The sequence below is a fragment of the Marmota flaviventris genome, chromosome 18 (genome assembly GCF_047511675.1).
Source record: "Marmota flaviventris isolate mMarFla1 chromosome 18, mMarFla1.hap1, whole genome shotgun sequence".
Taxonomy (NCBI): Eukaryota; Metazoa; Chordata; class Mammalia; order Rodentia; family Sciuridae; genus Marmota; species Marmota flaviventris.
The window spans coordinates 31059515-31160994 of record NC_092515.1 but is presented as its reverse complement, the minus strand read 5'-3'; the positions used below and the strand labels follow the sequence as shown (position 1 = coordinate 31160994).

Here is a 101480-nt window from a genome sequence, read left to right as displayed (position 1 = left end):
GGAGGGTTGGAAAGTTGAACAGAAAGTCAGAGGTGAAAAATAGGGAAGATAAGAAAACTAGAGATTCTGTCCAAGAGACCCAATGTCTGAATAACTGTGGAGTTCCTTAGAAAACAGAAGGGAGGGAAGTAAATAGGAGTTCAAGATGTCTCAGTTACTGAAGAATGTGTCACAGGATCAAATGCACCCTTATCATCAAGTACCCAGTATAATAAATGAAAACCTGATTTCCACAACATTTCAACTGGGAACAAAGAGAAGATCATAAAAGTTTTAAGAGAGGGAAGAAAGGTCACAGACAGCTTTAGACTTCTGCCAACAGCCCTGGGAGGGATGAAGCCATACTTTCAAATTCTGAAGGAAAAATGTTTTCCAGCCCAGAATTCTACATCCAGCTAAACTATCCTTGAGCCTAAATGAAGAACACATTTTCAGATGTTTAGAGCCTGGGCTTCTCCAAGAAGCTACTAGGGGACATGCACCAGTGAAAGGAGAGAGTTTATCAAGAAAGAGGGAAACACAGGGCACAGAGAAGAAGAGCCACAACATGGATGGATGAAGGAGCCCCCCTGGCAAAGGTGGAGAGGGGTCAGGATGATGCTGGCACACCAAGCACAGCTGGTCAGGAGCTATAGGACAGACACCTCTGGCAAGATGAATGTGCTCAAATACCTGATGCAGATGAGAACTTGCAGGGCTTAAAACACTGGCAGAGTTTGGGATGAATTAGTAAACTGCATGAAAAACAAAAACAAACACAAACTCCAAGAAAAACAAAAAAACCTGTTCAGAAAAAAAAAAAAAATCAGGCTGGGGGTGTGGCACAGTGGTAAATCATGTGCTTTGTAAGCATCAAGCCTCAGGTTCACTCACCACTGCCAAAAATAAAGAAGATAATTTTATCATACAGTTTGACAAAAATGATATTCACACAGCATGACAATGTCAACACTGGATTTTGTACTAAACAAAATTCAGAATAACTGGTGGGAGGCTGGGATAAGGAGGAGTTCAGAGGTGGTGGGAAGTCAACATGTAATTTCCAGAACTAAAAATCAAAAGGTGCAATAAAGTTATGTTATCTAGAAACCTGGAGGTAAACACTCCCCCCTACACACACACACACACACACACACACACACACACACACCATCCAAACAAAAATCCCACCAAAAGATGAAAGTGGCTGTCTCAAGAGGAGAGTGTGCGGAAAGGGCCTGGGGGTTGGGGGGAAGCTTTTAGAACCATTTGGCTTTAAATTAGGACAAAACTGAAAACTCACCCTGCTTGGGCCCAGCCCAACTCCAGGCGCACCTCTACCTGCTTGTGTCTCCAACACACCGGCTCTGGCAGGCTTGGTCCAGTGTCTCCTTTCATCTCTGCCCACCTCCGGGGGAGATAGCTTGAGTATGTAAACTTGGTCTGTGACAGCACATTTTTCTTGGGAAAAAAAATTTTTTTTTCTTCTTTTTGTAGTACTGAGGATTGAACCCAAGGGCACTCTAAACCACATTTCTAGACCTTTCTGAGATGGGGTATTGCTAAATTGTTGAGCCTCAGTGTCCCAAGTAGCTGGGATTACAGGTGTTTGCCACCATTCTGGTGGTATTGGGCATTGAACCCGAGGGGGGATTTACCACTGAATTGTATTCCCATCCCTTTTTTTTTTATCTTTGGAGACAGGGTCTTGCTAAGTTACTAAGGCTGTCTTCAAACTTGTGATTCTCCTGCCTCTGCCTTCTGAATCTTTGGGATTACAGGTGTGAGCCACCCTGACAGGCTTGAATTAAGTTTTGAAAAATAAAGACTCATGGTATTATGCACCTTGAAACTGCTTTGAGCATGCTCATGCAAAGCCATATGCATGAAGCTACCCACCGAGTGATATAAATGCAAAATGGTTTGCAACCTAAATTGAGCAATAACTCTTTAAAAAACCTGACATGTAAACAGTCCAATTTATACTTTCAATAAGCCTCTCCCTTCGTTTCAATGTTGACTTTAAACATGAATAGCTTTCTCTCTATTCATGTATGTATGCTTTGGATGGATCCTATTGAGCAAAATTTTAATTCCACATTTTCAAAACAGGAGTTGGTTACTTGCCTTAAACACACACACACACACACACACACACACAAGCAAGATGCAGTGGCATATGCTGGTAATCCCAGGGACCCAGCACAGGGGGATTGCAAGTTAGAGGTCAGCCTCAGCAATTTGACAGGGCCCTGCTTCAAAAATTCAAAGATGAATGAAAGGCAGCAGTGGCCTGGGGAGGCAGCTCAGTAGCAGAGCACTCGAGTGCAAGCCCTGGGTTCAGTCCCCACTATAATAAATAATACATAAAATGAAAACTAAAAGGAGCTGAGGATGTAGCTCAGGGGTAGAATGCTTGCCTCACATGTGCAGGCCCCAGACTTCAATCCCCAGTACCACAAAACAAACAAACAAAAAGCCACACACATACAATTAGTCAACTTACAATAAAAATATTTTGAATCAAATTTCCAACCCCCCCTGCCCACTTTTGCTTCATCCCAAATGGATTATTTCAGATTGCTAGTTTATTTAGACTTTTAAATGGTTTTCCTAGACAAGAAAGAAATATTAAGTGTTTTATGTAAAAAGGTGAAATGTTCCCAACTTACAAGTCAAAGAAGCCTGGCACAGTGGCCGTGCCTGTCATCCCTGTTACTTGGGAGACTGAGGCAGGAGGATCACAAGTGCAAGGTCAGCCCCAGCAATGTAGCAAGACCCTGTCTCAAAATAAAAAATAAAAAGGGCTGGGGATGTAGCTCAGTGATACGGAACCCCTGAGTTCCATTCCTAGTATTGCAAAAAAGAAAAAAAAAAAAGTCAAAGAAGTTGCATTCCTAAGCTAAAGTGGTAACTCTAGAACATTTCATAATAGACTTCTAAATGCCAATTACAGCAGAAATTCTATAATCACACGAGAACCTAACAAAGTTATTCCAAGGAAAACATCTTTAAAAAATACTGCTGTGCTAAGGCTTGGAGAGATGGCTGTCTGGATTCCCCACAGCTAGCTTTCATCCTCTTAACAACTTTTTCCATCAGATTTCCCCAACAAAACCGGAGGCCCTTTTCTGCCTTCTCTACCCTAAGCAACTGACCCTCCCCCATAGCCCCAGCTCTCTCTACTCACCATGTGGTCCCTTCCACTTAAAGACAGAGAACTTAAGTTTTAGGAGTTTTAAAGGTTGCTGCTGCAATTACCGGAGGGTTTTAAAATAAAAAAAGATTGAGTTTTTAATGGGTGGGTGATGGAAAACGGTCAAAGTAATGGATATTTTTTCATCAGTTTTGCCAAGGGCAAAGTTTTCCAAAAAGTGGAAATATAGAAAAACAGGGCACTGTCTCAGATGAGCACATTGCAACACTGAACTTCTAGCAAATAAAATTAAAAGAGGAAACACTTCTCAAAGCAACTCATGATATTCACCTAAAAGAATGTAAAACTAGGGGGAATTTTTTTCTTAGTAAACTTGATTCAGAAGGAAATTCCATCATATGGCAATGTTTTATAAAATCCCAATCTAAGGTATACCGACAACTACTGGCCATTAGTTTATTCATCTTGGGGATCTGACATGTAAATTTCCCAAAGCAACCTGCAAACAAAAGTCATCGTAACAGAAAGGAAACAGATGGGTGGTGTACTAACATCCAAAGACTCTTTTCTATGGCCTGGGATTTTCAAATTACTACTTCATGACAGAGGAGAAAATGCACCCCACCCCCAAAACTTATATATGCACACAAAAAAATTAGGATACATCGCAAAATATAAAAATGCCTGACTCTGGGGCCTTAAGTAGAATTGGGAAGTTTAAGGCAACTGAATTCTTTTTAGACATTTATCTATTATTTACATTTCTTCTCAGTGGAACATACATTCACTAGATCTAACCAGATGGACAAAACTGTCCCTGTCACCTACTATGCAAGGAACTTCTGGGATGCTACTGAAAAGGAGGGAGCGCATGATTTCAGGGATTCTGGGAGCACTTCCAGTTTGATGTTCGAGAGAGAGGAAAACAGGACCTGGAGTGGACAGTTCTCTGTGTGCTACTGAGCTACTTCCTCCTAAATGGACAACCTGGAGGCTAACCATTCAGTATTCCACCACTCTGAGGGGTCCCAGCAGGGCACCACCAACCAGTCCCAGGCAGAGGACTACTGATTCTTCTCCCTTTGGTATTCTGAAAACATGCGTTCAGTGGCCCACTCTCGTTCTTAATCCCGCTTCTCTGGTTGCAAAGAACCGTCTTTATTATGCTATGCAATCTGTGCAGCTTGTTGCTCCAACAACCCAAGGTTAAAGTGATCAGTTTCCTGGTGCAGCAGGCAAGGATAAAGTGGGCTGCTGGGCTGGGTCGTGGCTCAGTGGCTGAGCGCTTGCTAGCGTGTGTGAGGCACTGGGTTCGATCCTCAGCATCGCATATAAATAAATAAAGGTCCATCGACAACTGAACATATATATATGGGTTGGCATTTGCAAATAACCAAATTCTGTGGGGTCAGCATCTATGGCTGTGAGGAGACCAAAGTGGTTTCAGTCTAGGACAAGGCAGCAGGAGAACAGCATTCTGAAGTAGCTCTTCACTTCATGAGGATGAAAACCAGGCTTGAAATCATTAGGGGACCCACAGAAATACTATATACACTAGAAAACCTCTACTTCTGAAAGGGCTGAATTACAAAAAAAAAAAAAAAAAAGAAAGAAAGAAAGAAAAAAGCCATTTGGGTTTTATATAAAGGCTCATACGAGAGGTTCTGAAGATAAATGAAAGCATAAAGCCTTTATTAAATTGCAGATTATGAATAATAAACCCAATGGTAAGCATGGGGGTGGGGGTCAGATGTGCATAGAAATGCAATTTATAAAAATTTCAAGGCAAACAATTGACATCTTTGAAGACACTGTAGTTAGCTTATACAAAAAAGCTTCCAAGTGTGCAATTCATTCATAGTTTTCAGAACTGGTGCCCAGTGATATGACCTCAGGAAATGTCGAGATTTCATAAATCATTTGTATCAAATCTCTCTCTCTCTCTCTGGTAAACTCCTTAGTGCCTCTGCAGCGGTAACTGGACAAGACTGGTAAGGTTTCGAGATGATTCAAACCTCCAGCACCTCACAGGAATCCGAATTTCTTAACACAGAAGGCAATGCTAATCAAGGAAGGAAATAAATAAAAGGTTATTAAAAACACTGACTTCACCAAACTTTCTATATACACTTATCTATTGTATGTACCACTAAAAAAAAAATGTTTATGCCAATAGCCCTTCTCACTTTATGTCCAGAAACTACAGCAGCTACCTCACTTTTCACCTTAATGCCTAGGTTTAAGACAGTGCTGTTTGCTAGTCCGTAAGATATGAACATCTGTATAACAGCAGGGCTTTAAAAGAAAAATTAGCTTCTGCAAATTTTAATATATAAAAATCAGGATCTCAAAATTAAGTTTAGGGATAAACAATATTATGATAAACTATAATTACACATAAAAGGTACCAATGAAATGACCTATGGAACAACTATGAATAGGACGGATCCCAAATTGAAAGGTGAAGATGAACTGAAACTCAAAGAATGTGGCTGACAAGCCGTCATCCTGCTCTCCTTCAAAGAGATGGGTGACTAAACCCTGGGAGGCAAGTACCCTTCACCAGTACTGGCTTTAGAGACTGCTTCCTCAAGTCCTCCTGGACCTCACCCGCCGGTCCCAACGCTCAGGTCAAGACCAGCTTGGTTTACTCCATCACCTCTCAGTGGTACTATTTGTGTTTTGTTTCCATACCATCTTTAAGATAAAACAAAGTCGCTAAGGAAAAAAAAAAAAAATCCTCCAGACTGTGTCCTTAGCAGAGCCCGTCCCATTATCAAACTTCACAGAAGTCTAGGCAGGGAAAGGCAGTTAAGGTCCCCAAACTCCAAAGGTTCAAGTTAAAATGTAAAAATAAACATGATGTGCAGATACCAATACAAACTTCCAACAAGACACCCAGCTGAGTGAATATCTGATGTCCACGTTATCGTCTGTTCTTACTGATATGGTCAACATGTCTGCTCAGGAAACCCAGGAGACGCCTCCAACTTAAAATAACTAAAGCGGATGCACTATCTCCATCTGTCTGCTTCCACCTCTTTCTAAGTGTATCTCTCAGGCTAGCAGACCATGGGTTAGGTTAAACACTAAATAGAAAATGTCAAGACCAAGCACAATAGCAATCCCCTCAGCCCCAAGATACAGTAAAACAGTGTTAACTACTATTTGTTAACAAGACTGTCCTTAAATATTTAATCCTGAATACTATAGCTCGGCAGGCTTCTAAAGCAATTTTTTCTGGCTAATAATTTTGTCAACAATTTGTACATATATTTAGCTCAATTATTTTTGATCCACACTAAACAAAAAACCAAGTTGCTTAATGTGAGGGGTCAAGACAGTCCATGAGAAGAGAGGGTCAAGAAAAAAAGCGTTGGAGTATGTCAAGTTCTCAAGCCAGGCGAAAAAATTCCACAGTGAAATCTGGCTTTTTTCTGAACTATGCGAAGGATCAAGGAGCATATTAAATGTGCTCTTTACCATTTAATCCACCCGTAAATGTTTTGACAAAATAGCAGGCAGCTAGTCTCATGGTTTAGAAGAGGCAAGATGAAAACTTCCAAGGAACTGCATACACAAATCTTTGATCCCAATTTAATAGTACATTAAACAATTCACTAGATGAACTATACCACTGATGAAAATTACTATAAAGAGTAACTATTAAACATAACTTTCCTACTCTATTAAGTTTAACAGAGCCTTTTATAGAATACTCACAAAATACTGTCTGTAGATGTTGCTCTCTACCTATTGAAACAGTTTCATTAGCCAGGAGACTAAGAATAGATGGATAAGAATAAATCCATCTGATCATTAACATTTCAATATCCATCACAGCAGAACTGAGACTTTCTTCTTTAACAGTTTACCATTTAATCTTTGAAAAATTCATTGTGAAGCAGCAATTCCCTTGCAACAGTCTTAAAGTGACTAAAACATGAAATCAACAACATGCTAGAATTAAAGGAATCCATCAGTTTTGACCTGGAGATCAATATTAAATACCAGCAAAACTTACCATAAGACCTTATAACGGGCATTTCTAGCAGTTGCTACAGAACAAACTGGTGACTACATCTCCTGTCCTTGGGGAAGTCCATTCAATGAAAACAAGCCACAGCCACAGGTCCTGTGCTTGACGGACTCATGCTGTCCTCTGACCTGCCTATCATTTTTGAAAACCCCAAACACCAGTCCACAGGTTTAGGCAAACACAATTCGCACTTACCCCTACACGGGGGAGGAAATGCCAAGAAAACACATGGTGCTACAAGACTCCAGAGCCCATGTTCTGCCCTGTGGAGACGTTCCCCAGGAATGAGAGGAGCCAAATCAAATACCCTCAGATGTTAACAAGAGGCTCAAAAAACAAGTAAACATACTTGAAATAGGACAAAAACGGAGCACGATCAACTGAAGACCGGAGGCCCCACGTGTAAAGACCGCAGATTCTACAGGTGGAGGCCAGCCTCGGCACAAGGGCAACACTGCCAACCAGAGCAGAGACCAGGCACCACCACAGACACCGAGAGCCGGAGAGGAAGTGCATTACCTTTAGCGTCAGAAACTCAGGTTTTGAACTGACACCCCTCAGACCCATCAGCGCCTCTACAAACCAGTCTTTACATGTCTCTTAGGACTGGGTACACATTCGTGACCTCCAGAGAAATGTCACCACCTTGAGGCAGAATTTGTGAAGTCCGCTTCTACAACTACTAGGCAAAGGAGGGTTATGATGCATGGATATGGATGGACTGTAATAGTTACATGACACATTTCTGATAATATCACAAGATCTTTGTCGAAAAGCGTTAAAACTCAAAAGAAATAGGACAGGAGTCAAATACAGAGATGAAATGTACAAAACAAATGAGCAGGCAAACTAAAAGTTCTTGAAAGTATTTTACTTCAGATTGAAAAATGAACAGTTTCCACACTGCTCATTCAAGATACACAGTATTCACGAATACAATGCTGGTCATTTGAGGAAATGTATACACACCTCAATTTCTCCTTCATGCTTTTTTCTTTTAGAAAGATACTGTTTACCAAAAAGAAACTTCAGCAGTACAGGAAAAACTATTTTCCCAATAAATTTACGAAAACCTAAGATTCCCAATGGAATCAAGATTATCTTCCCGCTACCACCACCTTAATATAATCACATGCTTATTGGAACACTAATAGTCGCACCCTACAAGTACATTTACTTTCAACAATGAGGGTGATTCTTTAAAAAAAAAAAAAAAAAAGACTTCAGTGTGGTAAATGTAACAAGGATCTCTGCAAGTATTAAGTGTCTGAAATAGGCAGCTAATACTGGATTTAATATTATTTTATAAATAATTGTTCCCTTAGCGGTAAACATAAGTCTACACATTCACAATAGTCCTACAAAATAAATACTGTGATTATGCACAATATGTTATGACAAACTAGTTTCAAAAAACAAAAGCTCGACATCTTGATAAAAATTCAGATCAGAATAAAATGTGACTCTAAAATTTAAAACATTGTCAAAATAACATCACATTTAAAATCTTCCACAGTTTACACAAGTACTATGAGTTTCCAGTTTTGGAACATATTTTTCCTTTGTGAATTAAAATACGAACATATTGAAAATTGTTAATTTCAGTGATGACATCAGTTTTGGTCTTACTTTAGCATTATTTTCTTTATAAAAAGTTGCACTAAGTGTCCATTAATGGTCTGATTGGTCTTCAATATTTCATAAATGTATATAAAAGAAATTCCTAAAAGCCAATAGTACTTTATATGTATATATATATATATAAAAGAATCTCTTCTCTGAAATGGCCGTATTTAACAGAGCCACGCACACTGATGCTAACAGAAGAGCTTTCGCCTTGGAAGAAAACATTTTCAGAAATGTCACTTACATTCTATTATATTAAATATCCCCAACTGAGTTTCAAACCCAACAGGTGATGAATAACAGAATTATACATCTCATTTGCACTCAAAAGCTGACCACAACCAAAATTTACAGTATGATTTAAAACAAGCCAATGTTTAAAAAAGTTTTAATTAAAGATAACAATTCCATGAAAGGAGAGGATAAAGAATGGGATGACAAGAAGTATTTGGTCTTAATAAGGCAATACAAAATAGATCCATTATCAAAGACCATTTAATTTTTAAAGATCGACAATACCAAAAGCATAAAGTGGAGTATAAGAAAATAGTTTTTTATAAGTATGATTTAATTAAAGCTGTTTACAGTTATTCTCTCCCACAGTAGTTAAGCATGAGTTTAAAAGAATAAGAGATGAGGAACGCAAGCACACGGAGCACACAGGGTCAGAGGGCCAGCATGCAAAGTCTGTGGAGCTCGAGGTTCGCTGCGACAGGAGCGAGGCAGACGGGCGGCCCAGTTTCCTACTAGGAAGAAGTGGGGAGGGCAGGGGAGGAAAGAGAGAGAGATAGAAAGACTGCAAAGGAAACAAACACAAAGTCATGTAATTGCCAATTGCCCAAAATGACAGCACTATAGAAAACAGTTGCAATTCTCAGAGATGACTAGAGATTTTTCAGTGTTTACACAAAAGTACATAGTACATTTTTTTTTTCTTTTCTTTTCTTTTTTTTTTTTTTTTTACAAAATAAAATAAACATCATTTGCCACCATAAACCTTTTCTTTAGAGAGGAAAAAATTTCGCAGCAGGGCACAAGGGTTCTATTAAGTCATTTTCAATGCTGAGGAAAACAAACTGAGTAATAGAACTAATCACTTCCCTATATATGGATGTCAAGATGACAATTCAGATTATTCTTCAAACTAATCCTGAGAAGAAATCTGTTTACAATTCAAACAGTAATGTTATGTAAAAAGTATTAACAAATCCACTATTACAAATATCAATTTCCTATATGGTCTTCTATATATACACACACAATAAAATGGTAAATATATGCAAAAATATTAAAAAAAAAAAAAAACATGCACAGTTCACTTTCCCCTTTGGAATCTGGACTTCCTATAAGATACTTTGTTTGCCTTCCCACCCATCCTCTGACATTGTTTTCTGTTTCTATCACCCTACCCACACTGAATACTATTCCCTATAACTCTGCATAAAGCCAATGAGAAATATATTTATTTTACATTCAAGCTTTAAATCTTAAAATGACCCTGTTGTAGCATATGACTTATCAAATAAGCAGCCTTTTTTTTTTTTTTTTTCCCCTTTTTTGCTTGCTTTTGTTTTTGCAGTTGTCAGTCTTCATGATCCATTCCGTGGCGAGCTGGGAAAAAACGCAGTTGCTAAATCAATGTCTGAACAGTGTGAGGCTCCTGCGTCTCCCAGGAGTCCCTATGCAACTGTCCTGAGCATGAGATCATTGCACACAGAAGACAGTCCATCGCACAGCGCCGACTATCTACAAAGGTCTGAGAGGGGCGCGTCCCTCTTGTGTTTCCTCTTTTTGCCATGGTAATACTGATTATTGGATTTGCCTTGATGCTGTTTGTTTGTCATCAAGGAACCATGGCTTGTTTGAGTTGTACCTTGGAAGCCTTTGCTGGAAGAACGGAAGAGCCTTGCTGATCCATGCTGCAGAAAAAGAAAGTGGTCAAAGAGACATCAGTGTTGTGGGTCAGCAAACCTGCATCCTGAGGGTGCCCTCTGCACTAGAAACTGGTTGGCTAGAGTGACCATGCTGACCACTGACTTAGCTAGCAGGCAGAAAAAGAGGGCTGACCACAGGGGCTAACTCCTTTGAGCTCTAAAACTCTTACATTATTTTTAAAATGGAAATATTGAAATGCTAGGCCACTATCTCGTCTTCCCGACAGTGTTTTCTCAAGGAACCTGCCAGGTCACATGCCACACTCTAGGCGGTAGTACTGGAAGGTGGCCCTGGACAGGCACAACTGCACAGGCCGACTGAGGACATCAGCATGGCAGCCGCTCCCTTCCTGCTCTCCTTACCTGTGACTTTCTCTATCAGCCCTGTCACCTTATCGCTGTGACTCAACGAGCTTGGGTTTGGTGCGTGTGGTTCAGGCTGTGGCGTTAAGTGGATTTAGCAGGTCTAATCAGACAGGAGGTGACTGACAAGCCAGTGATCTCTGCTACCAAGAGGCCTATCCCCAGGGTTCCAGCTGCACTGAGAGAGGGTAAGAAGGCCTTGGACCAGAGCCCAATACCAATGGCTTGCATTCTCCCTCACTCAGACTCATTACTCATGGTTAATGATAATGTAGGCAACCAAAAACTCACAGCATCTCGGTGGCCTACTTCAGTCAACTGACCCTCATGCCTCACAGCTGCTTGATGTGGGTCAATGTAGGCAGCAAGGTGCCGAACATTATCAAAGGCTACGTCACCTCCAGGTATGCACACCACTGCCATGGAGCCACACCAAAACTGTTCGGGTGAGTTTAATTTCAAGTACAACTAAAACCTTTCTGTAACTTGATCCTGTGTGTGTGTGTGTGTGTGTGTGTGTATGTGTGTTTTGGGGGGGTTGGGGGTGGAGTAGGGAGTGGAACCCAGGGCTTCAAGAATGCTTAAGCACATACTTTACCACTGAGCTACCTCCCCCAGCCCTGATGCAATTTTTTATGCTGAAACTGTCATAAGGTGGGTTGGCTAGAAATGTCTTAGGGACCAGTTACTAGGTTCCCACCAAGATGGATGCTACAATGTCTCATAAATGGCCTCAGAATGTCCCATTACTAGAAATATCACCATGCTTTGGAATCTCTCGGAACAAAACAGGTTTTCTCTTTAACCCAGAGTTTCAAACCCAGGATAACCATTATTCACACAAAAGAAATTCTAACTACTCTGTATTGGACACAAACAATTGAAAACACAAATTCCACACACCTGGGATTTGTTGGTACTGTTGGATGTGTTAGTGGTTTGGGTGCTCTGCATTTTCCCAACTGCCTGAGAGGACTCCAAGGACACATCTTGTGACCCTACTCGGTTCCCAGTAGACGGCCGGCAAAGCAGCTGTTTCGGGGTTTTGCATGGTGTCGCATCAGAATCCTAACACAAGCCACACAGGTTATAATGTGATGAAATAGTAATGTACGTACTCAATATTCAGAAATGAGAACAATTTCAGCCACGTACTCATCAGAATAAACTGAAACATTCGGGAGTTAAGGAGGTACAATGAGGAACTTACAAAATGAAGTGATTAAGTTTTCCTCCCAATATTTTAGAGTGACTCAGTTTGCCACAGGACTTCCTATATCGTCAAGTTCACTGCCCACATCAGATTTGTTAACAGTCTGTGAAGGAGCTCACAGAGGTTGCAGTGGATCTGAGTGAGTTTTTACCTACAGGAAATGTGTCATGGTACCCTGGGGAAAGAGCATGGTAAGGAGCAAGGGACCTAGGTCCCAGTTCTGGCTCAATATCTTCAATTAAATACAAGATGGTGAATTAAGAGTCCATGATGACAGATTCCTCCAACCCAGTGTGCTGGGGGTGCAGCCCTACCACAGGAGCAGGCTCAGCCCCGTCTGATCCTGGACTGACTGGGTCATGACTGTCTTGCCCTTCACCCTGGAGCACTGCCCAGCATTTCAGTCACGGTGTCTCAGTCCCTAACGCTCCATCTCAAGGTTGTCTCTGCTCCTGTCCTCAATCCCCTCATGCCCGTGTCTGAGGTGTCTAGCTCAGCATTCTGCCCTCCAGAGCACTGCTCCGGGATCCAGCAAGGCACAGAGAATCTGCACACAAACAGGTAGGTCTCCATGAAGACATGTGGTCATCGGTCACAACATAAAATTAACGTCCCCTACGTTTTTACATTTCTTTTTTTCACACTCCTAATAATATCAAAATTCAAATAATAGGTAAATCCATTTTAAATGTGAAGTAAATTTAAATTCACCTTGTTAAAGAAAATTAACTTTGATGTAATTGACACTTAAAAGTCAAACAGGACAGAGATAAAATATTAGAGGCTGGGAAAGAGGAATTAGGAGGAACTACCAACAGTACAGAGGTTCTTTCTGGGGTGAAGAAAATATTCTTCAACTAGAGACTGGTGATGGCTGTATAACATTGTGAATATATTTAAAAACGCTGAATTTATACATTTAATTTTAAGTGGTAAAATTTATGAAGTGTAAATCATATCTCCTTCTTTAAAAATCCAATCAGGAAGCTCAAAAACATTATTCTACATGAAAGAAGCCTTACAAAAAAGAGTGTATGTTGCATGATTTCATTTATATGAAATTATGGAACAAGCAAAACTAATCTATGGTATTAGAAAAACCATAGTAGTGGTTCCCTCTGAGGGTAGGATTGCGGGCTGATTAGCAAGTGTCTCCCTGGGGTGGTGGCAACGTTTTATACCTTGTTAGTATTTAGGGTTACAAATGTGAATGCATTTGATAAAAATTCAGTGCAATTATGGATTCCCTTTATGTCAATTTTATAGCAAAGAAAAAACTACAACTTAAATGTCTACTTAATAAATATACATTACATAAGTTTGAAAGAAGCATACAGAGGCCTGTAATCTGCTTTCAGATAGATCAAAGAATAAGACCAATTAGTGGATAGCAGGATGGATGGATGTAGGTCTATGATAGCAAGTCAGATGTTAATGGTGGAATCTGCCGGGTGTGGTGGCGCACACCTGTAATTCCAGTGGCTTGGGAGGCTGAGGCAGGAGGATTGCGAGTTCAAAGCCAGCCTCAGCAAAAGTGAGGTGCTAATAAACTCAATGAGATCCCGTCTCTAAATAATATAAAAAATAAGGCTGGGGATGTGGCTCAGTGGTCTAGTGCCCCTGAGTTCAATAATCCACAATGCCTGCCCCCCAAATGTTAATGGTAGAATCTAATGGTGGATACAGAGACTTCACTAAAATTCTCTTTTGTTCTACGTATAAAAAAGGTTGAGAAAAAGGTTGAGTGTGAAAGTTGCTAAAATTTCCCAGTAACAGAAAAGGAAGCAGCCTTAGCCCTCTGGTCAGAGTGAACCCGATGTCAGAGAACACGTAAGCACTGAAGTTTCCAAGGGCCAAATCTTTTATACTTACAACGTCACTAGAGCTGGACTGCGTGGCAGAAGAGGAGGACACTGGACCTGATGAAGAGTTTGAAGAGTGTTTACTAAGAGATTCCGAAGTTTTACTTCTACATTTTCCAAGGGCTTCATTTTCTTCAGACAGATTATTATTACATTTATCTAACTGCTGAGTATCTACTATCAAGGTAACACCATTTCCTGAAAGAGTGGCAAAAGATTGGAAAACGTTTCTACCCATTAAAAACACACAACACAGAAAAACCTCTAAGACTCAGTCAATCAATCAATGAAAACATTCTTACCATTACACGAAGGCTCAGGCCTGTTCTGCAAGCCCCACTGTTTTGATATCCAATCTCTGTATGTGGCGACTTCATCCGTTACTCTAATTATTCTACCTAATATACTGCATGTGTTTGAAAAAAAAAAGGGGGGGTACATTAATTTGAAAATAAGAAGTCACAACCAATTTTGACACAATGGGCTGATCTGAGTTAAACTTTTACCTCTCTGTTTCGTTGTTAGGATAGTACTTTGCTATTGGCGATACAGCATGACTCAAAACAACGTAGGCATAATCAAAGGCCTGTTTCACTTGCATGGCCCCATACGAACTCCTTCCAACATCATTACCTTTAAAAGAAATGAATATGAAAAGTAGTAAGCTTGACTACTGCTTCATGTGAATCAAACGTTGGCCAGCCTACTTTGGGGAGGGCAAGGGCAACAGTTATCCAGCTACACAACTCCACCCAGAAACTGAGTTGTCAGTTGCTCCCATAGTTCCCAAATCTCTGAACATGGAGTCTGTCCTTTATCATGATGAATAAAGTGTCCAAGAAGGACTCTCCTCTCATACCTGCAAAGAGTAATGCAAGCAAAAGAAAGAGCTGCCTATTCTCCCCTAGGAGTGAAACCAAGCTAAAACAGAAATACTTGTGGGTTTGGGGGTTTTACTAGCTATGTACATATTTCTCATGCTAAATTGTGAGGTCCTAAAAAGGAAGCTCTGTCTTACTGGGGGGGAAAAAAATTTTTTTTGGGGGGGGGGTACAAGGGAAGGAAACTAGGGGTGTTTAACCACTGAGCCACATCTCCAGCCCTTTTTACTTTTCATTTTGAAACAGGGTCTCACTAAGGTCCTAGGGCCTCAATAAATTGCTGAGGCTGGCTTTGAATTTGCTATCCTCCTGCCTCAGCCTCCAGAGTCGCTGGGATTATAGGCATGCACCACCATGCCCAGCTTACTTTGTGCGGAGAAGGCTTCCATTCTGTATTTCCTCAATAAACAAACACATAGAACTATTAATGTTTATAGAACACCTCAATAAACCATAAAAGGGCTCTTAGGCAATTATAGTAGCTCTTCATTCCTTTTCCTGACTCATATATTCAAAGTTGCAAATTCAAGCAAATGACTAAAACACTTCCACTAAAACCCAATAATGCAGAATCTAAATATTCTACAATTGCATCAGGAAAAGATATTGCCTAGAAAAAGTAAGATAAAAGCAAACAAATATAACCAATTATTTTTTGTTCACTTTTAAGCCAACGCAAAACTGGAAAAAGCATAGGGGATTACGCAAAACTGAAGAGAAAAAGCAGTAGTCCAAAAGACAGTCTCCCTGAACCATGAGCCTGGAGGTGTACTACCACCAAGCTCGTGCCTCTGAGGACATCACAATCGTCCTTACTGTCCTGGCCGAGAGCTGCTGCAGTCACCAGCAGGAAGAACCAAGAAAAGGAAACATGGCTGCCAAACTGGAGCTGCACACCCCTACCCAACAGGGAACCCCTACAGGTCCTGGGTTTCAAGGGTCAAAAGGATTCCATCCCCAGTCATCTGAAGTCTGCAAGGTGTTTCACTAGGGGGGTGTTCTGTTTATTTCAGTATGTTTGCTGATAAAATATTTTGGGGAAAAAAATGACAACAGACGTCATCCTGCATTTGGCATCCACAGAAAGGCTAAGAGCACACAATGCCTGACAATGCCCTCTCTCTGAACACCCACAAATTTACCTAATTTTAATACCTGGTTGTAAAGGGTCTTCAATATAAAGCATTGATGGCCGGTAGCCATCCAGCATATTTTTCTGTACTTCATCTTTGGCCACATATGAACCACCATCCTTTATCCGGATGCCAGTCTTTAAATAATTGAAGTGTCGTCCATATAATTCAAAAAATTCTATTAAGAGAACACCATAGTTTGTATTGGGGATGCAAGCATCTTCCCTGGGATGTAACTAAAAAGAGAAAAGAAAAAAAAAAAAAAAGGAAGAAATTATTTTGAATTTTCTCTCAATTATCAGGGAGGGGTCGACATCCTAATTTTTGTAAGCAGTATTATTATAATTTGGGTTTAACATAAAAGTCAACAAATACAGTAATAAATGGCTGAACTGCTGTCACAGACAACACTATAAAACAATCCCATGGGCGCAAAACTGGTGGGGTACAATTTGCCAGGCTGAATTCTGCCCCAGGAGGCTGACAAGGCTGCGTGCCCCTCCCCACACTGGGGAGGTCACTGTGACTCACAGCAGAGCCTGCGGCTGGTAGCAGCACCACACAGACGCACCCGACTCAACTCTAACTCATCCACCCACAGAGCAGGTCTCCACCCCAGCTAAACTAGATCAGGTGCGTGGAAGGCATCCTTATTTTTGGCATGTGTCCTATCGTTTGCAGTTATGGAAACCAGACTACACCTCTGCATGGCAAACACCGCAGCGAAAAGTCTCAGAGCTATTACAACATATGGGATTGAAAACAACAAATACTCTCCCCGGGAATTTTTAAATACTTATCTGCTAAATTATAAAAGGTCCAGTTTAAGGGAAAAGTCATAAGTAATCAAGAAAAGCATTCAAATAAAGCTTGATTTAAATTTTTTCCTGAAATGTCTTCTCAGCTGACTTATTTTTTATTTGTACACTCGCACAGCACACCCATGTGACTTACCTGAAGGAAACTGACTGCCATTAAAAAGAGACTATAAGAACCAATTCCACCTGTAAATACTTCATTAAGGTCCCTCTGTAATAAGAATTGTTTCAATACTAAAACCAAGTATGGCAATACAGGATATTTCTGAAAAATAAATAAAATAATATTTTCAATGAATTCTGTATCAGTAATAGCTCTTGGCAACTAGCAGGGGCATAAACAACTGGTCCTTACATTATAAAATTTGGTAGAGATATACAATATACTTAAGTTTCTGTTTTAAAGTTAAGCAATTTTTTAAAAAAGTAAGCCATTAAAAACTAAAACACAGTAACATAAATAATGGCACCCATGTACCCACTAAAGATGGAAACACTAACAGTATACATTTGATGATGCTCACTATGACCATGAACATAATATTCATTTCTGAACACATAACAGAAATAGTACAAGAACAAAGTCTCTCGACATCTTAAAGCACCAAATCAGTGGAATTTGAAAGGACTACTTTTCTAAGAACTACTGTGAAACCATCTATGGCGGTTTAAAGGTCCTTAAAATCATTCTGTTACAACCCTAGAGCAGGAACAGCCTTGCTGCTGTTTCCCTGTGGCCAGTGAGCTCTCCTGTCCACTCCACAGGGAACGGCACGTGAGAGCTGGTGAAGATGCAGAGCAGCGAGGCCGTCTCCGGCTCACGCACTATACAGTGCTCTCTACAAGCCAGGCCCTCGCCTAGGACACGGAGGGCAATAAAGCAGGCCAAACATATGGAAAGATGCCATTCCTATTAGAGAAATTTCTATCCCCTTCTTTATTCTTTGTTTTTTGCTTTGGGTTCTTGTTTTTGGTACTGGGAAATAAACTCAGGGTGCTAAATTACAGAGCTACATCCCCAGTCCTTTTTGTTTTATTTTTGCCTTTTTTGGGGGGGTCCTTTTTATTTTGAGACAAGGTCTCACTAAGTTGTGGAGGCTGGTCTTGAACTTATCAAATCTCCTGTCTTAGCCTCCCAAATTGCTGGGATTATAGGTGAGATGTCTCGCCCAGCTTTACTTTTATCTTTGTTATGGACTTTCTACAGTGAACACAACAGGTTCCTTAAGAAAGTTAAAAGTTTATACTTTTCCAAATCATCAAAATAGCAAGTATGAAAAAGAACAACAAAAACATGGAGAAATAAACCAAAATCCCAATGACTTGGGAGGCTACGGCACGAAAATCACAAGTTCGGAGCCAGACTTGGCAATTTAGTTAAAGTCTCAGTACCACAAAATAAGAAGGAAAAAAGGAGAGACAGAGAGAGAGAAATAAGCATTTGTAAACATTATGGTTGACATCAGGGTAGATCCAGGTTTATAAAGTTTCCAGCTGATGGCTAAGTATATAAAATGTTCTGAGGACAATGTTGCAAATTCTTCCCTATTTTGAAAGAAAATAACAAAACACGAACAAGTTATAATTACTTCAAGATAAAGTAAGGAAAACTGTAGGCACCACCTTAGAGGTGACTTGGAAATTAAAACAGAGAAAAGACTCCCTAGGGAGGTTCTTAATCTAAAATCTGAGATTAAAAACTGACAGCCGTCAATCATGCAGCATGATCTCAGCCCTCACGTCCCTATGCGTAAGGATCCAGAGCACAGTATTTCTTCAAAAGCATTCTAAACCCTTAATTCTTACTTGAGGTCACATTATAATTACAGATCATTACAAGCAGATTCAAGGAAAGCAAAACAGGCACACAGAAAAGGGAAAAACATTTGTCAGCAACACACATATAAAAACAGCTTGGGCTGGGCTAAGAGTAGCACTCACCTAGCACGCTTGGGCCGGTGGCCACTCCCAGCAATGGCGGGGCGGGGGCTGGGGGTTTGGCAAAGAACAGCAGAATACAACACCACAACCACAACAGAAAAAATTACATTTACATTTCCTGACAGTTTCATCATACAGACACGACAGAGCCTCTGACCTTGGTAAAATCTTTGATGAGGTCTGCTGCTCTCACGCCATTCTGGACATTAAAGCTGATATCAACTTTCACTTCAGTAAAAGAATCTGTTAATTTAATAATAGGTACCTGGAAAGAGAACAAGCAAAGGTTGAAATTCTAGACCCAAATTAAAAGACAAAACCAGGGAATGGTTGGTGTCTACCCTTCTCAAGAAGACACAAAACACTGAGTGTTCTGAACACTATGCACCACAATTAACTTCTACAGATACTTTACAGTATATATTCAGCAATTAACTTATACAATATATATATTAAGAATGTGTTTTGGTATCCAACTTTAGTTATTAATTTATTATTTACTGCATATATTTAAGGTGTGTAATAGTGACTGTTTTTGAGATACACCTATTTTGTGTGTGTGGTACTGGGGGGGGTGAGTTAAAGCCAGGGTCACTCTACTACTGAGCCCAACCCCTCTTTCTAAATTGTATCTTGAGACGGGATAAGATAGGCTTGCCTTGAACTTACAACCCTCTTGCCTCAGCTACTGGCAATTGAACCCAGAGCTTTGCACGGGCTAGGCACGTGTTCTACCGCAGAGCTACATCCCTAGCCTTTTTTTTACATTTTATTATGAGACAGGGTCTTACTAAGCTACCCAGCCTGGCCTCAAACTTTTGATGTTCCTGCCTCAGTCTCCTGAGCAGCTGGAATTACAGGTATGTGCCATTATGCGTAATACCACATCAATTCATATAGTTATATTAACTGGCATATAGTTGCACTGAGAATTTTGAAATCATATAAAATCTCAATATTATATATACTTTGGAGAACAATTTCCAACTAACTATAAGATTAAAAATTATCCAAACATTTCATATCACCAAACTATTTCTCATCAGAAAACCACTAGGTTCTTCAGTCATACACAAATAGCCCATAAAGCCACCTAACAGGAAAAGAATATAAAATGTAAGGGTTATTCTCAAATAAAAACTGATCAGATGACTTATGTGAGGTATTATGAGCTCTCAAAATAATACCATTTTCCCCATGCGTTAGAAAACTTGGGCCAGGCCCGGCAAACTCAGAGGCTGAGGCAGGAGGACTACAAATTCAAGTCAGTCTGGGGGTGTAGCTCAGAGATAGAGCATCCTTGGATTTACTCCCCAGTACTGCAAAAGAGAAAACTTGGGCCAGCAAACTTGTATACAGAATTGGGTCTCCAAATTAACTTTTTCGATGAAAACTATGATCAAAGAAAACCTAGTAGGCAAAAACCAAAAAAAAAAAAAAAAAAATTCTAACACAGATATATTTGTTTCTACATTTGAGTTTCCATGAAAGTTCTTTAATGGTCTCTCCAGCTGAGGTTAAAATATAATCTGATTTAGAAAACGTCAAGCATATACATTTTTCAACGACACAATAGAATGGCAACATCTGTGTGACTATAAACTGCTTAACAGAAATCCACATTTTTATTATACTTTTAAAAAACTCTATAGTATTATGTATGAAGACGTAGGGTTATTTCTTAAATGCGTAGCCAGAGTAAGGCAACTTGTTTCACAAACAGAACACTGTTCATGTACAAGCAGCGAGACATTCAAAAAATCAAAAAACCACTGACTCACAGTCCGACTGTGTTCACAAACACTGAAGCTTCATGTCAACAAACAGAGGTGTGAAGAACTTACAGTCGCTTTGTCTAGAACTTTCACCGAATCCTCATCTGCAACTTTATGTTTCCGAAGGGCTTCCTCCAGGGTCCAGAGGGGTAGGTTTTCCCACTTCCCAAACACCACAAGATCGATGTCACTAAACACAGAGAACACATGCGAAAGAGTTGAGGAAGCAAGAAACAGTGCCTGTTTTACATCAGATCACACTCCCAGACTCCTAGACTCCACGTCCCTTTCTGCCCAATGAAGACCAAGTGTGGCGATGATGGGTTTCAATCCCTGCACAGAACACAGGCCTCAGGAATGGTGATTTTGAAAGAAGTAAAACTCAAAAATGCTAGTTAATGTTTCTTTTTTATAAAGGTTTCTGGTCCTAAAGACTTAGCTATCTAGATGAGATTAACTGTGACTTAAAACATATTAAATGCAGCCAGGCATGGTGGCACGCGCCTATAATCCCAGCAGCTTTTGAGACGCTGAGAAAGGAGGGTCACAAGTGTGGCCTCAGTAAAAGTGAGGCCCTAAGCAACTCAGTGAGACCCTGTCTCTAAATGAAATACAAAACAGGGCTGGGGATGAGGCTCAGTGGTTGAGTGCCCCCGAGTTCAATCCCCAGTAACCCCAAAAATAAATAACAACAACAAACAAGTTGAAGAGCAGTGTCTGGCTTGTACTGTTTGTGTAAACACACAAATGTCTCTGGAAGGGCATTTAAGAAACTGGTATCAGGGATGTTCCAAAGAGAACCTGGGCAGAAGCAGGAGTGTGCCTTTTCTAAATCTGAATTATGAAATGTACTACCTATTCCTAAAATTCAATAATTTGGAATGACTTTTTGGCTTTTGCTGAAGCTTAGAGCTTAAATAAGGAAAAATACTAAAGACCTTGAATTTGAATGTTTTACGTACAGCTTGTGTAGGGCAAGGACAGCATTGGAAAGAATGAAAATGGCTAGGATATTCCCACTTTAGCACATTTTAAGAGTTGGGAGAAAGTGAACCAAATCAAGCTCAATCAAAAGACACAATGGAATAGCCAGGTGCACTGGCCTACTCCTATAACTCCAGCTACCTGGGAGGCCGAAGCAGGAGAATTGCAAGTCTGAAACCAGCCTAGGCAATTTAGCAAGACCCTGTCTCAAAATAAAGTAGAAAGAGGTGGAAACATGACTTGGTGGTAGGGTGCTCATGGGTTCAATCCCCAGACACACAACACTATAGAATGTTTTCCTTGGTAAAGACCATGTCTTTTAATTCTTAAGAGAGCAAGGACACACTGCTTCAGAGAAATATCACCATTCTCAAAAAGGGGTCCTCCCAGGCTACGAGTCAAGAGAGCCCTCCTTAGAAAAGACTGAAATGGAACAAGGGTCCTAAAGGGGCCAAGACTTCCTCAGAGTTTTGTAGCCTTGTTGTCTGGGTCAGGATGCTGAAACCACATCTAGCTGCATGATTTCTTCACTGAAAAAAGAGAGACCTCACATAGTATATCCAGTTCCACACTATAATCATGACACTACTACAGTGGAGAGGTCCTGGGGCTGGGCAATTCTCTGCAGGGTAGTCAAATTCTAAAACTAGTAACTAATTGATTCTACTGCTACATGTTCCCTTTTACATTTCTCTGTATCATTTCAGTCTGGATAAGATGATCTGAAGTAACATTCTACTTTAAGGTAATGTAAATCCAGGTAAATGAATTTCTATTTCATATATCTCACTGTCTTGTTCTATTCTCACACATGCAATAGACAAAATGCACATACTCTATAAAAATGTATAATCCCTTGAAAGCTTCACAAACATACTAACCTAGTAGGTAAATACAGGCCAGTTTTAAAACTTCCAAATATCTGGACCTGGAACAGAAAAAGAAGTACATTAAGGTATCAGCTATGGCACCAAGTTGTGGAGTCGTGCAGGTCTTGGCTACCCTCTACTGGTACTTTTTAGTACTACAAAAGCATTTTTTTTCTAACCACACTTCAAAAAGTAGGGACTCTGTACCTCACAGGCAGACATTCAGAATACAATTTAAATATATCAGGTTCAAATATGAAACATATAGACCAAACATTTCAAAAGCAATATTCAGGTCACTATGTTCCCTTATAATTCAAGCACAATCACAAATCCTTAATTTTTGTTCTCTAAGCAGGAGTTTTCTCATAGATCACTATTAGTCAGACTACTCCAAGTACAAGACAAGCACTGGCTTACAGACCTCTCCACAGAGAAAAATCTGCGCTGTGGCCGAAAACCTGGGCGCATTCTATCTCAACTTATGGAGAATGGTGGAACTCAGGCAGGTATACATATGCATATAACTGCAATACAGGATAAACAGGGGAAAAAGAAGCTCTGCCTCTGAGGTGAGATAGACCTGGGAAGTCAGCCATAGCCTCATGTTCCTCTCTGGGGGAAAAAAAAAATTAAATAAGTAAATAAATGAAAAGGGCTAGGCACAGTGGTGCACACCTGTAATCCTAGGTACTTAGGAGGCAAAAGCAGGAGGCCCAAAAGTCTGAGGTCAAGCTAGGTAACTTAGCAAGACCCTGTCTCAAAATAAAACTTTAAAAAGGGCTGGGTGTGTAGCTCAGTGGTAGAGTGCTTGCCTAGAATGTGTAAGGCCCTGGGTTAGATTCCCAGTACTGAAGTGGGGGTTTAGAAAAAAAAAAAAAACACCCTCAAACAACAAAATGTCAACGATAAAATCTGCCACCTCAGAAGGATAAGGCTCAATTCAGATCAGGGTTTCTCAACCTCAGCTGTGGTATGTTGAGCTGCCTCTCTGGTCTCTACCCACTAGATGTCAGTAGTGCCTCCCAAGTTGTGATAACCAAAAATGTCTAGACACTGCCAAAGGCCCCTGGGGAGCAGAATCAGCCCAGCTGAGAGTCAGATCATACAAGAAGAAGTAATAATGCTGCATATAGTAGCTGCTCAATAAAACACTAGTGTCTTCCCTTTACCTACAGTGTTGTACTTAAAACTCTTTTGTTTTGCTAAATGACATTAACATAAGGGATTCTTATGCTAGATTTAAAAAATAACATAAATTACTTTTAAAAAAAATTTTTTGGGGGGGTTGATGGGCCTTTATTTTATTCATTTGGTTATATGTAGTGCTGAGAATCAAACCCAGTGCCTTGCACATGTGAGGCAAGCGCTCTACCACTGAGCCACGATCCCAGCCCATAAATTACTTTTTTTAAGGTACAAAATTGTGGACTAAGTTCTTAAGTCCTACAGAGTAAAGTATTAACTTAATATCAATAACAAAAAACACAAATAAGTAAAGAAGAAATCCTGGGCAAATATTTTGCTGAGTGGGGACAGATGTGGGACAAAGATACCAATTTCACGAGCGGCAGGGCCAGGCATGGCGGCACATGCCTGTAATCCCAGAGACTTGGGAGGCTGAGGCTGGAGGCTAGCTTGGACAACTTAAGGAGACCCTGTCTCAAAACTTAAAAAAATTAAAAGGGCTGGTGATGTAGCTCAGGGGTAAAGTGCTCCTTGAGTTCAATCCTTAGTATCATGAGGGGGTGGGGGGACAGACCTGGGCTATGCACTCCCCCAAAAAAAGAACTTCAAGTGACAAATTCCTACATGACCTTTTCATTCATCTATAAACAATTACAATGTTTATGCTGGCAGGTTGGAACAAAATAGCAATGAGGTTTTAATAAATCACATGCAATAACAAATTACTATAATAAGGTTACACTTGTCTTCTCCTTACACTTAATGATTCCTAAATTTAGTTCTCCTTTAGTAGTTACTAACTAGCACCAAAGGAAAAAAAATTAAGGCAGGCATCTGAGTCAATGAACATAATTACCAAGCCCCAAATTTTAAAGGCTGAAAATTATTTGCCTTTAAAATTTAATTAGACCTTAACTCTTACAAAAGCACTCACACTGTACGTGGGGGTCTTTGCCTGAGATGCCAACAGGTAAGCTTCCACCCGAGGACAGGGACCCTACCCTAAGCCCCAGTGGCCCCATGGGGGACTCACGTCAGCGCTGGGCCAGAGCTCCTTGATCACACTCTCGATCCTGCTCACCACCTCCATCCGCATCTTCTCCTCCTCGGGCCTCGGAGACATGTATTCATAAAAATCACTGATTTCTTCATGCAGACTGAAGAGAAAAGCAGAAAAAATATGAGCAGGCCAATCTAATGAGAGAACAGTTTCTTAAGTAATTTTCTCTAATTAAACCTTACAAGATAATTCAGTTGATGACCTTACAGTCATTGATTTTTACCTTAATTTTAATGTTATATCTCATCTTAGGTAAAATCGAAATGTACAGAATTTAATCAAAAAGCCAAAATAATTAAATAAAATAAAAACTTCCTGTGTAGAACCCTTGCTGGCTGCTGGTGACTTTAAAGAAGGGGAACCACCAGAGCAGGCCCCGCTCTCGGCCTGCAAACTTGCCATCCAGCTGCCGAAGCTGGGGGAGGGAAGCGAGCGTCCTGCCTGGGGGGCTGCCCCTCCTGCTCTGCCGGCCATGCTCGTCTCCTCGTGGATGAAGCATCCAATGACTGAGACAACCAGTGGACATCAGCCGCGTCTTGAAAAGAATGGCCCCATGAAGGGGCCCGGGCTTCCAGAGACGGTGACGCTCAAGGCAGTGAGCCAAGGGCAAGGGCTGTGGGGGAGGATGGAGACTCCTGGGAAGGCAGGCGGGCAGGCAGGCTCTGGCACGGCAGACTACGGACAGCACCTGGTGCGCTGGGGGCAGCTCAGGGTGGAGTGCCCGCCTAGCCCAGCAAGGCCCTGGGTTCAATCTGAAGCCCAAACAAACCAAAACAGCGGCTCAGGCTTTTCCCTGTGGCACGGGGGCTGTTCCAGTGTTTCTGAGGGACTAGAAGGATTGCAAAAACACAGTGGTTTTTAGACTGGCAACTCTGCAACCATGCATCAGAAAAGGGATGAGACTGTGGCGAGGAGAACAGGTCCTAAGTGACGACGGGTTCAAGAGGACAGCCCCAAGGATGGAGGAGGGGGCTGCAGAAACCTCACACACACAGGCGGCAGGAGATGCAGGGACCAAGCAAGCAATGGTCAGGACAAAAGGACAAACGGGGCTGGCAATGAGTGGAAGGAGTCGGTGCCAAGAGGGAGAAGAGCACTGCTCCCGAGGTGCTGAGACTGCGGGGCTACCTGGGGGGGGGGGGAGGAAAGGGACGGACTGAAGGGATGCCTAGAGAAGCCCTTCATGGCTTCCCTCAGAGCCACCACACAGGATGGGGCTGCCTGCAGGTGGTGGGAGCTGGAGCCTGCAACCGAGGCCCATCCCGGCTCCAGAGCAGGAAGCTTCAAGATCAAAATGGTTTGAGGAAGTAAAAAATATCTGTGTCCCACCCTCCGCTGGACATAACTCTTGACACATGGAACACTGATGACTTTATAAAAATGTGACTGATTAAGCAATTGACAGTTCCTGCCTCTTTCTATTCTTTTTTTTTAGACAGAGTCAAAAACTTAAGCCGTAGACATGAGTTCTGCGTGCAGGCAGCTGGGTTCCCTTGGACAGGTGACTATGCATTTTGTGTTTGCAGCCCCCGTATGCTCAGGTACAGCAGGGCTGGCAAGCAGGAGTCTTTTCGGGCTGCAAGGAATGATGTACTGAAAGCATTTGCCTGTTTGCCGTGAAATTCTGCATCAACCTGGACTTTAAAACTCCAGAGGTCAGAGGGTGAATTCAGAAGCCACCCTAGCAGAGTTCTGCTTTTCCTTGCTGTTTCTGGGTCCCACAGGACCTTTAAACTTCTAGTGTTTGAGGGTCTGTGTTTGTTTAAATTCCCAGGTTTTATTACATTCTCTTACAGGCAACAGCTGAGAGTCGCAGGAAGGTGCACAGCCTGGGCTCTCTTCAGCACAGCATGATGGCGATGCCAAGACCACGAACACGGAGCCGAGCAGGTGGGTGCTTCTTGGCTCATTAGGTGTTTGCTACGAATTATCAGAGTTTACTTGTAGTTCTAAGAAGATCTCTATAGAACATTTGCATTCTAACCAGTGCAAACACCTAAATTTGACTGCATTGTCCGTTTTCTAACTCAAACCTAGGTGACAGGTACCTAGCCCAAACACCAGCTAAGTTCAAGTCCTAGGAAATGCACGATAATTCATTTTGTAAACATTACTGAATGCTTAGGGGGAAATGGGTTTGTCAAATACGACCCTTGCCTTTCAACAGTGAAAACAAAAGCTGTCTAAAGCACTTTGTGGAGAGTGCAATGAATATGTTCTGCACTGATCCACCACAAGCAGGTTTCCGACAGACAGACAGAGGGGAGCTTTCCAGGGACCACGGCTGCCCAGAACGGAAGGCACTAACAAGACAGTGCAGTCCCCAGTGCTGCCCGAGGGAGGACCTGAGGCAAACAAAGGTCCATAAAAGGGATTTCTGAATTAGGGGGAAAGTTAAGAGAAGATCCTAATATTTGCGTTTCATCACAGGGATTCTAGGTTTATTAACATGCTAATTACTATATGTTTATAAGATAAGCTCTTAAAACAGGACTACCCTAAATATTTAATATTCCATGCAACCATCTTGCTATTTAAGGAAATATGGTTCTATGGGCTGTTGCATTTCTTTTATTGATGAAGACCTGCTGTATTAGAAAGGGGAAGGAGGAATAAGGAGAAAGCGGAAGCCAGCCAGGCCTCAGGATCATCCGACCACACCAATCACCACCTCACCGCTCCCTATGTCTAACCAGCCATGTGTGAAAGGGTAGATATGGAGAGTATGTACCTCAGATAAATAAGAAATCTCAGGCCAGATGTGGGGGTGCATGCCTATGATGCCCAGCAACTCAGAAGGCTGAGGCAGGATGATCCCATGTTCAACTCAGCAACTTGGTAAGAAGGTCTCATAATAAAATAAAAAGGGGGGGCTGGGCTGCAGCTCAGTGGCAGAGCGCTCGCCTAGAACCTATGAGGCCCTGGGTTCAATCCTCAGCACCACATGAAAATAAATAAATAAAATAAAGGTATTTTGTCTATCTAAAAATAAAATAAAAAGGGCTGGGGATACGGCTCAGCGGTAAAGTGCCTGTGGGTTCAATCCCCAGTAGTAAACTAAAAAAAGAAAGAAAGAAATCTTGGTACATGTAGGTAATCAACTTCCAGTACTGATTTTTAAAATTTCTGTGGGGTTCCATGGACTGGGTAAAAAAGTATTAAAAAAATGTGGTAGGAATGCAATTGTTTTTCAATGCCCCCTTTACCCCTGGTAGACCTTCAAGTGCCGAAATGCCTGAACAAAGGGAGGAAACTAAAGACACTTTGTAAGCTTGCTTTCACGTTAATGCAACTTTAAGCCTCTGTAATCATCCAACTACACAGAGAAACCTTCACTTTTTCCTATGTTTGGATCAAAACTCAGTAAGATTAATTATTAAAATAGTGTGAAAAACAGAAAGTCTGGAGGTTCATTTTCAGAATCTAGTATTCAGCCTTAATTGGATCCAATTGTAGCCTTTCCCTTTTGCCCGCCCTAATTCTAAAATTAGCCAATTGCCTAGATTGTAACCCCGAACTCCTCCAATCAGAGTGAAGGGCAGCCCTACGTTAGGTTAGAGATAAAAGCGGAGATATAAGCAGATGACCTCTCGCCCAGGCGCACCTGCTGGCCAGGTTCTGTAACCGCCCTTCTGCCAGGCTTTGTCTTGCCCACCAACTTCGGAGCAAGTGTTTGATTTCTTTTGGCACCTTGTTACTTCTAACAGCAAGTATTGAGCAGCACACACTCAGCTTCCTGGTTTCTCATACAAAGTTTTAAAATACTGTTCTTCTGTGAGCTGAACAAACGTGCCCCCCCTTCCTGGTATACAACTCCTAAAATCCTTGGAATCTCTAAAGCACAGTTTTTTAATATGCTAGTGAGCTGACTGATGTTTGGTGGCACCTAGGTAGCTTTAGGATTGAGGCTGGTCACCAGAAGGACTAAGGCAGGGTTAGAGAGTTAGAGTTGGGACTTCCAGCCCCACCCACTTTCCTCAAGGGAAGGGGAAGGAACTGAAGGTTGAGATGATCACCAATGGCCAGTGATTTAATCAAGCATCCATAAAAACCTAAAAGGACTGGGTTCAGAGAGCCTGCAGACAGACGGACACACACAAACGTGAACTTCCACAAAGGTATACAAAACACATCCATGTGTGGGGAAAATGACAACTCCTAGTTCCATAGGGACAGAAGCTCTTGCACTGGAAACCCTTCCAGACCTCACCTGATGGATCTCATCACCTGGTTATTTATTTGTACCCTTTTAAATATCCTTTATAAAACAAACCAGTGAGGGCACTTCCCTGAGTTCTATGAGCTGCTCTATCAAATGAACTGACCTAAGGAAGCTACTACAGTGACCCCAACTGAGAGGTGACCGTCAGAAGCCGATAACCCCACGTAGAGCCTGCAACGAGCATGTGCGGAATCTCCAGGGAAGCAGTTAGGACTGACTGAATGAGGGGACCCCCAGCTAGTGTCCGGGTGCAGAGCTGAGGCTTGCTTGGTCCAGTGGGAGATCCCCACATTTGGCTAATGTGAAGTACAGGAGAAACTGGGTTTGTTTTTTCTACATGAGCATCCTTTGTTTGGATATCAGTATTTTTCTCTTAAAAAGGAAAAGCAAGAAAATACACTGCTGCTGTATAAGGCAAAGGATATTTTAAAAACGTACATTATTTTCAAGATTAATGTGATGAGGAGATGCCAAAACATAGTTCCCATATTTATAAAAGTGCAACTCACGGACAATTTTGGTCAAAACAGAGAAGTGAAAAAAAAAAAAACAAAAACCACTTTTTGTTTGGAGGAGAGCTCTACTACAGAGGTAGAAATGCTAGCCTTCTGCGGTCGAAACGCGTTTTCGAAGGCACATGAGGAGGGGAGGAAGTCAAGAATGGCCCTCAAAGGCTAATGTCTTTGGTATAAAAGGGAAGCACCCTCTTCACACTTCAGGATGCAGCTGGGCGGCCCAGGGTGGGCGTGAGCTGCCCAGGAGCTGCTGGCCCACAGCACCAGAGCCCAGCGAAGCGCCCCCGCCTCCCAGAGGACCTGCCGGGGCCTCTCTGAGGCTGCATTCTGGTGGGTGCTCCTCCAAGCATCTACTCAGGCGCTGGCCACCCTGCTGCTGGGAGAACTCTGCTCAGCCCGCAACCTGCCCAAGGCCACTGCCACATCACTGTTAAATTTTCCAGGCATTTAACTAAAAAAAGTCCCCTTTAATTATCAACATGAAGCTCAGGGGAAGACACTGACAAAGTTCTACTCAATGACTGTCAACAACAAGACAACTCCCCACCGGCCCTGAAAAGAAACCTGTACGGTAATAACACCCAATTTTGAAAAGGACACATGGAAAAGGCAGTCACATACTTCGTATGGCAGTGTAATTACTATGACCTCTCCAGAGGTGCTTATGCTAAGAAAGAACAAATACCAGATCTTCCAGAAACATCTCCACGAAGGAACAAGGATATCTGTATAAAAACATTCACCACAGCGTTTGTTATTTGTAAATACTAAAATATTTAGAAACAGCACCAATGTCCGTCGATGGGATCCAATTAAATGATCACAAAATCACTTAGTGACCTTCTCTTTACAGCCAATAATCCCTGAAAAAGAATGGAGTGGACAAAGATCTAGATGATGCTAAATTAAAAATAAAGAGTACAATAAAGGTATGTTGAGCAGGACATGTGCATTAAGAGAGAGAGAGACACACAAGAAAGGAGACACGGAATCTCTCTATGCATATCACAAACAGTGGAACTGGGAAGTTAGGGAGATTTAACGTTCTACCTTTCTATACTATTACCACTTTTTTTTTTTTTAACCACCAGCATGCATTAATCTGTCTGCTTTTCATCTGCTTAGTGAGACCATGGCCATGAGCTCTGTTGTCTTCTATAGTTTTCCATGTGAAAACCACTGTGTGTGGGTCTAGGGCTCAGTGGTAGAGCACTTGCCTAGCACATGTGAGGCACTGGGTTTGATTCTCAGTACCACACAAAAATAAATAAAACAAAGATTAAAAAAAAAACCCACTGTGTGCACAAGCACCCCTGTGTGAGTGCAGCCCTTTGCCTCCAGAGAACCAGCTCTATGTTCCAAACTATTAACAGTGGTTAAATCCAGAGATTGACTGCGGAGGGACAAGATTTGCTTCTAAAAATGAAGATATTAATGACCATCGTTACCTTAAAAAAATAGATCTTCATAGCAAGAAAAAAATATTCATTAAAGAAAATAACATTTTAAGGAGAAAAAACTCATTTTTTAAATATTTTTTTTGTGTTTCAAATTATTCTTAATAATCCAGTCTTCCATACTAAAAAGTTACAGAATTCACAATTGGGAGCATGGGGCATTGAAGGGATTCTACGCTCAGCCTGAGCAGGGTGGACACCTGGGGACCTGGGCACGCAGCACTGGCGCACAGACCTGCACCTGAGGAGCCACTGTATGCCGGACTGCAGGGCGCTCAGTGAGTTTCCGTTAATGCCTGACTCATCCTTTCCAGGGATTTCTATCCTCAAGTGTGTATATATATGCAAGAATTTCCAGAATAGACAAAAGCTGCTGGCAGTACCTTCCTCTGAGGTGGGACTGAGGTCTGAAGTGGCAGGGACTCACCCTTTTGTACTGCTTGATTTTTCTCATACACATGAGTCACCAGGAGAAGCAACTCAAACCCTAGGGGGATGCAGGGAAAGCTGAGTGACAACTTCAGAAGGCTCCAGAATTCAAGTTAAACAAAGAAATAGTCACTCACACATCAGCTCCTCTACTTTCAGCAACCAGCTAGATACTTCCACTGAGCTGTCACTTCAAACCCAACAGACCAAATGAAATTCCTTGTCTTTCTCCCATCCTACCCCTACAGGATCACACTTTCCTCTATGAATTATTGTTTCCCCAAATGAAAACTTCAGAGTCTTCCCCGCTCACCCTTCTTTATCTTCTGGAGCTAACAAGTCTCCAAATGCTTCTACTGAAAACCAAAACCAAAGGCTTCCAGCCCAGCCCCACTCGGCTTGACTCAGGTCCTCCCCCCACAACCCCGAGGACACTGTGGCAGCCTCCACATTGGTGGTCGGCCACTTGCCTCCGTTTCTACAGGCCAACTCCATGTGTGACCATCAAGGTCACCTTCCACCGCTGTGTCGCTTCCACACTCTACAGGAGCACTGCGCCCTCTCCTCTCCCAGTGCAGTCCCACAGAACTGTGCTGGAACATGCCAGTTCTTTTTAGAAAAGCTGCTGCAAAGGCAGCCCCATCGCTTACCAGGACCCAACCCCCCACCCCACAACCGGAAATCTCAGGGGAAAAATGACTTCAGAGCCTGCGCAAACAAAACCCGTGGAGTGTAAGGGCCTACTGTGCAGAGCCCAGAGCCACTCCCTCAGGAAGGCAACATTCATCCATGCCCTGTGGATATGTCTATGTGGTCACAGAAGGAAGATGACTGACCTCCAGGATCCAAGGTAATGGAAGGTGGTGGGGCAGCACTAACAGATCTTAAGGGAGGGGCCAATCTGGCCGGAGAACCACGTATAGCCTTAACAGTTAAGGAGGCAATTTTGCTTCTCAGAATGCAGCCAAAGGACCTGTCTGCTGTGCTGTGAAGATGGATTCTAAGTAAATATCCACAAAGGACATGTAATTTTTAATTTTTTTTTTCCAGTACTGGGAATTAAACCCAAAGCCCTGCACAGGCCAGGCAAGCACTCTACCACCGTTTTTTAAATTTTCTCAAGGTCTTGCTAAATTGTCCAAGCTGGCCACAGATCTGCAATCCTCCTGCCTCGCCTACCAAATCAACGTGCCTGGCAACATGTAATTTTTTAAAATAAAAATACTCCTCCCTTTTCTTTTGGTGTTAGGGATGCTAAGCATGCATTCTACCACGGAACTACCCCCCTAAAGGCTTTATAAAAAGTTTCTATGATGTGTCCAATTTTCTGAAGTATTGATAAGGATATGAGGTCACGTGACCAAAGTCATGCCTAACTAAATAGGAAGATCACCAATACCAAAGCTGAAAGGAAAAAGCCCTTCCCCCTCTTCTACTCAGGCACAAGAAACTTACGCCCCTGAATAACTCTCACCATCTCCTCTAAGATTGAAAACAAAAAACAAGGGAAGCAAAAATATATGATTGACAATGTAAAATTATTTAAAAGGAGAGAGCACACATATTTTTTATAAATGCTATACAATGGCATATTCATCTTTAAAGAATGTCATGTTTGCTTTGTAAACCCCTCCTAAAACAGAACATGGGAACAAAAGCACAGAGAATGTAGAGTAATCTACGTGTTCTAGACTACAACATTTTCATTTTTTCCCCTCCTTTTAAGAGGTATTCATATGTGCTTTCCTAGAAACTTAGAACATTCTTTTTCACATGACATCGCTGGTTGTCCTCCATTTCTGGACCTTATTTTTTAGACCAATGGCTCAGAGGGATAGATTTGTTTTGTCTTGGTGCTAGGGATCAAACCCAGGGCCTCACACATGCTAGGCAAGCGCTCTACCACTGAGCCATGTTCCCAGCCCCAGAAGGAAGGTTTTTAGCTGACGACGTCTCTGTCCTTTCCCCATTTGGCTTCTTTTCCCTGGCCACTGTCAGCACCGACCCTGCCATTGCTTTCCACCAATTACAATATAAGGTAAAGGGAGAAAAAGAAAAGAAATCATTACCAAAGAGTTACTTTATCTACTTCTATTCAATAATTCTTTCCCCTTCAAGGAAAAATTCTGAACAACTTCCCTACCACTCCGAGTAGACCTAACCAAATCCGGGTGAAGTTAAGAAGCCTAAAGAAGAATGGCTGGTAATCCTCCCCAACTAAGATCAGCTATCTTGGGTGTTGGTGGAAGCTTAGTTAATGAATTTATTCCTCGAGTGGAAGGCCCTCGTATAATTTGTTGAGCTAAAGAAACACAAATACACACAAACATACACACACACACACACACACAGGCTGAATCTCTTTCTTACCTATAAGGTCCAAATACCAGTAGAAATAAATAATTCATCCTATAAGAACTATTATATTCTTAACTATATTAACAAAATACCAATATATTTGATTCACTCGATTCTAATATCACATACTTTTTATTTGTTTTTGGTGGAGAGGCTGGGATTTAAGAACAGGCACTATTCTAAATTTACAATTAACATGTTGCCACATCTTCCCAGGAAAGGGTAGTGATAAAGAAGCAGGGGGGTTTCACCTATAGAAAGCCTACCTATGAAACTCCCAATGTCGGATGTGGCTCAAGCGGTAGCGTGCTCGCCTGGCATGCGTGCGGCCTGGGTTCAATCCTCAGCACCACAAACAAACAAAGATATTGTGTCTGTTGAAAACTAAAAAATAAATATTAAAATAAAAAATAGAAGCTACTCTTTAAAAAAAAAAAAAAAAAGAAACTCCCAATGTCCAAAACATTAAATGTGGTTATTTGCTTAATAAATAATTTATATTAAATAGGGCAAGCTCCCAATGCATATTTAAAATACTTTAACTATTAATAGTGATTATCACGGATAATGAAACTGGAACAGTTTCATTTACCTTGGAGAAAGGTTGTCACAATTCACTTTCTTTTTCTGTACTGTAGAGATCTTTTGGATAAGTGCTGGTATTACCTAAGGATTATTTAAGACCTTAAGCAAAAAAACAAAACAAACTGATTCACAAAGAATACATTTTCACATACATCAAAAATGAAGTGCATAAAGCCATGTTGACTTTAATGAGGTCCTATACTTTGTCTACATTTACAAAAACTTTAAAAGAAAAATGTAAATTTAGAGGTATGCAAAAACACATAAGAAAAAGAAAAATCACCTATATATCCCGCTCCTTGAAACAGCAAAATATAGCCAGTAGTGACTCTGGGCCAAACACCTGAAACAAACTGCTTTGCTATAGGGATCATTTTAGTCAGTGGAAAAACACAGACCACATCACTATTCATGTCACCTGATATGATAAAAATGAATTCTTAATGATTGTACATTATTCTAGAATATGAATATACCATAACTTAGGCTGCTTCTAATTTTCACTACTGAGCACATGTATATGTAATCAACTCTATTTTTTTCCTAAAAATAAATTCTCAGAAGTTCAATCCCTGGCCACTTATAGTAATATACACCTTTAATCTCAGCTCCAGAGCCAGAGGCAGGAGGATGGCAAGCTCAAGGACAACCTAGGTATCTTAGCAAGACTATAGCAAAATAAAAAGGGCTGGGGGTGTGTAGCTCAGTCATTGAGGGTACCCCTGGGTTCAATGCCAAAAAAGTAAAACCCCTATGGAAAGGATATGAACAATTAATACTTTTGAAAAATATTCTCAAAATGCACTCCACCAAAAATGATAAAAATCCTTCTCCAACCTCCATACCAATGAAGAGGGGGTTTTATTTTTATTTATTTATTTGGTACCAGGGATTGAACCCAGAGGTGCTTAACCACAGAGCAACATCCCCAGCCCTTTTTTCTTTTTTTTATATATATTGTAGACAAAGTCTCATCAAGTTGCTAAGGCTGGCTTTGAACTTGCAATCCTCCTACTTCACACTCCAGAGCCATTGGGATTACAGGTGTGTGCTACTGTACCCATGTTTACTGGACATTTGTATGCTTTCTGTTTCAAGTCATTTCAATAAACATTGTGCTGAAATACAGTTGTTTAAAAACTATGATCTGGAATCACATCTATTTGTCACTCCGCTTATCTGGGCATACTGGGGCCAGTCCTTCACCTACCAAAGTCTGTTTCCAACTGTACACTTACGACAGCGACAATGCTACCTTGGAGGGTTTCTACAGGATTCAACAGGAGCGTGGAAAGGGCTTAGCACAGGCTTTACTGTTTACTTAGCACAGAGTAAGCCCTCAGGAAATGTCAGCTACTGCTAATGATTAACAAAAATGTCATTTTGAAAGTTAGAAATATAAAACTTAATGCATGTGCAGGTTTGATCGAGCCATCAGGCCATCAGTCTGCAAGCTCTGCTTTTAAGTCTCCCTATATATTTCAAAAAGCTTAAAAAAAATGAGATAGAAAAAAAACATCTGAGTATCAAGAGGATGAGAAGAAAAGCCACAGACTGGGAGAAAACATTTGCAAAAGGCTAATATTCAAAATATACACCAAACACTTAAAACTAATAAGCAAACAAACAACCCATTTAGAAAACAGGCAAAAGACCTAAACAGATACCTGACCAGGGAAGATGGTAAGTAAATATATTAAAAAGATGTTCAACATCATATGTCATTAGGGAATTGCAAATTAAAAAAGTGATACACTACTACACACCTATTAGAATGGACAAAATCCAAGACACTGACAATACCAAATGTTGAGGGAAGACGTGGGGCAACAGGAAATCTCATTTTTCTGCTAGTGGGAATGCAAAATGGTATGGCCAATTTGGAAGAGAGTTTTTGTAGTTTCTTACAAAACTAAACATACAAGCCTAGGCTGCAGGTCAGTGACAAAGTGTTTGCCCAGCATGTGAGAGGTCCTGGGTTCCATCCCCAGCACAGCAAGAAAAACAAACAACAACAACAAAACACCAACACTAAACATACTCACCATAAAGACCAGTAATCATGCTCCTCGGTATTTACCCAAAGGAGCTGAAAATATGTACATACAAAAACTTTACCATGGATTTTTATAGCAGCTTTATGCATAATTGCCAAAACTTGGAAGCAACCAAGATGTCCTTCAGTAGATGAGTGGATAAACAAACTGGTACATCCTTACTTGTTTCTAAAAAGAAACAAGCTATCAATCCAGGAAAAGGCAGTGAAGAATCTTAAATGTAAAGAAGCAATTTGAAAAGGCTACATACTATAGGACTCCAACTACGTGACAGCATGGAAAAAGCAAAACTGGTGACCTTAAAAAGATCAGTGGGTGCACAGGCTTGGGAGGCAGCGCTACTCTATGTGATATAATGGGTACATGCCATTACATATTTATCAAATCTCACAGAGCAGTACGTTGAGTAAACATTAATGTAAATATGGACATTTGATAATGTGTCATTATAGACTAATTCTAACAAATGTACCACTGGTGCAAGATGTCCTTGGGGGAAAATCTGTACCTTCTACTCAATTTTGCTATGAACCTAAAACAGTTCTAAAATATGAAGTCTGTAAAAAATATTTAAAAAAAAAAAAAAACCTGACTGCATTTTCTTCTATTGTTTACTCTTTCCTATTTAACTGTCACTTATTCATTTGCTATTTAACCAAATATGGTAAGAGGCAGGGGTGTGTTATAGTCCTCTCCCTTATCCATGGGGAATCCATTCCAAGGCCCCAATAGACGCCTCAAAGTATGGACTGTATTGAATCCCGTAGATACTATGTTTTCTCCTACACATACATAGCTGTGATACTATGTTTTTTTCCCAAACATACATGGCTATGATATTACAAATTAAGCAGAACAACAGATTAAAACAATAACAACTGAACAATTATAACAATACACTGTAGTAAAGGTTATGTGAGTGTGGTGTTTCTCTCTGTCTCAAAATATCACACTACACTTTGATCTTTTCACTTAAAAGTTTAGTACTTTACCACTAAGCTTCTCTTCAGCAAATCCAAATTGACAGCATCATTCCTACTGCCTTTGCGGCCATTAGTAAGCAAAATCAGGGTTTACTTACTTGAACATACAGCATCAGGAAGATTCTGTGATTCTGTAACCCAGACAAGACAGCCTGAGTGACCAAGGGGTGTGTAGAGTATACAGCACCAAGAGGCTGGACAAATGGATGATTCAAGTCCTGCCAGGCCAGTGTGAGATTTCATGCCACTCAGAACAACACAGGATTTAAAACTTATGACTTGTTTCTAGAATTTTCCATGTAATATTTTTCAGATCTTGGTTGGCAGTAGAAAGCAAAACCACAGATACAGGGAAACTACTTCAACTGGTTTTTTTCCAAACATTGAAGAAAGTATCCAGCCCCCTTTACTATTCAGTCCATTCTCTTCTCAATGACAGAGGACATACTTGCTGTTCCAGTCTGCCCAGCAGCCAGTCCCCTGCTCCCCTCCAGGATCCTATGGCCAAATTGTTTAACAGAGGGAACAGTTTTGGTTCCTACCGTTCCATGTGTCCCTACTACCCCATGTGACCCTACTATAAAGCCCGCTGTCAGTCCTGGAGGGGAGCAGGCATGGGTGGCCACCAGTTAAAGCAGTGTCCCCGTGGTCCTGACACAGAGATGGGCACAGGGCTCAGCAGTCCACACGGTGTCTTCTGAGGTTTTTACATACTGACAGTAAGGAAAGTCCCTTTCTTCTCTGACCAGGAGCTATAAAAATAGAAGCCTGGAACCTTTTTTCCTAGTTTACTATGTACTTTTTTACAGACAAATTTCATTTTAAGACTGCACTCAATAACTATTTTCAACAACCACCTGTTCCACTTTTTGCAGAATAAAGCAAATGGTAGCTTCCTCCTTTGATGATGATGATGTCAATAAAGAAACTAAAATCCACAATTCTCTAAAGTGGCTTTCTCCCAACCAAATTTCACAAGTAAGCCACTAATATTATGGTAATGACAAAAGTGTTTACAGTCAAACCAACCCAGTATACTAAAATATAAACCTTCTTTCCTGATATTCCCAATTATGTAATATTCTTAACCCAACAAATAGCAAATAAAACAAAATAAAATCAATATATCTGATACTTCCATTGCTCAACCAAACAGCAGATCACAGGATGACATTTGGATATGCGTAAAATTTAATAAGATTTCCTATAATTCTGTGTTTACAAAAATCATCTGCACTGTGTTGTTTCCCCTTGTTAAATCTCTCAGACCAAATTTATCTTTGACACTTCTGTTTCCTTTACCACCTAACTTCTCTTCAATTTGCTGTCTACAGAAACCAGGGAAGCACATCTATGTGAGATATACTGTGAAGCACTAAACAAACTATTTCTTTCACTCCAAAATAAGTCCTGGAATGAGTACTATTCTAAGCAATTTCTACTGTATCTATAGTAAGCAACTTAATAGCACTTTATCAAAATAATGCTTACTCATCAACCTTTTCTATAGACTCCCACTAAAGTGTCTTATTCCCCCAACAGTCTAAGATCTTTAAGACCCATGGACAAAGTAAGAGACCTAATAGACAGCCCACCAAATTTTAAAATAGATATTTATGTCTTAATATGTGTATATGTGTTGTGTGTGTGTGTGTACACATATGTTCATATTTTTGGAAGACATCACAAATATTTTGATCATTTTGAAGAGACCCTATAATTGTCTAAGTTCGTTAGTTACTAACATAAAATGAAAAATGTAAGTATTGCAAAAGTCTGCTTTGTACATGCTAAAATTTTAATAATGATAAATATATACTATAATATTGCACCAGACATAATTTAAAGCCTTCTTTCTATTTTCATAAATCAGGGCCATCATTATACATACCCATAACCATCCAGAGCAACTTTTTTAAAACTATTTTTTAGTTATAGATGGATGCAATTATCTTTATTTTGTTTATTCATTTTTATGTGGTGCTGAGGATCGAACCCAGTGCCTCACATGTGCAAGGCAAGCGCTCTGTCACTGAGCCACAACCCCAGCCCATCAGAACAACTTAAGAGTCTGAATTTGGGCTCTGTTATTGGCTTATTCTTAGTATATCATTCAACTTCCTCCCTGTCCCCCTCATCTAGTTTCTATTCAACTTACTATTGTCACTAAAGAACAGTCAAACCACTGAGAGCCTAAGGGTTTTTCCAAAAGAACCAAGTTCACAGTTCAATGTTAGACTTTGAAAATTATATTGATGTGACATGGGCACTTTCTTACAGTTTCTTATCTGTGCTTTGGAGGAGCCTCGCTTGGACAAAGCATCTAAATTTGGATGGTATTCATATTTTTCAAAGAACTCTGACCTGTTCTCTGATTCAAGGATCCACAATAATACTACAAGGTAGATTAGGCAGAGTTAATTTCTAATTAATTGTAAGGGTTTTTTTGTTTTATTTTGTTTGGTACCAGGAATTGAACTCAGGAGCACTCAACCACTATGCCACATCCCAACCCTATTTTTGTAACTTTCTTTAGAAACAGGGTTTCATTGAGTTGCTTAGCACCTCGCCATTGCTGAGGCTGGTTCTGAACTCTCAATAATCCTCCTGCGTCAGTCTTCTGAGCTGTTGGGATTTCAGGTGTGCGACACCGGCACCTGTCCTCTAATTGTAAGATTTTTTTAATGGAGACTAATACATTTCTCTAATGTCCAGAAAACCAATGACAGTACCAAATCTGAAATCAGATCTTCTCACTTGAACACAGCAACCACTAGGACCACAGAGGTCTCTGCCTGATCACAGAACCCCAGGCTTTTGGCCTTTAAACTCAGAAGCCCCCTGAGTTCTCAGGCCTTTGGTCTCAGACCGAGAGTTACGCTACTGGCTTTTGGTTCTGAAAAATCCAGACTTGGACTGAAGGGAGTTAACAATACCAGCATCCCAGGGTTTCCAACATGTAGGCAGCCTGTCGTGGGACATGTCAGCCTCCAATATCACATGCACCAGTTCTCTGCAGAAATACTTTCTTGTCTATTTCTCTAACTACAGCCTATCAGTTCTGCCTCACTGGAGACCCTGACTAATAAAATTTTGGTACTGAGAGTGGAGTTGTTGCTATTAACAAACATGTCAAAATGCTGAAGTAGCCTTGAAACTGGGTAGTGGGTAGAGGCTGGAAGAATTTGGAGAAGCAGGCTAGCAAATGCCACGAATGCAGTGAACAGGGCACTAAGGACAATTCTGGCGAGGGCGCATAATACAAGAGCTCTCAGGCTTGCTCTCTTGCCCTTCTGCCTTCCCCCATGGGATGACACAGCAAAAAGGCATTCACCAGATATATAGGCCCTTTGACTCTGGACTTCTCAGCCTTCAGAGCTGCAAGAAACAAATCTCCTCTGTAAATTACCTCATCTGTTACAGCAGCACAAAACAGTAAGACACCAACTTTCCTCATTCTCATTCCCTTCATCTGTAGAACAGGGATGTTAAAAGTCCACTCCACAGTTCTGCGAAGCACCAACACAATGCATGGGCCAACGTACTTTCAAGTGCCCACCTTACTCTCAGGCTTCAGTTGCCTTGAACTCACACACAAAGAGCAATGACAGGAGTCATTTCTCTAAAACAGTCACTTAGTATGGTGGCACCTTATACGTTCAGAAATCCCTCCACTCCTCCTTGTCACCTACCTTCCCGTGAACACTGACGGAAGGTGATGGCATGGTAAGCACCACGCCAGGCCCTGGACCAGTCATGTGATCTTTATCACATCAGACACGTGTCCCATCTGAGATTCCAAGACGTACTCCTTTGGGCTTGTCATTCCTCTGCACCAGCCTGACTCTTTTACCCTTTGCCCAAACCAAACACTTAACAAAGTGTTTCAAAAAATAACAAGTACCACATGGTGCCACACCACCAACATCCACTGATCCCTCTATACCAGAGGTCAGCAGACATATTCAAAAGGTAAAAACAAGGCCAGTTTTCATATGACCATAAGCTAAGAGTGTTTTTGTCTTTTTTAAATGGTTGAAAAGAAGTCAAAAGAAAATTATACTGGGGACACATGAAAATTATATACAACTCAGTGCAGTGTACGTAAATAATTTTTATTGGACTAGAGCCTCCCTCATTTGATAATGTCAGTGACGGCTTTTGCATGTCACGACAGCAGGGTTGAGTGGCTGAAACAAAACCAAAGAACCAACTGAGCTTAAAATATTACTATCTTTATAGGGTAAGTCTGCTGACCCATTCTTACATAGATTCCATAACATTCAAGAGTAATTCCAAGCTGGGTGTGGTGGTGAACACCTATAATCCCAGCAAGTTCCAAGGCAGCCTCAGAAACTTAGAGAGACCACCAGCAATTCAGCATGGCCCTAAGACTCTATCAAAATTAAAAATATAAAAAGACTAGGGAAGTAATTCAGTGGGAAAGTGCCCTCAGGCTCAATCCCTAGTACAAAAGAGAAAAGTAACTTGAAGCTGGGCACCAAGACATGTATCTGTGATCCCAGCAATCCTAGCTAGGGGAGGAAGACGGCCAGTTCAAGGCCAGCCGAGGCACTTAGTGAGACCCTGTCTCAAAATACAATATAAAGAAACGGCTAGGGCTGGGCGCGGGGCACACGCCTGAGATCCCAGAGGCTCAAGAGGCTGAATCAGGAGGATTGACAGCCACGCTCAGGAATGGCGAGGAGCTAAGCAACTCAGTGAGACCCTGTCGCTAAATAAAATACAAAATAGGGCTGAGGATGTGGCTCAGTGGTTGAGTGTCCCCGGTACATGCCCCCACCCCCAAAAAAGAAAATAACAGGGCTGGGGATGTAACTCAGTGGTAGAGCACCCCTGAATTCAATCCCCAGTACTGGGGGGTGGGGAGGGAAGGTAACTTGATAAAGTCTACCAAATGATGTCACTTAGTTTTCTGACTGCCTATTATTTGGGGGTAAAGAAAACTGTAGAAGAGGTTTATAGTTTTGGTACGTACTGTAGTAGTAACCTTATCTCCTCATTACCCTCCACACTTCCAACTCAGTTCACATTAAAGCGTTAATTAAGAAGGGTACTTTGACACTGAGCTATGTCCCTAGCTCATTCATTCCTTTGTTCTTTTCTTCTTTCCCTCCCTCCCTCCCTTCCTTCCTCTCTCTTTCTCAAGACAGGGTCTCATTAAATTGGTAAGGACGGTCTCAAACTTGCCATCTTCCTGCCTCTGTTTCCCAAGTTGCTGGCATTACAGGGCATGCACCACAACGCATTATACTACTGATATTTTACAAAGGCTTTGTGTTAATCAAGCTTTTAGATAAAATTTAGTTATACATTAAGATTTTTAAATCCATTTAAAAAGTAGCCATTAGATTGGGCATCGTGGCACACACCTGTAATATCAATGATTTGGGAGGCTGAGGCAGGAGGATCTCAAGTCTGAGGCCTGCTTGGGCAACTTAGTAAGATCCTGCCTCAAAATAAAAAGAGCTGAGGATGTAGCTCATTTGAAGAATGCCCCTAGGTTCAATTCCTAATATCACAAAAAATAAATAAGTAAATCAAAGTAGCCATTAGGATGGCTCCTATGGGAGAAAAAAGAAAATAACAAATGTTGGCAACGATGTGGCAAAACTGGAATCCTTGTCCTTTGCTTGTGGGACTGTCAAGTGGGATAGCCACTGGTGGAAAGAAGTGTGGCAGTTCACCAAAAAATAAAAATAAAAAATGGGCGGGGGGGGAGAGAGAGAGAGAGACAGACAATCACTATAAGATCCAGTGATTCCACTTCTGGGTAAGAATTGAAAGCAGGGTCTCAGATAACTATACACCTACATTCACAGCAGCATCAGTCATGTTGTGGAACCTCCTAGGTATCAATGCAAAGATAAATGGAGAAACAAAATGTGATATTCAGATACAATGGAATATTATTTAGCCTTAAAAAGGAAGGAAATTCTGACAAGTCTGAGAATCTTGAGGACATTATGCTAAGTGAAATAAGCCAGTTACAAAAGGACAAATACCTGTTGATCCCGTTTACATGGGGTCCCTAGAGTAGTGAAATCTCTATCATAAAGACAATGTAGAATGGTGGCTAACAGGAACAGGGTGGGGAAAATGGGAGTGAGTGTTTAAACAAAACAGAGTTTTAGTTAAGGAAGAAAAAAAACTTGTGCAAAAGGATGATGGTAACAACCATGTGAATGTATTTAATGCCAAACTGAACAAACTCATGACTAAAGACAGTAAATCTTACGTTACTCATATTCCGTAACAATTTTAATACATGGTCACCCAAAAGATCCGTCATTAGTAAAATGCGGTAATGGGTTTTCTGGGAAAGGAGCTGAACTCAGGAGGTCACTTTTTTTTTTTCTTTTTTTGAGAAAAAGAAAGTAGAAGGTTTATTGCTTTGGTAGCCAAGGAGAAACACAGAGGATCCTGTCCCAAAGGCTGTGATTCTGCCCGTCAACAGGAACAGCGGGCTTTTAAGGAGGTGATTCAAAGGCTGCATTCTACATGTTCTCTGCTAGAGTTGTGGTTCACTTGAGGTCTTCTGGTACCATCCCCAAAGTCTATGGTAGGTGTGTACTCAAGGACAGATGAACTGCCTAACATGGGGAAGAAAGGCAATCCTGTTTCCCCTGAGATTAGGGAGGGAGAAATGTGGTTCAAGATTCACTAATAGGAGGAGAGATTATGGAGGAGAAGGGAGAGAGGAAGAGAAAGAAACGGGTTCACTTTAAAAATAAGTTGCAGCAAGGGTTATGTTCAAAGCATCAAGTGGACCACTGTCAATTTCCACATTCCATTTCTATGGAAAAAAATGGGCCATGACATCTCCAAACTGCTTCCTGCTGAAAGGGGGTGAAGTTGGGAGAAGTGACCCAAAGTCCTTGTTCTGTATCAGGTAGGGTGTGAACATTTAGCAGCGGAACAGTCCAGAGGTCCGCAGTTGCAGATGGCAGGTAACTAGATAAGGCATACATGGGCAAGGGTCATGCACATGGCTTAAGTTGTCATGACTTTCCTGAGTCCAGTTTCCTTTTTCTCAAAGTGGACCACGATGGAGCAACCTGGCTCCTAACTCTCCTGCAGCTGGCTCTCACCAAGTTCGCCAGCCACCTTGCATCCTCAGCAGGGAAGGTGGGTTCCTTGGAGAGCCAGGCCTGCTAAAGAAAGCTGGAGTGCAGGCTGCTCTCAGGCCCATCTGGGGTGCCAAATTTGTTGCCAAAAGCTTGGTCCTTGTTCTCAATGCCAATCCAATAATGACAACACAGTTTTGAGAAAAAGGAAACAGGTTTATTGTTTTGCTAGCAAGGAGAAACATAGGGAACTCCTGTCCCAAAGGCTGTTTTACAGTCATTTCTAAGGGGCGTAAGGAGTAGCTGCGGTTTTGGTTTAGGTAACCATGCAGAAATGTGGTTCAAGATTCTTTCAGGACTCAGCATCACGGGTCTGTGCTTGGTTATCCCTGGAGTGGCCACTGCCTACATCCATCCACAAGTTCACTAATAGGGAAAAGGAAAAAGGGTTGCCTATTTTCCCTGAGTAGAGTTTGATAGAAAGAAACAGGCACATATCTGGAGATAATCATTATTATATATCAAAGGGTTTGGAGAAAACTGATTACCAGAAGCATTTTCCTGATTGAGGGAAAAACTCAGTTGTGGTCATCTACCCCTGCTAGAAAGTTATGTGATATATTACGTGGCATGCAGTGTTATACAATACATAATCAAACTAAAATGAAAACCAAACTAAAATGAAAAAGCAAAAGATATTGTGGTATATCCATACAATGAATATAAAAAGAATAAAGTGCTGATGCAGCTACAACATGGATAATGTTTTTTTTTTTTAAAGTGTATGGTGCTGGAGATGGAACCCAGGTCCTTACGCACGCCAGGCAGCTGCTCTACTACTGAGCTTCATTCCTAGCCCTGGATTAATCTTTAAAACAGAAAGAAGGCACAGACACAATAGACCACATGTTATGTAATTCCATTTACATGAAATATGCAGAACAGGCAAATCCACAGAGACAGAAAGTAGATTATTGGTTGCCAGGGGCTGGGGAGGGGCCTAATGGAGAAAAACTAACTGCTCAATGGGTGCAGGAGTTCTATTTAGAGATAAAATGTTCTGGAATTAGTGGCAATGGTTGCACGACACTGTGACTGTACTTAATGTCCCCAACTGTACACTTTAAAATGGTCTCAAGAGTAATTTTATGTTTTGCATATTTTATCACAATAAAAAAAAGCATTAAAAATTTGAAGCAGCAGCAGCAGCAGTAGCAGCCACCGCCACCGGCAGTTAACAGTCACATATCAGGTGGCTGGCTAATCTACAGGGATCACTGAAGAATTCTCACTATGAAAATTTTTTAAATCCTGTCCTACTATCAATCATAGAAATATGTTATTTCACACTCATATTCTTAGTTGGGTGAAAAGAAATACCAAAAATACCATCTGCTCAATAAATATGATGCTGTGTTATTACTTAATTTTTAAAAATTTAATAGAAATATTAAACCATTTCCTGAAATTAGATTAAGGCACTACTTCATGTCATGCATACAAGATAAACAATGATTTGATCTGGGTGTTACAAAAGAGTTCACATCCATGAAAAAGGCCTCCCTCAACTGGCGTGGTAGCACACAACAGTAATTCTGGCTAGTTGGGAGGCTGAGGTAGGAGGATTGCAAGTTCAAGGCCAGAATGGGTAACTCAGCTAGACCCTGTCTCAAATTAAAATGTTAAAAACAGACTGAGGGTGTAGCTCAGTGGTAGAGCACTTGCCCAGCACGTATGAGGCACTAAGTTCAATTCCCAGTAGGAAAAAAAGAAAGGAGCGAGAGAAACATACCATTCCAAGACAGCTTAGAGCCTCAGGTTTTCTATTTCGACATCTGCCCCCAGACCTGTCTGAAGACCTGAGAAACTATTTTCTCAAAAAATGCTTTAGAAGAAGCCATCTTCAAGTAGAAGAAACAAGTGCCAAGAGCATTTATACTCAATGGAACATGAAGGCTCTTTCTTTGCAGCTTTATCTCAGCATAACTTGCTTCCAATATTTTAAGACCAAATTGGCACAGCCTCACACTTTAAATAGAGACAACTCTGTTGAGAATTTAACTGTGAGAAGACAAGATACTCCAGGGTCATGTAAACCACATTAAAAAAAAAAAAAAAAAAAAAGAAAACAATGTAGTTAAAGCCAACTTGCAGAATCTTGTCAGTAAAATCATTCTTAAATACAAACATCATGTCTAAAATTGAAAATGTAAGCTTTTAGTTTGGTTGTATTCAACGGAAAAAGCAGTAAGATACAAGTTATAAAACAAGCAGGAGAAAAGCTGAAGTTACACTGGAATCAAGGAAAAGATGGGTCACCAGCTACAATAGGACTCCCCACTACCATCACTCAGGGAGCAGACAACAGTGAGGTGGCCTGTAAAAGGTCACTGTGGGAAAAGCAAAGGGTTGGGGGGAAAAAAAAGCACAACTAACTCCTCCTGCCAAACTAAAATGTCAGCATCTCTATTAACTGTTTAAACTTGGGAGAGAAATTAAACGTATAAACAGCACATGACATAAAGCAATGTCTTTCAACCTCGAGCAAGTGTCTCAAACTACTCTGCAGACACTTCAGGTCCATATACTCACTATGAGAATTTTTAAAGTGTGTTTTCATTTCAAAATTACATTTAAAACACTAGCATAAGCCTGTTCTGGATGGCCCAGATGCTTCCTTGGAAACCCAGAGCTGCCAGGGGATTTCCCAGCCCACATGCACTGATGTGTTTACCGCCAGGCGAAGGCTAAACAACAGGATTTTAATTTAGCTGGTTGAGAACAGAGTAAGGCAGTGTCCCACCCCACATATAGGCACACAAGCCTTGTAAAGGGCAGAGGGTATACCTGCTGTATTTGGTTTTCAGAAAACAGAGACAAGGGGAGTTAGCCTGGTAAGGTAAAGGAGGCATCCCCAAGCCCCCACGCCAGCCAGGGCAAGCAATACCTCAAGAGTGGCATTGCGAATGAAAAATCATCTGCTCCATAAAAATTACATAATTTTAATTTTAGTGAGTTTGTCATTTTATCTATATTTAATTATATACTTGTTTTCTTTTAAAATCTTAAAACATAAGAAGTTTATTTTTATGCATTCTAAAGTAACATTACAATAAAAAATAAGAGTAACAAGACCATTCACAGTAGGAAAGGACAATCTGTTCAATATTTATTCCTGGGCAAACTGGATATCCACTTACAAAAGAATAAAGCTGGACCCTTGATTTCCCATGTATAACAGTTAACTCAAAATGAATTAAAGACCTGAACTCAAGAGTTAGAACTATAAATCTCAGGGAAGAAAACACTAAGGAAAAACTTCATATATCACTCTACTTGGCAATAATTTCTCAGATGACACCAAATGCACATAACAAAAAAGAAAAAATAAACTGGACTTAAAATTGGAAATTTTTGTTCATCAAAGGGCACTACCAATGAAAACAAATAATCCACAGAATGAGAGAAAATAATTGCAAATCATACACCTGATAAGGGATAATATCCAGAATACATAAAGAACTCCTGAAAAACTCCTATGACTCAACAATGACCAAAACAAAACAAAACCCTCAATTTAAAAATAGGCAAAAGATTTGAAAAGACATTTCTCCAAAATTATGCAAATGGCCAATAAGCACATGAAAAGATACTCAACAAACAGAATCATTAGAGAAATGAAAATCAAAACCACACTCTGAGCCAGGCTCGCTGGTGCACACCTGTAATCCCAGCAGCTCAGTAGGCTGAGCCAACCTCAGCAATGGTGAGGCACTAAGCAACTCAGTGAGACCCTTTCTCTAAATAAAAAATACAAAATAGGGCTGGGGATGTGGCACAGTGGTTAAGTGTCCCTGGGTTCAATCCCTGGTACCAAAAAAAAAAAAAAAAAAAAAACCCAGAAAAACAGAAACCACACTCTGATATCACTTTATACCCACTAGGATTGCTACAACATTCATTTATTTATCTTATTTTTTTTATAGTATTGAACATTGAACCAGGGGTGCTCTACCACTAAGCTACATTTCCATCCCTTTTCTTATTTTGAGACAAGCTCACTAAATTGCCCAAGCTGGCCTGGATCTTGTGATCTTCCTGCCTCGGCCTGAGGAGTAGCTGGGATTTATAGGAATGCATCATGGTACTCGACATGGATTGCTACATTCAAAAACAGGAAAATATATAGAGCTGGTGAGGATGGGGAGAAACTGAAACCCTCAAACTTTGAGTGTTTGGGTATGTAAAATGGTCTAGCCATGATAGAAAACAGTTAGGCAGGTTCCTCAAAAAGTTAAACATATGCAGAGCACATGCCTATAATCCCAATTCAGAGAGGCTAAGACAGGAGAATCTTGAGTTCAAGGCCAGCCTGGACAACTAAGCAAAACCCCCATCACCACAAAGAAAAAAAAAAAAAAGTTAAACCATAATGTAGTGTATATGTAGTGTATAATAAGACAGATAATGGTACATATGCTAATGAATGCATAAACACAGATCACAGCGTATAAACATGGATGGAAAAGACACATATCTTCCTTGCAGGAGGGAGTCACCTCTAAAAAAGGAAGGGCTAACATCAGTGTATCAAAGAGTGTGCAAGTGTATCTGCACAGTTGTATCCCCTTAAAGAAGAGTGGAGATGGGGGAGGAAAAGAAAAGGGAACTTAAATTTGTTAAATCAAGAGGTTCAGATATTACTCTTTATCATCTCCACGTCTGAAATATTTAAGAAAATAAAATCTGAAATGCTTAAAAATCAAAAGTTGCCATAATCAGGAATTCAAACTTTCCTCAGTCACACTACACAATGAGTGAAAAGACACTGGGCAATGTTCCAGAATGTACCAGTTAGAATACCTTGGAAGCAGGCACAGTGGTGCACACCTATAATCTGAGCAACTCAGGAGACTGAGGCAGGAGGATTACAAGTTTGAGACCAGCCTGGGCAACCTTAAGCATTTAGCAAGACACTGTCTCAAAATAAAGAATAAAAGTCTGAGAATGTAGCTCAGTGACAAAGCACCCCTGGGTTCAAACACTAAGATCACAAAATCAAAAAGAGCACCTTGGACTTCCCTGCCCTTCCCATTCCACAGACCTGAGATGCCATCAACAGGCATCTAGGGTTGCCAACCACAATTTATTAGCCACACTCATTCCTTCCTCTAAACTATTGCTACTATGGTTTTTGCTTGCTTCCAAATTTCTAAGTAAAATAAACATTAATTCCCACATTTTCTATCAATATATAAGTAAATCCATACCAGGCTAACAGTATGGATTAAGTATAGATAAGATTGATTGATAATCATTGTTAAATAACTGAAAACTGTCATTAATAAAATATAAAAATTCCTATAAGAGCCAGGAACTTCCTTGGAAGCAACTACAACTTGAAGCTTATTACTTTGTTAGTTACTCTCAGACTAAAGATGTAATTCATCAGGTGAAAACCACCCTAGAGCTACTTTCAGTCTCTCTGTGTCTATCTCTGTCTCAGTCACTCCCTCTCTCTGTCCCTTTTTCCCCCTTATTAATATGAAAGTACACTGGGCTCAGAACATCATAGAGACCCCAAACCAGAAATACTCCTACAAATCTACTCAAGAAACTCAAAATGTATACTCAACACAAAAACATAAATGTCCACAGTAACACTATTCATAATACTCAAAAATTAAAAACAATTTATCAACCGATGAACGGATAAACAAAAAACAGCATGTCAATACAATGGAATATTATTCAAGCACATAAAGGATGAAGGATTGATATGTGCTACAACACGGATGAACCCTGAAGACATTACTGTATACAGAGGAAGGCAGACACAAAGGGCCACATAATCTATGATTCCACTAATATGAAATGTCCAGAACCATCAAATCCGTGGAGACAAAAAGCAGACTGGTGGCCCCCACAGCTGAGGGCTGGGGAGAAATGGGGAGTGAATGCTGTTTTATTTTGGGGTGATGAAAATGTTCCAAAAATTATTCTGGTGATGGCTATACAACTCTATGAATATTTTTAAAACCAATGGAACTGTACATTTTAAACGGGTGAATTATATTTCCATGATATTATTTAAAAAAAAATTTTAAAGGAAGGAAAGTTATTAAAGCCACTAAACAGACTGTACTTGAACTTCCACCTTAGATGTGACCATAAAACAAAATAAGAGAACAAGGAGACTCTAATATCAATAAAAAGAAGACTTGTACAGCAGAGGAATTAATGACTTACATAAACCCCTAACAACAATTTGATATTTCAGTTAACAGGCAAATTGTTTCCCTTTTTGAATACTGAAAACACTTGCAAGTCTTTTTTGTATTAGGACCTACTGGGTATTTAGGAATCCCAGGGTCACAGTTTATACGTAGTATTTAAAAAAAAAAAAACAAAAAAAACCTACCTCTTTTAACAACTGAGCCACATCCCCAGCCCTTTTTATTTTGAGAAAGGGTCTCACTAAATTTCTGGGATAGCCTTGAACTTGCAATCCTACTGCCTCAGGCTCCCAAATTACTGGGATTACAGGCATGTGTCACCATACCCAGTTTAATATTAAAAGAGTTTTAATTCAAGTATTTCATGGTACAATCCCAACACCTTTCCACATGTCACTAGAGAATCCATGAACCTACATCTGCCCAATTCTCTTGGGCACTACTGCTTTTACAGGTTAATTCTTCCAAAATACACACAGCTCCAAAGACCTTTTCATCATTAATTTCCTTACTAAGGAGCTCACATTACATGTCCTTATATTCACCCTTACTTAGAGCACTTGTTTTACTTTATGCCAGGTTCTTCTCAATAGAAGACATAACTGAATTGCTGAATCCCTCACCTTTTTGTTTTCCCCCTCAAGCAAAAATTTCATTTTTTTTTTTTTTTTTTTTTTGGAGCTGGGATGGAACTTAGGTCTTGTGCATGCTAGGCAAGGGCTCTACCACTGAGCTACACCCCTCCCCTCCTCTTATCCTATCCAGTTCCTATGCTTGAGATCTTTTAGCCAAGGACAGACAATTTTCTAATTTAGTGGTGCCAAGTACACAATTACTTCATTTTGAGGTAAGAAAATGATTAGGCAGAATGATGGGGGGACACTAAAACACTAGAGAAATGTCAAAGTAGAATCAACTGTACAGCTAACTCATTCACACATACCTCAACACATACATCAACAAACTCATAAGCCAAAAACTCACAACTACTATACCAAGAAAAAAATAAGTAAAATGATAAAAATCTGATCTACGTGGGAGGCAAAGAGGGGCCAAAGGAGTAAAGCGTTAGGTTTCCCTCCTTTGCTGCTAACCTTCAAAATCTTTCTAGCAACATATAATAAGAAACCCAGCCATCTTATTGTGAGCAACAGATGGAGATACTGGCTTTTTTTTACAATAAGCAACAACAACAAAAAAGCAATTTACATGTCCAACAGTAGGGAAATGCTGAAGTAAAGCACAGTATATTTGTATAGGAAAACACACCCCCCCAAAAAAAAAAAAACTTCACATGCAGACCATGTAGATACACAGAAAAGACAAGGCAGAGTGTAAAATGAGGGAAGCATTAAAAACTTTCATGATGATGAAAATTCTTTCTGTTGTCTCCTTTTCTGCTCTCTACCTATCCATGGGTTTGAAGTAGCAGATATTCAAGTAGTAGTCCTCCTAACATCTTCAAAACTATTTTTAAGTCATCTTTTACACTGATACAAATATTAAGAGTTTATGAAGACAAAGTAGTTGATGCTTTATAATGAAGAGGTTCTTTGAAATCCTTGGCTTTTTTTGGTGTTATTTTTTATAGTCAAGCTGAACAAATATACGAAAAAAATTTAAATACATAACCGAAAATTTCTAATACATATGAAAAGCGAAGGCAAACGTACCAAAGAAAATGAAGAACACATCAAATTTTCTCTTAATGTCTGTTGATGTTTTGATACACTTAATTCTAACTACCGTGATCTGTTAATCCTTTTCTCATCACTAATATAACTCAACATTTTTTATAAATGTTTCCAAGTCAGCACCTAGCACACTGTCACTGGGCCTACAGACACTTAAGGTCAGCTCAGCTCACCCAGAAATATTCCTCACATTAATGACAACTGAAAGAAAAAAAGTGACACATACTCTGCTACTTTGTGTCTTAACAAAATATTTACAAGATCAACCGAGTCCAGCAAATTCTGAGTGCCTGCCTCACCTCCATCTACCCTGCAGCATAGGCTGGCTGAAGGACAATCCAGTAGGATTTGCCAAACATTCAACACATATCCCCTGTTCAGTGAGCACAGCACACATGCGCATGGAGGCATATACAAGAACCGGCACTGCAGCACTGGATTAGGAAATATGAAAAACCGCCTTTGTGTTCATCAGTAGGAGGATAGCTTTAAAAAGTATGGGATAGCGGGGGAGTAGTTGTAGATGCCTGTAATCCCAGTGACTAGAGAGACTGAGCAGGAGGATCTCAAGTTTGAGGCCAGCCTCAGCAACTTAGCGAGACTGTCTCAAAATTTTTAAAAATATTAATTCTTTTTTTTTAAAAAGAGAGAAAAAGGGGGCTAGGGATGTGGCTCTCTGGTTAAGCACTCCTGAGTTCAATCCCAAGTTAAAAAGAAAAAAAGTATGGTATAGTCTTGCCCCTGGCTGAGATTTCCGTTTTACAGGTTGCCAATTGTTTAATGAATAAAACTAAAAATGTTAGCTTTTTTTTTTAAGTTTTTATTTCAGTAATTTCAGTTCCCCGTGGTCAACTGCAGTTTGAAACTAAATGAAAAATTCCAGAAATAAACTACTTATAACTTTTAAATTACACAGCATTCTGAGTAGCAAGAGGCAATCACGTACCATCCCTTCTCCACAGGGGAGGGGGTGAGCAGTGAAACAACCCTTAGTGCGGCGCACCCTCACTGGGTACTGCCCACTCTCCCTCCCATCAGTCACTCACCGGCCGTCCTGGATACCAGATTCACTGTCCCAACTGCTTGTGATCAAGGAACCCTTATTTTACTTAATGGCTATAAAGGGCAAGAATAGTGATGCTGCAATTTAGACATGTCACATAAATACCAAAACAAGCTTCCTTTGAATGACAAGGTGAAAGTCCTTAAGGAAAAAAAATTATATTCTGAGGTCGCTCAGACCTACTGTAAGAACAAATCTGTTTGTGAAATTGTGAAGAAGGAAAAAGAAATTCATGCTGGTTTTGCTATTGCACCTCAAACTGCAAAAGTTATTGATATAGTGTGTGATAAGTGCTTAGTTACGATGGAAAAGGTAAAAATAAAAGGGCTGGGAATGTGGCCCAGAGGTTGAGCACCCCTGGATTCAATTCAGATAACAAAAAAAAGGGAAATGGCACAAAATTTGTGGGCAGAAGACATGAACAGAAAACATGATGGTAATGTGTCAAACCAGAAAGTACTGAGACTATACAAGAATTTTGGCAAGGGATCCCTTGAGACAAGTGACACCAATCCATTTACTGCAAAAGTAAGACTTAGTGACAGGAATTCAGATTCAGGAATAGTTTGGGACTGAAAAATTGGCTGCTGTTTGATTATTTCTTACTATGACTAACTTTATTTATAAACTTTATCACAGGTTTTGGGGAAAAACAGTGTAAGGTAAATGACTAGATAGTATTTGTAGGCTCAGATACACACTGGGGGGTCTTGGAACATATCCCGTACAAACAAGGGGGGGCGGCTACTAACACACCAAACCACTGAAGTCCATGTAGCACTACATAAACTCTACATGAACAAATTCCCAAGATACATTATGAGGAAAGTACAAGTGAAAAACAAAATATGTATTATAATAGCACTGATACAAAACATAAAATAATATGCATTTTCTTTGGTCAGTCTTACGTGGTAGAAAAAGGATCTTCTGAACCCAATACAATTACTACATCCCAGGCTGGGACTAAAAATGGTGGTTACATGAGACTCCTACCTTTTCCATACTGTTTAAAGTATTTATGAGCACGATAAATTAATGCTTTCCTTTTCTAAATTTTAAGAAAAATCTCTGGATCATAAATTATAGGCAATTTATCTAATATTCCATTAAGGGAATTCAAATCCATTAGTGTGGGTGGTTTCAGTCAGATTGATAAAGGACATTCAGGGCATATTGTCTTCACATTTTAATATACAAACACACCCCCCTCTGTGACCAATATAAATACTGTCTTGCTGAAAAACAAATCTAGTCCAAAAATAAAAATACCTCCAGCACTTTTAATGCAAGACCAAATTTTCTTTAAAAAGATCTTACATATTAAAATCTCAAATTCTTCATAAGCATTTTTGATATTTTCTACTTATTTAGATATTTTAAATTTTGATCCAAAAAAACAATAGTATTACAAAAGCCTGAGTCAAAACTTCACTTCATTAAAATAATGTCTGTTACCCACAAGCCCCCGTGCCCGTCTGGTTTTAATTAATACATATATAAAAATGAGTGGAGAGGCAAAGTTACTGTCTCTTACAATAATTTTTAAGGACTCCCAGCATCTCATCTCCCTCCCAGAGTAGACACCCCTCCACAAGTGGGATCTGAGCTATCTGAACTCCCTATGGGTTCCTGTTAATGGGCCCAGTTTAGAAACCCAAGCTTTAAGAGATCATTTGAGAACAATCCTCCATTGTGCTTAGTATGATTATTATTTTTTAAAAAAAACATGAGAACCACCATCCTGTACAGGCCTATGCAGTCAGTGACTCCATGCATGGGTTCCATCATCAAATTTTCTTCACTTCCCGAGATTGCCACTGTGGTGGAAGCAACTGATCTGGAAATCACTCTCACCAAGCCCATTAAGCAGAGCACCATTATCTGCATGGACTGCGGGAGACAATGGGCACAGAAAGAGATGAGGTTAAATACCAGTCCCTGGTTTTATTTGGTATCACAGGCTCAGCGTGACAGAACCAGATCCTGGTGGAGCACTGGGACCCATTAGAGATTAGGGCTAAGCAGCCCTGGCTGTAGGAAAAGATAGTTGTGGAACTTAGTGATAAAATAATTTAACTTTGCTGAGGCTGGTTGATTGGTAATTTTTTTCTTTCCTTTTTTCTTTTGGCAATGCTGGGGACAGACCCAGGGTCTCACGCAGGGTAGGCAAATGCTCTACCACGAGTTACATCCCCAACAAAGTTATCAATTTTCAAAACCAAGAACTGGGGTCCTCTGGCCTCTGAAGGTCCTCAAACCCCATAAGGGTTCTACTCTATGAAACAAATCAGTCAAGTGGATAAGCAGCATGATCTTAAAAGGAATGCATATATGTCTTCTACAAGTATCAGATTTATCATAGACATAGAATTTCATGCTGATTTTACACAAAAATTTTACTCTTCAAACTTTTTTTTTTTAAAGAGAGAGAGAGAGAGAGAGAGAATTTTAATATTTATTTTTTAGTTTTCGGCAGACACAACATCTTTGTTTGTATGTGGTGCTGAGGATCGAACCCAGGCCGCACGCACGCTGGGCAAGCGCGCTACCGCTTGAGCCACATCCCCAGCCCCTCTTCAAACTCTTTCAAAAAACCCTAAATATAATATATATTTGCTCATACTACTGGGGAATGAGCTCAGGGGCTCTCTACTACTGAGCTACATCCTTTAGCCCTTTTCAGTTTTTAAGACTGGGTCTTGTTAAGTTGTTTCAGGTCTTGCTAAATTGCTGAGGCTGGCCTCCAACTTGCATCCTCCTACTTCAGCCTCCCAAGTAGCTGGTGTTACAGGTACACATGCACCACCAGACCCTGAAAATGTATTATGTTTTATCAGGCCAATCACTGATGAAAATTAAACTGGTCACTTAAGTTCCAAAAAATAGTATAAACATCCAGAATAAGGTAAATCATTAAAATAACTCTTGAAACCTTTTCACAGTTGATACCACTCTGGGTTTTTTTTTGTTTTTGTTTTTGTTTTGAGGGGGCAGGTACCAGATATTGAACTCAGGACACTCAATCACTAAGCCACATCCCCAGCCTTATTTTGTATTTTATTTAGAGACAAGGTCTCACTGAGTTGCTTAGCACCTTGCTTTTTCTGAGGCTGGCTTTGAACTCGCGATCCTCCTGCCTCAGCATCCTGAGCTGCTAGAATTACAGGCATGTGCCCCCTTGCCCAGCACCACTCTGGTTTACAAAAATTTTTCCCTCAGCAACTTAGCAAGACCCTGTCTCAAAATAAATAAAAATAAAAAGGTATGGGATGTGGTTCGTGGTTAAGTGCCCTAAGTCCCCAGTATGAAATAAATAGTGATAAAAATATATATTACATAAAATTTACCATTTTAACGTATACGATTATATGGCATTAAGTACATTCATCTTGGTGTCCATCTATAACCACTGTCCATCTTCAGAACTTTGTGACCCTTCTTCACTGGCATGATTTCAAGATTCACCTATGTTGCAGCATGTGCCAGAATTTCCTTCCTTTTTAAGGTTAAATTAGGCTTTGCATGTGTAGAGGACATTCTGGTTATCAATACATCTATTGATGGACACTAAGGATGCCTCACTCTGTCTGTTTTAACCAATCTGGCATTGTGAAGTCACATATAATAAAGATGAGAGAACCTTTTAGCATTAGCATTTCATACACACACACACACACACACACACACAGATATACATATACACACATACATTTTCAGCCACATACCTTAACAAATTTTTTAAAATAAAAATAATAAAATGTCTGCTCTCAGGACACAGAGAATTAAAGTCAAATCCAGTAACAGAAAGAAAGCCGAAAAATCCCAAAATACATACTTAAGATCAAACAACACACTGCTACACAGTAGATGGGTCCAAAAAGTCACAAGAGTATGTCTAAAATGAAGATGAAAATACAACTCTTCAAAACGTGTGGGATGCTGAGAAAGTTCTTACAGAAAAACTGATAGCACTGGATACAAACATCAGGAAAGAATAAAGATCTATAAATCAATAATCTAAGCTTCCACTTTAAGAGACTAAGAAGAGATGAACAAATTAAATCCACAGTAAACAGAAGAAAATAAAATTAGAGCAGAAATCAATGAAATTGAAAACTAAAAATCAACAGAGATAAACCAATAAAACCAAAAGCTGGTTCTTGGAAAAGATCAATAAAAGTGATAAAGATAAAAGAGAGAAGACAAATTACTAATAGCAGAAATGAAACAAGGGTAATCACTAGTGATTCTCTGGACATTAAAAGGATAATAAAGGAATGTCACCAAGGATTCTCTGCCCGTGAATTTGATAACCTAGATGAAATAGACCAACTCCTTGAAAAACACAACAAACCGAAAGTTAGACAAGAAGGAAAGGCATCTCAATAGACCTAACTATCTAATAAGGAAACTCAATCGATAATTAATAAACTTCTACAGCAGAAAGTACCAGGCCCAGATGGCTTCACTGATGAATGTACCAAACTTTTAAGTTAGAAATTATCTCAGTTCTCTCCAAATTTAGCAGAGTGAACACTTGCTAACTCATTCTATAAAGCTAGCATCACCCTAACCATAAACCAGATGGAAAGAACCAGAAAAACAAGGAGAACTATAGACCAAAATCTCTCCTGAATATAGCTGCATGAATTCTGAACAAAATACTAGGCAAATTGAATCCAACAATGTACAAAAAGAATTATGAACCATGACCAAGTGGAATTACTCCAGGTATGTAAACCTGGTTCAAAATTCAAGAATAATATAATCTATTATACCAAGAAAAGAAAATAAACCCTATGATCATATCAACACATGCAAAATAAATTTTTATGAACTCCAAGACCCCTTCATGACAAAAACTCCCAGTGAACTAGAAATAGGGGAGAAGTTCTTCAACTTGAAAAAGGACATCTACAAAAATCCTACCATTAACATCAGGCTTAATGGTGAAAAATTACGTTTTCCCACCATTAAGATTAAGAACAAGGAAAGAGGTCCGTTCTCACCACTCTTAGTCAACAGCATACCAGAAGTCCTAAGCTAATGAAATAAGAAAAAGAAAGAAAAGACAAACAAATTGGGAAGGAAGAAATCAAATCTTCTTGATGATGATGATGCCTATGTAGAAAGGATCAACAAAAGAACTTGTGGACCTTAGCAGCTACCACCACCAAAGACAGGTGGAAAGACTCTTGTGAGAAGCAACGACTTCTCCCCCCTCCCACTGGACCCCATGAGCACCGAGTTGGTGTCACCACAGCCTCCACAGCCTGACAGGTGTCTGAAGTAAAAGGGTATAAATCAATGGTATTGAGATGAAACATAATGGTCCAAACGATGCTCTGCAACACAACAGGAAGACTTCGCAGACTACTATTGGGTTGCAGCAAAAAGAGGAAAAGGAAATAGTTCCATTTTGTCAAGGTTTGAAAATTATGCCAAAAGGGGATAACACTGGTGATGGACGACCAGGAAGCCCAGCAGAGGCCTTCGTGCAGTCTGCGTCACAGGAGATCGCAGAACATGCTCTGGGGAAACACAAGAAAAGGACACAAGGTACAGAGATCTTCAGAAATAGCAGGAGTGAAATCAAAGGATTTCATGATCCACCAAGAAGACTGCCAAAGAGCCACTGGCATCATGTGGCAGGCCAAAAGGAGTTAAGAGGGGGTTCTTATGGAGGTATGTATGAAAGACTGCAACGAGGAGGTGACGGGTACGATGGTGGCTATCATAATTAGGGCTGCGGCTCTGATGGCTTCAATGACTGAATGAGATGGAAGAGGTATGGGAGGTCACAGCTATGGTGGAGCTGCTGAGCAAGTTCAGGTTTTCATGATATCATTTTGTACACAAAAGGGTTGCCTTTTCCTGCAACTGAAGATGACACTGCTGATAATTCTTCTTAATACTAAATCCAATATGAGTTCACAGTGATATTGAGCTGATGGCAGAGCAACAGGAGAAGCAAACAGAGTGTGTGACACATGAAGATACGCGTCTAAACATAAGAGCGATACACTGAACTCTTCTTCAACTCCACTCCCATGGCAGCTCTGGAGTGGGAAGTTCTGGAATGGCAGGCTGTGGCAGAGATGGAATGAATGATCAGGATATGGATTTGTGGGAGAATGAGAATTAGGATACGGTACTCCTGACGGCTTGGGTGGCTAGGACCATGGTGGTGGAGGCAGTGGAGGTGACTGTGGCATGAGTGGCAGGCAATTGGGTTGTGATGTACTGAAAGCAGAACCAATAGATCCTAACAAAGCATCTGGTCTACTAGACTTTCTTACAGATTTTTTCTATTTTAAGAACTTTACAATGATTAAAGGAATATATTTTTTTAATTATTTGATTTTGATGAGAAGATCTTTTTCTGAAGGTTTTATTTGTTATATACTTTGACTTAAAAATATATCCTTATACTTAAAAAAACTTATAGTAATAATAAGTAACTATAAATACATAGCAAATTTTAAGATACTTGGTATTAAATAAGAGTTTAATACCAAGAACAATTTTTAATACAAAGAACTCCTAAAAATCAATAGTAAGAGGTTGGGAATATAGCTTAGTTGGTAGAGTGCTCCTCTCTCATGCAAAAGGCCCTGAGTTCAATCCCCAGCGTGGGCGCACACACACACACACACACACACACACAAAATCAACAGTAAGAAAACAATCCAATTAGATTATGGTCAAAATATCAGAACAGACACTTAACCAATGCATACAGAGCAAAAAGCAGATTAAAAGACGCTGTCTTGCTGGGCAGAGGCACATACCTGTAATCCCCAAGGTATGGAGGTTGAAGCAGGAGGATTCCAAGTTCAAAGCCAGTCTCAGTGACTTAGCGAGGCCCTAACCAACTTGATGAGACCCTGTCTCTAAATAAGATATAAAAAAGGGCTGAGGATGTGGCTCAGTGGTTAAACACCCCTGGGTTCAATCCCCATTACCAACAAAACAAAACAAAGAAGCTTAGTTCATATTTTATGAGACTGTAACAGAAGTATAAACAGTAGAAATTTATTTCACTCACAGTTCTGGAAATCAGAAGGCTCAAGATCAAGGACTTATCTAATGAGAGTCTTCTTGTTCCCCCAAATAGGAAAGCACTACCTAGTAAGACTGTGAGAAAGGCAAGAGGGGTCTAGTATGCTTGTGTAAGAAACCCACTCTCAAGACAACTGTAGATGACAATGTCAATCCATTCAAGAAGGCAGAGTCCTCGTGACCTGATCATCTCTTAAATGTCCCACATCTCAACACTGATGCACTGGGGACTAAGTTTCTAACACATGAACATATGGGGGACACATTCAAACCCTAGCAGACATGTCACTAGAGAATTATACATTAAAACACCACCATCACACATCTACTAGAATGGCAAAAAGCCAAAACATTGACACCAGGAATGCTAGGGAAGATGTCGAGTAACAGGAAATCTCATTTTCTGCTAGTGGGAACGAAAAATGGTTCAGCCTTACAAAAGTAAACATACTCTTACTATACAATCCAACAATCAAGCTCCTTGGTATTTACCCAAAGGAGCTAAAAATGTGATCATACAAAAACCTACACATAGTTGTTTATAGCAGCTTTATGCACAACTGCCAAAACTCGGAAGCAACCAAGATGTCCTTCAGTAGGTGAATGGATAAACAAATTGGTACATCCTTACAATGGAATATTACTCAGCACTAAAAAGAAATGAGCTATCAAGCCAGCGAAAGGCACTGGAGAATCTTAAATGCATGCTGCAAAGTGAAAAAAAAAAAAAAAAAAACAATCTAAACAGGCTACATACTGTCAGATTCCAAACATTGCCAAAACCCAGAGAATCTGTAACATCAAAGAGTGAATCCTAACGTAAAAATTACTGACTTTAGTTAATGTTAATGTGTCACTATTTGGCTAATCAATTTTAACTAAGGTTCCACCCTACTTCATAACAGCAGTGGAAACTAGGGGGAAGGGCCTTTGAAAATTGATATTTTCTGCTCAATATTTCCATAAACCTGAAACGTGGTACTAAGAAAAAAAAAAAACTATTAAATGCCTTGGGAAGGGGAAATGGAGGAAGGGTGTCTTGAGAATAGAAAAGTCCTTTCACGTGCCCATCATGCCCTTTTCTCAGAGATGCTGCCTGCTGTCTTCCCCCAAGGGGCTGCCACAACCCCCAGGGAAGCCCAAGCCAACCCACACCAGGTGGCCAGCTCTGCGTACCTTCCTGGAGTCGTCCTTTACACAGCCACCATGCTTTTGCCCCACAGCTTCTGTTAAGTAAACAGTGGCCTTTAAAATAAATATTTGATATGGGGGAGCATTTGACAAATTTACTCTGAGTAGGAAATTTTCCTTTGAGGCTATGTGGTTTATTCACCTGAAGGCGGGAAAGATTCCTACTAAGGTCACAAACATTAGCACAGAAGAAGAAACACAATCTAAGTTTAATTTCAAGAAGAAATCAATGCACTATTCCTGGTCACGGAGCTAAGGCTGTGTGAACTTTGTCTCCTGAACAGAGGCTCAGGGGTCATAGGTCTGCTGTGGCTTCCTTCATTAAAACAGGCTGAAGGCAAGGCCGGTATCACTGTGAGCAAAGGACTCCCCTGACACTCCCAGCCATTACCGCAGGGGAATTAACTCCCCTTTAAACAACAGCACCCGTCATTCCAAAGCCCACTTCTGCTTCCTGTGTCCCACCTTGTTTCTCCTCCTGGGGAGGACAGCTCATTACCAAAACCAATTCTTACTATTAGCTTGCTTTCCCTCCTAAGAACTGTACTCTTGTATGTAGCTCAGGGGCAGAGTGTTGGTCTAGCATGCACCAGGTCCTGAGTTTTAGCCTCAGTTCTGCTTAAAAAAACAAAACAAAACAACTGTACCCTCATGATAAACAAAACTAACAAGGGAAAATTTCTCCTTTTGAAAGCATTACAGCTAACAATTAAAAAAAGGATCAAGAGAATTAGAACAAATTACCATCCCAATAAATTAATAAATATAGGCAATAATCATTAATTATTCATTTCATTAAAAAAAAAAAAACATTCCGACACTATGGGTCTTTTCAGAGCACACATCACACAACCTAAGAACTGTTTTTGAAAAAGAAAAAAGAAAGAAAATCTACACAAGTCTCTAGCTCTAGTTACAAATTTACAGAAAATAAAGGGGCCAAAAGAACATATTAAACTGACAGCTATGGGAATGCACTCAGCAAAATCCAAGAACTAGAAAATCTATAGGAAAAAACAACCTAATTCAACAAATAAGTTTAATGGGGAGAGGACAGATGCCAGATAAACCTACAGATTAAAAGGTTTAAATATCAGTGAAAGAATCCATTTGACCAGGTATGGTGGCACAAGCCTGCAATCCCAGCTACTCAGGATAAGGCAGGAGGATCTCAAGTTCAAGGCCAGCCTACACAATTTAGCAGGACCCCGACTCCCAATTAAAAAATGAAAAGGGCTATACATATGGTATAGTGGTAGAGTGCCCCTGGATTCAATTCACATAACAGAAAGAACACAAACTAATTAATTTACAATGATTGATGATGCTAAAGAAAAAATTTCATTTTGACAGAATCAAAACTGTCTACACATGGCCAGTAAGGGAAAAATAATGGGCCAAGTCCCAACTCTTAATCCAGAAAGTACTTCAGATAAAAATTTATTCTAGGATAGATCGGAAGTCCTCATTTACACAGTCTGCAGACACACCAATACTGCAAAAACCATTCACCAGCATGGCAGGCTGGTGCAGGCTCACAATCCCAGCTACACGGGAGGCTGAGGCAGGAAAATCACTAATGCCTACAAATTCAAGACCAGCTTGGGGACAGACAGAGACCCTGTCTAAAAAAATAAAAAAGAAACAAACACTAAAAAGAACTTTAAAGACAAATTTTAAATGATACTAATAAGAATAAAAGCAAAGTAAAACTTGTACACTGAGGGGTTTTGTTGCTGTGGTTGCTGTTTAGGTGCTGGGATCTGTGTGCAGAAGGCAAGCATCTACCACTAGAGCTCTACCTCCAGCCAACTGAGGCCTTTTCAGTCACAATTTTACTTGGAGATTTCTAAATGGAAAAGTTATCATTAATTTTTTAAATAAAAATTAATTAAGATTAAAATTAGATGGAAGTTTGAGTATGTAGCTCAGTGGTAGAATATTTGCCTACAATGAACAAGGCCCGGGTTCAACCCTCAGCACTGGGATTATTAGAATTAGGTGGGATTATTTAGGAAAATGTTAATATGAAGAGTGATAACACCAAATGCTGGAGAGGATACAGAGACTCTGGATTTCTTTTATGTACACTGCTGGTAGGAACATAACATAATACAGCTACTCTAGAAAATGATTAGCAATTTCTTTAAAAACAAAATATGTACTTATTTGGCACTTCTGGACATTTCTCTCTCAAAAATTAAAACTATTTCACATAAGACTGTGTACATCAATGTTCACAGCAGCTTTATTTTTAATAGTCAAAAATTAGAAACCATCTTTCTGGAATGTCTCTCAGCAGATGAATGGTTAAACAAAGTAGGCAATAAACTATTGGTTCATAAAACAATTCCCATGACTCTCAAAGGAATTACAGTGAAAGGGAAAAAAGACAAAGTTACATACTTTTATGATTTTTATAGTGTTCTCAAAATGGCAAAATTACAGATACAGGGAACAGATCAGTGGTTGCCAGTGGTTAAGTATGAGAAGGAAGGGTGGGTGGGTGGGTATGTGTGTGTGTGTGTGTGTGTGACTTCAAAGGGGCAATACCAGGGAGCCTTGAGGTGATGGAATAGTTTCACATTCTTTTTTGATACTGTTGTTTCCCTCATGGAGAAATGAATTCAGGTCACAGCAGTGAGAGCACCAAAACCAATCCAGTCCTGTATCTTGACAGTTGGAAGCAGTTACATGAATCTATACATAAGAGAAAATCATACAGAACTACACACACACACAATAAGTACATGTGAAACTGATGAAATCTAAAATAGGCTATGGAGGGGTGAGACTGTGCCCAGCATGTATGAGGCTCTAGGTTCGATCCTCAGTACCACATAAAAATAAATAAATAAAATAAAGGCCTATCAACAACTTAAATTTTTTTAAATTAAAATAGGCTATGAATTGTAACAATGTCAATTTTCTGTGTTTCTTTGTGAAAAAAAAACAGCTGTCCAGCTCTCTACAGAGCTGTCCTATCAGCTCTGAAGGAAAGAGTTATGTCAGATATTACTAGTAGGGGAAACTGAGCAAAGGAAATATGAGAGCTATCTATAGTAGTTTTTGCAACTTCCTATAAATCTATAAATTATTTCAAAATAAAAAGTGAAAAAAGAATAGATGGAGCTATGTATAAAGAGATTAATTATAACAAATGGAAAAGATTTAGCCTAGTATTTCAAACATGGTAATAAAGTTTCCATTTTACCGATTACTTTTATTAAATCAACTGACCTGGAAGCAAAGGATTCTGCACTAAATACTTATTTCAGAAGAAGGCGAGACTTGAGCTAGAATTCCTAAGCTTAGTTACCATTTACTATACAAAATCTCTAGGCACAATTTTAAGATTTTTTTTCAGACTTGAAATTGTCCAAGTGAATAAGAAACCAGTTTAACATGCATAGCTCCACATTTAATTTTTTCTTAAAATCTTTACCTCCAATTTCCATGTGGCCAAGCTTCTGAGTATATGAAAGTCTTCTGCATCATCGAGTAATTTTATCAGATAGAATTAAATGTATTATCTATTGCGTGGTTGCAAAAATGAAAAATCTAGCTCAAGGCCATCCTCAACTTCAATCTATAATCACTTATTTTAAAAAATAATTATGTGTAATCTTAAAAATAGTAAAACAAATTTGAAGACTTTCTGGTCTTTACAGCAACTGAGTCTCCAGCAAATATCTGGGGGTGGAAAGGACATTCTGCCAGCCAGCCTCTGAGCAGCTAGGAGGTTGTCCAGCTCTCTCCAGAGCTGTCCTATCAGCTCTGAAGGGAAGAGCAAAGACCAGCTGCTGGCAATTGGACCCTGGTTCTTCAAAGCAGCATCTACAGCCCCATCAAGAATACTTTGTACCTGTGTGTATAAGTGATTAATATAGTCTCTAGTGCCGTGGGTGTGATCTTGAAATAGTTTCCTCCACTAAACATTACTCTAACTGAGTCAAAAGAACAGAGAATAGAAAGCTGTGTGAAAGCATACATCACCCCACTTCTCTACTTCCCACAGGAAAATTGCTTTTAATTTTTCTCAGCTTCAACAGGTATAAGAATACCTAACCATTCATTGCCATCCATGTCTACACCATTCCTGTGACACACAAATAATGTGAGAACCAATAAGTAAGACAACCATCTGACCAGTCCAGCATCAGCAAGGGAGCCCCTTCCTATAGGCCCTCTGGCAGCAGTTTTGTGGAAGGAGTTGAAATGTGAGGCACTGAGCACCTAGGATCAGAACTGTTCAAGCACACAAGTCCTCCCTGCCTCGGACTCCCTAGTACCCTTTCACATCTTCTCTCTCCTGCAGTGTCCTAAACCTGTGTGAACAGGGGTGGACTCCAAAAAGCTCCAGTCACTGTTTCCTTTGGCTTTTCAATGGCTAAAAACGTAATGGGGATGGAAAAAAAAGAGTCCATACAATGAAATGCCAATGACTCTTGACAGTAACAGGGTCACTGGCCACAAATAGTGGATGGAAGAGGCAAGCTGTGGCATGAAAGTAACAGTTGAAAACAGTGTGCCGGATTTGAGAAAATTCTCAGATACATATTACACAAAAATCAGTCAATAACCTGAAGGTCCCAGTTCAGTAAAGAATTACTATGAGCTACATATGCAAATGCACATAATTTAAACTTAACACAAACACCAGGTCTCTCTAAATTCTTTCCTATTTAATCTGCCTGATTGCTGTGAAGCCCAACAATAACACCAATCCCCTGATGACATTATATAGAAATACGCCATTAATGCCGGTGCCAAAGTGAACCATCAGCACCTCGGGTTTACTGTGATCGAGTGAACCATGAGTACTAGGAAAATGGCACACATGGGACAACACTGTCCACTGCAGTACAGAGCGCAGCACTCACCGCCAATCTCAGCCCCTGCTCAGCTTCTCCACCCAAACACCACCGAACCTTCTGCCCCAAACCAACAGTCCTTCCAGCCCTTATTTTCAACAGCACAAACATTTCCCCAGTCACTCAAGTTCAAAGCTATAGATCATTAAATTCACCAAGGGAAGATTCATCCTTATCTTGTAAAAACTTCTCGAATTCATTCATCCTTCCATCCCCCAATTCCTACCAGCCTAGTTCAAGAAATTAGTCATTAAACTTAAATTTCCCAGGGCTAGGGGTATAGCTCAGCAGTAGAACATTTATCTAGCATTATCATGTCCAAGGCTCTGGATTCAACCCCTAGCACTGGGGAGAAAAATTAAGTTTCCCAATGGGGTCTCCTTGATGTCCCCTCAAACAAATTCACATTCCAAGCCATTACTGTGAACAAGTCATCCAAGCCTTGACAAACCACCTACAGATCTCACAGTGTAGCCAACACAAACCTATTCTCATGAACTTGGACAAGCACCAAGCGCCTTACACAAGAAGTTTCTGGACACTCAGGCTCGGGACTAAGGGCTCTGGATATCAGTAAATTCTCTGTGTCTGCAACTTTCTGCTATCCCTTCTTTCTCCATGGTGATCAACAATTAAATCTTTGAAAAGAAAAGGGCTTATGGCTCATTTTCACTGACAAGCAGAAAGAGCTGGTGGACTACATCCTATACTACGGCCAGCTCTCAAGGGGAATGAAACCTGAAGTCGAAGAAAACGGATAAATGGAAGCAATGTTGGAAGGAATAAAAAGATAAAGAAAAGAAATTAAACTCCATGGGCCTATGGTTACCCAGGGACAAAGGCCAAGATGGTAAATGCGCCCAGGGGAGTTTCATTTTGAAAGACTACGATGAAATCCAAATATTTTATGCTACATTAAAGACATTTCCACCCCCCAATAGGTAAGAGAGAGCACGCTTATAAAAGGAAGCTAAACAGACATTTGCTCTACCAAAAACATGAACCAAGCACAAGAGTTCTGAGGACCAAACAGCAACAACTTGGGCATTGGAGAAAGCCAGGATTTGAACTGTAGCTCAAAGGAGTGTCCAGGAAATAAGTCAACCAGTTTGGCTGATGTTGAGAACACCAAGATATAAAAGAGCAGTACACACTATCCCAGAATTACAATCCACTTTTCACACTGAGGGGAAGAGGGGGCACCCAGGATATCTCATGTTCCTATCTAAATAGCCAACCCAGAAGCCAGGAACCATTACAATTTGTTAATCTACTAGAAAAGTATCAGTCACATTCTAAGAATGTAGAAAATGTTGGTAACAGTTTTACTATATTTAATCTCAGAATAGTGAATACTGAGCTACACTGATTCCAGACTTTGTACATACCTGTATTAAAAACAGCAAAACTTCCTTAAAAGAAATAAAGATCCACAAATCAAAACTTATCCACAGATCAAGAATCATCAAGCAACCAGACACTCTTACACAAACACTATTCAGAACTGTTTAATATATCTTTCAAAACAGGAAGGTCTCAGAATTGAACATTTGAAAAATTTTTGACTGCTGACATTCTTAAAAAAGGAAGGGGCAAAAAAAGTGGAAAGTCTGAGGAAGTGATAAGCTGTTTTAAAACAATTTTACAATCAGTTTTTAAACAGTAATCCCGCTGGGAAATGAAAATTCCTCTCCTAATCCCTTTGAGAGCAATATAATATTTGAATCAGGAACAAGAACACTTTGCTTCTACAAAGTTCAAATGTGAACCTTTTGCAGTATCCTTTACATTAAATAGCAAGTAGAGGGGAAAACATTTTCTGATTTAACAAAAAAAAAAAAAAGAGGTGGCAGGACTTTGTATTTATAACATACTTTTTCTAAAAACATATATAAGAGACTTCAGTAAAATGCAATTAGGGAACTTCAAGGTTTTAGTTGACAGTGATTACTTAACTGGAGCTTATTCCTGTAAAACGAAACTACCAGAACCCCTCAATATCAATTTGCTTGTCACTAAACCACAAGTTTATGCTTCAACTTGGAAATGCTAACAGGATGGAACCACAAGCCTTTAATAAAATGTGATGACCATGGAGAGCGCCCTTGAAGCTTAGCAACAAAGGACTCAACCCTAAAGGATTCCCCTCTGGAAAGTGAGGGCAGATTTGACATATACCCCAGCAGAAGTCCTAAAGCGCATGACTGCATTTTCCATAAAAAGTGGGAGTAGTAATAGTAGCATATAGCAGACACCAACCCACTAGAAGCAGATGGAACCCACCAACTCATTTTACCCAGACCTTCAAAAAGGTACACAGATCTGTCTCTCCTTGCCAAACAGGGCTGATCTGAATGGGTGAATCTAAGAAAAGGTTCACTCGGGATTACTAATTGGTGATTTCATTTGTGTACGCTAGCCTCAATGTAAAACAGGACCTGAAAAACGAAAAGCAATTTGAAAGCTGGTTTTCTATACTCAGTCTCCCCCCCATACACACTCATACACACACACACACACACACACACACGGTCCAAAACCTTTATTTTACAAAAGAAAAATGACTCAGGAACCTTTTCCAGCACAAGAGCTCTTCCAGAAGGGAAATCTAGATGGAAACATTCCAGGCTTATGTACATAATTCACCAGGGGTCAGGTAAGATTCCATTTTGTAAGAGCTGAACTTTAAACAGAAAGTCACTAGTGGTGCAACATTCACCCATTAGCATAAAGTTACCCCCTAGAATGAAAAGCACTGGCTCCCTCTGCCAAGATGACAACTTTACAGTGAGAAGCCCAGCCCCGGACCATGAACTCCTGGAAAGTTCTATCAGGGCCTCAGAAGAGCTACCACCTCTACTAGCCTAAACTTAGCTGTCACCTCAGCCCTCCCTCCCCAAAGACAGGGCATCCTTAAAACCGGAAATTTTTTAAAAATAAAATTACAAGATGGGCCAAAGGGTCAAAAGCAGGCAATGCCTTTCAGGGCTGACATGATTCCTGTCTGGGATTGGGGGAGGGGAGGAGCATTCTGGATGTTTCTATTCTTGGCAAGGAAAGCACCTCCAGGTCCTAAACCATCGAAAGACACCAACGCAGTTATGTTTTCAGGGAATGAATGATACGACCGTGCTAAGGAATCTCGGAGTATGATGGTGGGGACAAAGGTGTGGAGGGCTGGAGGGGGGTCCGGGGACAGAAGGTGGGACTAAGGGGAGGGCCCAAGCGATGGATAAAGGGGGCTCAGGGAAGGTGTGGACGGTTAGGAGGGAGGGGAGGGAGGTGTGGATGACTAAGGAAGGTGAGGGGAGGTTGTGGATGGCTGAGAGGAGGTCCACAAGGCTGGACGGCTAGAGAGGGCTGGGGGAAGGTATGGATGGCTGCGGGATGGGGGTTTGGGCCAGTCTCTCCCCCCGCCCCGCGTGGAGCAGCAGCCAAGGCAGGCCGTGGGGGTGGCCTCTCTGGGGCTCCCCCACCCTCTCTGTGGGCGTGTGCCCGGCTGCGCGTGTGCACGGGCCAGACCAGCAGGCCGCAGGGCCAGCACTCACCCCACGACTCCCTGGTTGTAGTTCCTCCGCTTCCACGGGGTCCCGCTGTACACGCCCCCGCTGCCGTCCACCCGGCCGCCCCCCGCGGCCCGCCCTCCACTGGGCTGCAGCAGGCTGTAGTTGAGTCCGTAGGTGCTGGCCTTGTTGTCGCGCTTCCTCTTGTTGCTGCTGCCCGAGGCCGGGTCCGCGGGCTCGGCGGCAGGGACGGCAGCCGAGGGGTGCGGGGACGAGGACGCCGAGGGGGACGAGGACGCCGAGGGGCCCGCGGCAGCCCGGCGGGCCCAGGCCGCCGGCTGGTGGTGGTTGTTGTTGTTGTTGGTCGTCTCTAGGGGCAGGAAGTCCCGCTGCTCCGCGGGCAGCGCGTGGCCGCCCAGCAGGCGCTCCCCGGAGCGGTACATGCCGGCCGGGGCCGGAGCCGGGGCCGCGCCGCCGGGGCTGCCGGTGCTGCTGCCGCTCCCGCCGGTGGCCGTGCTGCTGCCGCCGCCGCCGCTCGCGCCGCCGCTGCTGTGACAGTGGTGGTTGAAGTAGAGGTTCCTCAGCCCCTGGGTCGTCTCCCAGATCTGCATCCACAGACTGTTGGACGGTCCGAGCTGCTCTGGCTGGAACCAGGCGATCCTCGGATCCATCAAACGGCGGCGGCCGCTGCCCCCGCCCCTCCTGGCCGCCCGCAGGGCCGCCGCCGCCGCCGCCGCCGCCTCAGGCGCACGCCCGGCCTCGGCTGCCGCTGCTGCTGCCGCTGCTGCCGCTGCTGCTGCTCGGGGCCCGCCGCGGGCGGCGCGGTCGCGCAGGGAGCCGGGACGGCGCCGGCGGCGTCGCTCCCGCCCTCGGGGGCTCCGCGGGCCCTCCCCCCCTCCCTCCGCCCCTCCGCCGAGCCCCTGTCACTGGGGTCCCCGTGCAAATGGCGGCGGTGGCGGCAGCTCCGGAGAAGGGCGAGCGACGGCGGCAGCGGCGGCGGCAGCGGCGGCGGGACGCGCCTGCTCTGTAGCGTCCTCGCTCCTCCGGCCCCGGGGCGGGGCCTCCGCCGGCTCCGCCCCGCTCGCCCCGCCCCGCCCCGCCCGCCGCCCGCGCTCGCCCCGCCCCCGCCGCCCGCCAGCCCCGCACCCCCGGGGCCGCGCCGTGCGTCACAGAGCCCGCGGCGCGGCGCGACGGGGGCCGCAACTGCCCTGGCCAACCGTCCCGGAGCCGGCCGCGGCGGGGGCCAGCGTACCTGGCGTCCGGGCCCCTCCGACGCGCGCTCTACCGCCCGGCCTCCGCTTCCTGGTCGCTGAGACTGGGGAGGCCGCGCGAGGTCGCCGCCGGCTCCTCTGGGGAAGGGACTCTGGGAGGCGCCGCCCCGCCCCTGTCCCCTCCCCCACCCCGCGGCCTCGGGGACTCCGGGGGTCTGCCGGCAACTCACCCCCAGCTCGTTTCCTAAAACACTTTTTCCGGTGGCGTGGGGACACACCCCCAAGGGGGAAGAAAAATTGCCGCCACTCGCCCTCCCGGCCCGCATGGGGCACTGCGTGCCCGCGAGCCGCGCTGGTTCCCGGAGGCTGCCCGCGCCCCGCCCTGCTGCGCGCTGGCCAGGGTGCGTGAGCCGCAGGCCTTGGCAGAGGATGGATCCCCTCACCCCACCCGAGACGGAGAAACCGACTCCCAAACGCAGAGGTGGACGGACGCACATCTTCGTTCCGGTTGGGGGAGGTCACGAACCTTAAGTCAAAACCCACTTTACACATGTGCGCGCACAGGACTGCTCAGCCTGAGAAGAAACTGGAGCTGCCCTGGGTGCACCAACAGCCTGAGAAAATCCTTCCAGTTCAGTTTCTTAACGGAAATCTTACACTCAAACGGTGTCCAAAACCTTTGAATCCTAAAATGAAGACCATATTATATTTATATATATATATATAAATATTATATATCATCATTTAGAGATTTTTCCGAAAGGTGGTGGTTCACATTTTTTCCAATCCATGTAGGGCAAGAAAAAGAGAAAAGGAATTTTTTTTCCCCAAACTGGGAATTTAAAGCTGGTGCACTTTACCACGGAGCTACATCCCATCCCTTTTCATTTTATTTTTTAAAAATTTGAGACAGGGTCTCACTAAGTTGCTTAGGGCCTCGCTAAGTTGCTGAGACTGGCCTCAAACTTGAGATGCTTCAGTCTCCAAAATCCCTAGTATTACAGACTTGGCGCCACCACACCCTGCAGAAAAAGGGAATTTTCAGTATTTCCAGTCATCATGAGAAAAAAAGAATAAGCGCATCCAATGTGTGACCTTTAAGGTTGGTGCAAATTACAGAACAAGTCCCTGACACCTGATTTCAGCCTTCTGCTTTGGGAGCTCAATATCCTGGAAAGTGTTTTTGGCAAAGAATGAAAAACTATTTATCAAAGAATGAAGCATCGCTCTACCCTTTTTCTTGCTAAAAGAATATCATGGCCATAAATACAAACATACACAAGAAAGACTTTCAGAATGCTGGTTCGTTTTATTTGTTGTTATTGCTTTGCTAGAAATTAGTATTAAAAGTTTGCTCAGAATGAAATTCTCTAATGCTAAGATTTACATAAGCCAGGAAAATAAGTAATGATATTTTTTATGCCATTCACATTAGTGAACAAAAATAAAACGTGGTATAGAAATAGATTTCATTTGATGCCTTCAAATTTGTTTTAAATTTTTAAATAAAAAACTGAGAGTAAAGCTCAGTGGTAAAGTACTTGCCTGGCATTCACCAGACCCTGGGTTCAATTCCTATCACCTATAAAAGAAAATTAAAAAAAAAAAAAAGCAAGCCAAGCCAGGTGCAGTAGTGCACCCCTATAACCCCAGCAGCTCTGGAGGTTGAAGCAGGAGGATTGTGAGTTTAAAGCCAGCCTCAGCAAATTAGCAAGACCCTAAGCAACTCAGCGAGACCCTGTCTCTAAGTACTAAAAAAGGGCTGGGAGTTTGGCTCAGTGATTAAGCACCCTGGTTTCAATCCCCCCGCCCCAGCAAAATAAAGAAAACAAACATTACCAAAAGTCCCACTATCCAGAAATACCCACTCTGAAGACTTTGTTAAACACTCTTCTAAATATTCACTTCATGCACATACAAATGTCAAAATACAGGTACATCATTTCTCCAAATGTCCAAGAATACATTATATGCCACTGATATCTAAAACAGAGTGTTCAAAATTTTTCATAGTACACGCCAGAAATCGGCATTTATTATATTTAAGGGCACTATTAAGAACTACCAAAGTTTGGCAAAACAATCAAATGAGGTCTAAGGGGTATAGCCACTGGTAGAGTGCTTGCCTAGTATGGACCAGTCCCTGGAGTCCATCCCCCAGTACCGCCCTCCACAAAGATGAAAGGAGATAACCTATATAAAAGTACTTTGTAAACTAAAATGAGCCCTGAAAGGCAAGACTTAACTGTGTTTTCATTCAGCAGCAGGAGAAGCTGACTCGTTAACTCTCCCTGTAACTTAGCCATGTTTCAAGGTATTCAGCAAATTTTGGTTGAATGAATATCATCCATGCCAGGCTGAGCTAATTGCTTTAGAGGAGGTAAATAATCAACTGGGGCATTTGGCTGCGTTCCATGAATTTACTGTCTGGTTGGGGAGGCAAAAAGAGGTAAATATTTAATCTGAAATTGTAATCATTCAATTAATTCAACAAATATGTCTTGAGCAATTATTATATGCCAGATTCTGAGGATATAGCAATGAGCAATCCTGATAAAATCCTGCCTTCAAGGACCTTGTATTCCAGTGTGTAAGGTGAGAGTGTAAAGTCAGACAGTGATAAACTCTGTGAGAAAAGGAAAGCAGGCTAAAGGGATAGTGACCATAGGCTATTTTTAGGAGGGCTAATCAGGGAAGGCTGCTCTGAGGAAGTGATATTTGAGTAGGGATGTAAGCAAGGGAATAGCCTTTACCATCTAAGGAATGATCTATTAGAGGGGGTAGCAAGTCCAAAGGCCCTGAGGCAGGAATATGCTTTGTGTGCAAAATGATACAGCAGTATGGTTGAGTGTTGACTTGTGTCATGGTATAGAATCACAAAGTAAATGTTCTGGAAGCTTCCTTAACAATCCAACCCCAAGGAAAACACATGGATATTTCATATACAAAAATGTATTCACTTTCCCCAGCCAATCTGCAGTGCTCTACCTCAGGGTAATCTACTGCCACCTCCAAGGAGATAGACTACAGTAATTTCAGTAATCAACTTTAATTACTCAATTTTTTCCTATCACTATTTTGAACGAAAAAAACAGACATTTATTACATTTTTTCAGAACCATCCGCATTAAACTGATGAGTCAAAAACAATAGCACTTTCTCCCATAATCTAGTGCCCTATTCATTCTCAATATTCTTGTTTCTGAAGGGGAAACTATTGAATTGATGGTCTTAACTTGGAGATTTACTGAAACACCAAAGTTCTATAGGGAAAAATAAGTGGGTGGAGAAATGGAAAGAAAATTATCCAAGAACCACCAAAATTTAAATGTTTTTATTGATTTATTAAATTGAATAAAAAAGAAAGGGAATTATATATACAAACTACCATATTATAGTAATATCATTAATAATTGTCATTGTAACTAAATCTCTAACAGTATGTGATTAAATTAGTCCACTCTGAAGTTTATAATTACCATGACCAACAGTTACATGGCGATTACACCTTCAGTATTTAGGTTATGAAGCATTTGCTTCAGGTATTAATAATCTTGGACATAGGCCCCATTTGCAAACTTTCCCCTTTTTGCCCCAAATATACATCTTTACACCATGTTATTTTCCTACTTCATATATGCATAGAGGATTCCAACTATAGAAATCTTTTCAATGAGCCTTTGAAATCATAAGCAAAGTAGAAGCTTGTGGGTTTTTGTTTTTTCCAAGACAGTCTAATTTTCTTCCATTTCCACTGTCCTACAAACAAAATTGTTCAGGTTGTATGCCTCTCTGAGGTCTTTGGTGTGTGTATATGTGTGTGTGATGATTAATTTTATGTGTCAACTTGACTGGGACACGGGGTGCTCAGGTTAAACATGATTTCTGGGTGTGCCTGGCCGGCTGCTTCTGAATGAGGTTAGCATTTGAATCAGTGACTGAGTAAAGCAGGTGGGCATTCCCCAATCCCAACAACCAATTCACAGAGGATCTGAAGAGAATAAGCTGAAGAAGGGGAAATTTGCTCTGTGCCCAACTGCCTGGGCTGCTACATCAGACTTCTTTGGTCGGGACTGGGACTTACCGCACCAGCCCTGAGATTCACGGGAATACAAAAACAGCTTTCCTGGGTCTCCAGCCTGCAGGTGGCAAATGGGGGGATTTCTCGGCCTCTACAAGTGCGTGAGCCAATTCCTTCGTAAACCTTTAATATTTAATAAATATTCTTTAGTAAAGGTTATATTCCTGGAATATATCCTATTATGCTTTTCTGGAGAACCCTAATAGATTTTGGTCCTGAGAGTGGTTCTGGAGGAACAGAATGTTATGGATGAGTTTTTTACATTGGTTTCAGTGCTTTGGGAATTAGCTTTCTAATCCGACTAGATATGAAGATGCTAACAACTCTCTTTCTAGTGGTAAGGAGAGCTCTGATAGTCCATGGAGTGATCTGGCAATAAATAATCAAAGAATGTCTGCTTTGGATACTCCTAATCAAATATTCATGAGAAGCAAAAAGCTGAGTAACTGCATATATGATACTTTCAAACATTTTTGGAAACTTAATGAATATAATGAAATTGTTTCTAATGTCACTGGACATAAGGCCCCCTGGATGGGGGCTGGGGTTGTAGCCCAGTGGGAGAGTGCTTGCCTAGCATGTGTGACGCACTGGATTTGGTCTTCAGCACCACATAAAATAAATAAATAAAATAAAGGTATTGTGTCTGTCTACAACTAAAAAATATAAATACATATTTAAAAAGAAAGAAATGGATGGGCTTGCCAGTTGTGGTGATGTATATCTATGATCCCAGCTACTTAGGAGACTGAGGCAGGAGGATCAAAAGTTCAAGGCCAGCCTGGGTAACTTAGTACGACTCTGTCTTAAAATAAAATTTTTAAAGGACTGGGGAGGTAACTCTCAGGACCAAAATCTATTAGGGCTCTCCAGAAAAGCATAATAGGATATATTCCAGGAATATATCCTTTATTAAAGAATATTTATTAAATATTAAAGATTTATAAAGGAATTGGCTCAAGCACTTGTAGAGGCTGAGAAATCCTCCTCCAATCTGCCACTTGCAGGCTGGAGACCCAGGAAAGCTGGTTTTGTATTCCTGTGAATCTCAGGGCTGGTGCGGTAAGTCCCAGTCCAGAGTAGGAGAAGTCTGATGTCCCAGCTCAAGCAGTCGGGCAGAGAGCAAATTTCCCCTTCCTCAGTTTATTTTGTTCTACTCAGGCCCTCTGTGAATTGGTTGTTGGGCTGAGTGATGCCCACCTGCTTTTAAATGCAAGAACATCTGCATGGCATATACGAAGTTCTGGGTTCAATCCCCAGTACCACATGGAGTGGGGGGAAGAGAAGGAGGAAGGATAGGGTCAAGGATTCAATCAACAGCTCAAGGGATGCATAAATGACTCAAGGGTTTCTGTGTGTTCCCTGAAGGAGACCTTATCTCCTGTAGCCATAGAGCTGAGATTGCTGAACGTCACATGCAGAAACTCACCCTGTCACTGGCTGAACTACAGGCAGATTGAATTCCCATCCTCATAGGGTGTCTACTGTTAAAGTGGAGTTGTTGATTTGGAATGAATAAGATGCTGTAAATTAGAATGGGTTTGTGTAGGAAGGCCCTGATGAGGGGCTCCTCAATCCCAACGAATCTTCATTACCAGTGGAAGAGGCCTTCTATGTCAAGTGGAGGAAACATCTCCACCCCAGTGTATTGATGGATCCCTCTATGACCCCTGTCCCCCCAGATTAAGAATTAACTGTGCATAGCCTGAGGAGACTATGATGGCCTCCCTTGAGGCAGTGGCCTTATAAGACATGCTGGTTCTCCTCAGGACCCACCCCCACCTCCCCTCTTTGCTTCTAGGCCGATAACTAGACTCAAGTCCCAGAAGGCCCCTAAAGGTGGAGTTCAAGTGTGGCCCGTAAGGAGGTGTGCTACATTCCAAAAGAACCACTTGAGTTTTCTAATTTATAAAGACAGAAATTGAGGAGTGTGTAAGGGAATGGGTTTTAAGGATTTGATATAATGGTGGAAGGAACTAAAGGCAAAGCAGCCTGGACTGATTGACAGGGACCCCTGCGGAGTCTGCCTTTGATGTCGCAGCTCAAGGAGTTTGAAAATGCTCTCAGTTTGCTTGCTTCGTTGGTTGGCTTAAACATGGACCAAACTGTGGCCCAACTTGAGTAAATTGATTTATGTGGAACTTTTTTTAGCATGTGTGTATGTGTGTGTGTGTGTGTGTGTATCTGTGCTGGGGACTGAACACAGGGCTTCATGCATGTTAACAAGTGCTCTACCACTGAACTACATCTCTAGCTGCAGACTGAGCAAAATGGAAATGACCTGCCTTGGTATAACGTAGGGGGGATTCGAAGGCTTAGAGAGACTGCACTTTTAGAGTGGATTTGTCATTTAAGACCTACTCACCTACACTAAGAACTTCCAAAACACATACCTTTCACCAATACTGTGAGAAGTAAATTTGCGAGGTGGCCCCAGCACCCTTGAAGAACTCTCTGATTGCTCTTCTCTGTAGACCAGGCCAAATGAGAATTATGGCCCCAGAACATGGAAGCTTAAAAGCAGTGGGAATAATTGGATCTTACCCCTGCCCTGGGTGTGGGGGGTCAAGTTTTGGCATTCAGCCAACCAAGGCAAGGTGGGCACAGTTACTATAGTGGCCAACAGAATCAAGGCAGCAATCAGAACAGTCTGATTAATGCAGGCCTTTGGTGCTGGCTAGTTGATCGTAGTGTTCATAGAAGAAAAATAGAAAGGATGCTTCCATATTCTTACTGGATCTGTGTAAGCAGAAAAGTTTCAGTTCAAGTAAACGGAAATCTAATCTGAATAAAAAAAAAAAATAGGCATAGCCCCTCAGTGAATTCCTAGACTTCAGCCTGTTTACAGACTCAGAGCCCCTTGATGGAAGGGAGTCCTGGTCCCCTTATGGAAAGACACCAGTATGCTTAATAAAAAAAAAAATGTGTAGTGTTAGGTTTTTTTCCTAGTCTTCCTCAAAGGGACCTATGATCCTCTACCAGGGCACCAGTACACTGGGGAAAAGGAAATAATCAGATCTTCCAGGAAGTTCTGAACACTGGCTATCTGCTGACACTATTCCAGGATGCCAGAATATCACTGTGGCTTTTCTGCCCTCTCCATCCTCCTTGGGCACTGCTCCTGCTGCACTATACTTGCTCCAATGTTGGAGTCTGGGTTCTTGAGAGTACTGCAGGCAGCCCCCTAGATCCATCTTCGTGATTATCTATCTGGACCTCATCAACCATGATGAAATGTTCTCAGATGTTTACAAGATCTGGGAGATCACAGGTTGGGCCTGTAGGTGGAGGACAAGATGTTCGGTAGGACAGAGGGTAACATTGGTGACTTGCTCATTAGTGGAAGAGCAACCTCTGAAGGCCCCAGGGAAGAAAGTACTGAAAGCAGGGTCATCACTGGTGCTGAAACCCTGAACCAGTACTTAGAAAGCAGCCTTTGATGAGGAGTACATCAAAGATGACATGAAGTCAGGCAAAGACAAACTTGAATTTAGGATTATAGGCCTGTGCCATTGCACCCAGTGAGGTGGTTTTTTTTTTTTTGTGTGTGTGTGTGTGTGTGTGTTTTGTTTGTTTGTTTGTTTGTTTTTAAGAAAAAGAGATAGGTCATGTAGGCTTTCTAAAAATTAAATGCATTTAAACTCAAAACAAAGCCAGGCTCAGTGGTATATGCCTATAATCCCAGCAACTCAGGAGGCTGAGGCAGGAGGATCACAACTTTGAATCTAGCCTCAGCAATTTAGGGAGGTACTGTGTCCTGTCCAAATAAAATAAAAAAGGGCTCAGGATGTAGCTCAGTGGTAGAACATCCTTGGGTTCAATCCCCAGTACCACAAAGAGGAAAAAAAAAAAAAAAAACCTCATACAAACCTCAGTGTGGCCCACCAAGTAGAAGCTTCCCAGGGCCAGGTAAGCACCCAGTTGGCTCTTAAATCCATCTCATTATTTTCCCAGTTCTAGAATGCATAATTAGAATAGATATACTCAACACCAAGCAGAATCCGCATATTGACTCCTATATCTGTGGAGTGAGGGCTATTATGATGGGAAAGGTCAAGCAGAACCCAACCAGAAATATCTCAAACTAGGAGAATAGTAAACCCAAAAGAGCACATTCCTGGAAGAGTTGCAGAGATTAGTGCTGCTATCAAAGACTTGAAGGATGCAGAAGTGGCATTTCTAACCACATCCCCATTCAATATGTCTATTTGGCTTGTGCAGAGATAGATGGATCTTGAAGAAAGACAACAGACTGTTCTATGCTTAACCAGGAGGTGACTCTAATTGCAGCTGCTGAACCAGGTGTGATTTCATTGCTTGAAACATCCCCTTGAACCTGGTTTGTGAACCATTAAGCTGGCAAATGCCTTCCCCACCCCCACCCCCCATTTCTATCAACAAGACCCACTCACTATGGCAGACCCAGCTATGGCCACTGGTGAGTGCTCGGTCTGCAAGTAGAGGAGACCAACACTGAGATGCTGATATTCCCTAGGGTGATCAGCCAGCTACGCAGCAGCAAGTTGATTACAATGGACTATTTCTATTGTGAAAGGGGCAAAGTTTTGTTCTTACTATAATAGATTCTTACTGTAGAATCTATATGAATCCACCTTCCCTGCAAACCACCATCCTGTGGCCTTGTAGAACGTCTTATCCACTGTCACTCACTGCACTCCACCCAGCATTGTTTCTGATCAGGGAGCTCAGATTGTAGCAAAAGAAGTTCAGCAATGGGCCCCTGCTCATGGAACTCCCGGATCTTACCAGGCTCCCGCCATTCTGCAGCTGCTGATTTGTTAGAACAGTGAAATGTCCTTTTGAACATTCAGTTGTGGCACTATATATGACATGCAGCAGTGCCTTGCGGAGCTGCGGCAAAGTTCTCCAAAAGGCTGCATATGGGTTCAGACAGAGGTACAGGAATCAAGAGGTGCAAATGGGAATGGCATCACTCATTGTTGCCCCAGTGACCCACTAGTAAAATTTTGCTTCCTTTCCCCCAAAAATCTTACACTCTGATGGCCTAGAGATTTTAGTTCCAGAGAGAGGAATCCTTCCATCCAGAGACACAATGATGATTCTATTGAACTTGAAGTCAGGCTTGACGCCCATCCATTTGGGGCTCCTCAGTCCCCTGAGTCAAAAGACATAGGAGGGAATTCTGTAATAGTTGGAGTGATTGATCCTGACTACCAAGGAAAACTTGGACTACTACTCCAAATGCTCCCCAATAGTCCATATGGTAAAGGGAACTTGGACTTCTCCTACAGGTAAGGAAGAGAATGTTTGCAATACAAGAGATCCCTTAGGGCATTTATCATCATCATCACCATCATCATTGTTATTAACATCACACCTTGTGATTAGATTCCGTAGAAAAAAAATGCAACAACCTAATGCAGGAAGGGCCACTGATGGCCCAGATACCTTGGGCATGAAGGTGTGGCTCACCATACCAAGTGAAGAACCAATACCTGCTGAGGTGCCAGCTGAAGGCAAAGGGGACACAGAATGGGTAGGGGAAGAAGGAAGTTATAAATACTAGCCATGGCCACAGGCCAGCCAAGGACATGAAGAGTACAATTTCCATGAATATTTCCTCCTCCTTATTTTGTTATGAATATGTGTGTGAGTGTGTGTGTTTCTTTTACTCTCTTATCCCTTTATCATGCATCAGAAGATATGTGACCTTATATCATAGATTTTGAGTGTCAGTTTTACGTCACAGTATCTAAGTTATGGACTATCAAGGAGAAGAGTAAATACCACTCAAGGACTTTGTCATTCAGGTTTCTATCATAATAAATACCTGAGAAGATTAACTTACAAAGAGAATCAGTTTATTTTAGTTTCAGAAGTTTCAGTCTGTGATGGGTTGGCCCTGTTTAACCTGTGGTGAGACAGCACATCATGGTGGGAATACATGGTGGATCAGAACCACTCAGGGATGGACTGGGGATGTGGCTCAGGGGTAGAGCATGTGGGAGGCCCTGGGTTTGATCCTCAGCACCACATAGAAATAAATAAAATAAAGGTATTATGTCCAACTACAACTGAAAAATAAAATATTAAAAAAAAAAACACTCAGGGCCAGGTTAGGTGACGCAGGCCTGTAATCCCAGCAGCTCAGAAGGCTAAGGCAGGAGGATCATGAGTTCAAAGCCAGCCTCAGCAAAAGCAAGGTGCTAAGCAGCTCCGTGAGACCCTGTCTCTAAATAAAACACAAAATAGGGCTGGGGATGTGGCTCAGTGGTCGAGTACCCCTGAGTTCAATCCCTAGACCCCACCACCACCAAAATCCTCTTCAAAGACTCATCCCCCCATGACCTAAAGACCTTCCAGTAGTAGGTCCCACCTCCTAAAGGCTCCAATACCTCCTGACACTGGGAAGCAAGCCTTTTCCTCATGGATGTATAGGAGTGCGGGGGGACACACATCTCTCCTAGGAGAGTGGTTAGTGAATTTTCAGTGCTACGCAGAATAAGTGAATCATGTTAGGCAGAATTATGGCCTTGTTATTGACTTTATTTAGAGATTAAGTATGGTTTAAGGAGATGGGCCAAAGTCCTATGTTGAAAGAGGTGAACTTGGGATGATTAATTTTATGTGTCAACTTGACTGGAACGCAGGGTGCCCAGATTAAACATGATTGCTGGGTGTGCCTGGCCGGCTGCTTCTGAATGAGATTAGCATTTGAATCAGTGACTGAGTAAAACAGATTGATTCCCCCAGTATGAGTGGGCATCACCCAATCCCACCAACCAAATCACAGAGGGCCTGAATAGAACAAAATTAGCTGAGGAAGGGGAAATTTGCTCTCTGCCCGACTGCCTGAGCTGGGACGTCAGACTTTTCCGGACCTGAACTAGGAGCACCAGCCCTCAGATTCACAGGAATACAAGACTGGCGCTCCTGGGTCTCCGGCTTGCAGTTTGGGCAGATTGGGGGGCTTCTCAGCCACCACAAGCCTCTGAGCCAATTCCTTATAATAAATCATAGATAATAATAGAGATCTTATTGATTCTATTTCTCTGGAAAATCCTAATACTCTGTGTGTGTGTGTGTGTGTGTGTATGTGAAGTGCTTTATTGGCAGGAGAATTGGGGAGATGTTGGTCAAAGGGAATAAATTTCAGTTGATAGGAGACATAAGTTTTTGAGATCTATTGAACAGTATGGTAAATACAGCAAATAACAATGTAATAGGTATTTAAAAATTGCTAAGGGAGTGGACTAAATGGTCACTCTATAGGCAAAGGCTTGTAATCTCAGCGGCTGATGTTAGGAGGATCAAAAAGTTCAAGGCCAGCCTGGACAATTTAGTGAGATCCTGTCTCAAAATAAAATTTAACAAGGGCTGTGGATGTGGCCCAGTGCCAGAGTGCTTGTCTTGCTTGCATGAGGCCCTGGATTGGGTATGTGAGGTAACGGATATGTTAAATAACTTGATTCAGTAATTTCATTATGTATGTATCAAAATATGACCTTATGACCCATAGGTAAATATAATTATTACTTATCAATTTCAAATTTTGTAAAAGGCTTTATTGGGTCTGAGGACATAACTCAGTGGTGGAGTATATGCTTTGCATGTGTGATGCCCTGGGTTCAATCCCCAGCGCCAAAATTTTAAAAACTTAAATAAACACTTTAGTGAAAGTCTAATTTACATACTATAAAATTCACCCATTTGGAGCATAAATTCAATGATTTTTAGTGAACTTACAGGATTGTGCAACCATAACCACCGTCCAAGTTTAGAATACTTCTATCCCCCAGAAGATCTTTAAGGCACACTTGCAGTCAATCACTTTTCCCAACCCCAGCCCCAGGAAGCCACTAATTTACCTTCTCTAGATTTGCCTTTTCTGCCTAATCTCTGTTTTGACTGGTATTTGTATAGAACTTGAACATGGTGGGAACTATATGTCCCACAAAATTCCTAGCCCCAGCTGATGACCGAAGAGGAGGGGGAAAAAAGCAAGTTAGACTGAGAATGAGCACATTGTCTAATAATTTTTGGCCAATCTATAAAAGTCCAGACATTTTTCAGATTCATGTTTCCATAAAGCTATTAAGGGGACTCCCTCTACCATCATTTTTGTTTGTTTGGTGTGGTACTGGAGATCAAATCCAGGCCTGGCTCATGCTAAAATGCACCCTACCACTAAGCTACATATCCAGCCCTTTTTATTTTTTATTTTGAAACAGTGTCTGGTTATTTGCCCAGGTTGACCTTGAATTTGTGGTCCTCCTTTCTCAGCCTCCCGAGTCTGTGGGATTATAGGCGTGTTCTACTGCACTCAGCTCCCAGCCCCCAACTTTATTGTTAAGAAGGAAGCAGTGTCCTTAAGCAGTGCATACAAAGTAGTGATGGTCCCTGGCAGCCACACTGGAGAAAAAACTCAGAAACTCCACGAAGACCCAACCCCTGAAAGTGGTGCATTTTACTGTTTTATCTTTCAAACGCATCCCTGGCTTGCAGACTGAAGGATGAAGAATACCGCAGACAAGGTGGCCTTGCCTTAGAAGGTGCTCATGGACAACTGCTATGTCACCTGTCATTCAATAATCCAAGCAGTAAAATTCCATTTGTAAAGATGAAGGCTCCTCTAAGTTTTACCCCAGGATATTCTCTTGCTAAGACCTACATCGCTTGAAATGCAGGGTAAAACTTCTTCTCAAAGATGAGTTACTGGGTCATGAAAAATGGACTTTCCAATCCCATGTATGACATACAGTCTTCTTATTATTGTTTCTTGTCTCCCCTTGTTTTGTGATGGGGGTCTCACCAAGTCGAGTTCAAGTGATCCTCCCAACTTACCTTCCCAAGTCTCTGAGACTGAGTTGTGCACCATCACACCTGGATTTTCCATTTATATTTTCTTTTCTTATTTCTATTTTATTAAGTCAATTATTGTCTTCCTGATCCTCCCACATTCACACGATCCCCAGCCTGTCCCCAACGTGCCTCCAGAACATATAGTAAACCTACTCACTGCCCACCCTGCCCTCCCTGCCTGCTCAGTCCTCGCCTAGGCCACCACAGACCTGCCCATCTGTTGGTCGAGGACCGTCCACACTGCAAACCCTCGTTCCAACTTTTTCTCAGCACCAGGCTAGACTTCCCAAACCACTGATTTGAACATGTCACTATCTTAAAGTGTATAATAAAATCAAACTCTAGATTCCTTTTTGTCCCCCAAACCCCTTCCCCTCATTGTCTTCCACATCTCACTACGTGGTGATTCCATTCTTCAAGTGGCTGAAGCTGAACTCCTTGACATCAACTTGAACTTTCTCCTTCCTTCCCGCCGCATGTCCATATCATCACTGAGGCTCTGAGCTGCCTTTAGGTGACAGTCACCTTCTTCCCAGCAAATGCACCATTTGGGCTCAAAACGCCATAGTTTCTTGCTGAGATTTTAGCACTGGCCACCCTGCTTCCCCCCAAGCCTCCCTTCCAGTTATTCCCATCCAGTAACAAGGTGACCCTTTGAAAAGTTAAGCCCATTTTTCTCCTATGCCTTAAATTTCCTAGTGACTCTGCCTCACACTCAGAGATCATTAACCCATCCCCAAGGCCCTACCTGGTTTAATCCTGTCTTCTGTGTGGCCTTGTGTCCTGCTACCTGATCTCTGTGCTCTGGGCATCTGGGTCCCCTCACTGTTCTAGAACTTTCCAGTGTGCTCACAGGCAGGGCCTGTGTGCTTCTCCTTGTCTGTTAGAACACTCTTCTCCCAACTCTGTGTAGGACCCTCATTTCCTTCAGGTCTCTGCTCCAATGCTGCCGTCCTGAGGGGCCTTTCTGACTCTGCCTTTTCTGCTGCATTTATCCAACTTCACATTCTGCTTTAGCACTTATTTCCAGAACCCGGCATACTAGTGTTTGTCTATTCATTTGCTGCCCCTACTCCCCCTGGAAATGGGAGCTCCATGGCAAGAGGGCCTTGGTTTGCCATGATTCTAAGACGGTCTCCCATGATTCCACTCCCCAGTGACCATCTTTATGCCATTCCCTGTCCTTCAGGGTAGGTGGGCCCTGTGGCCAAGGGATGGGCTATCATTCCCATGACTGTGTTGTCTGTGGAAGACTCCATCTCGATGGCAGATTTACTCTAACTTCTTTCTGGCCTGGAAGAAATGAGCTGCCATTTGTGACCTGCCCAAAGGCAGCCGCTGGGGACTGAGGCTTCAGCTCTGGCCAACAGCTGGTTAAAATCCAGAACTGTCAGTCCTATCACCACCAGGAGACGAATCTTACAGCAGCTGGAGTGGGCTCCTAAGCAGATTTGTCTCCAACTGGGCATCCAGATGAGTGGGAAGTCCTGCTGACATGTGGAGCTTAGCCCAGTGAGAACCTGAGACACACACACATACACACACACACAAATAAAGTAACATTGTAACACTGTTATAATGTTACTATAACTCAGTGCAACAGAGCCCCCAACTCTTGACCCACAATATCAGAGAGATGGCTGGGGATGTAGCCCAGAAATAAGATGATTGCCTAGCTTGCATGAGGTTCCGGGTTCAATCCCCAACACTAGAAAGAGGAAAAAACAAACTTACAATATGTGTTTTGTTTCAAATCACTAAATTTATGGTAATACGTTATACAGCCATGGAAAACTAACACATTTTGTCCTTAGTTTTATCCTAAGTACTTAGAATAGAATGCAGCACATTAGCAGTTCAATAAATATTTGTTGAATGAATGTATTATTATGGAAAAGCAAATAGAGCAAACAAAGTAGACAACAGTGTTATAATGTTACCATATTTGTGTGTGTGTGTGTGTGTGTGTCTCTCTCTCTCTGCTTAAATGCAGAATCTCTCTAGGATATACAAGACAGTGACAGGTGAGGGAAACCGGAGACTTAGAAATCCAGGGAAAGGAGGAACCTTCACTTTATACCCCTCTGGACTGTCTGGGCTTTTGTATTAAAAAAAAAAAAAAAAAACTCTATAAATATCACTTCAACACACAAAGCACCAAAACAAAGTAGTCCCCTAATTTCAAACTTTTAAGACTTCCTAATTAAATCACTTCTTCGGCTCTTACTGCTTTCCTCAGTCCTCTGTTGCCTTCCAAAAAGCATCCTGGTCTTTGGTCACTTCTACCAAATCCCCCAGGATGTTTTGTGGTGAGCATCTTTAATAAAAGAATAGCCACAGACAAAATCAGACTGTACTCATCTACCTGCACGTAATGCTTCCGACTACCTTGCAGAGAAGCAGAAAGGCAAATTTCGTTTCCAGATATGGGTAAAGCCAAGCCACAGGGCCTATCCAGGCCTAAAATGCTAAATAGAGGGTGCTAGGCCGTCCCCTGCTGTTGTGTAACCAGCCTAGCAGACATTTCATTGGAGAAAAATTTGAATGATACAAGTTATGGAGTTAGCTAGAAATTTTGGGATGGTCTCATAGTAAGCTTTGAAAAGTGTGGTCCAAATAATCAGGGTAGGGTGCAATTATTATATTTGTTTGATTGACGTGAAAAAAAAAAAACCCAAAGGAAAATTTTCATGCAGAGGGCAAATGGACAGAACCCATTCATAGCAAGATAGCAAGAGAAAGTGAGCTAGAGGGTACGGCCCAGAGCCCTGGGAAGGGGCACCACTTGGGCCAGAAATAGCATCTGTTCCAAATGGCTAACCCCTAATCTGTTTTGAAATTAGCCTATGTAACCAATGTAAGACATGACAAAAAATAGTTCTCTTAGGGTAGGAGAGGGTATTCGAGACACAGAGAGTGGAATATTATCTAGATTTTGTTCTGAGGGGGGAGGGAACCAAGTTCCCTCATTAATTACTTATTTACCTTTAGTAATTAATGAGTGAGGAACTTTGACCACACACACAAAAAAAATCTTATTGATCTTGTTCAAAGTTCTAAAACTGGATCTGAAAACACACAAGCATAATTAATGTTCAATGATTAACCAATATCTATGAATTGATAACTAAAAAACAGTGAGTTGTAAAATATCTCTGAATAACTTCTTAAATCTCTCTCTCTCTCTCTCTCTCTGTGTGTGTGTGTGTGTGTGTGTGTGTGTGTGTAAGTAAAAAATACAATTTCTCACAAGTGACAGTATGGCTACATCTATTTCATTGTTCAATCTGTTCAAGCAACACATCTTGCCAATGTAGCTACAGGGTCATGACTTTGAACCCTCTGAAGACCAAAAGCTGGGCTTGGCCTCTTGGCCAAAATAACATCTTTTCCAAGAAATATCTGGATACTTGACTAAATAGCTGAGTTTCTCATTCATTCATTCATTCATTTATTTTACTAATATTTAACATTGGGGTACAAAGTGGCCTAAGTTAGGGGTCCAATGTTCCACAGGTGTGTCCTAGTCAATATGTAATTATGGTCAAATTCCTTTTCAATGGGCTGGAATTGGAGCTCTGGCAGGATGGTCCTGAAGGATGCATTTCTTAATGGGTAACCTGTAGCCCCTTGGAGCAGAGTGTCCTGGTGAGATTCTCTCTGACTCCCAAGTGATGAGAAGGACAAAGGAAAAATGATCAGGAAGAATCTAGCTCAACACATGTCAAAGAACAAATATTGGACATCTCTCCCAATCTTTCTAACAACGATAGGGACATATGTAGTAACTTCTGTCCTAAAACTGTTCAAATCTGTCTCACACTCTGATCAGGCACTTGAGAAAATTTGACACCCTTGTAAGCTTATGCTCATTGATGATATTATATAACATTGATGATATTATATATATAAATATATAGTTCATTTTCCCAAATAACTGTGAATTAAACATCTTGCCACCAAATATGAGAGACCCCAAAATAATGTTCTCTTACCTTTATTTCTTTTATAGCCATTCCAACCAATGGAATATGAAAGAAGCAAAAGAAAATGGAAAGTGAATAAGAAAGTTATTTGAAATGCCCCCGTGGAATGAGACAAGCTCTCATGTAATAGCGCACAGGGGACTTCCAGGAACAGAGAGGAGCAATAGAGAATTCATTCATTATGGGCTGGGAATGTAGCTCAGCAGTGTAGTGCTTGCCTAGCATGTGTGAGGTCCTGGGTTTGATCCCCAGCACCACCAAAATAAACTCAAAAACAAAAGAATTCCTCATTAAATGTCACATAAACATTCAGGAAAAGCTCAACTTCAAGACTATGTTAAAGTTAAGTACCTTTTTTGTGTCTAGCAGATGTCAAAGATGAAACGGCATGGTGAAGGGATGGGAGAGAAGAGTCTTATTCACTCTGTGGGGAAGGAAAAGGGGAACAAAAGATTCGGGGTAGTATTTTGATGTAATCTATCACATTTAAAATATGCACGTCCTATTAGTACAACCACTAAGGAAATCCGTATGAAGGGTCCTAGAAAGACTAGGAACCACCATATGACCCAGCTATGCCTCTCCTCGGTATTTATTCTAAAGAATTAAAGTCAGCCGGGCATTGTGGCGCATGCCAGTAATCCAAGTGGCTCTGGAGGCTGAAGCAGAAGGATCGCAAGTTCAAAGCCAGCCTCAGCAATTTAGCAAGGCCCTAAGCAACTTAGGGAGACCCTGTCTCAAAATAAAAAGTAAAAAATGGGCTGGGGATGTGGCTCAGTGGTTGAGAGCACCTACGTTCAATTCCTGGTGAAAGAAAGAAAGAAAGAAAGGAAGGAAGGAAGGAAGGAAGGAAGAAAGAAAGAAAGGGAAAGGAAAGGAAGGAAAGAAGGAAGGAAGGAAGGAAGGAAGAGAAAAAAAAGAATTTAAGTCAGCAAAATACAGTTATACATGCGTGCCCATGTTTATAGCAGCACAATTCACAATAGCCCAAATATGAAACCAGCCGAGGTATCCATTGTTGGATGAATCGATAAAGAAAAACGTGGTATATATGAATGAACACAATACACAATGAAGTTGCATTCAATCATAAATAATGTTATTTGCAGGAAAATGGATGAAACTTGAGAACATTATGTTAGATAAAATAAACCAAAATCAGAAAGTCAATGTCATATGTTTTTCTCTCATGTGAAAGCTAGAGAGGAAAAGGAAAAATTTGGGGGAATCTTATGAAAATTGAAGGGAGATCAGTATAGAGGAAAGGGACCAGTAGGAGGGAGGAAGGGAAAGAGTGGGGAAATGCTGGGGAATGAGAGTGACCAAATTATGTTGTCATATTATGTGCATGTACGAATATGTAACAACAAATCACATCATTGTATACAACTATAATGCACCAATAAAAAAAAAGGAAAAAAAATGTGTATTTGCTTTGACCAAATGTATTAGCCTGCTCAGGCTTCCCTAACTGAATACCACAGCCTGGGTGACTTAAACAATAGAATTTATTTTCTCAAAGTTCTGGAGGCTGGAAGTCCAAGATGAAGGTGCCATCAGGGTTGGTGGCTAGTGAGGCCTCTTCCTAGCCTGTAGATGGCTACCTGCTCATTGTGATCTCGTGACTCGTTGTGTCCTCTGTGCACATGCAGAAAAAGAGAGATCTGGTGTCTCATCCTCTTCTTGTGATATGAGTCCCCAGTCCTATCAGATTAGGAGCCACCTTTAGGACCTTAATCCCCTGCCCAATACCCCGTGCTGTGCTGCACACCTCTAATCCCTACAGCTCAGGAGGCTGAGGCAGGAGATCTCTAGTTCGAAGCCAGCCTCAGCAACTTAGCCAGACCTTAAGCAACTCAGTGAGATCCTATCTCTAAAAAAAAAAAAAAAAAAAAAAAAAAAAATTACTCCCCTAAAGCCCTATCTCCAAATACATTGAGGGTTAGGACTTATAAGAATGCCTCAAGTTACGTTGTCTGCAACAATCTCAGCATCCATCGAGAGGGGACCAGATATACAAATTAAGTCCCATTCAATCAACGAAGAACTACCATGCAGGCTTTGCTGTGAACGAGCCAGCACTCAACACTCTGATATGAAGAACTTGCTGAAATACTTCAAGTGAAAGAAGCAAGGTGTAAGGAAGCATGTGCACTATGATCCAATTTCTGTAATAATCATAATAAAATCTTAAGCACCAACATTTTCTGAAAGAATACACACACACAATGGCATTCATTACCTTGAAGGGGTAGACTTGGACCATAGGAAAGGATTGGTTTCTTAGACCCTCTGTACTATAATTTTGCCCACCTCTATGTCTGTGTGTAGGTATTATTTTTATGACAACACTTGTAGAAAATACTGTGTGTGTGTGTGTGTGTGTGTGTGTGAGAGAGAGAGAGAGAGAGAGAGAGAGAGAGAGAGAGAGAGAGAGACTAGGAATTGAACCCAAGGGTGCTTCACCACTGAGCTGCATTTCCAACCCTTTAAAAAAAAAAAATTGAGACAGGGTCTCTCTAAGTTACTCAGGGCCTTGCTAAGTTACTGAAGCTGGCCTTGAACTTGCAAACCTCCTGCCCGAGCCTTACAAATTGCTGGGATTACAGGTATGCACCACCATGCCCAGTTGTTGTGAACATTTCTGTGCAAGTTTTTATGTGAATACCTGTTTTTCATTCTTTTGGGTCCATACCTGGGAATGGAATTTCTGGATCACATGGGAATTCTACATTTAATTTTTTGAAAATGAATATTACCTCTCTATTGTGTTTAAATGTAATTACATGTCATGAATGAGACCACATAGGACAGGATCTTGAACATTCTTTTAATAAGTCTCTCATTGACCATGGTATTATTTATCTTCATTAAAGCAGTAATTTGGGTTTAACAATATATTTTGCCTTGGATCTGCTAGATGCCCATATAAAATAGACCCTCCAATGTTCTTGCTGTTGAATTAAGCTGAAACACTGTATCTCAAGAGGACATATGTAGTCTCTTGATAACTTTAATATCCTTAGGCAAAACTCAATGCAATAAGTAGCAATTACCTTGATTTTAGAGATGTTTACTTGTTTGTTTATTAAAAGCCCACTACTGGATAACTATCATAAAAGAATAAAATGTACAGCATTTGCCTAGCATTTAGGAGGCCCTAGACTCATCTTCAGTATTGAATTAAAAAAAAAAAAAGTTTAAAATGGTAACCTTTATGCTGCATATATTGTAACAAAAAAAGAATGTATCTTTTTTTTTTTTGATCAAATGCCCCTGAGTTCAATCCCTGGTACCCCCTCCCAAAAAGAAAGATATTGTGTATCTTTCTTTATGGGAGGGGGTACCAGGGATCTTTCTTTTTGGAAGGGGGTACCAGAGATTGAACTCAGGGGCATTTGACCACTGAGTCACATTCCCAACCCTATTTTGCATTTTATTTAGAGACAGGGTCTTATTGAATTGCTTAACACGCCGCTTTTGCTGAGGCTGGCTTTGAACCCACGATCCTCCTGTTGCAGCTTCCTGAGCTGCTGGGATAACGGGTGTGTGCCACTGCAACCAGCCATACACGTATCTTTTTAAAAAAATGCCTCTTGTTCTGTAATTTTCTTTTCGCTAAACCATCTCAACGGGTCTGGTCTGGTCATGTGGCTGAGTGTGCTTAGCATGCACGAGACTCTGGGGTTTGATCTTCAAACAATCCCTTAGAGATCTCTCAGTGTGAGCATGCACAGAGCTATTTTCTTCCTTTAACTCCAGCAGAACTCCATCATGACACCATATGGTAGCGACTTAACCACACCTCTGTAGATGAACATGTTTGCAGTCTTTCACTATTATAAACACTGCTGTCGGGAAATTCTTATAGAAGCTCAAATGATTTTTACCTGTTAAAAATAGGTCTTTTAATAACTTTATTTTCATTGCTTTAAATGTATGAATCCTCAATGCCCATCCAAGGAATCATGATGTTAGTTGTTTTGGTTTGGATCTGAAATGTCCCCCAAAGACTCATGTGTTGGAGGCTTGGTCCCCAATGTAGCCATGTTCAGAAGCGGGGCTTCGAGGAAGTGATGGGGTCATGATGGCTCTGACCTCGTCAGTGGATATCAATGAATGGGCTCCCAAGGTGGCGGAAACTGTAGGCGGTAGGGCATGGTAGGAGGAAGTAGGCTACCAGGGGCGAGCCCTGGGAAGGTGTTTCTCGTCCCCCATCCCCTCCTGTTTCTGCCTCTGCTCCCTGGCTACCATGAGGTCATCAGCTTTGACCTGCCATGATGTTCTGCCTTACCTCCGGCCCAAAGTAATGGAGCCAGTCGACCATGAACTGGGATCTCAGAAACCATGGGACCAAATAAGTCTTTCCTTCTTTGCATTGTTCTTGCCAGGTGTTTAGGTCACAGGGATGAAAAGCTAACACAGTGGTGATTCCTGCCCTCTGCACCCACCCCTCAACCCCAGACGCAGAAATGGAGGCACAGTGTGGATAAGCAACTTCCTATATTTTTTATACCTGTCTTTCCTGGGTGAAAATGATTTTTTTTTTCAAACTAGAGAGTACTGCTCTGATTTTTCAGTATCTCATTTTATCTCATTCCTGTTAGGCAAGAATTGACCATTGGCTTTTCATCTGTGGTTTGGAGTATTTCCAGCCACACACTCACAGAGCGGGACTCACAGATTAGCCTTGAAGTTAGTTTTTTTGGATCTCAGAACATACCAGCAATTTTGATTTTTAGGGCGAAAGGTTTCTCTCTTGAATTTCTTTACCGTGTAATTGGCAATGACTTTTGTGGCAGGAGTGGGGGAGGGACAGTGTATTTTCCCACTGGTATTTTTAATGTATATTTTTTTTCAATTCAAAGGACTGTGTTGTTCTAATCTTAAATACATCTAAATATAATTAAATCCAGGATCCAATTAATTTCCATCAAACAGAAATTGGGTCTGACAAATAATTTCTGGTTCTGTAGAAGGAAATGAGTTTGATAAATAGAAGCAAGAATTATCTTCTGTTCCAAAGCAAGCAATCTAAGATAAACACTCTTTGTATTGACAAGCACTGCTTTACAGGTGTGACTAATATATGGAACTGTCACCCAGAATGTAAGTGTCTGAATTTACAAATATTTATTTCTTGCACACACACTTAAAGCACAATTTAAATACAACTCAAATATGTCTTGTGCTGCTTTGGATTACCAGTCAGTAAGTAAGGGTTCAAGAGCAACCATTTATGTGAGGGGTGATCCCTGAAAATACCCTCAGAGAAAGGGGAAGTCAGGGAAGGGAAGGCATTAATAAAGGGTGTGTTTGGGGCTGGGGTTGTAGCCCAGGGGAAGAGCCCTTGCCTAACCTGTGAGGCAGTGAGTTCGATTCTCAGCACCACATATAAATAAATAAAATAAAGGTTCATTGACAACTAAAATAAAGAAATCAGTGCCTCACACGAACTTCTGCATTACTAAAACATAATCCCATGAGAGAACTCTGGGTGCCAATGTAGAATATGCACCCCAAAGGCATCCTATCCAGGGGACTAAAGTTCTGGTATTTATACACCCTCTCTTGCTGATGGAAGAAGGAGAGGTTAGTTTTATCCATTCCTTGCATTTCTAACCTGTCATCCTGGGGGAAAAAAAGACCACCTGGGTCCAAAGGAAGTCCTCAGGCAAGGAAGCAGGGGGCTTGGCAGCTGGAGGTCCGAGTGGTATTCCCCAAGTAGTAAAAATGAGGAAGGGCTGGGGCTGGGGCTCAATGGTAGAGCGCTTGCCTAGCATGTGTGAGGCACTGGGTTCGATCCTCAGCACGCATGTAAATAAATAAATAAAATAAAGGTCTAAGTTCTAAGAATGAGGGTGGCCAGCAAAACTCTGACAGCATCTACCACGTCTCGCTTCTGGCAACTTTGAAATAGCTTAGCAGCTTCTTTTCTCCTGTGTCCCCCAGAATTTATGCGATGCCCATGCCGTCCCATAACACAGAAGGGCCTGGCCTCTGGATTCATCGGCAAGTCCCTGGAAATCAGGAAAGGGCTGTGAATTCTTTACTTCCCAGACTAACAGGGAAAGAGTAGAGTGCAGTGAGTGCTAAATAACACACGGCTTCCAGATGCCCTGTTCTTTCTAGAACCTTCTTTAAAACAGTGAGAAAATCAAGAACACTGGGTGGGGGGAGAGTGTCTCAGATTCTTAGGTTTCTGGTTCTTATTTTCCTTTCAAATGTAAAGAGAAGGAATCTGCATCAATTTATGGAATTGGAAATGTAACATTCTAAATAAATGTATGTCAAATGGTGATATGGACTAAAATAAGGGGGTGCAGAGTGTGCATAGCTGTTTATTTGTTTTGGCTTTTTCTTTTTCAATGCTGGTCTTGGAACCCAAGGCTCTGCACTCTCAAGGCTAGCACTCTACCCCTGAGCTACCCCAGCCCTGTATAGCTTTTTTGGGGGGTACCAGGGATTGAACCCAGGGGTGCTTAACCATTGAGCCACATCCTCCCAAGCCACTGGGATTATAGGCATGCACCACTGTGCCCAGTTGAATAGCTATTTTAGATGAGGGGTATGGGAAGTCTCTCTGCTAAATGGACATTATAATATATATATATATATATATATATATATATATATATATATATATATATATATATTCCTTTTTAAATAGTTTGTTTTTTTAATTTAAAGATTTTTTTAAATAATGTTTTTAGTTGTAGATGGGCACAATACCTTTATTTGATTTATTTATATGTGGTGCTGAGGATCGAAACCAGTGCCTCACACATGCGAGGCAAGTGCTATACCACTAAGCTATAACCCCACCCCTAAAATAGTTTATTTTTATTAACATGTATTAATTGTACATATTAATAGGGTTCATGATATTTCTTTTTTTTTTTTTTTTTGGCAGGACTAGTGATTGAACTTAGGGGTGCTCTACCATTAAACTACATCCCCAGCCCTTTTTATTTTTTATTTTGAGATACCGTGTTGGTGTCGCTTAGTTGCTGAGCCTGGCCTTGAATTTGCAATCCTCCCGCCTCTACCTCCTGAGGTGCTGGGATTTCAGTGCCATGTTTCAATTTTAACCACATGGAAGTCACTGATCAAATCTGCCCTCCTGTTATCCACCCTCCCCTTGCCCCTTTCCAACCTTTAATAACCACTCTGCACATCCAGGTTGATGTTTCTTAGCTTCCACATATGACAGAGCAGTGGTACTTGGCTATCTTTGGCTTATTTCACTAATTTCATTCATTTTGCTGCAAATGATAGGATTTTATTCTTCTCTGCGGCTGAATAATAATAACACTATTCCACTGTGGATACACACATTTTCTTTATCCATTCATCTGTTGATGGGCACCTAAGCTGATTCCATTCCTTGGGTGTTATGAATCATGTCCCAGTAAACATGGGCATGCAGTTATCTCTTCGGTACTGATTTCAAGTATACCAAAGAGATTGCTGGGTCCTACCGCTGTTCCAGCTTTTTGAGGAAACTCTACACTGTTCTCCATAATGGCTATACTAATTTATGTGCCACCAACTTGTGTGGCAGTTCCTCTGACTGTGATAAAGATATCTCTCTTTTTTTGTGGTTCTAGGGATTGATCCAGGGCCTCATACCTGCTAGGCAAGTGCTCTACAGCAGTTATACCCCCAGACCTCATTGTAATTTGGATTTGTATTTTCCTGGTAACTAATGACATCAAACCTTTTTTAAAATTTCATATATTTGTTGGCTATTTGTATTTCTTTTGTTCTTGTTGTTGCTTTGCAGTACTGGGGTCTGAAGCCAGGAGTACTCTACCATTGGGCTACATTCTCACTTCTATTTATTTATTTAGGTGCGGGATATGGAACCCAGAACCTTGCACATGCTAGGCAAGTGCTCTTCCACTGAGCTACCTCTCCAGCTCTCTTTATTTTGAGACAGGGTCTCCCTAGGTTGTCCAGGTTGGCCTCAGCCTTACAATTCTCTTCCCCCATGCTCCACAGTTGCTGGGATTACAGGCATGCACCACCATGCCTAGCAGTATTTCTCTTTTGAAATATATTAACTCTTCCTGGAGATGGAACCTAGAACCTTGCACAAGCTAAGCATATGCTCTACCACTGGGCTGTATCCCCAACCCTAAGTATATCTATTTTTCTTACCCTTTAACAATTAAAATTCTAGGATCTAGTGCATAGATATTCCCTAGAATTTTCACCAAAGTATCAGTCCAAAAGATAAAATAATTTGGACATGCACTTATGCAAGAAGCATTATATCTCTATAGCCTTTAATATGTTTGAGGCACTTATCTGTATTTTACAAATATTAAGTTCATCTTCAACAACTAATCTGTAAAGTACCTATGCTGTCATTATCCCCTTTTTCCAGATGAGCAAACTGAGGCATAGAAATTAAGTCATCTTTGGAACATTTGGGGAAATTGTTTTACTTTGTAATTTAAGGTGAAAGTCAAAGACCAATGTGAAAAAATTTCCATTCCTTAATATGGTCTTTTTTTTTTTTTCAATATTTTTTAGATGGACTTTTATTTTATTCATTTATTTATATGTGGTGCTTAGAATCAAACCCAGGGCCTCACACATGCTAGGCAAGCGCTTTACCACTGAGCTACAACTCCAGCCCTGCTTAGTATGGCTTTAATATATATATATATATATATATATATATATATATATATATATATATATATATATATATACTTAGTTTATCAAGGTGGGTACTGTGGCACATCCCAGCAACTTTGGAGGATGAGGCAGGAGGATCACAAGTTCAAAGCTAGTCTCAGTAACTTAAGTGAGGCCCTGAGCAATTTAGTGAGACCCTGTCTCTAAATAAAATATAAAAAAGGGGCTGGGGATGTGGCTCAGTGGTAAAGCACCCCTGGATTCAATCTGTGGTATAGAAACAAAAATTGCACATGAATTTAATGCATTTCGCATCCTGATAAAATATCCCGATAAACCAAAAATAGTATTTTGGGTGGCACTGGGATTGAACTCAGGGGCACACTACCACTGAGTTTCATCCCCAGCACTTTTTTTTTTTTTTTTTTTGAGACAGGGTCTTGTTAAGCTGCTCAATCTGTCCTTGAACTTGTGATCCTCCTGTCTCAGCTTCTTACAGGCATGTGCCACTGGGCTCATGTGCAAATTTTAATGAAAATCATTATATAATGTGGAGTTGTGGATTTCATTGAAGGGTATAATGTGTTAAAGACAGTAATAATTTTTAACTTAATTTCCATCTTTGAATATTCTTTTTCTAAAAAAAAAAAATGAAAAAAGGGAGAAGTCAAAATTAATTGAAACAGTCTTGTGAAATCTTCTCTCTCCATGTTCCGTACCTGTTCCATTACATATAATTTAAAATCTGATGGCTCTAAAAGCAAATTTGTTATTCCTTTAATTCAACAACATTCATTCAAAGAATCTTTATTTCTTCTTATTTTACTTAAATAACTTTAATTATCTTTATGTTAAACAAACTCGGGAAATTGGATTCTACAAAGGAGAGTAACAAAGTGTTTTTCCTGGTTTCACGCTTGCTAAATGGAAGTAATTGAAGCCAAGAGCTCCTTAATCAGAAAGAATTTGTTCTTTTCATGAATGTTGCTGAAAGCATTAAAATTTCAGGGCAACTATGTTCTCATAATTAGAATTATTCCTATGTAAGATTAAGGAGGATAAAAATACATCGAGGCAAACAGTGAAAACAACTTGCTTGTAATTTCTCTCTCTGCCTAAAAAAAAAAAAAAAAAGACTCAAGTTAATTCAGTTCACCAAAAAGAGAAAAAAAAAAATCTCAGTAAAATGGACCAAAATAGTTCCAATTAAAGAAATAAATCTCTTATTGGGCAAAATTTGAGAGTCTTCCCCAATATGAAGACATATGATTTTTTTGGTTAGATAATTACACTAACGTATGCTTTTAACTCAAAGAAGGGAAAAGATAAAATGAGCATTAACTAAGACCTTGAAACTCTCCGTGTTTTTTAAATAACAGAAAGAGTAAGCAGCCTACGAGGTTTGGGGAAAGGGAAAAAAAAAATCCAACAACTTCCTTCAAAAGGAAATTAAGAATTCATGGATGAGTGCCTCCTCAGGGCCAGCTACAGGGGTGCTCTGGCTGGGCCTTGCCTCCCCCCTCCCCACACAGCCCACTGTTCATCTAACACCACCACGCACTGGAAACCCAGGCCTCGTGGAATTTTCCATTGCTCTCTCCAGGGCATGGCCCATTCGCTCCGCGATTCAGTAAGAGGGACAGTGACAATGTGACTCCTTCCTCCAGCGACTGCCCAGGGTCTTTTTTTCTTGTTCGTAAATTTTTGTGAAGTCGGGTCGGTTGTCGTCCATTCCAAATCCTCACCTCTCCCACTCCAGCTTGCTCTGATCTGACTTATGATCTTGTCACCCAGGGAAACAGCTCTTGCTGAATCACTGGTGACATCCAAGTCACATCTCCTCTTAACTTTGGTCTGAATTCCAAAGTCAGTTTTTTTTTTTTGTCACTATGATAAAACATCTGAGTCAATCAACTTAAATGAGGAAAGATTCACCTTGGCTCACAGATTCAGAGGTTGCTAGGCCCGGTACCCAGACGGGAAGGGGCTGAGATCCCCAAATCCCCTTCAAGGGCGACTCCACACTTCCCTTCAGTAGGTCCCATCCCCTCCCAATAGCACCACATTGAGGACCAAGCCTTCCACCCATGGGCCTCTGGGGAACATTCCAGATCAAACTGCAGCACACCCTGTTGGCCACTTCCTCCTGGAAACATCCCTTTACTTCCCTGACTATGCTGGTGTTTTTTTCTTCCTCCTTCTCAGGTTACTTCTTTTATGTTCCTTTTCAAATTCGTCCTCCCTCTAGGCCATTAAAAACTCAATTTCTCCCAGGCTTCACCTCAATTCTCCTTCTTCTTCCTGCCTTTTTCTAGTCTTGCCAAGTGGCTGAGGCTGGCCTTGAACTTGAGATCCTCCTGCCTCAGCCTCCTGAGTAGCTGAGATTACAGGTGTGTGGCCTGTGTCCAGCCACAGATCCTTTCAAGAGGCCCACAAGGTTGAGACTAATTTTCCAGCCACGCTGAAATGCTTCTTGCCTGTTTTTGGTTTTGGCTTTGTTTGTCTGTCTGTGTTTTGTACCTTGAGCACCAAAGCAAGGATGGGTTAAACTGTTGGTGGCACCAAATTGTACTAATGATCATGTTTCTCCTCACTGTTACGGTCTGGATATGGAGTGTCCCCCAAAGGCTTGTGTGTGGAAGGCTTGGTCCCCGAAGCAGCAGTGTTCAGAGGTGGGGATTCACCCATTGATGAATTAGTAATTTGATGGGGTTATTTTGAGATGGAGGGAACTCTAGGAGGTGGGACCCAGTTGAACTGGAAGGCTGTATCTGGTTCCAGGCTCCTTCCTGCACTTCCCGGCTGCCCTGATGTAAGCAGCTTTCCCCCACCAGCCCTTCCACCATGGCGTTCCTGCCTTGCCACAGCCCTAAAAGCAGGGGAGCTTTTAGGGGAGCCAGTTGACCATGGGGTCAAACCTCTGGAACTGGGAGCCCAAAGAACTTTTCCTCCTTTAAGTTACTTTTCTTGGGTATTTCGTCACAACATGGAAAGCTAACACTATATATTCACAGGGGGAAACAATAACAGCTAGGCTGAAGACTGTGCTTAAAAGTATTAAATTTCATATCAATGTTAGAGGCTTGGGATGTAGCTCAGTGGTAGAGTGTATGCTTAGCGTGTGAAGGCCCTGGGTTCCATTCCCGGCACCACACACATGTAAAAAATTCATTTTATTAAGCCTTGACTCTTAAGTCCGTGTCTTTTCCCATATAGATATGTTATTTTAGCGCCACTTATTGAAAAGACTATTATTTTTCTATTGACTTAGTTTGTACCTTAATAAAAAAAAAATCAATGGACCATATAATTCGGGGTCTGCTCCTGGACTCAATTTTGTCCCATTGACCTTGGTGTCTTTCCTTATACCACTGCCACACGGATTCACTCACTTCATAGTAAGTTTTAAGATCAGGCAGCGGGGTGCGTGTGCAGAGCATGCAACAGGTATGGGGGAGGCTCCCCTCTTTCTTTGCCAGGGGTGCTGATGGGAGTGCTAGCAGGACATGATGGTGGTGGGTCTGGGCACTTGGAGGCACTCCCTCCCTCTCTCTCGTCCCTGCTACTCCCCGCTGGAATGCTGATGTTCAGCTGCCAGCAGGCCTACACTGGGGGACTCACCACACAGAGGGCCTGCCTGGCTACAGGCTCGTCTTCCTTACTACTGCCTTCTATGATCGGCAGAATCTCATCTGGCAAAGGATTCCAACCAAAGATCTTCCCTGGGATTCGTCTATGCCCCCAATCGGCATTTTTCTCTGCATCCAGACTCATCCAAGGAGTCTGCGTCAGCACCTCCATCTTCCCCAGAGTTGGTTTGTGGGACATCAATAAAATTTCCTCTCCTCAGTATCAGACAACAGCTGTGGCCATCAGGTCAAAGGCAAGGGCAAGAAGAAGAGCAACCCAGAATGGCCAATGAAGTCGATTCTTTGTATAAATAAAATCAGGCAACGTGAATCTTCCGATTTTGTTTTAGTTTTTAAGAGTTGTTCTGATCCTGCTGCGGTGGCATGGACCTGTAATTCCAGCTGCCTGGGAGTTCGAGGCTAGTCTGGGCAACTCTAAATAAATAAGTATTTTAAAAAGGACTCCGGGGCTGGGGCTGGGGCTCAGTGGCAGAGCACTTGCCTAACATGTGTGAGGCACTGGGTTCGATCCTCAGCATCACATTTAAAAAAAATAACAATAACAATAAATAAAGGCATTCTGTCCATCTAGAACTACCAAAAAATAAAAATAAAAAAAAAGGACTGGGGCTATAGCTTAGTGGTATGGCATCACTGGGTTAAATCCTCAGTATTGTAAGCAACGAAAGTTGTTTCGACAAAACAAAAAAAAAAAAGTCATTTTGAATATTCCATGCCTTTTGCATTTCTGGGGTTAGGACTGTAGACCATTGTTAGAGTACTTACATGGGCAAGGCCCTGTGTTCAACCCCCAGCACTGAAAAAGAGCAACAAGACCCGAGATAGATCAGTTTGGGCAGAGCTGACATCTTCCCACCCATGAACATGGTATACTTCTTCACTTATTTAGGTTTTGATTTCTTTCCACAATGTTTTGT

General features: G+C 41.4%; 1 protein-coding gene and 2 pseudogenes across 2 annotated transcripts; 2 read left to right on the top strand and 1 right to left on the bottom strand.

Annotated features, from left to right (window-relative positions):
- Nucleotides 1–8025: 8025 nt before the first annotated feature.
- Tent4b (terminal nucleotidyltransferase 4B) lies at nt 8026–70822 on the bottom strand. 2 transcript variants are annotated; one of them, XM_027939144.2, is made up of 12 exons: nt 70188–70822; nt 24796–24919; nt 22587–22633; nt 20791–20911; nt 19104–19211; nt 17142–17270; nt 16210–16423; nt 14680–14806; nt 14476–14579; nt 14184–14371; nt 12002–12166; nt 8026–10720 (listed from the first exon to the last, which is right to left on the bottom strand). In XM_027939144.2, exons 1-12 carry the CDS (start codon nt 70811–70813, stop codon nt 10544–10546), a joined length of 2130 nt encoding a protein of 709 aa, XP_027794945.1. In that variant the 5' UTR covers nt 70814–70822; the 3' UTR covers nt 8026–10543. The 2 variants fall into 2 exon arrangements, with proteins under 2 accessions (XP_027794945.1, XP_027794946.2); XM_027939145.2 differs by having other exon boundaries at nt 14184–14230.
- Nucleotides 44851–45085, top strand: LOC114095770 (NADH dehydrogenase [ubiquinone] 1 alpha subcomplex subunit 1 pseudogene; annotated as a pseudogene).
- On the top strand, nt 59200–66091 carry LOC114095659 (heterogeneous nuclear ribonucleoprotein H3 pseudogene; annotated as a pseudogene).
- Nucleotides 70823–101480: the final 30658 nt, after the last annotated feature.

Coding starts and splice junctions, on each gene's coding strand:
- Tent4b (XM_027939144.2), bottom strand. CDS start 70,813: ATGGATCCGAGGATCGCCTGGTTCCAGCCAGAGCAGCTCGGACCGTCC. Junction 20,912..22,586: donor GGCCTGTATTTACCTACTAG/GTTAGTATGTTT, acceptor CTCTGTGTTTAG/TGACATCGATCTTGTGGTGT. Junction 10,721..12,001: donor ACAGTACCAACAAATCCCAG/GTGTGTGGAATT, acceptor CTTTTTCTGCAG/CATGGATCAGCAAGGCTCTT.